We start from the raw sequence: 101060 nt of genomic DNA, 5'->3' as shown, positions 1-101060 counted from the left end.
TTTCCCTATCTGGGAGACTAAGGCCTTAACACTCCCTTCTCTAATGGCTTACAGAGCTGACATGCAATTAAATAATGCACGTGCACTTAGTACACAGTAAGCACTCCATAAATGGTTGCTTTTCTTTTGTAATTCATAACTAGTGGGGCTACATTTTTGAGATCCAGTTGATCCTAATTGTTGTTTCCTAGGACAATTCTGAATCTGTTTCTCAGGAGTTTTCTCTCCGCTGCTTCCCCTGCCCTCCTACCGTTGGTCTTCATCAACAACATTATCATCAGACAAGTCAACAAAACCTACATTGGGTGGTAAATTGCTGATAAAATTCCCTTTTTCATCTGCAAATGTTGGGTTCTTGACCCTGATCCAGAACAACTGTGAGAAATCTTGTGCACTATGACAAAGATAGTCCATAGTGCCCTGGGCCCATTTGAGTCATGATCAAGAAAATGGGTTCTGGATTCATGTTCTCTTGCTTCTGTGTAGATGTGTAAACTTGCACATATTACTTAACCTTTCTAACCAGTTTCCATTTTCTTATCTGAAAACTGCAAGTGAATAGTCCCACATATAAATGAAGCCCCTACATCTTGCCAGCATGCTGGTCGTCTCTTGCAGTTCTCAAAACTGTGGGCAGAATGAGCCTCTTAAAATTAAAATCTGATCACATAACTGCCCTTATTAAGCTCCAGGATCTTCCCAAGGATCTTAGGGTAATAAAACCAAGGCCCTTCTATCTTGCATCACTTTGGCCAAAGTGGAACATGTCCTGTTCTCTCCCACATCAGGGCCCTTACTCTGCAGTTTCCTCTCCCTTCTTTTCTACTCATCCTTCAGATCTCAGTCATACCTCCCCTGAACAAGCCAGGTCCCCCTAATGTATGCTGTCCTAGTTTTCAACACCTACAAATATGGCCATGGTATGTACTGATAATTAAATATTTGTATGATTAGTTGACTTATGTCTGAAACAAAGGAAAGATCTATTTTATTCACAGCATATATATTACACATGTGTGGTGTCAATAAATGATCTTAAACAAATGTGGGTTTGAGGAGTCATCCATCTTTTACAGATGGGAAATCAAAGGCTTACACAGGTGAAGTGAGTTGCCAAAGGGTACACAGTCAGGATCCATATCCTTCCTTCGTGTGTATAACAGTGTGCATAACAACTATTGCATGTTGCTTAGCAATTGTTGGGCTTGATTGAAAGCAGCTTGATCTGTTACAGGCACCAGGCCTTGGTGACGTGCATAAGAAGTAGAAGATTTGAAATCAGAATTAAGAATCATTTCCCAAAGTACAGCACCTTTCTTTGAAAAAGTACAAACACTTTACAGGTAATGTCTGCCAAATACAGCACGTTAAAATTCCCTCAAAGGCAAGTTGATGTCAAGTTATAGAAAATCTTAGAAAAAGTTATTTTAGAAGAGCGGGGAGATGGAGACAGGTGGAGGGCTAGAAATGTCTTTGGAGTTGAATCAATCACTCTAAGGTGATGGAGTCAATGACAAGAGGTAGGGGAGACTGGGGAATTGGAGGCCCCAGATTAAGAAGGTACATGGGGCTGTGAGAGAGGGCAGGATGTACCTCCTCTGGGGGCACAAGGGGAGGACACATGACAGAGTCACTGGGACATTTGATCATGGACTTTTCAGAAACAGAAGATGAGTATTTGAATAAGCTGAATCCAAATGGATGGTGGCAGAGGAGGGATGAAGGACACTCAGGCAGCGGCCTGGTGACAGGACCAGATGATAGGATCACCAGGCACACCTTGGTTTGCGGTAGATACCATCAGCCCAACACTCAGTGGATTTAAAAGCAGAGCACAAGTGTTCCTGGGTCCTGGCAGAGGATCCCATCATCAGGGGTTAGCAAGGCAGGGAGGACAAGAGGTTCAGGGAGACATGCGCAGACAAAGGTAGAAGGTGAAACTTGTAGGTTAGAAACAGGGGTGGAAGTACCAAGGAAAGTTGAGTTTCTGGAGGACTGGGGAGGCAGAATCTAGGCGTTTCCAGTAGAGCATATCTTCTTGTAGAGTCTAGCCCATCTGGATGTTCTCACCAAGAGAATTGGTTATGAGAATGAGATAAGGATCCCAAGGATAAGGATCCCAATGACTTCCCAAGGCTGTGCAATATTGTCAGTCTCACAGTGTAACTGGCCAAATCCACAGACCTCAGCTCACTGAGTCACAATTGTGGTTGTGGGACTGAGGGGTGCACCCCTGTGGACAGGAACAGATGGTTGCCAGGGAAGCTCGGGAGCAACCTTGGAGCAAATGTACTAGCCCCTAGATATAATCGGTCAAGGGGTAGGGTGAGGGGAAGATTTCAGAGTGTCTGTGACTGTCACAGTATTCCATGATTGCTTAAAAGGACCTCAGGGAGAACCAGGTTATAGGGGAGGAATGTGCTGTTTTTCAGGGAAGATGAACCAGCCGTGCAACTCGTTGGAGCTGAGAGTGATGGACGAGGACATGCTCAAGCAGGCGGTGGTGGAGCAGGGCCCACAGGAAGAGGCCGGGCAGCTGGCCAAGCAGGAGGGCATCCTCTTCAAGGACGTCCTGTCCCTGCGGCTGGACTTCCAGAGTGTGTATCCTGGGGTGGGTCAAGGCAGCCTCATGAAGCCCATGGATCTGCCCATAGTCTGGCCTCTACAGGAGCTCACTGGCCACCCAGAACAACAAGGGTCATGAGACTCAGTCCCTCGGTAGCAAAAAGGTTAAAGTCATTGCAGAATGATGGGGGGGAAAGGGAGATGGGTTTGACATTGACTGCTTTCCCTTTACTTCCCCACCCCCATCTAAGATCAGTACTTCATTCATTCAATATCAAGTGCCTATTATATGTCAGGTGCTGTCATAGGCATTAGGGATTCAACTGTGAGCAAAAATGGCAAAAATCCCTGTCTTCATGGACATTCAAGCGAGGGAGACAAATAAAATGAAAAGGGGAAACAGAGTATATACTACAGGTAATATGTGCTATGGAAAAAATAAAGCAAGGAGAGGCGCAAAGGAGAGCTGAGGTCTGAATCTTATCAGGTGTCAGAGGCTTCATAACAAGTAGGTGAAAACTGAGCAAAGACTAAAGGAGGTAAGAGTGAGCCAAGTACAGATCTGGAGAAAGTGGTAGAGGCAGAGGGAACAGCCAGTGCAAGGCCCTGAGGCAGGGAGCTGTGTGGAGACAGGTCACAGAGCTCTTGGAGTTCAGCTGGCATCAGTGTGGGGGTCAAGCGAAAGTGTTTGACTTTTATAGTGAATGAGGTGGGAGCCCTGGGAGAGTCCAGAGCAGGGGAAGGGCAGGATGGGACTTACATTTCCATAGGATGCTACTGGCTATAGAAGAGGACACTGGGGACCAGTGGCTATCGCAGTGAGATGGCTGCTGCTGTGGTCCAGGGAGCAATGATGATGGTGGTGGCAGTAGCAGCAGATTCTGTGTCTGTATTAAAGGACTAAGTTGGCTTTGGGGACAGTCCTGTCTCACTAGTAACTCATTTAGCACAACAAATGCATCCTGCTTTTATTGTGTTGGAGTGGTTTTTCCACATAAACTGCTGATGCCGAGGAAAGCAGCACACAGGTGTGCAGTGAGTGCTCCCAGGAGGAGTGCTGGGCATTGCCCTCCCCACCTCAGGGAGACTCAGATATCAGTGCTCAGCCCACAGTCCCAGGGCACCCACACACTCCAGGGCAAGACAGCAAACTGTGGGCCTTTTGTGGGATTAGCCTTAGTCATCTGGATGTCCCTTGCACAAGTATTAAACTCTAACCCTACCCTAATGCAGGAACAAGCCAGAGCAACTTATTTGATCATTTCAGACATCCTCCATATAGACAACCTCTGGCAGTTTGAGAACTTGAGGAAGCTGCAGCTGGACAATAACTTCATTGAGAGGATAGAGGGCCTGGAGAAACTCACACAGCTGGTCTGGCTAGGTAAGTCTCCTTCCTGGGGCTGTTCACCCTCATGAGAGGGAGAGTCCTGCTATGGTTATTGCTTCCCGCAGGCAATATTCAGCTGCCAGCATGGTCCTGTACAGCAGACTCTCCTTAACAAATGATGCTGGGAAAAAATGTAAAAGAATGAAGTTGGATCACTCTCTAACTTCATGCACAAAAAGAAATTCAAAATGGATTAAAAACTTAGACATAAGACTTGCAATGGAGGCTTGACTCCCGCGTCAAGAGAAAAGCAAAAACAAACAATTGGGATCGCCTCAAATTAAAAGCTTTTTTCATAGCAAAAGAAAATGAAGTCAATTAAAAAGACATGCTACTAAATAAGAAAAATATTCACATATTATGTAACTGGTAAGGGGTTAATTTCCAAAATATACTAAAAATATGTTCCATTTAACAAGAACAAGAAAACAACCTAATTAACAAATGGGCAGCAGATCTGAACAAATAATTCTCCAAAGAGGATACCCAGAAGGCCAATAGATGTATGGGAAAATGCTCATCATCATTTTAAATAAGGGAGATGCAGGTTCAAGCCATGACAAGCTATCATCTCACACCCATGAGAATGGCACATATTAAAAAGACTGCCAACTACAATTGCTGGGGAGGATGCAGAGAAACAGGAACCCTATTATCCTGTTGGTGGAAATGTACCTGGAGCAGCCATGTTAGAAAGCGATCTGGATTTACCTTAAAACACTGAAAATGGAAATACCATATGACCCAGCAGTGCTACTCTTGGGCATCTATCTGAAGAACATGAAACCATCAACTCAAAAAATGATATGATATGCTCCGCAATGTTTATTACAGCATTATTTCTAATAGGTAGGGCATGGAAACAACCTCAGTGCCTACTGATAGAGGATTGGATCAAGCAGATGTGCTATAGCACAATGGAATATTATTCAGCCATAAGGAAAGAGGAAATGTTGCCATTTACAGCAAAATGGAGGGAGTTCAAAGGAATTATGTGAAATAATACAAGTCAGAAGACAAATATCGATTTTCATAGCAGACAGCAAAGGAAAATACTTATAAAAACTAGCAACCACTGATAAATGAAGCGATGCTTCTGAGTTAAGGATGGGGGAGAGAAAAAGAGTCAAAAGGATTTCAGAGGTGGTGGAGGGGGAAGAAAATGAAAAGAAAAAGAAGATAAAAGAAAATGCTCTTAAAACTCTTAAAATTTATAAAATAAGTTTCATGGATAGGAATGGGGCAGAGAAGTGTGGCAGGCAGGGGGAGCAGCATGTGTAAAGTTTAGGAACCTGAGCGATGACAGCCTTGACTGGGCTGTTCTACCCAAGAAAAAGTACTAAAGGCAGTGCCAAGGGCTTGTGAGCTTTCAAAGGCAGTCAAAAAGAAGGTCAGAGAGACAGAAGTCAGCCTTTATCCAGCCACCACACTAGTCACCCAGGCACCCAACCATTGCTGTACCCACCTCAGAGATACTCAGATCCTCAGTGCTCAGCCTACAGTTCCAGGGTACCCACACACTTCAGGGCAAGACAGCAAATTGTGGGCCCAGCCCAGGAGGGGCTGGGTCCTTGGGATGCAGGAGGTGGGGGTGGAGAGGAAAGGCTCTCAGATGGTTCAGCCCCCCCACCAGCATGCCAGGCCCTGTTGGTAGCCCACCAGTCAGCTACCCCAGGGCTGAGGGCATGCTGGAGCTGGCCAATACTGGTCATGCTCACTCCAGATCTGATTGTGCACATCTCCTCCCAGCTTTGCAGTCATGATGTCATGTTGATAGCTTGTAATGGGCTGCTGGAAGCCTTTACACCACAGAAATCAGCAAAGACTACTAATCTGGGCTTCCCATCTCCCATCCCATTGTTAAACGTTCATGGGCACATTGCTAGTTCTAGTGGAATAGGGCTGGGCCTTCAAAGAACAGACGCTGGTGGCATGGTGGGGAAGGAAGTAGGCAGTCTTGGCATTTGACAAACCCCACTTAAATCCCAGCTCTGCCAATGTGCCAAGCAGTTTTGCACAAGTTATTTCAGCCCTTCTAAAGGCAATTTCTTATTTGTTGTGTGGGCATACAACCACCACCTTTGGATGGTGGTCTCCTTTTCCATAAAATGTCGGAGATAATACCTGTGCAGTCAGCATTAAATAAGGTAATGCACTTAAAGAGCCAACATAGAGAAAGGGACAATAAATTATCATTTGTCCCAATTGTCAAAGGTGAGTATCCCCTGATACACCAAGGAGCCTAAATTAAGATGTTGATAAACTCACTTCCCAAGTCACCTTTTACATGTGATCACTTGTGGTGATTATGATCATATTAACAGGCTCATGAATATTTCCCAGGTTAGGCCCTCGTTGTTACAGGACAGATTTGCAGTCCCAACCCCAGTCAACCCCCAAAAGTACTTTTATTCTCAAAGATATGACTATGGACCAGAGAGGATCCTGACATCCCTGTTGTGGCTGGAGGAAGCCTGGGTCAGCAGTAACATAGCTGGAAGAATCCAACCTGTTCCTAAGCCAAGAAAGTAGTCCCCAGTAAACTCTGGCGCCACTGTGGCCAGCTGTGTGGCTATGAGGAAATCACTGAGCTTTTCTGAACTTCAACTTGATAAGCTGGTAGATACTAAGCTGAAGGGAGGTATTATAACTAAGACACCTATCGATGTGAGGGAAGGGGACACTCTACAATCATGTCTCCACCCCAAGATGCGCTGCTAGTAAGCGTTTCCACCCCAGAACAATGACACAACATGGACTTGAATTTCACCCGTGTGTCTCCAGTCTGGAAGATGAGTGACAGAACTGGAGAGTGTGGGGAAAGTTTGAGGCCATAAGAAACCCACACCAGGTTCTAGATGACCTTAAGCTGTCAGAGAGTCAGTGCCCACTGGCCCAACAACTTGGTGCTGGCTCACAGAACACTAAGTTACCCTGAAGGATTCTTTTCAAGATGGTTACCCTCCTCCCTTGTCACCAGACTTTCACAGCCCTCTTGCCTTCCAGACCTGTCCTTCAACAACATAGAGGTCATTGAGGGATTGGACACATTGGTCAACTTGGAGGACTTGAGTTTGTTCAACAACCGGATCTCCAAGATCGACTCTCTAGATGCCCTTGTCAAGCTGCAGATGCTGTCCCTGGGCAACAATGACATCGGAAACATGATGAACGTGAGGGCTGGTGTGGTGGGGTGGGGCAGGCAGGTTGCACTTCTAGATCATCCCCTTTTCCCTGAAAAGTCAGAAATCCAGATAGTCCCCAAGAGATCTGAAAATGTTTAAACACCATTCTTAACCCATCAAAAGCCCATCTGTGGGTGCCAAATTGCACCTCTGCCTTGGTAGGATCTCTTTCCTTCGCTGAGCCCCACACTCATGTAACATTTGCTGAGTCAAGGTCCTATTGGATATGGGACATTTATCCTGTGCTCAGTGGGCACAGAGACCCACAAGTAAGGTCCATTTGGGGGCCTTACACAGTCACACACCTACATAGTCACAGCTCAAGGTGATGAGAAGCCAGTATCCAGTACCTGCCATGGGGTGCCAGGGGTAGGTACCTATGGTTACTGGTCATTTAGGGAAAGGCAGGCTGCTCCCTGCATACCCCACAATGGTTTGCAGCAGCAAGCTAGGGCTGTGACCCCAGTAGCTAGGGATGTGGTAACATCCATAAGGTCCTGTGTCAAAGATGACATTACCAAACAGCCTGTGGCAGGATCATGGCTTTGACTTGTTTTTCCAGCCTGCTTGCCTGTCCCAGAAGTTCCCTTTCAAAATTTCTTTTCTGTTTAGGTCAGTCAGATAACCTGGATCCAATTCCTAGCTGCACACCCTGAGGCTTGAACTTTCTCTGCCTCAGTTTCCTTACCTGTAATATGGAGATAATTGCTCTACTACCTACCAGCAATCCTAAGAGGTAATGAGTGTAAGGTACCGTGTTCCATGTAGGGCTGCAGTACATTCTTAACAAAGGGAGGCACTGTCACATCTGAGATCCTTCCTCAGTGGGGAGAGGTGACTTTTGATTCAGACTCATTAAAGGATTATTAGAGTTTTGCCATCCATTTCCCAGGAGGCAGGAATTAAGTGAGCAAAAGCTTCAGGTGTGCTTGGGATGCTGCCTGGGGATGCATAGCACCGTGAAGGAGCCAAGGGCACTGGAAGAGGTCGGTGTGGTGCAGGGCAGCACCCAGTGTGGCTGGCCAAAGCAGAGAGGGGAGCTGTGAAGGCTGTTATGCTGTAGTGTGTCCAGGCCAGGTCTGCAGTTTGGAAGGAAACTGAGGGTGGTTGTGGGGATGGGTTAAGTGATCAGAAAGGGCTTTGCCTAAAGAACAGAGAAACTTATTCCAGGGGTGCTGAAAGCAGAGATAAGAACTTGGGTGGTGTGGTGGGGAAAGGACCTCAGTGTGGAAGCTGAAAAAACTGACATGTCAGTATGTCACTGGAATGGTTGCTGTGTGTGATGTGAATTTTGATCCCCAGGACCCTTGGAATGTCCAGAATGCCTCTAAGAAGTGAACACCTGAATGTCTGAAGCCTGAGCATTTATGCCCCAGTTCTGTCTCTCCACAGATAAGGGACACTCCAGGGAAATTAACTCCCTTCCACCTTGCTCCTGGGCTGAAGGGTGGGGAGCTTAGAGAGCCACGTTAGAGAATAGGGACACTCAGAGTCCATCTCACTGAGAGTCCATCGCAGTGGGCTGAGGCCAGAGGTAAGCTGAGCCCCTCTATGAACAATGAGGACATTTAGTGGCACGATTATTAGTGCTGCAAGGATATACAGGCTATTCAGGGCTTCAGGGACACAGGTCAGTTCTGCCTCATGGCTCTGCCATCCTCAGCATCTCCCTGGGCTGATGCTCCTCATGGCTGGAGTCAAGCAGTCAGGTCACAGGCTTCCTTGTCTACATGTAGTAGGACAGAGAGCTTGAGCGATCTCTCCCCCACAGTGAACCTCTAGTTTGATCAAGAGCTGCACCCCACTTTACGTCATTCTCAGAGCTTAGTGGATGGCCAGACTGACTTGTTTCATTGGCCTGGAGTGGGTCAAGCACTCAATCCTTAGTTGTTTTTAAAACTGTCCACCAGGGTCAGGTGAGACCCCAGGGGCTGTGTAATCTCCAAGATTGCCTTCCACACCAGACAGGACAGGAGACTCTAAACCCTACCAGTGCTTTACAGAGTTGAAGTCCCAATTGCTCAATAAACCTGACCTTTGTGGAGGTAGCACCAACAAATGCTGGCTAGAAGGTCTGCATGGAGGACCAAAGGTAAACTGAGTCAAGATCTGAGCTTTAGCCAGCTACAAATGGTCTGATGTTGGGGCAGTGACTTAGCATTCTGGGCCCATTTGCCCATCTGTAAAATGAGAATAACAATAGTTATGATGAGGGTTGAATCCATTAGAAGTTGGTGGCTAATTCAGGACCTGGCACATAGTAGGTACATGGAAAGTGATGGTTATTTAGGAACTTTCAGATTAAGAATAAAACCTTAACAGCTCCAAATCTTGCTGTTTGAAACATTTCTGAGCATTTAGAACTGTCCCTGCCTACGTAAATCCAATCTTTCTGGCCTACATGTGAAATAGCTCTCTTCTGACTTGATATCCCTTGGACATTTGGAGACTTTAATGAACCTGAGGCCCTGTCCCTACAAAAGTCCAAACTAGGTGTAGAGGTGGACACTGACTCAGTTCATGCCGCAGCCCTGCTGAAGATCCCTACACCCCCTACCCTGGCCTTGGGCATTCTCCCATCCCATCCCTTTGCACACTGGGCGTAAATTCACGTTATTCCCCTTTCCCACTGGGGAGCTGGGTGCCAGATGGCTCCTTGTACATAGGAGAAGCATGCAAAGCTGTCCCCAGAGGGAACTCAGAAGATGGCACATGGAGAGAAGCTGCCAGGGAGTGCTGAGGTATCGGAATCCAGATTGTATTATTCTCAGGCCTGGTTGCATCCCAGAGGCCCTGGGGTCCCTGGATCCTCTTTTCCTAATCAGATGTCAGTCCTCTCAATGACTTGACCCAGAAAACCCTGGCTCAATAACCAGCAAAGCCTGAGCATCTTTGATTTTAGCCCTTAACTCCACCATGAATCTGACATCTAATTATATTCTTTCCTGTTATTTATTTACTAGGTTTATTTTAGTATCTGTTTATCCCATTAAAAGCAAACAGATGTTTCAGCAGAAGAGCTGCTCTCACTCCTATCCTCAGTTCCCGCTTCCCCTCCTAGAGACCACAGCTACTTCTAAGTGACATATGTGTTTTTCCAGATCTCTTTTGAAATGTTTCAAGTGGTTGTCATGTCTGTCCAGCTACCCTCCAAGCACCTGCCTTCAATCGACCCTTCTCCTCCAGAGTCATCGGCTCCTCCTCTGCTGGACCGTGCCATCGCTTAGATGTGGCATGATCAATTTCTCCGGTGCCCCATGTGAAGGCTGAGGTTTTTTCCAACTTCAAGCCATTGCACATAGGCTGTAACGAATGTCCTTGAACAGGGTTTGCTTTGTCCCTGGATAAGCGCATCTGTAAGATAAATTCCTAAAGGTGGAACTGCTGGATCTGAGGGCATGAGCATTTTTTATTCTGATGGATCTTGCCAAATTGCCATCTGTAGGAGAGGAGCTATTTACAAACCCAGCAGCGATTTTGAAAAGGCCTGGTTCCTCTCACCTTCCAGAACACATGGCATGGTCAAACCTTTCTCTCATTAACAATCTAAAAGATCAGAAATGGAATCTTGTTACAAGAGCTCTTAAAAATTAAATCAGATCCTGTCTTCCTGCCCTACATACATTTAAAACTCCAGTGGCTTCCTTTGTCCTTAGAACAAATTCTTGACCAAAACTAGAAGGTCTTACATGAGTCAGCTGCTGATCTTGTCTCTAACTTACCAACCATGTCCTCCCCTCAGCCTCCTCTCTGACCATCCATAGTGACGTTGGCCTTGCTTAGTTCCCATCTTGCTTCTGGGCTGAAGGGTGGGGAGCTTAGAGAGCCATGTTAGAGAATAGGGACAGGACAGTCACTTCACTGAAGAGTCCAGCACAGTGGGCTGAGGCCAGAGGTAAGCTGAGCCCCTCTATGAACAATGAGGACGTTTAGTGGCGTGATTACTAGTGCTGTGAGGAGATATGGGCTATTCAGGGCTTCAGGGACACAGGTCAGTTCTGCCTCATGGCTCTGCCATCCTCAGCATCTCCCTGGGCTGATGCTCCTCGTGGCTGGAGGCAAGCAGTCAGGTCACAGGCTTCCTTGTCTGCATGTAGACACCATTTTCTTTCCTGTCCCAGGCCTTTGCTTGTGCCATATCTGTTTCTGGGATTGTGCTCTCCTTGCTCTTCCATGGCTTCTGAACCCCCTAAGAAGACTTCCCTATTATTTTCATTCATGACCCATCTTTATGTTCTTATAGCTATTACTCCAAATGGTAATGATTTTATTTACTTTTAAAAAACGTTCTTATCTGCAGCCCTGAGAATGTATCCTCTTCCTATGAGGGCAGGAGCCATGTAGACTTGGTTCCCACTGTATTCCCAGGCCTAGTGTGTGCCTGAGGCCTGGCTGACACTTAATGTTTGTTGAAAAAATAAACAAATAACTGAAAGAAAATTCCTTCAGAAAAGCTTTCTAGGTTTCTTTTGTCTCTTTTGCATAGTATAGGATTTAGGTATTCAGAAGATACTATCAGATGAAATATTAGCTCTCCAGTTCACTTGTTCCACATTTTACTAAAAAAATAGAATATAGGAAGAATAAATAGTGGTTAGAATGTTTCACTAGCTGTCACCCAGCTAATCCAAGGTTAACTACAAATTAGGTTCCATTTAATGTAAGAGATTTAGGGGCTTCTCTGGTGGCCTAGGGGTTAAGTCTCAGCGTTACCACCAAAATGGCCCCACTGCAATGGCCTGAGTTCTATCCTGGGCCAGGGAGCTAACTCACTTGGCGTAACAGACCTCTCCTGTCTCGCCCGCTGCTCCCTCAGCAGTCTATTTCAGTCAATCTGCCTGTTTTATTTCCCACTCTGTCTGTGGTGAATCCTCTCACCCCCACCCCCCACCCCTCTGGCCTACACCCTCGTTCTTCTACACAAAATAAATAAAATCTTTTTAAAAATCTTAAGAAAAATAAAAAAAATAATAATAAGTTAAGAGATTTAGACTTTTCACAGAACTTGACAATCGAAGAAGGCGTGCCTATCCTCAACCACCAATAATAATGACTAGCACCATTTACTGACTAGAGAGAGGCGCTATACTAAATACTTTTCATGACTCAATTCACTTGTTTTTTATAACACCTAATGACACCCATAACATCCTTGTACCTTGTTACAAATACGGAGATGGCGGCCCATAGATATCAGGTCACTTACCCAAGGCCCCACAGCTAGCATTTGAACTCAGGTCTACTCTGGTTCCTTGGAAAGTTTGTGACTGAATGAAGGAAGGCCTCAGTGCAGCTGTGAATCTGGCATCTCCCAGCCCTTCCTCATCTGCGGCTCCACCCAGTGCTGAGGGCACTAAGGCCAGACTGCAAGCTCCAGCAGAGTGCCAAGGAAGGAGGCTACCAGGGTTGTTTTCAGCTCTAGGCAACCAAGAAAACAGGTCTCTCTCCCCAGATCATCTACCTGAGGCGGTTCAAGAACCTGCGGACACTCAGACTCTCTGGGAACCCCATTGCTAACGAGGAGGAGTACAAGTTGTTCATCTGTGCCTACCTGCCTGACCTTGTCTACCTGGACTTCCAGCGCATCGATGAGCACACGGCAAGTGTCTCCCTCTGGTTTTCCAGCTATGTGAGACAGTCAGCAGGCCCCAGGTGTTGTGGGAAGTGGCACTGAGGTGTAGCTCTCTGTCCACCTGAGGAGGAGAGAAAGCACGACTCTCTCTCCACATTCCTGGTCACTGCCTCTCAGAACCGTTCCAGCAGAACCCTCAAGGTAAGTGTTCAGTGCTCCTTTCTTTGTAGGCACCTTTCACATGTTGCCTTCTGGTCACCTGCACTGTCTGGATTTCCAGATGGAGAAGTTGAGGAACACAGATGAGGATGGCGGACAGATAACCAGGGGCTCAGGACAAAGCCAGAATCCCTCCACTCTCTGACCCTGGCAGTGATAGTAACAGTTAACTGTAGCTGTGATATCTCCGTACCCATCACACACATGGCATCAGGTCACACTGTTTTCACCACAATCTGTGAGGCAAACCCTTCTCTCGTCCCCAGCTTGCAGCCACAATGAGATGTCCCTCCCAGGGTCTCACAGCCGGGGTGGGCGAGCTAGGAGTTGGCCCCTGGCAGTCCCTCAGCAGAGCCAGTGCTTTCAGCCTCTGTGCAGTGTTCACACTGATGAGAAGGCCCTTCCCTGACCTCTGGCTGGTCTGTCCTCTGCCACCTCTGTCCACTGGCTGGTCTGTCCACCACCTACCTCTGTCCACTACCCCTGCGATGAGTTGTTCCCCTTTCACTCTTTGTAGTTCTATCAGTTTATGGGTACTTTTCCCACTGGAAAAAAAAAGAACCCAACCCGGACCAATTTGTGGGACCTTTGGTGGCAGGACGGGGAAGCCGGTCCTCCCTTCAGTGCAAACCTGGGGGTCAGAAGGCAGTCACAGTAAATCACACAAAGTTAAGGGGCTATGTGTGGGGAGGGGTGAGACAGATAGGAGGGGCAAGGCAAGCAACAGGGTCCTACTGGGATGTGGGATTTGTCCTGTTGAAGATGGAGGCCTCTGGAGAATTCTGAGCAATTTTTGGCAAAACTCACGATGTGATCAGTCATTTAGGGATGTAGAAGAAAAGATAAAGGGCAGAGAAGGGAGGGGCCATGGTCCTGGTGGCAGGAGGAAGAGTTGGCCTGACTGAGGGTAGGGCTATGGGGATGGGGCGGCAAGGAGAAGCAGGATATGAGAGATTTTTACATTTTTAAATATATTTATTGAACTATAAATATGTAAGGAAGCAGAATAAAAGCATACACTTCAGTGAATAACAAGAGATCTTTAAAAGATTTCAACTCTGTGCAATATAAACTGTTTGTAGCCAATGCCCAAGATAAGGCATAAAACATGTATGACATCACATTCATGAGTGAAGCTGGGCTCGGCCTTAAGCAGCCCAAGACACTGGAAGGGAAGCCAAGGATCTGGAATTGTACAGACCCCAGAGGAGCCCCTGTCTTCCTTTCTGGAGCCACCGGAGGGCTGGAGCTTAGTTAGAGATGGAGAAAGAGGAGACCGACAGGGCTGTACTGGCCATGCAGGAACTTGTCATTATCCTACGCCCAAGAGGAAGCCATAAAGTTTGCTTTTAACAATGATTGCTCTGGTCACTTTCTGGGGAGGGGTGGACAGAATAGAGACCAGTTGAGGCAGGGGTCCTGAAGGGGAGATGGTGTGACAGATCACAAAGGTGTAAGGAGGCAGCTTGGATCTGAGTGAGGGGAGGGTCCAGGGTGCCTCCTGGGGCATTGGCTTGGGTGCTGGCTAGCTGGGGTTGGTGGGGCACTCACCTAGGCAGGACTTTGGGAGGACAGAGGTCTGTCTTGGACCTGGTGAACTAGAAGTGCTTTTGAGGTATGGGAGTAAGGCTGTTAGATGATCAGGTCTGGCACTCAGAGGTGGGGCTGGGCTGGAGGTAGAGACCAAGTGTTGTCTGAGGATGGAGGGGAATCAGTGGTGCTTGTACTTGCAGTCTTAGCACAGGTGAGATTGCTTTGGTGGGTCGAGGGAACTGACCTAGGGGCTCTGCATTCCCTGGTGGGGTGAGGGAGCTGAGCAGAGCAGTGGAGGGGAGCAAGAAGGTGGCAGGGCATAGGGCCAAGGGCAGAGACTTGTGAACAGGACTGTTGCCACCTCTCTCCCATTGGGCATCCCTAAAAGAGGGTCAGACACCTGCCATGCAGCTGTGAGGAGTGAGTGAGTCTGGATGTGCCCCCACCCATAGTGCTGCCCCACAGATCCTCAGCCCTGATGCCTTCTGCTATCCACTTGGTATGCCCTTTGCCCCAATCACCCCCCACCCCCAAGGTTTTCCTGAATACTTGAAAAGGGCCATGAGGAAATAAGCCATTCTCACACATACAGCCTTCATAAGGGACCCATTCAACAACCTCACCCACACTTGACTGGGAGACAGAGGCCAGTGTGACTGGGAGGGACCCCCTGGTGACTGTGCCACTTCCTGTTCTTCCATTAGAAAGAGCTGGCAGAGACCAAGTACCAGTACAGCATTGATGAGCTGAAGCACCGGGAGGACATGATACAGACCCGGCAGGAGGAAGAGCAGGCCCTGCAGGATTTGCTGGCTGAACACAAGGTAGCAGCCAGGGGGAAACTCTGCTCTCCACCTCTCCCTACCCCAGCTCTAGGACTGCTCACAGGACATCAGTCCAATTCAATGAAAGTCAGCAGGACCCAGGCCCCCAACTTGTCTTTTGATTGAAAACCAATGCTGTGCAGCCACTTCTGGCTCTGATGAAGGATGTAAATCATCTGCAGGGCCTGTCCCCTTGCTCTGCCACCATCTGCCCCCAAAACCAGTGGGTACCCACCTTGTCTCATCATATACACCTCCCACCCCCAGTCCATGGGGTTGGGGAGGTTGTGCTGAAGTAATCAGAACCTGTCCCTTTATTAAAACCCTAGGTTTTCCCCATGGCAGCCTGGAAGGTTCAAGTCCCTTACTCAGTATAGCCCTGGATTCAAGATGGGGCCCCTGTTGTCCTTCTTCCCACAATTCTCACCTGCCTCCAGCATGACTGAGACATATATAACTTTCAGTTTTGTGCCTCTGGACCTCCACATGTGCCATTGCCTAGCATATCCTTGCCTGGCATACACTGGCCCTGACTTCCTCAGAGGACTGAAACTCAAGTCCCCTCCTCCAGAAAGTCTCCCCACACTCCTGTGCTAGCCCTGGCCCGCTACCGTGAACAAATCAGAGCTCCCCTAGCCTGGCTGTTTGATTGCAGGCCGCATTCGTGGAACACATGAACGGCTCCTTCCTGTTTGACAGCATGTACACAGAAGACGTGGAGGGCAGCAAGCTGGCCTACCTGCCCGGCGTCAGTGATCTCCTGGAGACATATCCTTCCACTTTCATAGCTGCCTTCTCTGGCAGAGCCTGGGCCTGGGGCAAGTCTCCTTCTGCTCTGGGCCTCGGTTTTCCCATCTCTCTTGTGAGGCCTACAAGGTAAAACCCCCATTTCAGAGCAATGGACCAGAAAAGGCAGCACAGAGCCAGGTTGACTGCGGCTGCTTGGGGAAATGCTGTCAAGACCTCAGAGGACACAGCGAGTGTCAATCCTCTTTAGCAATATTTCCTTGTTCCCACTGTGCACTCTTTGTACAGTATTGGTAATTTTCTCAACCACACCAATAGATGGGTGCTATTGTTAATCCCATTTTGTATTTGGGGAAGTTAAAATTAGAGAGGTTGACTTGTCCAAGGTCACAGTTAAAAACTGTAGGGCTAAGAGCCAGCATCCTTTCCCCTAGCCAGTCAGAGCCCAGAGGATGTGATCAGCATTTGTCATCATGGCCGTGCTGTGTGGACCTGTAAGTGTGCTAAAACTGTCAGTGGAGGGGCTCAGGATACACTGAGAGAGCTGAGATGAGGCAGCAAGTCAGAGGGGGTCCATGGAGCTGGGTAGAAAGAAACTCACTTGTAAACACCCAACCTTCTGAAAAAATTGGGGAGGGACTAGATGTTGTGGGCTAGAGGCGGTACAGAGGTGAAAAACACGGGTCAGAGAGATGAGGCTTCCAGCCTGGCCCTGCCACCCACCAACTAGTTTTCAGGATTTGAATCTTGGCTTGTTTGCATCCTGCCTGACCTCAAGGACCCGTCCCACGGGCTCCATGGGGCAGGATCTGTCATGCCCTCAGGCTGCAGAGGAGGAAACGGAGGCCCAGAAAGATGACGTGGCTTGCAAGGAACAGCAGCAGCAGAGCCAGGGCTGGAACTTGATCTCTTTGCTTCAGGCCTGTGAATCCCCTTTTCTGCAGGCTGTCAACATCCTGTGGCAGCTGAGCGCAAAAGTAGGCCCCCTATAAAGGTGCCTTCTAGATAACGTACCAAAGGCAAAAACAAACATGGTTAGCCAGGACTGACTTCTCTTGGGTTCCCAGCCCCTTCCTGGCCCTTTCACTACCCCCAAAAATCACTTCTAGGACCCTTTCTTAGCATGATCCTCCTCCAGAGTCTCTTCCTGTGGCCCCTGTCTCCTCCCCCACGCAGGGCCTATTTCTGAATTCCTCTGGTGGAGTTACCCCAACCACCACATTATTCTCCAAATCTCAACCTCTAGCTCTGCGTGGGTTACCACCAACCTTGTCCAGCAGCCTGCCCTCGAGACAGCCATAACCTTCCTTAACTGCCACTCACCTTCAAGGACAAATTCGTCATCATCTGCATAGACATTTTTGAATATGGACTGAGCCAGCAGGAGAAGAGGAAACTGGAGCTTGAAACCTTCAATGAGGGTATCTATGAGGCCATCCAGGAAAACCAGGAGCAAGGCAAACAAATGATTGCCAAGTTTGAGGAGAAGCACTTGCTGGTAGGCCCTGCCACTCCCTGCCTCCTGCTCCAGATCCCCACCTTCTCTCCCCTCCATGGCCCTGGCCCCACCAGAGGGAAGGGATTGCATCCCCTCTACCTCTATGACCCCTGAGGCTCATGGTCATTGCCCCTTTGCCGGAGATCGCACAGCTAGGTGACAGAGCTGAGGTTCAGCCTTCAACTGGCAGCACCAACCACAGCTCCTCCATCATACCATGGCTGAGCTGAGCCTGTGCATAGTGCCTCTGAGTCTCCTTTACCTAAAATGTCCCTGCACTTCAAGGCTGCATCATCATTATGGTTAATGATGGTGTTACCATTACAACTACTATTAAAGTGAAGACTACAACTCCTTTCTTTTGCTTATTTGTTAATCTAGCAGACTTTCTGAGCCTCCACTCTGTGTCTGCCCTGGGAAACCAGAACCACACTGGACATGGTTCCTGCCCTTAAGGAGTCCCATCCGGTAAAGGACATAGACTCAGACCTTTCCCACAGGAGTCATCGTCCTATACTGGAAGGAAGTCCAGGAAGCTTGGGGGTAGCCAGGGGCACCTTAACTCAGCCTGAGGCCTAATTAACGGGCGTGATCCCAGGGAGGTGGAAGAAGGGCATTCCACCTGAGAGCAACAAAGGCCCTGTGTGTTGGGGGACCTGGCCTACCTTAGCCAGGCTCCTCGGTCCAGCCCAAGCAGGGACCACGTGTACTTGGTGGGAGTTGCCTCTTTGAGTTAGCATTATTTTTTTTTTTTAATTTGAGTTAGCATTACTTTTAAAGAATATATTCTAAGTCACAAATTATTGTGAGACTCTAAAGAAAGCTAAGGACCTTCTTTCTCCTCAAAAAACCGTTCACACAAACCAAGTACAGATACACTTGACTGCAGCTTCCGGGGTTTCAGGGAGCTCGTACAGTCACTCCAGGATAAGGACTCTTAGTCTAAAGTGAAGCAAACATAAGGTAAAGTAAAGTAAACGGAAGGTCAGCTATAATGGGGTTGAAGATGGGCTTTCCTGCTCCTCATCCCCAACAGACCTCACATTCTGTGTAACAACCCTGGAGACCCTCCTCACTAGGTTAGAGGAGGGGCGTTACCATGTTCAACGGAAGTTCAAACCTGTCAGCAGAGGAATGCATTTGGCTCACAGATGTGTTTTGTTAGGCCCATAGAGGATTTGAAATGTTTTAAACATCCGTTGACATTAAAAATGGAAAGATCTCACAGACAGATTGTGGTTGCCAGCTTCTCTGGAGGCAGTTGTCATCAGGGCCTGAGTAGCACTTGTCCCCTCTAAACAGGCCACATCTCTAGTCCTCCAGTTCCTGTCTGGTGTGCCCCTCACTGACATTTCTTATCTGGTCCCTGTTGCCACTGGATTTGGGACACCAGCTGGCTCCTCCTGAAGCTGGGCCAGGGCCACTCCCCTCAGCAACGAGTTCCCCTGGAGAAACAGGACATGGGCAGTCAGCATTGCACTCCTGCTGGCTCCAAGTCTGACTCCAGGCCTGACTCCTTAACTTGCTATTCCTCAGGCTTGGGGTATAAGTCTCAGAGTAGGCTGGCTTCTCCTGCTTCTGAGACACTGGTCTGCATGGCTGCTGTAACGGCGATGCCCTCAAAGGTCACCACAGATGAACTGACTGACCTGTGTACTGCTTGTCCGGAGCCTAGAACAGTGTTGCTCATTCAGCCCACACACAGAACTTGGCGGCACTCGACAGTTTGGGGTGTGCCTGGCCCTGGGATTTTCCAGAACTCCCCAGGGACCCTGATGCTCAGGGAGCTCTCTTTCTTGGGAGTTCACAGACTGCACAGGCCTGAGGCTCCCAGTTCCTACTCACAGGATTATTTCCTGTCCTGTAACTGCAATCATGTCACCGAGCTCCATTAGACCAGGGCTCACACAGCGACCCCTCCTGGTTCCCAGGGGCACAGCCTGAGGTCCATGGATTGGCAGAATGCTCACACTAACCACCCCCTGGCGACCCTCTCCTGGCCTGCATGTCCTCATTATGAAATGGAGAGAACCACTTTGCAGAACTGTAGTGGGGACCAGTGAGATTGAGTTGTCAGGGCAAAATACATGAAGGGCAGTGTGTGTAGTCGCAGTCACTCGTGGCTAGGTAACGCAAGTAGAAGCACAGACTCAGGATGAAAAATGTCTGCAGGCAGTACAGTCAGTTGGCCTCCATCTTGTGTACATGCATGTGTGTGTGTGTTTGTGTACATGATGAAAATATAGCCTGCACTGTTCTGCACTTTGCTATTTTGTCTACGCAGCTTGGAGTGCCTTCCAAAACTTGAATTGCTTCATTGATTTCTTAGCTGTAAATTGTCTCATTGCATGAATGAGCCATAATTTATTAAACCAATCCCTATTGGTGAACTATTAGGTTTTTCCAATTCTTTGCTCTTTCAAGTAGTGTTGCAATGAATAACCTGGTGCAAGATTGATCTGTAAGGTGAAGTCCTACAAGTGGAACTGTGTGTCACTACTTTAAGTCATTGTCCAGCTGCAATTTGCCACGGACACTGTATCTCCTGCAGGCCTGCATTCTCTCTTGTCAGGCCACCATTATCCAGCATTCTCTGCTTTGCCAACTGGTACACCTGGTTCAGTGTTTATTTTCTTATAAGTGGTGGTAAGCATCACACATTTTATAAACAATTGTATTTCTTATTCTGGGAACTATTTTTTCTTATAATTTGCCCTTACCCATTTTTCTGGGTTTTTTGTTTTTTTGGTTTTTTTTTGTCTCTTGTTCTCTCTCTTTCTTTAAAAAAAAAAAATCATCAGGGAGCTCTCTTTCTTGGGAGTTCACAGACTGCACAGGCCTGAGGCTCCCAGTTCCTACTCACAGGATTATTTCCTGTCCTGTAACTGCACTGTCCGGAGCCTAGAACAGTGTTGCTCATTCAGCCCTATAGATTGAGAAATTAGATTGAGATATTAGATTGAGAAATTAGTCCTGTGTCAGTGAAATGAGCTGCAAATATTTTTCCCAGTTTGTTGCTTATCTTGTCATTTTGTCTATGGTGCTCTGGGCATTGGGAATTAATTTTTTTATGTATTGATAGTAGAATTTATCAGTCTTTCCTTCTGTTTATACTTAAAAAGGATTTCTCCTCTCTGAGCTTGTGTATTTAAAATCCCCCATTTGTCCTTCTAGTATTTTTATGGCCTATATTTTCACATTTAAATCTTTGCTCCATTGGGAATTTGTTTTTATATAGGGCTTGACAAGGCAGAGATCAAGCCTGATTTTTCTCTGAATGGAATATCCAAGATTCTATGTATCATTCATCCCACTGAATCGTACCATTATTCTGTCCTTCATAACTAATACCAAATATTAACAGAAACAAATTGACATCACATCTGTTGGCGACTGAATCCTCAGGCCCTTTTGTTTAAGTGAATGACTGGTAATCAGTGCCAAACTTGGACCCCAAGGTACTCCCCAGGCTTCCCCGTCCACTAGGGCTAGCATCTGTTTACCACTGGCTCCCACTGAACCATAGAGTTTTGTGTGGGTTCAACTAGTTTCCCCAAAGATTGGAACTGTCTTCTATCTTAGTGTCTCTCCCTGTCTATGCCTGCTATAGGCCTTTTATGGGTGCCTTTTTAGTTGAGCCCCCACAGTAAGCCAAGCACCTCATATACACTGTTTAATCCCCAGACTTTGTGAAGCATAGATTCTGTCCTCCTTACAGTGAGGAAACTAAAACATAAAGAATGAAAGTGGTGCACTCGAGATCATACTACGGGTAAGTGACCCAGACAGTATTCAAATTCAGGTTCACCTGACTCTGCTGTTATTGCTCCTTCCACCTGTCCTGGCACACCTCTAATAAAAACCTGCACTGATGTATATTGAGCACTTGGTAGTGCTCTACCTGCTGTAAGAGCCTAGAGGCATGGAGAGGGCAAGTAGTTCATTAAGCTCACAGAGCTGGCAAGTGGTGGAGCTGACACCTGAACTTGGGCAGGTCCACCCGAGAATGCAAGCTCTTACCCACAAACCCAAATTGCCACCTGTCACTAACTAATCACACATAGCTGTGGATTTCTAAGTCACAGGCTTTTGTTTCCAGAGTTTAAATGCCATTCGCCATGAGTCTGATCTGACCAGCATTGAGACAAAGATCACAGAATCCTCTGAGGCCATCAACGAATTGTTCGACACGCTCATGACACTGGAGATGCAGTTGGTAGAACAGCTGGAGGTGAGGCCGGGTCCCTGGGCACAGACGTGATGCAACTGTGCCCAGTCAGACTCATTTGCAAGAACCTGGTGATGCAGCTGCAAAACCACATGTGAGCAGGTGTCTTTTCTTCTAGAAATGTCCAGTGCAACTCAGAGTGTCAAACTAACGCTGTCTTTCTCATCAGTTCTATGTTTGCTTTTAATTCATTTTGATCATTTCAGTTGCAAGTAATTCTATGCAAAATGAGGTGAGCTCATTCTTCTAGAATGTTCTCTCCCCCTACCTCTCCTCCAAGATCCCAGAGACACTTTAGGGAGGTTTTTTATTAGACCCAAGGAGCTGTCTGGGTGCTGGCAAAACAAAATAGACCCCCAGTCAGGGACAAAACAAAGGCTCCTCCACACAGCTCTGCATGCTCAGCAATGCAGCCTGTGGTTGCAGCATCAGGGGCATGCAGGAGCCTGCAATTCACCGCTAAGTAGTGGACGTGAAGAGCTCTGCTATCTAAAATCCCTTAGCAGCCAGAATGACTTGTGTGTTCACGAGGCAGCCAAGGCCAGGAGTCTGAAGTGCTGTGATGAATTGAACCTCATTGGATGCTGCTGTGGCTGGGCCAAGAGATAGCGCCTAATCAATTCCGCACATGTCAAGTGACACCTCAGACATGGAATAGATTTCCCCATCACATCACATAGCAGCTGCTTGCTCCCCGCTGGGGAATACTCAAGCACTGCAAAAGCAGCCCACGGAGCACCAGGGGAGGTTAGGCAGTGGCTCCTAACCTTTTCGAGCAGGGAGATCCCCTTTCCAAGATCCAAAAACTCTCCAAGATCCAAAAACGAACCCATGCAGGGTCATATTTGTATTACCAATAGCCAGAAAGCTGTAAATGCAGTTGTGCTTTTCAGTGACCCTGTTTTTATTCATGACAAGTGTTTACACACTTCTGAAAAATGTATAATTAGCTTAGCCCATCAACAGTTCTCAGGCTTATGTAAGTTCCCCCATCAGCTCAGCCTTCCCTGTGGGCTATGTAGGTCTACAGTAGATCTGGTGCTGACAGACCCTGGGGGCTCTCAGAGTAGTGGCCCATGCCACTGCATCTTCAGTTGTTCCCTCAGTCACATGAAGTCCCCTGGGTGCCTTGCTAAGCTTGGGACTCAGCAATGCAGGAGTGCCCTCAGGGAGGAGGTGGAGGCTGTGCAGACAGCCTTGCTGATGGTGACAGGTCTGAGGCAACAGCCAGCATTACTGAGGGCTCCCTCTCTGCCAGGCACCTTGCAAAGAATTCATGTGAAGTAACTCATTTAAGCTTCAGTGCAACTCCATGAGACAGGTATTGCACCGGAAACCCAATTCATAGATGAGGAAGTGGAGGCCCAGAGAGGTTCAATGACATTCACAGAGCTCCATACAGTGGTGGAGCTGCCACACTGACCGAGGAGTCTGGCTTTTAGTGACTACCTGCGCTGTCTCTCTGGAGGTGATGGACAGATGTCCCTGAGAAGCCCAAATGAAGGGGGTTAGTTCTGTGGGTATATGGAGACCAGGACAGCATTCTTGGCAGAGGGACAAGCACATGCAAAGGCCTGAAGAAAGCACTGCTTTAAGCATTCAGGAGGTGGTGAGTGACTTGAAATATCTGGAGAGTAACAGAGCTGTGAGAAAGAGGAGGAGGAGGGAAGCAGATCCCAAACATCCTCCCGGGGAGAGTGTTGTGGTTGGTTTCACCCAGAAGATCTGTGACAAGAGGAAGCACCAGGTGAGTGCTAAGGAGTGCCTCCTGCTCTGACACTAGGCTAGTCGGCTTCCTATCTAAATATATGTGTTAACTGTGGTTTTTTTTTTTTATCATTTATAGGAAACGATAAACATGTTTGAAAGGAATATCATTGACTTAATGGGAACCTTCATCGAAAATGTTCAAAGCCTATATCCTTTCCTTGATGACCCTCCATGGGAACGGGCTCCTGAGCCTTGGGTTTATTCTGGTCTAGACCAGCGCTCTGCCTGCCTCCAGGAGAGCTACATGGAGGAGCCGCCATCTTTAAAATGGCAGGTAAAACTTCACAAACAGCAGGATGCAAATAAGTGGGGCTTCCAGGTGACGGCCTCCCACTGCCACTAGCAGCCTAAACATGTCGGCAGAGACAGTAAAAAGTCAGCACTTTATAATCCTACTTTGCTTTCTACCAGAAGTACCTACACCCCATTTGATTTACAAAAAGGTCTGTACCTCCACCAAGATGATATTAAATTTATTAGAGGATTCTGCTTAGTGGGACTCTCTACCTTTGAAATTGGAGGAATATAAAACTGCCAGTTTTTCACCAAGGAAAAAGCTCCATCAAAGGACTGAGTCTTGGCAACCACTTGGAATGTTTGAAAAATGTTCCCTGGGGTCTGAGGGAGTTTCCCGACCTCAGAACAATGGCAGCCTTGTTAGAGTAAAGGTTTGGCTGTTCACTGGGGTCGCTGTGTAGGTCCCATTATTTGCAGAAGTCCCTCCTTGTTCTTGAATGTGTGGTACTCAGGGAACTACCACACCCCAGAGTCCCTGCCTGTCCCCCTGTGTTGCATATCCACACACCTGGGGTGGGGGGAAATCTTCATGTTGAAGACACTGACATATTATTTTTAATGGGCTTGTCAGGTTAAATGTCAGGGTTGGGAGCTGACATTTGGGCATGACTAATGCTTCTGCCGACTGAATTCATGTGGGGGGCAAACTATTGCACTGCACCCCAGAAGCAACCTCCTGGTCCTGCCCTTTTGGGCCCATAGTCCCACAGAGATACAGAATTATGGAGACAGTGAGTGGCCAAAAGTACAGGGTGCTTGCTGGTGGGCCTCAGAAAGCTTCCTGAGGGAGGGCCCACTAAATGAGGACCTGAGGGTGGGCCAGAGAGGCAGGTGGAAAGGTAGGAAAGACATTCCAGGCAAGGAGACAACTGAGGGTGGGCCAAAGAGGTCTGGTTCCAAGAGGAAGCCTCTGGATCACATTAGGGAGTGGGAAGCTCCCAGAGAGTTATAAGCCCAGGCAGGAGGAGGTCCCTTTATTTGAAGCTTTAAGAGTTTATTCTGGCAGCTGTTGGGAGACAGGGCTAGACGGCGGGGGGGGGGGGGGGGGACCAGATTGTAGTTTCCTGCCCAATCAGAAGGTGGTGGCATGCAGAGAAGTGGATTATGGAGGTCCACTGAGGGAGGAACATGATGGAGGAACACTGAGGGAGCCCAGCACCAAGCGTCAGTGATGACCAACTGTGAAGGTGGGGGCTGCAGTCAGGACAGCCCTGGGGTTTGGTGTGTGTGGGCAGATGGTCACGTGGTGGTGATGCACCAGCACCTCACAGTTTGCCCTGCTCCCCTAAAAGTCTGCTAGTGTCTGGTGGGGAGTGTCCAGGACCTCTGAGTGCTTGCACAGGCCCCAGGCATGGGTCATGGTGTGGGGGCCCTGCTCTGCCCTTTTGCTTAACTCGTGGCTGCACAATGGCTCAGTGCCGGGACCTGGAGAACCACCATCACGAGAGGCTCCTGGAGATCTCCATCAACACCCTCGAGAAGATACTCAAGGGCGACCTTGACCAGGACCTGCCAGACGACTTGCGAGCAGTGAGTGTGATGGGCAGGGCAGTGAGAGGAGCTGGGGCATCACAAGCAAGCATTGTGTGTGGGGTGGACACCAGAGCCAGCCCAGCGCTGAGACTCCAATAGCCTGAAAACCTCTTGGTGCCTCAGTTTACTCATCTTCGAAAGGGAATAATAGCCGTCTTGGCAGAGTGGTTGACAGATGAACTATGCTGAAATAAAGCATCAGTGGGGCACTCAGTAGGATCCAAGAGGATTTCATGATAATTATGTGGTTTCCACTTATCCACAGGTTGATTTCCAAAAGCTCGTTTCTGTGGGCTCTGGCGCTTTCTAAGAGAGGCAGTTATAAGTAGAAGTCAAGGTCGGAGACCTCCCTGAAGGTCTTCTTCACCCTTAATGCAGCACCTTCCACCAGTGATGAATCCTTATGGGTCAGCAGAGGTGGTCCAGGCTCTGTACACTGGGTCTGCACACTGAGAGGCTCTCCAGGGTTGCCTTGGGGTGGCAGTGTGTTATGTCTCAGGAAAGGGGTACGGGGGACAATGGAAGGGCCCAGCCCCAGGTACTCTCTGGTCAGGAGCCTGTTTTCATTCCTTCCTCATTCATTCTACTCCCGATTTCTCAGCTTCGTGCCATCTGCAGGTCACCACTAAATCAAGCCACTGTGTCCTCTGCTGGACAACTGGTCTCTTTCTGGCTCTCCTATACTTGGTTCTCCATGCAGCACCAGAGATGCCTTTGAAAACCCAAACCACAGCACTTTGAGCTCTTGCACAACAACCTCTAATGGCTTCCCATGACTCAGCATGAGCTCTTCTCGTCCTCCCCACCTGCCAACCTCAGCAGCCTCCTGTGGCCCTAGCCTCTGGGGACTCCCCAATCTCGCAGGCTTGCTCCTTTCTGTTGATGTTCTGCCTGGCAGACACCCTCCTCCCTCAGATCTCGTGTGTCTGGCTTGTCCTTATCATTTAGGTCTCAGCTCAAATGTCAGCTCCTTGGAGAGGCCTTCCCTCATCACCTTCCTGAAAAACCATTGTCTCTCTATCACACACCCCATTTCTCATTGTCAGAGCCCTATCACAATTTCAAACTCTCCTGTTTATGCTGATTTGCTTATGTGACTATTCACAGTCCACATAGGCTCATGGGGAAGGCAGAGATGGCCTTGTCACCACCTCACACCTCCCCCGCCAATGACGCACAGCACAGCTGAGGTGCCAGGAGTCATTCGCCAAGCCCCGCTCTGCCAATTGCTGCCTAAGTACTGCAGACACGGAGACAGGCTGTCCCTGACGGCCACAGCTGCTGTCCAGACACCAAGCCCAGCTGTGTGGTAGCAGGGCCACGGCGTCACCAGCCTTCCCTCCCAAAACTCTTACCAAATGCTAATGTTGACCAGGCATAGGGAGGTGCCTTGAGCCCTGAACTAAGGCTGCCACCAAGGGCCTACTTTGGAACCCTCCAGACAGGCCATGGAGTGGTGGGTAGAGTTTCCTCAGCACAACTCCCAGGTCTGTGACACCCAGTCTGCACATGACTGACACATGCTCCTTCCCTAATGCCTGGAACACACAGAAAGAGAGGGGCCCCAAAGGTCAATGGCAGACAAGCAGGTTAGGTGGGTCCTCTCTCTTGCAAGGATGCCAGGCACCATGACTCTTATTCCAGTGGTGCTGGGAACCCTGAGCACTGCTGCTTGGGGGCACAGTGGGTGCTGACCAGTGGCCTGGCCTCTTAGAGTGCCACCCACAGAAGGCTCCCCACTATCCAGGCGTTGACACCTGATGTTCTCACGTGATCTCGCTGACCTCACAGAGAATCCTACAGGCAATATTGTCATCATCTTCAGTTTACAGATGGGAAAACTGGGTAAGAGAGTTTTAGAGAAGTTTGGTAAAATGCCCAAGATGACCTGGCTTATGAGGACCTGAGTCTGGAGTTGAACTCTAGTCCCGAGACCCAGAACCAGGACCATTACCCAGAGTGGGCGCTGCGTCCCCCATTGTGCACGACAAGTTGGTGTTCTAGGTTTGCCCATGGCTCCAGGAGTGAGGGGAGTGGGGCTCTGTCTCAGAGCTCTGGTGGGGGCAGCCTGCAGAGTCTCCTGGAGAGCTTTCTTCTGCGGACCAGTGTGTCTGGGTCCTTTGGGGAATGTCTGCAGTCGCAGCAGGGAATGCCAGGACTGGACAGTGCTGCAGCTGGTTTATGTCTCTTCACTTTAAAAGTGGCATGTCAGGCCTCCCTGGTGGCGCAGGGGTTAAGACGCAACCTATGAAGCTATCCAGCCACTGCAGCACAAGTTCGATCCCTGGCCAGGGAGATACCCACATGGCGCAGCAGACCTCTCCTGACTCGCCTGCTGCTCCCTTCAGCAGTGTATTTCGGTCAGTCTGCCTGTTCTGTTCCCCACTCTGTTCTGGTGAATCCTCTCACCCCCACACCTCTGGCCCGCACCCCAGTTCTTGTATGCATAAATAAAAATAAACCTTTAAAAAAAAAAGTGGCATGTGAGGGGTGGGGATGGGGAGTGGATTGCAGAGAAGCCATGCTCTGTAAAAAGTAATAATAACAACAAATAATGGATGCTTACTGAGGACCTCCTGAGGCCAACTGTATGAGTAGGTACCACTATGGCTCCCCTTTACAAATGAGGAAACTGAGGCACAGAGATTAAAGTAAACTGAGCAAAGATAGAGAGCATATGAACAATTGAGTCGCGATTTCAACCCAGGTTGCTTGACTCAAAGCCGAACATGTCTACTCAGCCTGTTGCAAGCCAGGGGAGTTCAGATGGGGGAATAGGTCCCTTGATGTAAAAAATTTGATTTCTGTTATCTGATAATGAGCATATCATGATAAAAAGGCACGTTGAGTTTCTCTATTTCTTTTTTTTTAAGATTTATTTATTTATGCATACAAGAACTGGAGTACAGGCAAGAGGTGTGGAAGGGTGAGAGGACTCTCCAGAGACAGACTGGGGAACAGAACAGGCAGATTGACTGAAATACACTGCTGAGGGGGGCAGTGGGTGAGTCAGGAGAGGTCTGCTGTGCCATGTGTGTTGCTCCCTGGCTGGGGATAGAACTTGTGCTGCAGTGGCTGCAGAGAAGCTTTGTAGGTTGCATCTTAACCCCTTGCAACCCCTTGCAATACAGAGGCCCTCTGTATTTCTTTAAAGCTCCTTTTGTTCTCTATTTCTTTAAAGAGTGATTGTAGTCAGCCCATGCCAGTCTTAGAACCAAACTCATGTTTTAAAGTCTTCACAGCTTTGAAAGGAAAAACAGAATGTACGTGCTCAAGGAGGGACCCTGGAGCCTGCAGGGAGGGGGCCTGTGAGTGGCATTGGCAGCCAAAACTGCCCACGGTGAAGCCGGGCTACTGCTTCCCTCCACCAGGTCAAGGGCACAAAGCCAGCCCCATGTTCCACATGTAGGTGGTAGTGGGTCAGACATGCTCCCTGGGTGCTCTGAACACCCAGGCGAGCACCCAGCTGCAAGGGCAGGGTCTGTGCTCTGGCCCAGGCCATTGAGAAGACCGGTAAGTCCCCCGATGGTCTGGCAGAGTGACGGGGGTAGGATTCCCCACCATAATCACTGGTGGCATGGATGAGAGCCCAACTAGGATCTCTGCCCGATCAGCTGAGCAGGGACTGGGCTCTCTGTTGTTGTCTCTGGGGTGGAGGGAGCCACAGTGTCAGTTGTGCCTGGGCAAGTGTTTGACAGAATGATCTGATCCCACGCAGACATGAGGCAGCAAATCCTCAAGCCACCAGCATTGCGGTTGTCTTGGGTCCTTCTCAATAGTCCTTTCCCCTCCTCCCCCTAAAAAAAAAAATCACTTTGAAATAAATGTATCTTTCCGGTTGCAAGAGCCCCCTGGGTGAAGTTCGGTAAGCCCGCAGGACAGGGTGGTACAGCTCAGGCAGCCAGGACCAGTCCCCGGATTCTGCATATCCCTGGACGCTGCATGGCTCCTGCCTCAGTGCTTTTGATCTGCAGAAACGAGAAGGGAATATGGAATGTTTTACCCACAAGAGCTGTTGAGAGGACAAACTGACGTAACCACCACTCTAGGCCATCTGAAGTCCAGAAACAACTCGTAACTGGCATTTTAAAATAATTTCTTTAAGCCAGATTCCTTTCATTTGTATTTTACAAATGTCACGCAGATTTTCATGACCAATTCTAGCCTCATCTGGTTCTAAGAACACTTCACTCCCCACAGCTTCTGAAGCTGATTTCTACATATTCAAACTGGGGGGATGTTTTCTCTGCCTGGCTTAGGAGACTGTAATCCACTATTTAAAAATTGGGTTATTTTTTGTAGAGGTGACAATACTGTATATGATTTAGGGGTATAGGTTCACCCCTCTTCAAATGTGTATTACCATACCACACCCACCACCAAAGCACCCCTCCCCCAATTGCTCCCCATCCTCCCCCCTCTAGTAGCCTCAATTCTGCAGTCAGATTTCTAGGTCTTCTTCCTTTGTGACCCACTTTTTTAAATGAAAGAGGACCCTTTAGTAATGGGGTGATGTTATCAATGTAACTATTTATTTCTTAAATAACTAGGATGACCATTTCAGGGCATGCCGCTCGCGAACCCTTTCAGAGCCTGACCCAGGACCTTCTATGCAGGGGAAGTGCTTAATAATTTCTTGTCATTTCTCCTGGGCAGATGCTCCTACCTCCACATCAGCTAGCCTGGCTTTTCCATATGTGATTCTGTGACAAGCCAGCACCCCCCGACGTACTGACAGCCATTACTCTGAAAAGAAGTTATGTCCAAATAAGTTGGAAAACAGAGACAAAGTTAAAGATTTATTTATTTATGCATACAAGAGCTGGGGTACAGGCCAGAGATGCGGGAGGGTGAGAGGATTCACCAGAGACAGAGTGGGAAGCACAACAGGCAGACTGACTGAAATACACTGCTGAGGGGAGCAGCAGGTGAGTTAGGAGAGGTCTGCTGTCATGTGGGTAACTCCTTGGCCGGGGATCGAACTCGAGCTGCAGAGGCTGTGGATTGCTTCATAGTGCGGTGCTTAACCCCTTGCTGCACCAGGGAGGCCCAAGACAAAGTTAAGACTTTATTTTCCACAGGACTTACCAGAGCCTTCTCTGGAAACGTGCCTTATACTTGGTGCATCAAGAAAGGCCTGGGGTGTGCAGGCTCTCCCAAATGTATTTCACCAAAAAATACTTTTTTTTTTTTTTTTTGCAGAAATTTTAACATCTTAAGATTCCACATCACATATTTTGGAGACTGTTAAAGACTACTGTAGGAAAGAAAATAGGACACATCCACTCCTGGCCCTCTCTATAATAGAGAACATTTGGGTCCTTGGCATGACAGAAAGCGCCTTCCTTCCAAGAGGAAGCAACCACTTGCTAAGTGCTCCAGTAGCTGTCCTCACTCTGGGAAATGATTCCACTCAGTTTTCATCTGTGCTAGGCCCACAGTCTCAGCACAAACCCTTAGAACTGCCCATTTTCGACATTTTTCATGGCAGAAAACAATCAAGAACAGAGAAAGCAGGAGACCCCAAAATAATCTAAGGTTCAATTTGGTTAATGCGAGGGACAGTGGAGAAACAGCACAGGGTGAACACCATTGGTTTGCGGGTTCTCAGAACCACTGAGACAGGCCTCACGCTTCCTGGATGGCAGCTTTCAGGTCACTCAGTCTCAAGGGTACCCGAGAGAGAAATGTCACAAGAGCAGATGTCCTGCTTGAGGTGCCCTCTGGGGCCGCAATCTACCTTCTTCCTAGAGAGAATGTGGTCTCAACCAGGTCTGCAAAGGCAGCACCCAGGCTGGTCCTTTCCTGGGAGGTACGGTCACTGGGAGAGGAGCGCTAAGGAGAATGGGCTGACACAGCTAATGGAAAGGTGGGATCTTCACAGGGCTCTGGGCAGCGGGCCTGCTCGGCATGGCTCCTAACAGCCAGGGGGCTCGGGGGGTCCTTTTCTCACCAGCACTTTGGCTTTGTGCTCAGGGTGTGATGACACACAAGCTCATTTGGTCTTTCTCATGCATCAGCTTTTTGTCGACAAAGACACGATTGTGAATGCTGTGGGGGCCTCCCATGACATCCACCTCCTGAAGATCGACAATCGAGAAGACGAGTTGGTGACCAGGGTCAACTCTTGGTGCTCACAGTTAGTGGACAAGGTGAGTAAATGCCACGCGGCCTAGCAGGCTGCATCAGCTTCTCCAGCTACCAGCCAGAGAAAGTGGAAATCTTCCCTAGGAACCATGTACTATATGCATGAGAAATGATGAAAGAAGTAAAATTAAGGATTGTAGAATTCCATGCTGAAGATTGAGTCTTGTCCAGTCACTTTAAAACCCACTTTTAAAAATGGGCCTCCCTGGTGGTGCAAGGGGTTAATTACAGCACTGTGAAGCTATCCGCAGCCTCTGCAGCGAGTGCGAACCCTAGCCAGGGAGGTGACCCCACGTCTTCCCCACTGCTCCCCTCAGCAGTGGACTTCAGTCTATCTACCTGTTCTGTTCCCCACTCTGTCTCTGGTGAATCCTCTCACCCCCCACACCTCTGGCCTGTACCCCAGCTTTTGTAATCATAAATAAATCTTTAAAAATAAATAAATAAATAACAGTGCTTCATCTTTTTTCTAACCCCTACCTTAAGTGTGTGTAGAAGCGGAACACAGTGTAAATGAGGGACATGCCTATGCAGATTTCAAAGAATGATTGTCCTTTCCCTCAAACCAGACTCAGGAAAAGATATTAACCAATTATCTGATGTTCGACACTGGGCTTTGGTTTCACCCTCAGGTTCACAAGGATGAGATCATGAGGAACCGCAAGCGAGTGAAGGAGATCAATCAATACATCGACCATGCGCAGAATGAACTGGACAACCTGGAATGTGGCTATATTATTGATTAGGCTATTAGCTGGGGTTGCCTTGGAAAACACAGCACCTGTGTGCTTTGACCAGCAGAACACACATTTCACTGCCTCAGAAGAGAATTACTGGGAATTTCTCAACTCGTGAGTCCCTAATGCCATTCTTCCCCCACCTCCACCCTGGGAAAAAACCTCCAAATGTAAAGAAAAATAAAGGACTTATGTTAACATTTCTCCATTCTTTTTTTTAATAAAAGATTTATTTATACATATATGCAGGCCAGAGGTGCGGGGCTGAGAGGATTCACCAGAGACAGAGTGGGGAACAGAACAGGTGGATCTACTGAAATACACTGCAGAGGGGAGCAGCGGGCAAGGTCTGCTGCGTCATGTGGGTCAGCTCCCTGGCCAGGGATGGAACTCGTGCTGCAATGGCTGCGGATAGCTTCATAGTGCTGAGACCTAACCCCTTGCACCATTAGGGAGGCCCAATGTTTCTCCATTCTTTAAAAAAAAAAAGAAACAGAATTCATGTTCATGTACGAGGAGGAAAAGACCAAGACAGGCAGTTGACCATGCAGCTGTGAGCCTACTGACAGCAATTCCTTAGGGGCTGCCAGTGGGCACATTCAGCGTTGTGCTGACCCCGTTTCTTATGCTCTCAGGGCAGGCTGCTGGCTGTAAGTAGAGTAAACCATAATCTCCTCTCACCTCTCCTCCAGGTGCTGAGGAGTGATGCAGAAGAGGCCGCAGCTCCCAGCACAGAACCAGGGCCTTGGCGGAGCCCTCAGCCCAAGGCTGAGGCTGCTGCTCCCTGTGGCTCTGAGCTTGGCTGCAGGAAGCTGGACCCTCCAGAGGTTAAGACATAGGTTGGGCATCACACATCACCTCTGCAGCCTGAGCTGCAGCTCTGAAGTGGGAATGTGACAACACACCCTTTGAGCATGGTCGAGGGATTCAGGGAGAACACATGGAAAATATGGAAAAGCCCCCAGCAGGTGGCCAGTGCCCCACGTGAAGGAGATGGTGCCATTCATCACTCAGGTGGGCAAGGATAGGTGCTAGGAAAGCCTCTGCTGCCTGAGACTCTCAGACAACACCCACCTCTCTCTCACGGGGCCCTAGTGCTGGGAGATCAAGGCTGCCTCCTGCGGCCATGCAAGCAGCCAGCGGGAATACTCTTGGGACTCCCTGGGCTTTTAACCCAGAAACAATGCAGGTTTTCTAGTTGCAAAAGTAAATAATTCTTTCTAAAACAGTAGCAACACACAAACTACTGGTTTAAGCAAAAAGGACTCATTCTCAAAAGATCATTTAACTAAAAACCAGGAGTAAAAAAGCTTGTGTGTTGCTGACTGATTGTCCCCAGTGTGGGGTTCCTGGCCATGGGCAGCAGACAGTGCAGCATGCTGGGGGAGGTGAGCTGTCACCCAGACATTATAAGAAGAATGGAGAAAAAAGGAGGTACAAATGAAAATGGCTTGACACTATTTCCAGGTTGTGGAAATATTTAATATTTAATATTTAAATCAGGGCTGAGAAAGTCATGCAGACAACTTGCCCCCTCGCTCACTGTTGGCCAGGTGGGGTACCTGGGTTGGACTTGAGTTGATCTACAGACAGCTGTGCATTGTCTCAGGGCATCTAGGGTGCTGCTGAGTAGGCACCAAGTCAGGGAGCCCTGTGGGCCAGGGGAGCCTGTGGCTGTACAGTCAATGTCCTACTGGTTGGTTGTGCACCTCCTGGGCCTCACTCCTGCAGGAGCTTGTGCTTTACTGTGGTGCTCTCAGAGCAGAGGTGGATGAAGAGGGTGCCAGCAGCAGTCCGTGCCCGCAGCTCCTGCAGCTCATAGTCATGGGCCCACTCAATGTTGCCCCACTTTTGGATCTAAGGGGAAGACAAGACATGCCATTGAGTGAGTGACTAGTGCTCAACTCCCTGCTCACCAGGGTCACATCCTATTCCTGTAGCTGGCTGAGGGCAGCAGGCTGAGTGCTACACAGGTGGCAGAGCTAGCACCCGTACTCCGAAGGGCACAGATGGTCTGGGAGTGTCTCCCAAGCACCCACCCAGTGTGCTGTCCTCCTACAAGAGTGCCAGCCTGAGATAGTCTATATAATGTCCTTGTCTAGGAGCTGCCTCACCACGTGGGCTGCAAGTGCCCCCCATGTTGGTGGGATAAATGATCACCAAGGCTGTAGGGTGGCTTCACTTCTGACTCCTGAGGTGCAGAGGCCTCTCGGCTCTGCACACGGGGCAAAGGTCATAGAATCTTCCTCTAGGGTTAACAAGAGAGGGTCCAAACACAGTGTGGCTGTCCAGATGTCAGTGTGACTCCAACCCAACACTGCCAACTCCTAGCCTGCTGCCCCAGCCCATCCAGGAACTCAATCTGCCACACCACACAAGCTACCTGTTTCTGGGTGGTCTGGTCTCAACCCCCATGTGACATGTCATGGGAAGAGCACTGCAGACTTTCCGAGAACTCACATACATAGTCCAGGTCACTCCCTTTTTATGGAGCATCAATCCTGAAGTTCAGAGAATGATGGCCTGGCTCTGGGCCCACTGTCAAAAGCTACAACCAGACCAGAAACCAGGCTTCATGGCTCCCATCCTCCCACAACCCTGAAGCCCCCATGGGTCACCCCCTTCCCATTTAATTGTTTCTAACATCCAGAGAATATCCAGTCTCTTTGGTAATACAGAAACAGTTTTCCCCCCTGGCATTTCCCCAAGCAACTAAATGGACTTGGGAAATACTGACATTACAAAAGGGTTTTCATCATACTAGAAACCAATTTGTAATAGCAATTAACCTTCTGAGGTTGGAGAAAAAACAACAAAAAGACTGCAAAGACCACCATAATTTTCAGTTTAAAAATGCGAAGGATGGTACAGCAAAACCTCATTAGTTTTGAGTCCACTAAATCAAACCTTGTGTATAAACAGCAGCTCCCTGTGCACGCTCTGCCAGCCAGATGAACCGCTATGTGAATGTCAGGGTGTAAAGGCTTAGCCTTCTAAAGGATACCGCAGCTGCCAGTCACTTGAACAGGCCCATTCTGCATATGTCAGCCCAAAAGATCCTGATCGAACCAAAACTCTGCTCCTGCAGCAGGGGGTGAAGGCCTTAGTCCAGCGTTACCTGGATTTGGCTTGATACCTGGACTTCAGCATTTCCCAACAATGTGGCCCGTGCCACGAGAAGAGGAGGTGGGGCGATGAGGGGAGAGTAGAGCCAGTGCTGGGACACATAGTGGACTTTTTTATTACGATTACTTGGCAATACTTTCACTGGCCCTTAGTTTTTGTTTCTGTATGTATACAAAAATAATAAAGGCCAAGTTTGCATAAAACCATTTCAGATGGGTTAAAACCATTTCCTCCCCTCTGGCTGCATAGTACCTGGTACTCCTCCTCCAGGCGTGACAGCAGGACGGCCTGCTCCACTGTCAGGTGCAGGTCAATCAGGCCCAATGTCAGCACCATGGACTTGAGCTGGGCCACGACAAATTCAATCCCTGCAGAGACATAAGCCAAGTCAGGCCCCAGCATGCCTCACTGTGAAACAGGGCAGTGCCTAGCCCCCCTGCCTTCGAGTCCATTGAGTCCTAGAAGAGGAGCAACACGAAGGCACCAGGAGATGGGAAACGGCCGCAGGGACCTCTTACCTTTTGGCCTATTCTCTCCCTATATTCCCTATTCTTCTCAGAGATCATTCTGGCATTCCTTGGGGGTGATCCTTCCTCTGCCCTTACCAGGAGTGCACATATAACCTAAATCAGGCCAATCGACACATGCCATCCTTGGTCCAAGAGAATGACTGGTCCATGCATGGCTGGGCATGTGATCACAGCCAGGCCAATGAGATTTGATCTGAAGACTCCAGAAGAGAAAACCAACTTTCTACTGGAAGGGTGTAAGCCTGTTGTCCTTTCAGAGCAAAAGGGTGAGCATCAAAATCACCACCTAGAGTGCTCCTCTGTTTCTCTGGATTTTGGACATCCATGCCTGACACTCACCCTCCCAGCCTGCAGGAAGTGCCATGCATACCTTGTAGGGCCCATGTGTTGTAAGACGCCAGGTGGCTGATGAGCACCTCTCGAGTCCTGGCTGGGATGCTGGGCCCCATTATGCTGGTGGAGGAGCCTATCTCCACACCATATCTGAAAGGAAAATGCTTTGGTGTATTCCTGTCATGCTGTGTAGCCCAGGAAGCAAAGCTCCAAACTGCTGAGCATGTGTGTGCCCTGTCAGGGAATGTGGCCAAGGGGCCAGTCTTGGGATTCTGAAGCAATTGCCACTGTAATCAGTGGCCTCCTGACCTAGTAATTTTCTGTCACCCAACAGCAAAGTCAGAGGACCAAGAAACTGCCCTAAATGAAGGCATGGGTGTCAAATCACACACACCTGGGGCTCTCTGGCAGCCCCCACTGTCAGGGCTGTCTGAAATTCTAATTCATTTGCCTGGAATCTCCATCAAAATCTGCTTTTCAAATCTTTTGTAGGAAATATGTTCACATTTGAAGTCATGAAAGATTTCTTTTAGGGGCCTCCCCTGGTGGTGCAGGCGGTTCAGCGCCATGCTGTGAAGCTGTCCGCAGCCTCTGCAGTGCTGGTTTGATCCTGGCTGGCTGGCTAGGGTCCCACGTAGCGCAGCAGACCTCTCCTATCTCGCCCGCTGCTCCCCTCAGCAGTGTATTTCAGTCAGTCTGCCTGTTCTGTTCCCTGCTCTGTCTCTGGTGAATCCTCTCAACCTCCCACACATCTGGCCTGTACCCCAGTTCTTGTATAAATAAATAAATAAATCTTAAAAAAAATTTCTTTTAAAACTGTTTTCCTTACAATATTTTCCTATGTCCTGTATCATTCAATCATATAAAAATACACTTATCTCACCTTCACTATATACAGGCATTGTTTTTGCCCTGGAACATGAATTGGCTTCAAGAATGATACATTTTCAAGAACAATGTTAACTATGTAAAAACATAATAGCAATTTTTGTTTGTTTTTCCATGTATCTTTGCTCTTTCCCATTGGTTTAGAAATAATCTTGCTGAAATTTCTAAGTTCAAATGGAACAGAGGAAACCGCTAAGTTTTTCTGTAAACTATTAAAGATAAGAAATCTCAACTGCCACAAAAAGCTAACAATTTTGTTCCTAGCAAAGACCTCCAGGCACCTAAATTATTGTTACATTTCAATTAGACTCCAAAATGACATTGTATCTCTATAGTGCTCACATAGTATTACAGTTACATTTGATCTGTTAGCACACTGGTTATGCCTTTTACTTTAAAACCCAAGGATGCCTGGCACACTCTGTGCACAGATGAGACAGATTGACATACACGACTTTTGTGAAAAATGCTACACCAAAACTACTCCATATGAGGTGATAATACTGCAGTCAGGGTAACACTATGAAAGGCAATCCTTCCAAACTCTTCTTATAATGAAATATAATTGAATTTATTTTTGCATATCAATAGTCTGTTCACTTTTGCACAAGAATCTCCCTGCTAAGGAAAAGTATTAGGCATCATCAATTCCTAGAAATTGTACATCCATAGGATGAATATTACCTGTAATTTTAGAGGAAGCTGTCCAGACCTTTCTCCATGCATGTACATATACACATTGTTTTGTGATTTAATTAAATAATGTAGCAACTGTGACAATGATAAAGAAGGTAACTGCCAAAATGTAAGCATTTACTGTGCACAGGCAGGATGCTAAGCACCACTTCATAACCTGCTATGTAGGGGTTATGAGCCCCACTCACAGACGAGGATGCTGAAGCTCAGAGAGGTGGAGTCACTAGCCCAAGGTCACATACAGCCAATCGTGGCAGAAATAGGGCTTTGTGCCTACTCTCAACACCATGTGTACTGACAGCAGGTACTCAGTGCATGGTCCTGAAATGCCACTGAGGGGCACTTTTTCCAAGGTGGCCCTATCCCTCAACACCTGGGAGAGACTGAATCCCAAGGGGACTCTGAACTCAGGAAGCTCACTAGCAAGCTAGGGCTCTGGTTGTCCAATATGGCCCCCTTATCCCAAGAGCCTCCCCAACAGACTGTGCACCTTACCTTTTCTCAGCCCATTCTATGACTGGATCCCACTCGTTCTTTTGAAGTTCCACTAATGTCTCTGGCTCTTCCACCCTGTAGCTAATTCATTGCAAAAATCACCTTCATTAATAAAAAAGTACAATTCCTTCATTCAGTGACAGACAATGGAAAAACACAAAAAGCAACAGCAAAAAAATCCTCCTCCCCAACCCAGCCCCACAAGTCTTTCCCTAAAGTAGTGGTTCTCAAACTGTGGCCTTGGGGCCACCCAAGAACACTGCGTGGGAACTTGTTAAAAATACAAATTCCCACCCCTAGCTATGAAAATCAGAATCTCTGGGGTTGGGAGCAGCAATTTGTTAAGTCCCACGGGATTCTAATGGAGGCTTGAATTTGAGAATCATTATACTAAAAGTCCCCAATTATTTGACAGGTCAAGGCTTGCAGCACTATATAAGTGCCATTCTAAACAATACTATACCCAAGGATCCCCGCCCACCTGACCCCAGATGCTGAACAAAGAGGCATGCTGTGTCAGAAGCTCAGCCACTGCATCCCTACCTCTCCTCACTCCTAAGACACCATGTCCCTGCCACAGACCATGCTACCTGATAGAACCTCATGCATGGATGCCCGATGCCATGTGACGACAGGCTACACCATTTGTTTTGACCAAAAGACACAAAGATGGAGTCAGCTGAGGGAACCCGGGGGGCACTTAGAAAGCCACATTCTGGTATGAAGAGAGGTCATGAGTTACACACTCAGCAGCAGAGGAAGTCAGCTCCTGAATATCAATATCTGACTACCTCATTGTCCAAGCTGACAAATAATGACAGGGATGCCTACATGAGACTGTGGTGGTGAGCAGAGGCCCATTAGGGGCTGGCAATGACCCTCTTGGTCCCGGAGCCTACAAGGGCTGCACACACCACCATTCCACCCCAGACCAAGGGATAGCTACTGGACTGCAATGATGCAGCCTGGGAGTCCTCCCTTCTGGAGATCTCAGAGCAGCTAAATGCTGATGTCAAGTAGACTGCCTTTCCTGCCCTTCAAGATAAAGGAAAGGGTCTGCCTGATAACTGTCTGGACAAATGAGGCAAAAGAGCCCAAGGGACTTGCTCAGCCCAAGGGGAATGACCATCTAAATGTCAATTACCAGATGGTGTCAGTGTCCAGAAACTTCACAGCCGCCCGGATCAGCTGGTCCTTGTTTCGCTGGGTTGGGTTGTCTAGAGATGTGTTACACAATGTGGTCTGAATCAAAAAACAGAACCCCGTCACCACCTGCTGGACTCAGGCAAAAGCACTGATTTCCTGAGAACACTGCAGCAAAGCCACAGCTTTAGGAAGAAGCAGACAGTACCACCCAGGACTGGCAATTCCACCTCAGCAGCAGCACATCTACTGAGCGTTTACTACAGTCAGGTTTTGTGCCAGACACTGTAAGAGTGCTGGGGATCTAAGGGTAACCCTAGGATTAATGCAGTTCCCCAAGGTCTCATGTTCTTCACTACCTGCTTCTGCTGTATTTACCCTTTGAGTAGGTACTATTATTATACCCATTTCGGAGATGTGGAAACTGAGACCCAGAGAGGTCAAATTCAGGAATTAAGAACATAAGCATTATTGGAAAGCAGATATTACTGAAGATTACAAGCTGGCTCCCACGACACCTTAGAAGGCAGGGGAACAAATCAGCCAAAGCAAGAGAGGGATTATTTTTCCAGATTTGCCTTATCAATAGCAGGTTGGTTAGGTGACTCATCTGTAGCCCTGATCACCCTCATCAGAGTCAAAGGAGCAGACTGGTACTGCAGCAGGAGTTGAGGAAGTGTGCCTGGGTCTGTATATCAAGGCTGAGAACAGTGGTGGCCAGCATGACAGCACTAACTACAATATAGATAGTGTTGCTCTGTGCCAACGACCATACCAAGGACTTTCTATGCATCATCATATCCCATGTTGACCACTACTCCATGAGGTGGTTGTTGTTATTATGCATCTCTCACAGTTGGGGAATATGGGGCTGGGAAGGGTAGTAATTTGCCCAAGGTTAACTTTTAGAAGCTGGATTCAAAGAGTGTAGCTAACCCCTTTTGCAGACTATAGTTCCTCAGTGAGTGTGGCTGGGGGGCTGGCTTCACAGCCAGTCATCCTCACCCCAACTACCTGCCCCTATGGGTCCTTGCACTCAATCAGCTAAACCTCTGTGCTGATGAGCGAGACAGACATGGCCCTGTCCTTCTGCATTTACAAGGTAGTGAAGGAGAGAGAGACAATAAGTGTACGATAGTAAAACCATTACAATCTATATAAATGCTGAGACAAAAGGCAGCTGCCTGATAGAAAATAAGAGAGCTAAGCCATCAGGGAAGGTGACAACTGTCCTGAGGCCAGAGGACAAACCAGCCATCAGCAAGGTGTTCTCAGCAGGGCAACTAAGGGAGGCCAGGCAATGAGGGGGAACACTGGCCACATTCATTCAAGGAGACGGAAACCCACCCCTGAGGACCCTTCTGGAATTTGGAAGGGAGTCTCTGTTTTTGACAGGTGTTCTAGGAAGTCAGTGGCGGGCATTAGGATGTAGGCATGTGAACTTGTTACCAGATGCATGGTGTAGAACTTGATCGTGTCCTGCTGGGAGTCCCATTCAGTGGCCACTGCGATGGCCAGGGCCTCGCTGGGGACGGTAAAGAGCTTGGCTTGGGGAGTTTTCAGCTTCCTGTGGTCCAGGTTTATCTCAAAGCCACCTTGAAAGATCAAATGAAAACCTCTCAGGGATTGTTAAGTGGAATCGAGTGACCATTCCTATATTTAGCTACCTGAATGGGTACAAAGACAACTCTGAGTCCCTTCACGGAGGGATTTCAGAAACATATCCAACAAAAGCGCAAAGGGTTACCTCACCACTGAACTGGCTGGAAATGAAAAATGTTTCTACCCATTCAGAGAAAAAAAAAAGAAAAAGTAAAAGAGGGAGTCAAAATTTCAGACACTCACCTTCACCTTGTGTGATGCTGACATTCTGATAAAACCTCTTCCTTTCTGTGAGAAAGATTTTTCAAAAAGGCAGTTTAAAATAATGTCAAGACAGCTCAGGAAAAGACAAGACCAGCTTGTATCATTACTGCTAACGCTGATTGATTGGCTTGATTTTCATATCACCATTCAAGGTCTGCCCTAATCTACACAGCATAATCAGCGGCTTCTGATTAAAGCTGGGGGGAGGAGGCCACTCACTCTCCAAGGACAACGAAGGAACAGGACATGCTGGTCATGCCCCCACCAGCCTCAAGCCCAGGGGTAGTCTAATGCAACGTCAAAAAAGCTGCAGATTGTCTGAGCCAGCACCTTCCGCTGTAACTTCTGCACACCCTCCCCGAGTGATGCCCCACCATCACACTGCCACACGCCAGCACAATGCGTGCAAATCTAGAGACATCTGAATGTGCTAAAGCCAGAGATCCACTTGGGCCAGCCTCTGACTCCTCTAAGAAGGCATGAGTGGAAAGCCAGTGTGAGCATGCACGTGTGTGGTGCACAGGCAGTAAGTAGAGATCCCAGGAGCATTTCCCATCCCCTCTATCCAATTAATTAGCCTAATTAACTAGCTTGCTTGTGCATTCAACAGGAACTCCAAACATTTCCTTTAAGAAGGAGGAAAATCTGTGTCCTATGTTTTCTTTTGAAAATAACTTGAATAAAATCTTAAATGAAAATGTAGACATAGTCTCTCTTACTTTTTTTCTCTGAAGGGATTTAAAACCAAGGGAGCCCCATAAGGGATTATGAAAATTCCTTCAACTAATAAAAAACAAATAGGTCAGATTTTGGAAGCTATAAACCATAACCCAGTCTGCATCATCTATGATAAACACAGAACCTTCATTCATTCACTCATCCTTTCATAGATCATTAGGTACTAAAAGTCTTCAGCATCCCTGACTGAAGTTACTCAATGAATGATGCAGCATGTAGATGAACAGGAAATTCATTAGCTTTTAGTGCTTTTAAAACTCTTTTAATACTAAAAAAAACAAGTTTAAGTTAAAGTTTTACTAATTCAGACTGAAAATTAAGAGAACTTGGTATGTGTACACTGGGGTAGGAGGGGATGGAGAGAAGGTATTAGGCCAAACATTCTATCTTTTTTTTTTTTCCCCAAAGATTTATTTATTTATTTATTCAAGCACTGGGCACAGTCAGAAGTGCGGGAGGGTGAGAGAAATCACCAGAGCCAGAGTGGGGAGCAGAGCAGGCAGACTGACAAAGAGGAGCAGCGGGCGGCAGGAGAGGTCTGCGCGCCTTGTGCGCCCATGTGGGACCCTTACCCGGTGGCAGGGGATCGAACCGGCGCTGCAGAGGCTGCGGGCAGCTTCGCCATCCAGCGCTCAACCGCTGCGCCACCGGGGAGGCCCCAAACATTCTATCTTAATGTCTCCCACATGATGTTTGTTCCACAAATCTCACTTGCTATCATTAATGCACACGAGATCCCCAAACTGCACTTCTACAGCTGCACTTAATTAAGATCCAAACTTTTTTCCCACAAAAAAATATTTGTGGGTCTACTCTGTGCCAGGTACTATTCTATGTACTTGGTATAAAACAATGAATAAAACAGACAAAAATCCCTGTCTTCACAGAGTTCAATTTTTTTTAAAGTGACCAACTGTGGCCACCATGATGTTATTATATAATGGCACAATTTACCACCCATCTGAAGTCATAGTATTGGTTCTTTCACACATTTGACACCAAAACAAGAGGTTCATATCATCCTTGGACTTCTAAATATTCCTATTCCACATGTCGTCCCAATCATTTATTTGCTGTGAGACAGGTTTAGAAGCCTCAGACACCATCCAGCATGTTCTCTAATGCTGTGATTGTGCAGCATGTGTAATATCAGGTCAGGCAGGAAGTGGGAAGAACTCTAAAGCTCTGACTCACCACCATGGAAGGTTCTGACCCAGCAGCAGTAAGTGCCAGCAGAGAACATCCTAGCATGCTTCCACACACAGCCTCAGGAAAATGTACCCAAGAATCCTGGAGGAATGGACTTGGGGAAGAAACTGACAGCAGAGGACTGGACCTTCCAGAGGTGGTAGAATTGTGGGACTTCCCACAAAGGGGGTTTTTCCTCCCTCCGCTTTGCTGATCAGGTCTTGACTCCTCTGTTCAGTCAGGCCTACTTTTGTATCTGATTAAGAAGAAAAAACTGGAAGAGAGTGGGATGGATGGAGAGGCAACGAAATGACAACCAAAAATCTCTCACAACAGGACAGAACCTGCAGATAAAGAGTTGACAGCCAGCAAAAGGAGCAGAAAAGCAGGGTCAAGCACGGGCAGTATAGATCCTCTCCTGAAAGGGGTAGATGTGTGGAGATGCAAACTTCAGTCTGGGAAGTTTTGGGACAAACTTTGGTGAGTACAGATCCCATTTCAGGAGTGGTAGCTGGGACACAAAACTCACTCCCGCTGTTAAGGCACTTAGTGTTCCCTGTGGAAGACAGACACTAAACCAGTCAAATAATAAAGAGAATGTGATGGTCAAGTACAAGAAACACTGGAAACACATGCCAGGGAAGCCCAGTCTCATCATGAGCTAAAGGAACAACTTCAAGCAGTTTGTTTCCACCTGAGACTTCAAGAGACAGGAGTTAGTTCACCTGTATTGGGGGATTCATTTTTGGAAAGTATGTAGCAGTTTCCAGCAGAAGAACTTGCTTACAAAAAGCTCATGGGCCTTAAGAAACTAGAGTTTTGGAAAAACAGAAAGATAGCCAGAAGAACAAGACCACAGGCATGTAGCAGAGAATGGCCAGAGATATCCAGAGACATCTGTGGAGGCCAGATGAGGTGAAGGGGGTCAAGTAGGTCACCAAGAAAGGGGTTCACATAGGCAAACAAGAACAGGATCTGGAGGTTTATTTGGTGGGATCCATGTTTCTCAACAATGTCAAAAGGTGAAGATTCTTTACCTGGGTCAAATTACAAGACCACTGAGAGTCCATGGAAGTCCCCATGTTCTTAGTGAATATAGGGTTAGCTGACAGCAAAAAAACACCACCTTTAAAGACAAAAGACACAGTCTAGCCTTGCAGGATAGGGGTCTATTTTGACTATGAGTCACTTCCTTTACAGAACATATTTCCGTGGCAAAAACATACTCAGTGCCTTTTAAGGGACAATTTTGTGGACTATGTAGATACAGAAATGAGTATGTGAGAGCTTGCTTTGACAGCATATATACTAAAATCAGAAGGATACAGATGAAATTAGCATGGCTCCTGTGCAAGGATGGTATACTAATTTGTGAAGCATTCTGTTAAAAAAGAAAGAAAGAAATGCCCAGGTTAAAAAAAAAAAAAAAGTGTTGAATTTTAAAAGCCAGTCATAAGAAAACAGGCTATCTAAGCAAAGAAGAACTTAAAAAAACCTGCACATGTGAAGAGTGCTGAATTGGAAATTAATGTCCATTGGGTCTCTTTTCCCTGAGATGGTGCTTCAATCCATATAAAGAAACCAGCTGTTTTCTGTATTATTTCCCCCTACACTACTGCTTCTGTTCCAGATGTAAAGAATCCTGCATGTTCTTTCTACCAGTTTCAATTTCCGGGCTGGTCGCAGCTTTGAAAGACTCAAAGCCTCTGAACTACAATTCCCACAGTGCATTAAACAGAGGAAGCAGCTTCTCAGAGTAGTCCCAGCACCTTTATCTTTTTAAACAGTGCCATCTGGTGGACCTTAAACCTTAAAGCCGAAATTCTAGCCGAGGGCATTCCTCCTATTCCTATGGCAACTCAGACCAACAGTTTTCAGGTACCCAAGTTCTTCGGGTCACGTATATAAAGAACTCTTATAACAATAATAAAAAGATGAATAACCAAATTTAAAAAAGGTCAAATGTCTATTAGACATTTCTCCAAAGAAAATGGACAAATCCCCAATAAGCACACCAAAAAGCCTCGACCTCACTCATCATCAGGGAAATGCAAATCAAAACCAGGAGACAATACTTCTTACCCATTTAGGAGGCATTACTCAAAAAGACAATAGTAACAAGTGCTAGTAAGAATATAGAGGAATTGGAACCTTCACACACTGCTAGTGGAAAAGTAAAACTGCAGCCACCTTGGAAAGCAATTTGGCAGTGTTTCAAAAAGTTAAAAAGTTACCATTTGACCCATTAATCCTACCCTTAGATATATGAAAAATGAAAGCATAGGCCCACATAAAAATTAGTACACAAATGTTTATAGCAGCATTATTCAGAATACCCAAAAGATGCCAATAACCCAAATAGTCATCAATGGATGGATAAATAGGATGTGGTATATCTATACAACAGAATATTATTCAGCAATAAAAAAATGAAGTACTGACATATACTGCAACATGGATAAACTTTGGAAACATGCCAAGTAAAGAAAGTCAGTAAAAAAAAAAATTACATTCTATTTATATGAAAGGTCCAAACAGGAAAATCTACAGAGAAAGTAAAGCAGTGGTTGTAGAAGGCTAGAGGGTCAAGGGTAAGGAAGGGAGTATGACAGCTAAAGGTTACCAGGTTTCTTTTTGGGGTAATAAACATGTTCTATAATTGATTTTGGTGATGGTACACAATGTTGAATATAATAAAAACCACTGAATTGTACATGTTAAATAGTGAGTTGTAAGTGAATTTTATCTCAGTAAAAAAATCCTTCAGGCTAAAATTTTCTGCTATAGCAACTAAAGTAAATGGGCTAAATGACTACACTGTTTCCCAGGTTTGTCCAGCAGTGAGCAGGGACTAGCAAATGTTTTTCTGTAGTGAGACAGTAAATTATTTCAGGTCATATAACCTCTGTTACAACTAGGTAATTCTATCACTATAATAACAGCAGCCCTAGACAATATGTAAATGAGTGTGGCTGAGTGCCAATTAAAATTTATTTACTAAAACAGGTCACAGGATAAATGCCTTATCTATAGAATCTCCCTCAATCCAGCACAATCACTCAATGAGGGAGATAGAGCAGATGTGGCAGACTCTTGAGAGGCAAAATGACTTATCCAGTCGACAATTTGCAAACAAGAGACAAGACCTGCAGCCTGGACTTCACAAGGCATTTGCAGACATTCTGTACACTTCCTCTCCAAGCAGGTGAGAAGTGGACCACAGGTCTCCTTGTTGTGGTATCTCCAACCCCAGATTACTCCTTCCTGACCTCTTCTCCTTCTGGTAACCTTCAATGGCCGACTATTCCTAAAGATCCAAGTTCAATCAGCCTGCCAATCAAAGTCTTCACTGTAAGACTTCAGTCTTTTAGCATTTAGGGTTTAGTCTTTCAGCATTCCAAAGACTCAACAGAATCACACAGCCAGCAGTCATAAAGTGGGTTCATGTGCCTCCCTCCCACTGCACCTCATTCCTTCATTCATTATTTTTTTTTTATATTTGACTTCTATCATGTGCCAGATACTTCCAAGAGACTCTATTCCTATTCATCTATCAAGACTCAGTTTAAATATCCTTTCATCAAGATCCTTCTAGACCCCAAACACCCCCAAGATGGAAGTTAATGTTTGTGTTTTCAGTTTTTTTGTACTTCTTTTATCACTCTTACCACAGGATAGTATAAACAACCATTTATAGGATTTTATAACCTTGTGCACTTGACAGTGAACATCAGCCAGGTGAAGACCATGTGTGTGTCATAAAGACAACGGAGCCCCCTGCCCTTAGCACAGAAAAGTTAAATGAGTGGAATGAGAGTGTTATAGTTCTTTACTCATTTAAGTGAGCGACTCCCATTTTAACCCGAAAACCTCTCCCAGAAGCCATTTGGCTTCATCTTCTAGGCTCCATCAGAGTCGGTTGTGGAGGAAGGAGACAGAGGGTGTCAACTTCTTACCAGAGATGACAGGGGTTACGGTAAGGCAGTAGGAGGCTGAGTCAGGAAATCTGGGGGTGAAGCGGTCAGGATGGAAAACACAAAACCCAGGTTTTAGGCCCCTTCTATGTCTGGTTCTGGGAACACCGAAAGCAGTCGAACAGACGGATCTTTGCCCTCCACAAACTTCTCACAGAGTCTGCTCTGTGACCTTGACGTAGTCCTGACCCAGAACCCGACATTCCTTATCCGAAAATAAGCATGACATCTGCTTTCCTTCTTAAAGGGATGAAAGCCTACAAAGTTTGAGAAAAGCCACACGTGTCAAATGTCAACTACTATCTCGCGCAGTGCCCTCGGGTGGTCCCTAATTTGTCTGGGTTTCTTACCGGGTCTGCAACTGACCTGACTGACGTGCATAACTTCGGAAGCCTGAGTCTTGCCTCGGCTATAGCGCGCTGCATGACTGAATCCCTCAGCCCACCTTAGCCCGGCTCGGTCCCTAGTCGAAAGGTAACATGCCTGGCCTCCCTCACCTGTCGGGGGAGCGTAGGCCCGGGTCGGGGGTTGGGGGTTTGGCCCCAGCCCCACCGAGGCGGTGGGGCCACCCGGGGGCCGGTTCAGGAGGCGGCGCCCCCGGTCCCGCAGCCGGAGACAGTTTCTCCACATAGTAGCCGATGGCTTAGGAGGACGAGCGGCTTCAAATCTAACAGGAAAACACACAGCGAAGGGATCACCAAGCCGCACGGTCGGGCTGTACGGAACCCTCTCACCGCCTCCCCGGGGCCCTCAGCCTCCCCTGAGCGCCGCCATCTTCCACATGACACCAACGGCGCGCCGTCGCTCCCGCGCACCTCCGGCGCACACCCCCCGTCAATCAGCATCACAAACGCACCTCGCCCCGCCCACTCAACGGCGCGCCTCAGGAAGACTACAAATCCCAGAAGGCTCCTCGCGCACCCCGCCACGTGTTTTCTCTGCCCGCCAATGGGTGGAAGCGCCGCGTGAGCCTGCTCCCACCCCGCCCGCACTCCCGGGCCAATCGGAAGGGGTGGTGTGTGTGCGAGGGCAAGTGGGGAGGGGGACTCAGCTCAAGACGGGGAGGCCCTGCTCTCAGGTCCCCGGGTCCCGGTGGCGGCCCGAGCGCTAGGTCCGCAAGCAGCGGGCGGGTGGTCCCCCCTCCCGCCCCCCACCTCGCGCGTGCGCGCCACGGCCCCTCCCTCCCTGCCACCCTCCTCGGCTCCCGCGCGGCGGCGGCGGTTCCTCTCCCCCTCCCCCCAGCCCTGGCTCCGGGGGACCCCGCGATGCCGGTACGCACCGAGTGTCCCCTTCCGGCCGGTGCCTCGGCGGCCTCGGCGGCCTCGCTTATCCCGCCGCCGCCCATCAACACCCAGCAGCCCGGCGTGGCCACCAGCCTGCTCTACAGCGGCTCCAAGTTCCGCGGCCACCAGAAGAGCAAGGGGAACTCGTACGACGTAGAGGTGGTGCTGCAGGTGAGCGCCGGCCGGGTCGGGCCGGGGCCCGAGGGCCTCCTCGCGGCGCTCACGGGCCGTGCCCGGCCCCGGCTCCTCGAGCCCGCAGCCGCGGACCAGGCCCTCGCCGCCGGGCCTCCTGCTCCCGGCGCTTCACCCCCGGGACCTCCCCAGCTGGTGTCTCACACTCTCCGAACCCCAATCCTGACCTGCCCCTTCACACCTGGAGCTTGTCGTGAGCAGCTCCTGGTAGATCCTGAACACTCTCCTCGACTTGAAGCCCGGGACCGGAACCCCCCTTGACTGGCCCCTCTCAGACCCGGGTCCCTCCTCCCCATGAACTGTCACCCCTAGATCAGTCTTCCCTCCAGTCCCTCGCAGGCCGTTTTGAACACTCCATTGATTTCGCCCGATTCTTCCCCGTGGCGGAGCCTATGTCAGATACTCCCAGACCTGAGCTATGTCTCCTCCCCACCTTTCCCAGGAACCTTAGGTCCTGGGGCCCTCCTCCTCCTAGGGTTTCCTCCTTGGAAGAACTTAATCATCGTCACAACTGGGAGCACCTTCTCTCCATCCTCCCCTGAGCCTGACAGCCCCCAGCCCATAACTGATTCCTGGCCCTGGCCTAGCCCCACCCCACACAAGGCACTCTCGCATCCCCTGCACTACTGGGTGGGGCTCCTCAGTCTGTTAGGATCTTGCCTCCAGGAAGCCCCCACTGCTCTGGTCTCTTCCTGACCCAAGCACCCAACTCCCACACCACCTGGCTTCCTGCCCCGACTTCATATACTCCCTCCCCCCTTCTCTGGCCATTTCTAGGCTGCTCCCAGTCTCCCTGGCCTCTTTACACAGACATCCCTACCCCACTTAATCTTCCTCCTTCCTGGCTCCAGGGGACACTCTTTACATTTTGCTAACTTTCACCTTACAGCCAGGGCTTCCTTCCAGTCTCCAATACCCATGTACTGAGAAATCTAATGCACGCAGTTTTATTTCTCACACTGGTATTTCCTCCCCATGGCCATCCACCCCCATTTGACCTGAATTTCAGAGTACCTGCTTGGCTTTGGAACTGCAGCTATAGCTTTGGAACCACATCTTTACCTGCCCTGGCCGTCTCCTTTACCTTAACCCTCTCATGCAAAGGGTTTTACACCTGACATTTTTCCTCCAGTCAAAGTACGCCAGCAGTGGTTAATACTCCTTTTATCTCCCTTCCTTATGAAATTGTTCCTCCTCTGTAGGGTACTTTTATCTGCCTCAGAACCCACTTTCCATCTCTTGTCCCTTTGTCCTTAGTCAGAGATCCCACTTCCTACGCTTTTCCCCAAAGCCCCTCCAAACATCTGTCCCCTCAAAAGATCTCGTAGAAGCTTTGAGGTCCTCGTGTACTCCTCCATGTGTGAGGTAGAATGTAGCCTGTCCCTTTTCCTTATGCTCGCCTGTTGGAAATTTTAAATGTTCTTGTGAACAAGGAGGTCTCCCAGCCAAAAGACAATGGAAGTACACTTTCTTTGCTACCTGCAGAGCATTCATCAACCTCCTTTTTTTTTTTTTTTTTTTTGGTGGGACCCTCACCGGTGGCTGGTGGCCGGGTATCTGGTGGCCAGGTATCGAGCCTCGCAACCCAGCGCTCAACTGCTGCGCCACCAGGGGAGGCCCTCATCAACCTCTTTTTTTTTCTTACTATTTTGTGGGAATAAGTTTTTCCTTTTTTGGGGGGGAAAACTATATCTTCATGTTAATTGTATCTTTAGTCTGTATACTTTTTTGTCATGAGTCATGATATTTATTGCAATTGTTCCTTTTGTTTTACTTTTTTCTTATTTTTTTTAGTTACTATAATGGAAAAACTATTGTGACTGAGGTATTTCAGTCTTGATAATTATATGCCTAATGTGGTGACCCACCCTTTTCTTTTACTTAAAATATGGGAATTTAATATCGAGGGTATAGGCTGTGAATGGGAGCAGCTAATCATAAAAATTTTGCATGTAAGATCCCTGGTATGGGTCATGATGTTGGATATGATCTTGAATTTATGCCCATTGTTTAATTTGATGGCTTCTGATATGGCAGGGAAGTTAAGTGCCTAAGAGAAGCCTGCTTTGATTACTGCAGCAAGTCCTCTCTTCTGCCATTAGTGTGTTGTTTCTGAATCCCTGTCAGGCACAGGCACTAGTTTCCTTGTGCACAGTGGAAGCAGTGACTGAATTGGTGTGTAATGACTAGGCCTTAGGACAGCCCAGAGCAGATACCTGGCTGATGACTGGGAGCCACTTGTGTAGAATGTCTGATGGTGTGGGGGCGGTGGTCATACCAAAGAATGCTGCTCTACATCTGGCCTGGTGAGTTGCTTGTCCAGCATTGAGACGAGTCATTGGCATGTGAATTGCCCCATCATCTGGTTTTTCAGCCAGGACTAGTTTCTGGGACTCAGCCTTCTTAGAATATTTTTGCCTCTTATAACTCAGTCTCTTTCTTCCTTGTTTTCTTTGTTTCTAGTAACTTTATTGCAATATAAGTCACATACCATACAATTGATCCACTTAAGGTATACAATTCAACCATTTTTAGTATATTCAGAATTGTATAGCCATCACTGCAGTCTAATTTTAGTACATTTTCATCACTCTGTAAAGAAGTCCTATATAGTCATCACCTCCTTCAAGTCTAGGCAACCCCTAATTTTTTCTAAAAGTTGCTTATTCTGGACATTTCACATAAATGGAATCATACAATATGTGACTTAGCTTCTTTCACTGAACATGTTTCCACGGTTCATCCATATTATAGCTTTTGTTGGTACTTTATTCCTTTTCATTGTTGTATAATAGTCCATGATGTGGCTAGACAACATTTTGATTATCTGTGGATGAATTGATGGATATTTAGGTCATTTCCACTTTTTGGCTATTGTGAATAATATTGCTATGAACATTCATGTACAAGTTTTTAGGTGGATATGTTTTCGTTTCTTTTGGGTAGTTCCTAGGAGTAGACTTGCTGGGTCACTCAATTCTGAGTTTAGTTTAACACTTGAGGAATAGCCAGACTGATTTCCAGAGTGGCTGCTGCACTACTTTCATTTCCACCACCAATGCATGGGGGGTCCACTTTCTCTACATCCTCATTAACACTTGCTATTATCTGTCTTTTGATTGTCCATTGATTGTCGCCATTCTAGTGGGTGTGATACAGTATCGCATTGTGGTTTTGACTTGAATTTTCCTGATGACTAATGATGCTGTACATCTCTCAATGTACTTTTTAGAGTACTTTAAAAAAAAAATTTAAAGATTTGTAGCTTCTTACTCTTTCTTGTTGTTACTGTGACTACTCTGTTTCTCCTCTGCCATCCAAGAAGCCAAAGTAAAACAAAGGCTGGGGTCACTGTGAAAGGGGTATTAAAAAGAGCAGCTGTTGGACACAGCTGTGCTGTGAGACCTTCATGCTAAACATTTGCCTTGTTATCTTTTTCATTGAGATGCTGTCCTGTCATTTGGTTTAAGTTCTCTGCATAGTAGTGTATTTGAGTTCACCAACCATCATCAAGATCAATTTGGGCAGAATGGAAGAAACACATGGTTGAATGGAGGCCAAACTGAAATTCTGATTCTTAAGCATGTGATAATCCATGCAAAATGTTAGCCAATTTGCAGTTCAATTTTTAATCTTATTAGCAAGTACCCTTGCCACCTGATCCCCTTTCTGGCAGCTATGAAATCCCAAACTGCATTGAATTCAGTGAGTAGTATATACATGAAATTTAAAGCCTCAGGTTAGAGGTATGTGCCCTTTAATAAAAGTTCTTTGCTGAACCATGTTAGTGTGGATCAGCTGTGTTAGATAACGTCCAATGCCAAGGTCAGCAGATGAGGATATTAAAAATGCTTTGGCAGTTTTCACATGGAATATCTTTGTCACTAGCACCGAACTGGGAGCAGTTTAGCTTCATTGAAGCCTGTTTGCTTCGGTGCTGACCTCATCTGGTCGACTAAATTCATTACAGTGTTTAAGGTTTGCCTTATAATGTGATTTATGGTGTAATTGGGAATAATTGAGTCCCCAAATATGATAACTTCCACAAAACATTTCTAGTTTCTTAAAATGAGACATCACTTAACATTAAAATCTCATGCTGTCATTCCACTGTACTTTGTTCTGCTTTGATTCCAGGGGTTCTACTTTGTATATGAATATAATTGTCATGAAATCTGGAAATTGGCCTATTCTGGATGAGTCTTTGTGGATTTGGGTGAAATATGCTTTCAGCTGCAAGTGACCATACATTTCAAAATAGCTTAAGGATGTGTGAATCTATCATCTCACACTACAAGAAGTTTGGGGAGGAGCTTGGTTCCACATTGGCTCTTTCAGGGATTCATTTCCCCCATCTTTTAGTGCTTTCCTCCTTGGCATTTCCCAACCTATCTCTCCTCGTGGTCTCTAGATGGCAGCCACAGGACTGGCTGTCACCACTAGAGGAAGAAAAAGAACCTCTTCAAAAGCTAGACTCCCAGAAGCACCTAGGAGACTTATACACCCATCTAAATGGCCAGAACTCATTTACTCTCCCCTAAACCAATGACTGGCAAACAGATGGGGCACATGTTTGCCTTAGAATCTTCGGGTTAACCTGGTATTGCTAGCAGCGTAGGGATAAGAATAAGAGCTAGACCCTGACAGCATGGAAAAGTAGGCAGTTGGTTGTTGGTTAGGCATCTGGCAATATCTCAGTAGCCAGTAATTGGTGGCTGCTAAACCTCAATATGTACCCCTATTTATTTTAGACCTGTAACTCTTTTCACCAAGAAATACAGGCATCCATATATGAAATGGGCAGTGCAGGTACTCAGAAAGTATAGTCTAATTTGGGGGAAGTATTTGGGTTCACACTGAAGTTTATACCATATAAGTCTTCATAAGGTGCCTTTCCTGAGTATTCTGGTTCTTTCTTTCTTTCTTTCTTTCTTTCTTTCTTTCTTTCTTTCTTTCTTTCTTTCTTTCTTTCTTTCTTTCTTTCTTTCTTTCTTTCTTTCTTTCTTTCTTTCTTTCTTTCTTTCTTTCTTTCTTTCTTTCTTTCTTTCTTTCTTTCTTTCTTTCTTTCTTTCTTTCTTTCTTTCTTTCTTTCTTTCTTTCTTTCTTTCTTTCTTTCTTTCTTTCTTTCTTTCTTTCCTTCTTTCCTTCTTTCCTTCTTTCCTTCTTTCCTTCTTTCCTTCTTTCCTTCTTTCCTTCTTTCCTTCTTTCCTTCTTTCCTTCTTTCCTTCTTTCCTTCTTTCCTTCTTTCTTTCTTTCTTTCTTTCTCTCTTTCTTTCTCTCTTTCTTTCTCTCTTTCTCTCTCTCTCTCTTTCTCTCTCTCTCTCTCTCTCTCTCTCTCTCTCTCTCTCTCTCTCTTTCTTTTCTTTCTTTCTTTCTTTCTTCATACAAGAGCTGGGGTGTAGGCCAGAGGTGTGGAGGAGGGGGTGAGAGGATTCACCAGAGACAGAGTGGGGAGTTGAACAGGCGCCTTGACTGAGATACACTGCTGAGGGGAGCAGCAGGTGAGACAGGAGAGGTCTGCTACGCCATGTGGGTCAGCTCTGTGGCCGGGGATCGAACTTGTGCTGAGGTGGCTGCAGATAGCTTCATAGTGCTGAGACTTAACCCCTTGTGCCACTAGGGAGGCCCTGTGCTGGTTATTTCATAAGGAAATAGTATGGAATCGTGCTTAGTATAAATATGAGAGGAGTAGACTTGTTAGACCAGAGATTAAGCAGCATGGACAGCATGGACCTAGAATAAGTCAGAAAGACAGTGGAGAACAAATGAAGTCCAGGCTAGGGATAAGTCTGTGTTTACAGGTAGAAATAGAGGCCCAGTACCCAACACAAAGAGACAGTCCGTAGACCCATGGGAAACTTGTGATGAGGGCAAAAATGAATGAAAGAAGGCTTGAGTGGGCTCTGTTCTGTAAAATTTCTTTAGCCTCGAGATACTTAACTGAAGAAAGTTGAAAGGGTCCTAGGATCTGTTTGTTTCATCAAATAGACATTCAGGTGTGGGGAGGTCTCATGAGGTCTCAAAAGGCCAGTGAGCCCTGGAGATGCAAGGACCTCCAGCCTTCCCTGCTTCTCATCACTGGCCTTGTAGTCACCTCTGCTAGGCGCATGGTGACTAAGCACCCCCAGCTTGTTCCCTAGTGGTTCTTCCATTTGTAATCAGGCTATGTGTGTCCTTTCTTTCTAGCATGTGGACACGGGGAACTCTTACCTTTGTGGGTACCTGAAGATTAAAGGCCTTACTGAGGTAAGCACTCATTCAAATGAACTAGAACGTGAAAGTGGGTGGTGTGTTCAGCAGTCTCAGATTGTTAAAAGCAGGCAATTTCAACACTTTGAGTCTTAATTAAAGTGTCCTATTTTGAAGTAATGTTATATATTGTTGTATACTTCAACATACAATTTTGAAGTATTCTATGGTGAACATAGAACATGCAGTTTTGATAGATGACGCTGGAAAATGTAGAGATTCACAAATGTTTATAAATAATATTAACATTGTGACCAACTATTGATTTTCTCTTTAATTCTTTTTGAGAAAAAAATGTGGTAAGAATACAGCTACCATCGTCATTTTAAGTTTAACCATTTCTAAGATAAGCATCAGTTGTTGGAGAGCTGATGTCTTTGAAGGTCTTTAAGCCCCTAGGGTCATTGGAATAATGAAAACTTATCATCCAGTTTTTAACAGAAGTAGCTGCTTTGTTAGTGTGTTTTCCTTTGTTTAAACCCACTTTATAGACCTCAGAGCTCTCTGGAATTTAGAAAGCAAGAAAGAGCATCCTTTTCCCACTCATGAGTAAACAGGAAGAGGAAAAGGAGGTGACAGGACTGGCTGCCTAACCCTGCAGTGAGGGCCCAGACTTGACCTGGCTGTGGTGTCCTATTGGCCTTATCATTTCTCACTGTCTTTTGGCCTGGCAGTGTTCAGAAATACTGCTAAAGCGATAGAAAGGGGTTGGGGTTGCCTCGATCTGCCCCTTCCTGGTCCGTGACCTTTAATTTCACTTCATTTCAGTTTTCTCTTCTGTAAAATTGGAATTAGAAAGACCTGCTGTCTCTCTCAGGGGACATGCTCTACGAGGAAATAATGCAGAGTCAGTGTAGCTATGATGTGACACACATAGGGAACACTAACTTCAAGACTGTCCTCAGACTTGAACAATATTTCAGTCTCCTGCATTCAGCTGGTTATCCTCTTTCCCTATGAGAAGTTTGATTGAGAATTTCTTGTGAGGTCATCTCTGGGAACTTACCAATCAAGAAGGGGTAGAAAATGATTGCAAAATTAAGAGTTTAACCTTTGAATTTGTGGTAGTAGAAAACAAACCTATAGTAAATAGAATATGCTCAATTCTTAGGTAGCCAAACGTATTTGTTAATTGATTGCAGAACATAAACATTTAACTTCATAAAGAAACCAGCAAACTTTGTAATGTGAGTGCAAATAATGGGTCCAAAACCAGTCATTCTGGTCATAGGAAGCCACGTGGAAATGGTAAGTAGCATTAAAAATCCTGGAAGAGTATAGAAATGCTGACGGCTGTAAACTTCCCATCAGGAGCAAGTAAGCCTCACCAAGGGGAGCACTTCTGGGTCCTGAACAACAGCTAGGCTCCCTTGTGGAGGGGCTGCTGGCACAACCTTCAACTGAGGCCAGTCCAGGGGAGCCTTAGAACTCAAACACCGCACCCCACCCCTATCAGTCTTTCCCACCTGCATGTGGAGTGGCCTTATGTACACACAGCCCTCTCCTACCCTAGAGGGGGCTACTCCTTGGTGAACGGTGGACTTGTTTGTGGCACCGAAATGGCATTTAGTTAGAAAAAGGCTGATGTGTTTCCTAACATTCCCAAGTCTTGCTCAAGCCACAGGATTCTTTTTAAGTTCCCCTTTTTTTCCTGTTAGCTTAGGAAGATATACAATTCACCCATGTAATGTGTACAATTCATTGACTTTAGTATAACCACAGCATGGTACAATTAATGAACAATTTTAAATCTAATGCACAGTCACTGTAGCAAATTAGTAAAATAGAGAAAAGGGTGACAATTCCTTGAATGACTTTATACCTGTTATAAAATACAGTTGTCTGTTTTTGTCTGCTTTTCCATTTGTGGTTGGTAAAATGCCAACTATATAATTTATTTTAATAAAACCATTTCAATGGTTTGAGTTTTAATATTAATCTCTCTATGTTTAATATGGAAAATTATTAACTGTTGGAGATAATTTGCCTCATAGATGCCACACATTTACAAGCAAGCACAGCTTTAAAGTTTGTGTACTTTCTGGAAATGAAATCCAAGATTTGTGAAGACTGGGTGTCAAATAACATTGTCTTTTCAATTCTGAACCAGTCACAGTAGGAAGAAGGACATCAATAGGAAGTGTGGAAGCTCCTACTGTGTTTGTGCTAGACTTGCTTGGAACCAGGAAGACAGGTGATATTAACCAAATTCACAAGAGACTGATGTGTAACCAAGAGTGCTAGTTTATTCATTTACAAAATGAGGTGTATGGGTTTCAGAAGTTCTCATTAGCTTACTGACCAATTGAAAGTTAATCCCCTAGGAGGCAGGTCTACATGGAAAGGCATATCCATCACCAGCAGTTTTTGGTGAGCCAGGAATCAGTGAGGGGAGTAGATTGGACAATGTAAAAACCCAGAGATAGCCAGACCCACGGAAGGCCATGCCCCATGCCCGTTTGGGGGTGGTGCTGACTTTACCTCTCCCTGACAGACTTGTTTTCTGTTGTCCATCCTCGTGCTGACAGACATTTTTTTGTGACTCTGATTTACTTCGAGTTTGGCTCTAGTTGACTGCTTGAATTTTTTGTCTTATCAGAGATTTTGTCTTTTTGGTGACTTCCCTGTAGTCACCCTGATAAATTGCCTAAAACATTTTTAGAGGCAAGTCAACATAGAATCATTCATTAAAAAAACAAGTGATTGGGCCTTCCTGGTGTCGCAAGCGGTTAAGCACCACACTATGAAGCAATCCGCAGCCTCTGTAGCACGAGTTTGATTTCCCCGGCCCGCCAGGGAGCAACCCACATGGCGAAGCAGACCTCTCCTGTCTCGCCCGCTGCTCCCCTCAGCAGTGTATTTCGGTTAGTCTGCCTGTTCTGTTCCCTGCTCTGTCTCTGGTGAATCCTCTCACCCCCACACCTCTGGCCTGTACCCCGGCTCTTATATGCATAAATAAATAAATCTAAAAAAAACCAAAAAACAAGTGTTTTAAGAGATGAGTGTTTTTTGTGTTGTAATAGGATCACTTTATCACTTGTTTATCTTTCGTGGAAGTTTTGAAAAAATATTAAGGTTCAAAACTGGGAAAATCAATATAAATAATTTTTAATTTAAAATCTCAGGTCTGGTGTTAATTTACACAGAATTTTTTTTCTTTAGTCCTCCCTAAAATAGAATAGTATAATGTGCTTTACTCCTTAAAAACTGGGTTCCCATTTTGGAAATTTTCTCCCTTTTACTTTTTCATTCTGTGTCTGAGGAGCCCAGCAACAGTGTTGGGACAAGGTTATCATGAATTGGTGGTGGGCTACATTTGTAATATTTCAAAGCTCACTTTTAAGAGAACAGAATGCCCTAGCATTAGGCCATAAAGCAGGCCTGAATAGTCACTACAGTGCTCTTTCTTGGGAGTTGCTGAGCTGGTGTAACAGCATCTCTAGAAAGTCCCATGCTACACAACAGGCCAGGTTGGGTGAAGTGGCAGAGTCATCAGAGTGGTTAGTTGTGTGATGATTTCATGAAAGTATTGATTTGGTTCTTCTTTGTAAAAGATTAAAACTCCTGTTCAATCTTGTTTTGATACTTGGGTTTTTACCATAGGAGTATCCAACCCTTACGACATTCTTTGAGGGAGAAATAATCAGCAAAAAACACCCTTTCTTAACTCGAAAGTGGGATGCGGATGAAGATGTTGATCGGAAACACTGGGTGAGTACATCTTTGATCTCTGGGTCACCAGGGACCACTGAATAACTAAGGAACTTAATTTGTAGGACGTTATCCCTATCCTCCTGTGCTTTCTACCTTTGTCCATCGCCATACTTGGGAGATGCAGTCCTGGATACCTACCCCACTTTTTGGCTTTTCTGTATGGGCAAAACCACAGGGTTTCTTCTCATCCAATCTAATAACACAGGGGTTAAGTACCATCAGGGCTCGCCACTAAAAAATCCAGTCTCCACTTCACCCAGCCCCTTAGCTGTCAAGTGGGGAGCATGCGGATATTTCATAATAACTTAGAGATATTGGACCTCGCTGGTGCCACTGGGGTTAAAGTCTCAGAGCTATCAAGCTGTCACCAGCCACTGTGGCATGAGTTTGATCCCCGGCCAGGGAGCTAATGCACATGGCGCAGTAGACAGGAGCACTCTCCTGTCTCACCCGCTGCTCCCGTCAGCAGTGTATTTCAGTAGATCTGCATGTTATGCTCCCCACTCTGTCTCTGGTGAATCCTCTCACCCTCTGGCCTGTACCCCAGTTCTTGTATGCATAAATAAATAAAAATAAATCCTTTTTTTAAAAAAAGACAACTTAGAGTTATTGTCCTCCAGTCTTTTCTGTGGTTGTCGCACAAGTCTTAGGTCTTCAAAGATTTACTTTTCAGTCCATCATAGTGTTGCCTTTGGGTATAGTTGATCATGGTCATGATGAATTTTTAATACTGAGGAAGTTCAGTGTGTTCCCCCTTTCTACCAACCAGAAATGATTGTGTTGTTAATGAAGATTCTAGAATTCCTTATTCTTCCCACTGCCACTCAGATCTGGTTGTTTAAGCTCTCTCCTGATTCTAGCACAGCAATCTGTGAGCGAAATCATATTAAGATCTTTGAGTTAATTTTACTGTAGATTAACTGCTTATTAATGTTTCTGACTTGCTCTAGGAAACTAAGACCATCTATTAAATACTGAATTTCAATTTCAATTTTTTTTAAAGATTTATTTATTTATTTATTTAAATTTTATTTATTTATACACGCATTGGGTACAGTCAGAAGCGCGGGAGGGTGAGAGAATTCACCAGAGCCAGAGCGGGGAGCAGAGCAGGCAGAAGGACCGAAGTACACTGCTGAGGGGAGCAGTGGGCGGCAGGAGAGGTCTGCGCGCCATGCGGGACCCTCCTCCGGTGGCTGGGGAGCAGCCGGGGATCGAACTGGAGCTGCAGAGGCTGCGGGCAGCTTCGCAACCCAGCGCTCAACCGCTGCGCCACCAGGGGAGGCCCTCAATTTAAATTTAAACGAGCTTTTACAAACATTTTTTTGTCAGCTACATGTTTTGACTGATATAGCAAATACACACTAAAACTTCTTTTGTGTCTGTATATGAGAGACTGAACAAGATCCAAGTTTCCAAAAGGTTGGGGAGCCCAGTTGTGTATGTTGGTGCTGAAAGAAGCAGAGTTGGAGGGCTCCGTGCCACCTGGTCCCACCATGCCCAATGCCAGCCCTTCCTGAGTGACTCATTACCTCATGAGATGACTCTTATCCACTCCTGGATAGTCCCATTGAGAAAGTTCTTCCTCCTACTCAACTTTGTTTCACATTTCAAATTTATCCTGCAAAAAGCAAGGTCTTTGAGGCCCAGTGAAAACTCCATTTTAGGCTAGGTTAACTATAAATTAAATATCTAGAAAGCGACTCTTAATTTTCTCACAACTTCCATAGGAGAATATCTGGTATGCTAGCCTTTGCTGGACTGGAGTGAAATATTTTGAGTGACAGAGGGGCTGAAAAGGCCCCCCCTTGGTGCTGGCATGCGAGGTGTGGTGGTACAAGGCAGTGTCTCCTTATCCTGCAGTTCAAGCTTCCTCTGCAGCTCTCAGCATCTCCCAAAGCTTCCCATGTCAGGATCCCAGAAATACATGTGGGACTCTTGGAGCTCTTTCTTGCACCTCCATTTATGGTGCTTTACAATGTTTAATAAGCTTCACCTGTAATATCATTCTTCCATTGTAAACTAGAACCAGAGACATTGTATTTTACCTGTACATTTCCCTGAGGGATATTTAAAGTTGCTATTGTGGGGTACTACAAAGTCATAATTCCCAGATCTTAACTTAGAATAAAAAATCTGTGTGACAAATGATGACTTAATATCTCCTTCTTAAATTTTTATGTTGGGTAATTTCTTATGAAATTAATACACAATTATTTAAAAATATTTAAAAAACACAAAAAAGCAAAAGGGGAAAAATCTTAATGAGAACACCTCAAGCTGACATAGGTGATAATTTTTTCTTGAATCTGCATCTACTTGGGATGTATTTGCTTTGCTGCCTGTTTTTTTGTTTTTTGTTTTTTTTTTTTTAAGTAGTGTTAAAACCTATGTCTACGCTCTTTTAGCTTGACTCTCCATTACCCATTCCAGTTTCTAGCTGGCCCCAAACCACTATATTGCATCAGGAACACCCCTCCACACACACCCCATAGCCTTACAAACTGTTTCTAAGTTGTTCTGCGTGCATCTTTTTCTTTTTCATTACTTATAGAGATCTAATCATTGTTGGCTTTGTCTATTTGTGGTAAGGTTCTGAAAAAAGGCTCCTGGAATTGTATCCATTGCCATCCTGTAGCCTTTTCCTCAGGCCGAGTTAACTAGGCAGGCGTGGCCCCTTGGTACCTGGCTGGAGTCCAGGTATCTGCCCAGAGTCCAATCTGAGTTCACAAGGCTTGACCCAAGGCTCCCTTTCCAATACTCAGCCTTCACTGCTCTGGGTCAGCGCTGCACCTGCTAGCTGCCATGCCTTTGGAAAGGCATTGGACCTGGGCACGGAGGGTGTTTCTGACACCTGCCTCTCTGTTGATCACCTCTCATATTCTATTTTTTGCTTTCAGGGCAAGTTTCTGGCTTTTTATCAGTATGCAAAATCATTTAATTCAGATGACTTTGATTATGAGGAACTGAAGAATGGGGATTATGTCTTCATGAGGTGGAAGGTAAGGTCATCCCCCAGCCAGTCTTCAAAGCGTGCCAGTCCCTGTAGTGCCTCCACACCCCTCTGCTCCCCATGCCCAGTGCTTACTACAGTCCTTCTTCCTGGCAGGTCTTTACATACTCATAAATGTAGGCATAGCTCCACTGGTTAACTGCCAAGTCCCAGATGCTTTCTTTTTGGTTAAGCTGTTTAGTGGTTAGCAGATGAATTTGTTCCTGGTGTGGTCACCCTAGACACTGTTATTTATGTCTTTTCCTTTTGCTTTCTCCCATCCAAGAATCCTGTTGGCCCTCCAGGTTAAATCATTCTAAACATTCTGTGGACCCAGGAGAAAGCCAAAATCGATGACCCACTCCCTGTACTCAGCCACAGACTGAAATGCCTGTGATTCTCCCCTCTCTTTCCCCAAATGTCTTTACCCTGGGCTCAGGGCAGTCTCAGCTCCTCTGGTTCCCTCCAGCTCAGGAAATGAGGGACCAGGAATGGAATTTGGGTTTTCCAGCCCTCAGAGAACTTAATCTGGCGGACTCAATGGACTGGCTTTTGGCTGAGAAATCATCCGTGCTCCCTCTTTAACAGCATGTTATTTACTATGGTACAGCCATGAGCCAGCAGACTCATAAAGCGAGTATGTTAAATTACTTGTGAAAACACAACACCTCCAACATAGTCCCTCATCCATAGGAAGAAGTTGTTTTATCTTGAACTCTTGTCAGCTTTCCTACAGACAAATCATTTAGAATATTCATGCCCAATCTTTATATACCACCAGATTTTGAGAGGTGGGGGACACTTTCACTAGACAGTTGCCAGGTATAGAGCATGAGCCCTATCCTCACGAGTTTGCCATCTAGTAGGAAATAAGCCAATTAAATAGACTCCCTTGCTATATCATGTGTCAGTAGTTCATTTTTATTGCTGAATAATTTTCCATTGTAGGAATATATACCATATTTTTTTTATCTGTTCATCAGTTGGTGGGTACTTGGGTAGTTTCCACCTTTTCCTATTGTGAAAAATACTGCTACAAATGTGAATGTTCTGAGAGGGAGTGTCTTGTGAGATTCTAATTTTAAAATTAATTTTTAAAACTACAATCTCAAAAGTTGAGAAAAGGTAAGGAGCTCATCTTAGAATCAAAAAAGCAATAGCATTGTTTTGCCCTCAAAGAATTTCTCAGGATGACTCACCTGTGGACCTTTAGTGGACCTCATGAGGCCTCTAACCTCATTTCTCCAAGAAAGCAGGAACTGGGATGCAGCCTTTCATCTCTGCTCTAGAAGAGAAAACAAAAATGTCTTTCTCATAAGGTGCCTGATCAAGACCTATATACCATTCTGATCACTGTTAAAGAGATGTAGAGATGTTTGAGGGGATATCACAGGGGCTACTGATGATTGGTCTGCCCTCAGAATGATCCACAGACCAACAGAAGTGATCCGCCCTTCTGGAGGTGATCAGGATCCTAGTGAAAGTCCTTGGGGTGGAGCAGAAACTCTCTCCTGGGCTCTGAAAGGTAAGGCAGGCAGGCAGGTAGGTAGGTAGGTAGGTAGGTAGGTATTAATTTGAAATGCTTGGACCACAATCATACCTCCTCTTAGTTGCTGGCTCTGTTGAGCTCAAGACAGTTTGCCACATTAGTACGCACACTACTCAAGGGGCACATGAATGTTAGTCACAGTTGAGGCTGAACCACAAGATTGCCATCATCCTGGTAGTCATGGCTAGACCATGTGGTAGTCCAACCCTAGGGACACCTGAAGGAAACCCCAGAGGTGGCTGAAGTCTGCCCTCTGTTGCTGACCCTTTCCATCTATGCGCAGGAGCAGTTCCTGGTCCCAGACCACACGATCAAAGACATCAGCGGTGCTTCCTTTGCCGGGTTCTACTACATCTGCTTCCAGAAGTCGGCAGCCTCCATAGAGGGCTACTATTACCATAGGAGTTCAGAATGGTAAGGAACCCATAGCCCTCTGTAGGGGCCAGCTGCCACAGCTCTCTTGTTGCTCACCAAATCCACAAGAAAGTCTCTCTGCCTATCTCTGCATAGATTTCATGCTTTATGTGGTTGCTAAGGGACTCTTTCAATCATTTCACTTGCTTATAATAGGCATCCATCCCTATCCACAGAGCAAACAAGATGAAAATGAAGTGTCAGATAAAGAATTCATTGCTAAATGCTCTCAAGCAGTACTGTATTTTCTCAATCTTGCCGGTTTTGTATTATTCCTCTCAAATTTAATTGGCAACGAAAATATAAGATCCAGCTGTTGATAGTGTGAATTTTGCTGTCTGTAGCCTTTTAATGTGTGGTCTGTTCCTTAGATGCTGGTCCTACAAGCATCAAACTAATGACCTAGGGGCTCTGGGGAAGGGACAGCCCTGCCCTATGTTTCACCCGAAGGAAAGGACTGCAAGCCACCTAAGTGCTCGCTCTTGTCCCTTCTGCCTCCGTGCTGCTTTTAAAAATATCTTAAGATTCCAGAAGATCAAACCATATTATAAAATCCCCGATTCCCTCTCTGAACATAGAAACACTTATTTCAGATCTTTCACTTCGTGACCTGTGAGCAACTCGTATTCCTGGTGCAGCAGCAGCAAATGATCTCTGTGAATGTATGTCCTAGTGCTTCGTGAAGCCTTAACTCTGAGCGCCCCAGGCTTTAGGATTTTCAGTCATCTTTCTGTTTTCAAGTGGTTTTAGAAACTTTTCATATCAGTCTTTAGATAACAGCTTTAAATGACATCTACCATACAATGAACTCATTTAAAGTATACAAGCCACTGATCTTTTTTTTTAAGAACCGGCGTACAGGCTAGATGTGCAGGAGGGTGAGAAGATTCACCAGAGACAGAGAGGGGAACAGAACAGGCAGACTGACTGAAGTACACTGCTGAGGGGAGCGGCGGGCAAGACAGGAGAGGTCCACCACGCCATGTGGGTATCTCCCTGGCCGGCCGGGAATCGAACCAGTGCTGCAGAGGCTGCAGACAGCTTCACAGTGCTGCGCTCAACCGCCTGCACCTCCAGGGAGGCCTACAAGTCACTGATCTTTAGTATAACGCAGAGTTGTGCAGCCATTACCATGAGCAATTTTAGCACATTTTCCCCACCACAGGAAAAAGCCCATACCCCTCACACCCAGCTCACCTTCCCCTCCCAGCCTAGGCAACCACTGATGTACATTTGCTCTGTGTAGAGTTGCCTATTCTGGATATTTTATGCAAATGGAATCATACACTGTGCAGCCTTTGTGCCTGCTTCTTTCATTTAACATAGCACTTTGAAGGTTCAGCCATGTAGCAAGTGTCAACACTTTTTTTCGAATAATTTTCCATTGTAAGAATACGTACCACATTTTACATATTTATTCATCAGGTGATGGACACTTAGGTTGTTTCCACCTTTTTTGCTACTGTGAATTATACTGCTGTGAACTTGAGTGTACAAGTATCTGGTTGAGTTCCTGTTTCCTATCCCTTTGGGCATACACCTAGGAGTGGTGTTGCTGGGTTATATGGTAATTCTGTATTTAATTTTTTTATTTTTATTTATTTTAAAGATTATTTATTTATGCATACAAGAGCTGGGATAGAGGCCAGAGGTGTTGGGGGTGAAAGGATTCACCAGAGACAGATTGGGGAACAGAACAGGCAGATTGACCAAAGTACACTGCTGAGGGGAACAGTGGGCGAGTCAGGAGCAGTCTGCTGTGCCATGTGGGTTGCTCCCTTGCTGGCCCAGGGATCAAACTCATGCTGCACAGGCTGCGGAAGCTTCATAGGTTGCGTCTTAACCCCTTGCGCCACCAGGGAAGCCCTGTATTTAACTTTTAGAGGAATCAGCAAACTCTTTGCCACGGCTGCCTTGCCATTTTCCATATCCCACCAGTGATGCATGAGGGTTCCAATTTCTATAGTTTCTCCACATGCTCCCCAACATTTGTTTTTTTGCCATTGCACTTATATATGCCTTAGTGGGTAGGAAGTGGTATCTTGTGGTTTTGATTTGCATCTTCTGGTGGCTAGTGCATGATCCATAAACTGCTTTTTCCTGCGTTCTTCCTCAGCGTGCTCTTCCTTACTGCTATATGAAATAAGGGGAGAGCTAGCACCTGACCCATCAATTCTGAATGTCCTTGTGGGTTATCCGACCCTGAATATGCATTGTCCTGGGCTCTCTATTCCTCATATGTTTGACTCCTAACACCTACCACCTGGGGGAAAACAAGTACCTCAGAGTTCTCAGTGTTCTCAAAGTCTGATAAACATATCTCAGAAAGCAAGAAAGTGAAGATGAGTGGCAAAATAAGGTTTAGAGTTAGCTGTGAAGTTCTCTTTTCCATGTTCTCTTTGGATTCTGTGAAAATTAGGATATGCTGGTGTTAAAGTTCTAAGGCTGTTACATCCTGACGTTACAGAAGTTGCTGAGATGCTGGAGGTCAGAGCAGGCAGAGCTAGAATGCGGGGAGGAGGATGGGCATGGAGGTCAGGCTTTTGGTCAGCATCTTCTCCTAGAATTTACTTAGGCACTCGCTTTATAAGACATAGTGCTTCATAATTAGAGCAGACGGCCTACAAACAGCTCATTTTAAGCATAGTTTGGGAGGATTAACTAAAGACATGAAAATAAAACCAAACTAGATTTGTCTGACGGTGCCTGAGATGAATTGGCATTCCGGTCCAAGTGTGGGCCTTGTTGGGTGCTCTGGTTGTAGGGCAGTTTTTTCTAACCTCCTTCTTTCCAGTTTCAGGATGCTTAGATGACTGCCTCCCATTTCTATCTTTTCCCCCATTATAGGTATCAGTCTCTCAATCTAACTCATGTTCCTGAACACAGTGCACCCATCTATGAGTTCCGGTGACAACGGTTCAGAAGAGCAACCAAATAAAACTGAACTTGGCAAAAAAGAACTTTGCCAAGAAAATTGTGTACCTGCCAGAACCAGGAGAACATGTGTTCCTGTTTCTTCACGTGCAGACTCGCATCAGAAAGCATGAATGTTAACCCACAGAATCCAAGGAGCATGGCCGACCAGCAGGGCAGGTGGAGGGAGTGGTGTCATTCTTCCTCCCTCTCTGGCAGTTTGGTCTTAATCTGTTTTTAAACTACCTTAAATGCACTTTTCCTTCCTGCACAGCTAACTTCTGTATCACTGAAATACCCATTCCTTCCTCTATCCCCACCTCCAGCCTAGGAGAAGGTTAGACGCTCCCCTCCCCCATCACCCTCAGCCTTGGTGCTCAGTGGTCCCCACCCAGGTCCTCGATTTCCTCCCCACCCTCCACCCCAGTTGCTTAGTCTGGTAGCTCAAGAGAAGGCAGAGGCCCAGCACACGCGTGCTCCCCAGAGCTCTGTGCGGGGAGTTGGCGAACTACAGCAGCATTCGCCAACGAAATGTGAGGCAGAGGCTGATTGCTTAACGGGGTCAGCTGGCACTGCCCAGCCCTGTGACGTTAACGCCAAGCTAGTCAGTGGCTGCCAGGTTCCCTGGGCCTGCCATTGGGGATCACTAAATTTAAGGCTTCCAGATCCCTGGCAGGAACAGATTCCAATCCTGCTTACTCAGCACGTTTGCTCCAAACTTTTGAACTTGAGGGCAATACTAAACTTAAAAAAAAAAGAGTTTTTTTATTACAAAATTATTTTTATGGTCCCTTTAACAAGGACCCTATGGCAAATGCACAATTATTCAGAATTACATTTTATCGTTTTCACATTGAAAACAGCAAATGTTGACTTAGTAATTTTTATACCTATATCTATATGTAAATGTATATTTAATCAACCAGCAGTTTGAAACGAGTCATCTGGTACAAAGGTTTTACAGCATTGCATAAATTATAGTGCTAAACAGGAGAACTGTTTCTGGAGCCAGTTTAGCATTTGTACCTCCTCCTTTTGCTACTCAAAACAGCAGTGCTTCGAGGCCACCTTCTCCGTCAGGCAGAAGGGGCCCTCATTCTAATATGGTGACTCTGATACAGGGGATGGGGGAGAGGCGGGAACATGAACACGCTCAAATAACTCGAGGCTCACGTGCCAAAGTGTGTGTGTGTGGTTTTTTGTTTTGTTCTGTTGTTAAATGTTTTTAAAAGCTTAGTAGGTTGGCACCAATTGTAGCCCACAGACAGGGGCAGGGCTTTGGGGGAGATTGGCATTTTCTGGTGGTTTACAAGACTTACTCCCAATACAAGGGGGAAAGCTTTAAAAACAAGATAGCATTATGACCCACAGGAGCAAAACAAACTGAAAGTTGCATATCCATGGGCGGTATAAGAAAACAAAGCCTTTGGTCTAGATGCACAGTGGGAAGGTTTTTTATTCTGAAAAAGTGACTTTCCTTTTAATGACATATGTACTGTATGTTACTGAGATTGAATGTTAGGGGAAGCCTTAAAAGGAGAAGTATTTGGGAAAGTAGTCAGTGGCACTTGGGACATCCAGGATATGTAGTCCTAAGCTTTGCACAGAGGTTGACCAACCCTTTCAGAAAGACCAGGGCCCTGGAACCAGAAAAAGTTGCCCCAGTGACTTAAGTGGAAGTGATTCACGTCCATTCTCAGAGATGAGTCAGAGTCTTTTCTAGATTTTACAGCTCAAAAAGGCAACAGAAAGGTTGGCTCTGGTCAAACCCAGCTGATTACGTACCGAAGAGGTGATGCTCTCTGTGGCTTCACTTACGTCAGAACAGGAGACTATGGAACTGTGTTGCTTGATGCAGCATGCGCTCAGCTCAGTTCTTTTGTGGCATGCTCATGAGGTCTGCATTTGGCAAGCTCCTGAAGGATACAGGCCCCACTCAATACTGAGGGCTAAGGTCACCCTCTGGAGATTGTGGGGCCTCTGTATAGCCCTATGGGTTGAGTTATGAACCTATGGGTTCACAGGAAAAGATATTTGCAGACATTGCTGGTATTCATCTAGCCAGGCGGGCCAGGCTCTTGTAGGGTTCCTTTCTTTTTTAGCGAGGTAACAAAGTGCACAGTTTTATTGGGGAAAATGAAGTGACAACTTTACTAGATCTTTTGGACACTTCTGTGATGAAGTATTGTTCACATAAAAATCTGCCCATTGAGGATAGGGAAGGGATTATTTTCCACCTCCTCTTAGCAACTCCCAGGCAATCAACATCAACTCCTTTTCTTTCAGTTCCCAAAGGAACTCGAAGGATCATCTCCATCTGAAGTTATTCTTTCCTGAACCTTCTCAGTGGTTTACATACCTCTGGTACTATGTGCAATATTTTTGGTTGACGCTTGTGTTCATCATTAAGAATTTAGTGCAGATTGCAGATCTTCTACAGTCTTCCTCCACCCCAAACAAACCTGCTGTGGGGTGGGATCCTAGGGATTTGGCTGTTAATACTCCACTGCTCAGAAAGCTTCCATTCTGTGGTCCCGACCTCATCTCTCTTCTGTGCTGGAGTTATCCCATCCCACCCACCCAACCTCTCAAACTACAGCGTTTCAGCTGCAGTCCAAAAGTAACTAAGCAATGCCTGATATTAAGTAGGACGTCAATCTACGTGCTGGTTCTGTTGGTAATGTTGAAATAGCAAACTCCAGGGGAGCAAAGGGGCTTTTCAATGTCTTTTGCTTTCAGAAACAGGGAATTTATATTCTCTCTAAGGCCTTGAATTGATTTTTTTTCCTCATAAATAGTCTGATAAGCTAATTTTTAAAAAGAAATGCCATTAAGTATGTTACATTGTGGTTTAAAAATTACTAACAAGTTTTGGGAAAAAATAATATTTGATTTTGAATCTTACATGTTTTTAAAAATTAGATTTGAATGGGCACGAAGTATGAATATTTTGTTTCTTTAGGGAGGACATGTGGAAGGGTTTGAGGGTTTGGGATGGGAAAAGTATTTTGCAGAGCTATCAATGTCCAAATAATTTTTAAAAAATAATAAAGGTATTTAAGCAGTGAGTTTGTCTTATTTTTAAATCGTAATTGTTCCATTGGAAGAAAGCAGCCAGCCATCTCAGGCCCTGTGGTTGTGGAGGGCCACCTGAGACCCCTGGACTGTGAATGGACAGAGGCTAACTTGGAGAACTAATGCAGAACTGTCCCTTTTCATTCTCTTCTCATTCCAGATGTTGTCAGTCAATACTTCTGTTTGAGCTCCTTTTTTGTAAATTTCTGCTTTCAGAAATGTGAAAGCATTTTTTTTTTTTTTGCACATGTGCAGGATTTGGATTTTTTATTTAACACTGAAAATATGCAAATGAAGCTATTCACTGTCTGCTTGGCAGTCTGATGCTGCTGGCATGGGTGGTATGAATGGGACAGATTTCGTGCTACCTTCACCTCCTGACCTGGTCCTTGGAAGACATGCCTGAGTCCCAAAGCACCTCAGCTCCTGAACGGCATGCACCAGCAATGTCTTGAAGCCAGGTGTTGTTGGCATTCTGCCCTTGATCTGTCTGGACCCTGTGGCCGAGGCCTTCACCCAGCCCATTATGCTTGATTTTGATTTTGACAGACCACTCTTGGCTGTCTTGTTACAGTGTTAGGTTTCAGGCACTACCTGCCTATGTAGTGCCAAGGACACAGCTGGAAACACGAATTTTTGAGGAAATGAATGTTTATATTGTTGAAAAGATTTAAATTTTAAGGAAGTTGAATGCGAAGGGAATTTACATTAATATCAAGGCAAAGTTTCCCTATGTAAGTATCATCTGATGTCATTTTAAAAGAATTATAAACTTTTCTCCTGAAATGGGGTATCAAGAAAGGAATGGACCATTCACAGTGCTGGCCTCCTGTGGACTAACATCATTTCTTGGTGGTTTTGTAGTGTGGAAAAAGCCTGCAAACACCTAGCTCTCCTGATCTACTTCAGTCTTAGTTTTCACTCCGGGGCTTCAGCTAAACTCTGAGCCCAAGCTCCTTCACCTGGAAAGTGAGGAGAACAAGTTCTACCTGGGTCAAAGACTTGCTGAGAACTGAATAAGGTGCTCCTGAAAGCACTTTGTAAACTGTTAAAAAAAAATACACATGTACAGTGTTGTTTAATAATGCTACAAAATGCTGAAGCTTGCGAAGGGCAATGTGCCATTCTAGGTATTGGGAGTAAGGCAGAAATAAGCTGTTCTCCCTGCCTTCATGGAACTAAGTATCTGGAATAGAATAGATGTTGGCATTTTTCTGATCCCCACAAGTAATAAGCCCTCTTTCACATCTCAATTCATAGATCCTCAATTTTTTACTTTTTAAGCCATTCATAGGAACAGTAGAAAATGTGTAGGTTGTGTTAAGTGTAAAAACAACTGCAAGGCAGGACACAGGAAATTATCAACGCTATCTCCTTGATGGGGACTGTACCCAGGAGAGTAGCATTAAAATTGCTCAGTAATGAAACAGGCAGCTGGCTTTGACATAGAAAAAAGTGTCTGGAAATTGGATTGCAATGGAGCAGCTTTTCCCTCCAGATTTTTTTCCAAAGCATCTAAAGACTGAAACTACCCATTTGTACTTAGCAAGAAAAACACATCTTTTCATTTGTAGAGAAGCATAGACTGCAATTCATCTGTTTTGCCATTATTTCCTTCTGATTTTCCAGCTCGCCTCATCACTCAATGCCTTAGTCATCCTGCCTGTCCTTAAATGTTCAAGGGTTCCCCCCCCCTCCACACTGTCTCTAACCAGCCCCCACATGGAGTGATGATTCTCAAACCTGGGATTTATTTAAATCCTATGTCCAGCCACATTGGACGGGTCAGTTCTTGTATAACCTCCTGATTACCTTTTTCGGAGGTGATTCTCTGCAAGGGAAGTTTGAGTGAGGAAGGCTTTTCATGCATCTGATGTTGGTTCTCTGGGTATGGTCCCCACCAGATGGAGGCAATGCAGGTTTCCAATAGTGTGACATCAGAATAGCAAATGCCAGCCTGGTATTCTTGGCTGCTGTGCAGATGGAGCCAGTGAAAATTTCACCCCATCTAGAACTCCATATCCTTGGAAGATAGTTTGAAAAAAGCAAAAACTGTCAGTGCTCATGTTTGTCAGGGTTTTCGTTCATTCAACAAATACTTATGACCACTTACCATGTGCTAACCACTGTTACATGTGCTTGGGATGCACTCATGCATAACAGAAGTTTCCAAGAATGGCTTGTATTTTTGCTGGGGAGATACCTAATAATACATAACAATTCATATAATGTTAGCTGTTATGTTAAGTGAAAAACAGTACAAGAAAAAACAGACCATGGGGGTTAGTGGTAACTTACTGGGCCAGGGTATTGGATGCAATTGTTAAAAAGATGGTTAGGCTGGGCTTCATTAAACGGAGACCTGGAGGGGAAGGAGAAAGTGAGCCAAGCAGATATGTAGGGACACGCATTCCAGCAAAAGGAACAGCCATTGCAGAGGTCCTAAGGGATGGTCCATTGTGCTAGAGGAGCAAGAAGGTGTTCCAGAAGTTGAGGGCAGCGGTGACAACAGAGGGGAAGGGTATAGGAGAGTCAAGTCCTGTGGGATCTCATTGGTCAATGTGACAAAGACTTTGGCTTTTAGTCAGAGATGAGTCATTGGAGGATGTGAGCAGAGGAAGGACATGATCCGATTTAGGCTTTAAAGGATCTTGCTTGGTGGTGAGTAGACTGTAAAGGGGCAAACTGCCAGCAGGGAGACCAGTAAGGAGGCTGCAGCAAAACCTTGGATAAGGCAATGGTGGCCACAGCAGAGAACTGAAGTGCACATCTGCATAGGTTTTGAAGGCAAATCCAAAAGGATTTGCTGATAGACTGGATAGAACTTGTCCCAGAAAGCAATCCACAGTGATTCCAAGGTCTCTGGACTTGGCAATTAGGAAGATGGAGTGGCCATTGTGTTAAGGTTATTGTCTCATTTGTTGCTTATGAGATTTTAATTTATGGAAATGGTGAGTGATGACTTGGAGAGGCCAATGCCATTGAAATATTTTTATTGGTTATATTTCCTAAGCAGAGGGGCCATGCCATGCCACCCAGAGCCATTTGGGGAACACCAGGTTTTGACCAGGAGATGGAGTGAGGGGAAGGGAGACCCGAGTTTTTATTGGGGTTTCCAAGGGAAAGGCAAGGTATGGCATGGCACGCAGACTAGGACTGACTAGTTTGAATAATTCTGGTAGGCCCTGAGACATAAGGGCCTTGCCTGGTACTTAGCTCTGGGTTGTTTAGGACGGGGGGATACTTACTTGGCATGTGAAAATTTGAGGAGGAGGTAACTGGAAGTGTGGGCTCCCAATTGGTTGTTTGCTTTTGAAAGTCATGGGGTGGGCGGCAGGCATGGGGGGAGCCGTTTGCACTCTGAGAACTGCCTGGCCCTGGGAGGAGCAACATTTCTGTAATCAGCAAGCCTGCCAGAGCCAAGACATCAGGAATACAGAGCATGGAAGCTAATATTATGTATCAGTTTTGTCTCATTTTTTAATTTTTTTAAAGATTTATTTATGCATACAAGAACTGGGGTACAGGCCAGAGGTGTGGGGGGTGAGAGGATTCACCAGGGAGAGTGAGGAACAGAATAGGCAGATTGACTAAAATACACTGCTAAGGAAAGTAGCAGGTGAGTTAGGAGAGGTCTGCTGTGCCATGTGGGTAGCTCCCTGTCCGGGGATGGAACTCATGCTGCAGTGGCTGGGGTATATCTCATTTTTCAAAAAAAAGATATAGTTAATACAGCCAGCCACATGCTGAATGATGCATAATGGACATACCCACAGTCTTCTTTAAGAAAGCACAGACAGTTATGTACACCAGCTGCTGGAGAGATACATCCTGAACTTTCAGTGGCTTGACCTAATGGAAATTCATTACTCATTCACATCTGTTTCAGTTGACACAAGTGGTGGTGGGGGGCACAGACTGAATCAGAGGTTGTGCCATCTCTAACCCTGCCTCTGCCATCTCCCTGGACAGTGGAGGATCAAGTGGTGCAGGATTCTGCAGGCCAGGTCTGAAAGGGTGACATTGCTTCTGCTCATTCACATGGCCAATTGCAAGAGGGAGATGTGGCCTACCTGGGTACCTAAAAAGACAGGTGAATAGATTTGGTGAACAACAGATTCATCTAGAGAGCTGTGGGATCCAAACAGTTCTAAGGGGAAGCGCAGCAGTTCAGCTTTGGTCATGTTGAGTCTGAGAGAAATACATGTTAGACTTCTAAGTGGTGATGGATATATGAATCTGAAATTCAGGAAAGGCTAGAGGGAATCTTTAAAACCAAGAGACAGGATGAAATTACCAAAGGGGTGAGAGTCCCTCCAACATAAAGTTTCATGGACAAGAGGAAGAATCAGCAATGGAGACAGAAGGAAGAGTCAGGTTGGAGATGAGCCAGCAAGCTGGTATCCTAGAAACCACATGGCAGCGGTGGCCTTCAGGAGAAGGAGGGACCAACTGTGCTGATGGTGCTGAGGGTTGATCATGGGATACAGTTATGTGAAGGTCATTTCTGACCTTTACAGGAGCAACTTTCACGGGCACATTATGATTAGAGAGGGTTTGGGAGAGAAGGGAACTGAAGTAGTTTATCCACTCGTGACATCTTGCAGAGTTGTTTGCTAAATAAGGAAAGCAAATAAATAGGAATTAGCTGGGAAGAAAGTGAGAAAGTGGTCAAGAAGAATGTTTGGGGGCTTTTTTGGCAAATTATTTTGTACCACTATATGAAATGAGAGAAAAAATATCATAATATGAAATTTACCACTTTAACCATTTTTTAAGTGGACAACTTTGTGGCATTAAGTATGTTCATATTGTTGTACTATCATCACCGCCATCCAATTCCAGAACTTTTTCATAATCCCAAATAGAAATTCTATACTCATTAAATAATTCTTCCTCCTAGCCCCTGGGAACATCTATTTTCTGTGTCTATGAATTTGATGACTCTAAGTAACCCATATAAGTGGAATCACATAGTATTTGTCCTTTTCTGACTGGTTTATTTAACATACATCAGTATCCTTCCTTTTTAAGACTGAATAGAATTCCATCGAATGTATATACCTCATTTTGCTTATATATTCATCTGTTGGTGGACACTTATGTTGCTTCCACCTTTTGCCACTAGGAATGATGCTGCTATGAACATGGGTGTGCAGATATCTCTTTACTATCCTCTTCTTAATTCTTTTCAATACATACCCCAGAAATGGAATTCCTGGTTCATATAGTTCTATTTCTGAGGAACCTCCATATTGTTTTCCTCTTCAGCTATGCCATTTTATATTACCACCAGCAAAGGATTTCAGTTTCTCCACATCCTAGTCAGTAATTGTTTTTTTGCTAAGTTTTTATGTTTTGTAAATAGCCATCCTAAGGGGTATGAAGTGGTAGCTCATAATGGTTTTGATTTGCGTTTCCCTAATGACTGGTAATACAGATTATCTTTTCATGTCCATTTGCGTATCTTTGGAGGAATGTATATTGAAGTCCTTTGCCTATTTTTAAATTGGATTGTTTTGTTGCTGGCTTGTAGGATTTCTTTACATAATTTGGATATTAACCCCTTACTAGATCTATGATTTGCAAATATGTTCTCCTATTTTCACTCTGTGGATAATATCGTTTAATGTACAAATCAAACGTTTTTACAGTTCCAATATCAGCTTCTCCAGAAATTTACAATCTACTTCAAAGACTTTTTAGGTGGCATAAACAAACAAGATTCATAGTTGGCTTTCCAAATTTGGGTTTGAAGGACCCAGATCTTCCATGCAGAAAAAGCTATTACCTAGAGAAAGCTTGTTGTACAGGTTATCTCCCTTGACCTGTAAAGTGAGCTTGATACCCATATATTACATGCGAAGAAACAGGCTCACAGGGATTATGACTGAAGTAGGTGCAACAGCAGAGATGCCAGGACTCTTGGAAGGTGAGTCATTTTCCAGGATGCTTCCATTTCTCCAGATGTAAACTGGAAGTGAACACACCTCCCTGATCACGAGTGTGATGGAAAATGAAGCTCAGGGAGCCATGGCCCATTAAGTTTGGAGGCAAAGTGTTAGAGACCTACTCCTGGGCCAGGGCACTTACTAGATTTCACATTTGTAAGTGCCTACCTAGTTCTCAAAGGCCTTCCATATCTTCTTTAAATCTCAATGAAACATTATATGTAGACATTCCTATTCACCGTCTATCACATTTTCTGGGTGTCACTGGACTGGAATTAAAACCCTGCTTTGAAAACTCAGCCTTGACATTGAAGAGCTTGAGCCAACAGGCTACACACTTAACATGATTTATAACCTTGATTTAGAAAATGTGGATGAGTATGTGGTTGGGACTTGTAAAATCCCCTTCCTATCCTGAACTTGGTGCATAATAGGCATTCATGCGGGTGAATCTGAGGAGGGATGTGAAGCCACAAAGGAGAAAGGACTTACAATGATCTGACATTCAAGGAGATCTTATGAGCAAGCAAGCTATGTGTAGGGTACTCTATACATCTATTATTTTGATAGCAACAATGTCTTCCTAATTTTTGAACATAGAAACCATCTCAGAGAGGCTAAGAAATTTAATCAAAATCCCAGAGTTATGAATCTCAGATTTGAACACTGATAGTAGCATTTCCAAATGCCTACCACCAACTTTTTAATTAAAAACACAGAAATTTTGAAAGACTTACTCAATACATACTCATCTACCCTTCCCCCAGGTTCAACAACTGTTAATATATTGAAACATTTACTTTAGCAAGCTTTCTCTATATACTTACATATTTTGAACTACTTGAAAATAAGATACAAACAAGTAAAAAAGATACATTGTGACCTTTCACCCCATTATGGGGGTGTGTCCCCTCACCCTCCCAAATTCATATGTTGAAGTCCTACCCCCCCACGCCCCACAGTGTGCTGATGATATTTGAAGACAGGTCTTTACAAGGTGATTAGGGCCAGATGAGGTCATAAGGTAGAGTCCTCATGAAGAAATACTGTCCTGATAAGGAGAGACACCAAGAGCTACCCCCCCCACACACACCAAAGAAGGCCAAGTAAGGAAGCAGTAAGAAGGTCATGTGCAAGCCAGCAAGCCATCTCTCTCCTGAATCCAACCATACTGTCACCCTAATCTTTGTTTTCAGCCTTTAGAATTGTGAGAAACTTGAATTCTGTTATTTGAATCACTCACTGTATGGCAACCTGAGTGGACAAAGAAAACCCCTAAACATCACATTGTGCATCTACTAAGAATAAAGACATTTTCCTACATAATCACATCCAGGAAAATTAGTAGTAACTCCATAATATATCCCAATGAAAACCAATTTTCCCCCAGTTGTTCTAAAAATGTATTTTTATGGCTACTTTTAAAATCTTCAGCCAGAATCCAGGCAATGTATACACGTTATATTTAACGTCTTTTAATCTGGAACAGTCCCCCCTGCTTTGCACTCCATCTCCACTCCTACCATTGACAATTCTGAAGATCCTAGACCACTTGCCTTGTAAATAATGTATCACTTCTAGATTGTCTGATATTTCCTCGTGTGTAAACTCATAATAATACTATTTTTGGCAAGAATTCCACATAGGAGATGCTGTGTACTTTATACTGCATCATATCAAGATGCAAAGGATGGCAGGTAATAAGGCTAAATGGGAACATTTGGTTAATGTGGCAGTGAGGACCCGCTGTTAACTTCTACACAAAATAAGGGCCGCCAATTTTCCAACTCAGCGTCTTTCCTTTAGAGCAGCAAAGTCAGTTGCATTCGGGAACTGCCGTTCAGGGTTTATCTCCCAAAATTCCCTTTCTGCCTCCCATGCGCAGCTCCTGCCCGCCTCAGCCCGGGTAAGATATAGCCCCGCCCTCCCCTGCCTAGCCCCGCCCCACCCTGCCTAGCCCCGCCCCGCCCCATCCTAAGGGCAGCCCCCAACCCATCGGACCCAGTGGGCGGAACCAATAGTGTCAGGCACTCTGCTCCACGTCGCCCGCCCGGACTCTGAATCCCGGAACTCCGGGCGCACGAGGACGCTGTTCTCCGTGGGCTTCCGGGCGCGCGGTGTTCTGTCGCCGGCGCTGCCAGGCCGGAATTCCCGGTGCCACCGCTGCCTCTGTCGGTGCGCCCAGCTCAGCCGCCGCCATGGGGATCCTGGAGAAGATCTCCGAGATCGAAAAGGAGATCGCTCGGACGCAGAAGAACAAGGGTGAGGGCCGACCCGGCAGGGCCTTCCCTTCTGCCCGCCTCAGTTTTCCTGTCTGTTAAATGGGGGTACAACTCCCCTGGGTACAGCCAGCTCCCAGGCGGTGGAGAAGTACCGGGTTGCCCAGCGCGTCTGAGGCCGGGCGGGGCAGGATGCGGGTCCCACGCCCGGGACTGACCGCAAGCGACCCTTGAGAGATTTGATCAGTGCCAAACTAGTTGACCCAGTAGAGAAATGCCAGTCCACAGTAAATATCTAATACAGAGACAGGGTCAGAATTTGAATTCTGATGTCCTGATGGCCCGGCCTGGGAATTTAGTGCACTGGTCCCTTTTGTGCTGGGAAGTTGGGAGGAGACCTTCACAGGTACAGCTCACCTAGCAGCCTGGAGCCCCAAGGTGGAATGGAGACAATCAAGACTTGGGTCTAGTGAACCTGGGTTTGAGCCCTGGCTCCTCCACTTAACTACAGGAAACCTTGGAAAGGCTCTTTGAACTTCAGTGCCCTCATCTGATCTGTCTTAGCTCACAACAAAGCTAAACTAGATAGCATTTGCAAAGCAGTAGGCACAAGATGAGTCTAGTACTTAAAGTAAACCCGGCAAAGTAGATAGCGTCTAATGAAGCAACAAATCTGGCCTTAAGATTGTAAGGGCTGGAGTTGCACAAAGAGAGTGAGGAGAGAATGGTGACACCCAAGAAGGCTTCTGGGAGGAGGTGGGACTTGCTGAGGCAAAGGCATGGGAGTTGATGTGAGCATGGTGTGTTTGTGGGGCAGTCAGGAAAACAATCCAGATCAGGTGGGTCAGGAATAACAAAACGTTTGGTTGGCCAGTGTGTGTAAGGCCCACCACCTGGCCAGTTTTGCTGTGGGACTGCAGGAACAGAAAGCAAGGAATGGTAGGTGGCTGATCTCAGTGCCTTGCTTCCATTTAATTCTGAGGGCTAAGGAGTTAGGGACTTCTATCATTCATTCAATCTTTAAACATTTTCTGAGCCCTTTCTGTATGTTAGGCATTGTGGTTAAAGCCAGTGAACACAGCAGGCACATTCCTGCCCTCATGGGGCTGACCTTCCAGTGGACAATCTGTAAACAAGCAACCAAATAAACAAGATCATTTCAGTCAGTGATAAATGCTATGAAGACAAACCAGGGTGATATAGCAGAGGTCAGGTGTGGGACATGAGCCTCTAAAGAGGAGTGATCAGAGAATACCATCGGGGGGGGGGGGCATTCGAACTGATAGTGGTATGAGAAAGAAGCAGCCACACAGATCTGGAGGAAGACTGTTCCTGGCAGAGAGGGCAGCTAGTGGAAAGGCCCTGAGGTAGAAATGAACTTGGTATGTTCAAAGACCAAAAGGTCTGTGGCTAGAGTGCAGTGATGGGAAAGTAAAGGGCCAATCATGTAGCCTTGTGGGTCAGGGGAAGGAGCCTGAGTTGTTTTCTTAGGACAATAGGTGTTAAGCAGGGAAGCAACACAGTCTGATTTCTGTTTTAAAAGTTCTCTCTGGCTGCCCTGTGTGTTATCATTACAGGCTTAAGGAAAATAGCAAGGTAGTTCAGGGAGACTAGAGATGCTGCCGCTTTGGAAGAGGTAGAGGAGAAGGATATAAAGATGATTAAGACCTTGTCCTTCCCTTCAGAGATACGCAGAATCTTGAGTTGAAATGACAAACATGTGGACCTGATTGTTGCTTAACTCACTCTTGACCATTTCTCACTGCCATCAATTCATTTATTTACTTACTAAAACATTTCCAGAGCACATACCCTGTGCTGGAAGCTGGGACGACAATGACAGTCCCAGTTATAGCACTCTTCAGGTGAGGGAAGTAAAGAAACACGATAACTTCAAATATTTATAAGTGATGAAAACAATAAACAGGATCATCAGACAGAAAGGGTTGGGGGTTAATGTAGAGAGTAATACTGACTTAGTTATTGGGTGCCTACTATTTGCTAGTTATTGTTCTTAACATACTTTCTTTAATCCTTACAGAAATCCAGTGATGTAGTTAGTACTGTTAACATTCTTACTTCCCAGGCACAGGAAATTAAGTGACTTTTCCATAGTAAATTGGCCAGTAATAGCAGGGTAGAATTCCAACATAGGCTCTTACCACTGCATGACACTGCACTCCAAGGCCAAGCAGGAGAGGCCTCTTTGAAGAGGTAGCATTTGAGCTGACCCTTGAATGTTGAAAAGATGCCAGCCCTGAGAAGATAAGGTTGAAATGGAGGGTACGTCAAGTGCAAAGGCCCTGGGGCAGAAATAAGGTCAGTGTGTTCTGAAGAAACAAACTTTGGCTGGAGTGGAACTAGAGAAGTAGCCAGGGATCAGGTCACCTAGAACTCTGGTTCTCAATCTTGACAGAGCCTGCTTTTATAGTGGAAGATGTTGTAACAACCCCCTTATGGTCCTTAGATGCAATTCCCCATCAATAACAACTTTCTTACACACAATTTGAAAAAAGATTAATTTCATGCCCTAATGGTAATATAAAGACAGAGAAGAAGGAAAGTATAATGAAAGTAGTGTTTATTTCAGTATGTAAGTATTGGGGCACAACCGAGATAAAATAAAGTGACAATGAAGAAGTTTGATGCTTGCACCCCCTGGTAGATCACTGGGGACATGATTTAGATCAGTGTGAGAGTGTTGTGTCGGTGACTCAGCCATTTCACAGTTGGTAGCCTGGGGTCCTAAGATGGTGAGCAGCAATAGGTAATGTTGCAAAGAAAACATGACAGTCTTCCCTTAACACACACAGTAGTTGCCTTCCTGGAAATTTCAGCATTTTGTTAACACCATACACACAAAAAAACCACTCTGTTTATGTGTGAAATGGGATCTAGGCTCAAGTGACCCTAACTCAGATTTTCCCTCTGTGGATATCTTTGGAATATGAGAAAAGTCAGTGATGCATAAGACAATTGACTGTGCTGGACTGACTCGTGTCTTGTAGGGTAACTGGCTTCCCTCGTACCTGCCCTATAAATGCCATTGAGACTTCACCTTTGGAGTAATAACAGAAAACATTCCCCAGAATATCTAGAATGTTCCCCCAGGGAGTGGTGCTGCCCCCATTGGGAACCACTGACCTAGGGTTTTAGATCTCAATAAGGAGATTTACTTTCATCCTAAATAAAGAAGCCAAGGGGACATTTTTTTTTTAAAGATTTATTTATTTATACAAGCACTGGGTACAGTCAGAAGTGCGGGAGGGTGAGAGAATTCACCAGAGCCAGAGCGGGGAGCAGAGCAGGCAGAAGGACCGAAGTACACTGCTGAGGGGAGCAGCGGGCCGCAGGAGAGGTCTGCGCGCCATGTGGGACCCTCCTCTGGTGGCCAGGGAGCAGTCTGGGATCGAACCGGCGCTACAGAGGCTGTGGGCAGCTTCGCAACCCAGCGCTCAACCGCTGCGCCACCAGGGAGGGCCCAATGGGACATTTTAAGCAGAAGGGTAGGTTTTTCTTTCCTGATCTTGGCAATATCTGCTGTCCAGTTCTGATATTCCTGACCAACACTTGCTTGTGTGGGGGACCCCTTCTGAACCAAGAGGCTTGGATACCCCAGGCACTTACCTTCCATCTTGCTTTATGTCCTTTAGCCACTGAGTATCACCTGGGCCTGCTGAAAGCAAAACTGGCCAAGTATAGGGCTCAGCTCCTGGAACCGTCTAAATCAGCCTCATCCAAAGGAGAAGGCTTCGATGTCATGAAGTCAGGCGATGCTCGTGTGGCACTGATTGGATTTCCCTCTGTGGGTAAGGTCAGTGACAGTGTGGGCCTTGGGGAGAAAGGCAGGTCATCTTCTTTCAAACATGACTGTTTTCGCCTCCTCTCACTGTCTTCTAGATTAGCTCCAGGATCAAAAAATCCCCCCTAGGAATCTGGTACAGTCCTTTTATCCTAACCTGGAGAACTTTTCTTTCTTTCTTTCTAGCAGCAGTAACTTCATTTGTTTCTAACTTTTCTGGTGCACCAACTTTCTACCAAGTGCTGGAGATAGGCAGGGAATGAGACAGTTCTGGTCCTGTCCACATAGACCTCCCATTCTCCAGGAGACAGTAAGCAAACAGAGTAAGAGATCAAGTGGTGAGGACAGCTCTGGAGGGGGTGCTGGAAGGGCCAAGCGCCTACCAACACATGTTATTAGGTCCAGGAAGGAAGGTCTTGTGGTGAGCAGAAGTCCGAAGGAAGTTCAGAAGCTTGGCAAGCCCTGGAGAGAGACCATTTTACGCAGAGGAATCTGAGTACCAAGACCGGTAGGCGGGAGTTCACTTGGCCTGTTCAAGGGAGCTAGGATGGCTAAGTCTGCAGGAGCAGCAGGATGAATAATAGGAAACAAATTAGAGATTGGGTGACCATCTAAGCCACTCTGTGACTTTGACTTTCAGTAAAGTGTGCAGTGGTGTCCACTGCAATTTTCTACATGGTTTCTTCTGTAAGCTCCAAAGATTAGTATAAAATACATATTACGGGATTTTGAGCCAAAAAGGAAATTTTTTTTTTTAAGATTTATTTTGTTTATTTATATATCAACTGGGGTACATGCCATATTTGCAGGAGGGTGAGAGGTTTCACCAGAGACAGAGCAGGGAACAGAACTGGCAGACTGACCAAAATACACTGCTGAGGGGAGCAGCGGGCGAGACAGGAGAGGTCTGCCGCGCCATGTGGGTAACTCTCTGGCTGGCCAGGATTGAACCCACACCGCAGAACCTGTGGACAACCTCACAGCGCTGCGCTCAACCGCCTGCGCCACCAGGGAGGCCCCCAAAAGGGAATTTAATCTGAAATTTTGGAATAGTCTTGGACTTACAAAAAAAATTGCAAAGATAATACAGAATATTCCTGATATCCCATACCAGTTTCCCCTATTATTAACATCTTAGACTATTGGAGTATACTTGTCACAACTAATGAATCAATATCGATCTGTTGTTATTAACTAAAGTTAACACTTTATTCAGATTTCCTTTGTTTTTCTTTAATATCTTTAATATCCTTTTTCTGTACCAGTTGTCATGTCTCCTTACACTCCTCTAGACTATGACTGTTTCTTAGACTTGCTTTGAATTAATGATTTTGAGGGTTTTGACAAGTCCTAGTCAGGTGTTTTGGAAAAAGCCCCTCAGTTGGCCGTTATATGGTATTTTTCTCATTTTAGACTGGAGTCGTGGGTTTTGGGAGAAGACCACAGAGATGAAGTGCCATTTTTATCACATATCAAGGGAGTATACTATCAACATGATTTACCACTGTGGATGTTGACCTTGATCACCTGGCTGAGGGAGTTTGTCAGTTTCTCCACTGCAAACTTTCCAATTTCCTCCCCATTCACACTGTCCCCTTGGGAAGGAAATTACTATGTACAGCCCACAAATAAACAATGGGGTTAGTACCAGCTCCTACAGTGGGGAATATCTCTACAGATTATTTAGCGTTCTTCTGCACAGATTTGTCTCTTCCCTGTCCCATTTATTTTATTTAATTGTGTATTTATAGTATAGCAACTTATGGGAATTTATTTTATACTTTAGGTTATAGGCTGTGTTATTTTGTTGCTGAAATTATTCTAGCTTTTATGCTGCTTCATTTGGTTTCTTTGACATACTCTGTCTTGGTTTTTTAACACTTACTTTCTGATACTGCGAGATGCTTCAGGCCCATCTCATACATTCCCTTCCCTAGTGATAGAATCAGCCAATTCTCTGACGAGTCCTAATTCCTTTTGTTGAATAATGGTAGCATTTAGAAACCAGGTGGGTACTGACTTTATGAGAGAATCACTCTGACTGTGGTGCAGATGATAGGCTGGGACAGGACAGGGTAAAAGCAGGGAGGCCAGTGAAGAAGTTGCTCAGATGTAGGCCAAGTGAGCAACAACCAGGTGGCCTGGATTGGGGGCTGGTGGAGCAGCTTTTAAATCAATTCAGCTAAAAAGTGTTTTGAGCCCAGTATGTAGGCCACGCACAGGGAACGTTAATAACAGCTGCCACTTCTTGAGTGCTGGCTGCAGGCTGGGGAGTTTACCCTGTGTTTTGTTTTTCCTGCCACCTGTGTAATGGGTATGTGTCATTACATGGGGGTGGTGAAGGTGGAAATTGAGCTCCTCTTTGACTCTCCCCTGTCTCCACACACATATAATGAAAATTAGACACCAGCGTTTGTCACTGAAGTTTTCACTTCACTGACACCAGTCATGTTCATACACTACAGTTCCCTCATCTCTTAACAGCTGCCTAAAACCCTGTGCTGTAGTCCAGTCGTCATCAGTAGTCTGTTCCATCCCTCCCGTACCAATGGATTACTAGGTTGTCCAGGCTTTGAGTGTGAATGTCCTTGTGCTAGATGTTTGTGCAGTAGAGCAGGTATTTCTGGAGGAAATATCCCTCAATGTGGGTTTGGTGGCTCAAGGATTTGTAGTTTTAAAAATGGCCCCAGCCCTGCCAATTACCCTCCACAGAAGGGCTAGTTGACTCCACCTGGGGACAGTTAGGAGCATTTCCCAGCATCTGCTCATGCCCCCCTACACGTGATGCTGTGTCAGGGCAAGGCTGTATGCTGGGGGCAGGCGCAGATTGGAGGAAGACTGCATTCTGCTTCACAGTCTACAGGATTCCTTCCTGGGATATGTACGTGCTTCTTAATCTTCAGGAACACTCTTAGGCCCCATCCAATTTTATGGTCGGTACCCAGCTGCATGCATGTTCTCCTTGTCTTCCATTGATGTGGGTTCAGGACGTACAATGTCATCCAAGCCACAGCCCCATTCCCACAGTGAACTGTGGCATAAGTGTGCACATCCAGGTCCTTCCAGCTCACGCTCCTTTCTTCACAGCATCTTTTTCCCCCCTCCTGACTCTGTCTTGGACTGGAAGGTTGCCATTCCATTGCACATCTTGCTGCTCTCTGGCTACATAGCACCATGGAGTACTGTGGGGCTATCACTGCTTAAAGTTCTCTGCGACTCGGGAGGATCTGTGGGGTCTTGTGAAACTAGGGAAGGGCCCTGATTTACCTGGGGAACCACATAGAACCTGTGCTTGTACCCACCTGATATGGCCTTGAGGCTTCTGAGGAACCTAGGGGACCTCTAGTGCCTGATCCTCCAGGATGGGACCAGAGGTGGCTTTTCTAGCTATTGGTCCCTTCACGTCCACCCAAGATGAGAATAAGAGGGTGTCTTCTTGCTGCCTGCAGCCATGGGGATTCTCTGAGTAGATTGGGATAAGATTCCTCACTGCAGTGACCTCCTTTTTCTCCTAGTCCACCTTCTTGAGTCTAATGACCTCCACAGCCAGTGAAGCGGCATCCTATGAATTCACCACCCTGACATGTATCCCTGGAGTCATTGAGGTAAGTTGGGTTCATAGCATCCCAGAAAGGGAATGGGTGTGTGCTTGTGTTGGTGATTGTGTGTCACGTGTGCGTGTCCCTGCAAAAGGGACGTATACTGGGCTTCTTTGCCGTCAAGCCCTGGCATATCTGGGGATGTTGGCTTCTGGGGCTCCCGAGAACCTGGGGTCCTGGGATCATGGCTGATTCCCATGGTTCTTCTGGTATCCTCTGTGCTCCATTCCCTCGCACCACTCAGCTCCAGTCACTCCTGGCTGGTGGCAGGATGCTCTAAAGTTTTGGGGTATTGGGTAGCCAGAGTTCTGTGACCTTGGGTCTCCCACAGTGAATCAGTTGACTTTTGAAAGCTGTTGCTATTAGCAGTGTGCTTTGTAGGTTCGTAAAAACTCAACAACCACTCCTGCTGTGGCTTCTCAGTGGACAGTGAGAGATAAGACTCAGACTTGGCCCTGGAGACTAATCCCTGGGTTTCCCACAGCTCCTGAGCCACAGGCCACTATAGGTGTCCTGGGTCCAGGCGAGCCCTTCCTCACCCATTCTCACCTTATTTTCTTTTCTTTGGCATCCCAGTACAAAGGAGCCAACATTCAGCTCCTGGACCTTCCTGGAATCATTGAAGGTGCAGCACAAGGTAAGAGAGGGGAGTGAGTAGGTAGGAGACAGGGTAGAGCTTGGCACCCAGCCTGCCCTCTCCCCCAGCAGATGTGGGAAGTGCTGGTGGATTAGACTCACTGTTGAAATTGGGTGTGACTAGTGAGGGTTGACAGGCGAGAGGTATACTCAACCCTTTGCACTGCTCAGTGTACTATATCTGAGGGCTTCTGGCCTCATAGAGTCCTTGGAATTCCCAATTGAAAACCAGGGAAACTGAGGCAGTGAAATGACTTGCCCAAGGTCACGCAACCACCAGACAAGTTTGAATGCCCACTTTGGTTCCAGGTATCTGCTGCACTGCTGGACAGGTCCCCAGTGAGGAGTGGATGCTTGTTAGTTGGCTAGTGTGGACCATGATCCTAGTCCTGGAGCCCTATCCTTGGTTGTTTTGGCTTTTTGTGGTAGGAACCTACCCTTGGCTTCTGGTGGCAGGTCACTACTGCAGCCGTTGATGATTGTCCAGTTCTTGCTCAGTGTCAGGCTCTGTGTTGACCCCATTATCTTGCATAATCCTCAGATAGCCCAGCAACTTAGGGACTATCATCATTTCCTTTTCATAACCCAGAGGAAACTTGGGGACAGAAAGGTAAAGGGTTTGCCCTAAATGACTATTCAGCTGTTAAGTGGCAGAGTTGGGGTTGGAGCTGGCCTCTCTTGACTCAACAGCCCAACCTGGCCTCCTCCCTAGGCGGGCCAGTTGCCACTTCTCCTCTGTACCTCCCATACCCCACCACCCTCACCTTTACCTCAGGGTAAAGTCTTGCCCACTTGAATTAGGGCAGCATATAGTGGTGGAGGATGGTTAAAGTCCCCGAGGAATGTTGTCCCAGCTAGCATGTCAGGGCCTGGAGGTAGTCCCGCCACTGTGGGGGAAGTCAAAGGCAGTCAAGAGACACAGTCCAAGGCAGCTGGCCATAGAAATCACCTGGTCTCACCCCTCATTCCCTGAAGAGGAGGGTGGGTCATAGTTGAAACCCATACCCCCTGGATTCTGGTACTGCACTCCCAGCCCCCCAGCTCCTGTATGACTGGCACACAGTGCTTGACTCCTCTGGTCATCTGATAATAACGGGGTTTGGCCTTTATGTGGCAGTCCTAAAGTGCCTACCCCTGTGTGGTCCTATCGCAGCCCTGGGTAGATCGGTCCTATCACCCCACACACAGACAAATTCAAATCCTGGCACTGTACTGCTTTGTGATCTTGGGGCAAGTAATTGAGAACCTGTGAGCCAGGCTTCAGTTATCTGTGAAATGAGCGTGGTGACATTCATGGCACAGGGAGGGTAGTTTTCAAGAGTAAGGAAATGTCATGCAGCACTCAACAGGCCCTGTGCACAGTAGGGGCAAGGGAAGGACCTTGTTCCTCCTGAGGTTGTGCTGTCAGGTCTTTTCAAAGAGTCTCTACGAGTAAAAGAACACATGGATTTAGGGAAAATGCCAAGGAAATCACAGCCCTGGGGAACAGCATGTGGCAGAGACCATGGTGGGTTTGTGAAGGACAGGAGTCTGGGTCCCAAGGACTGGGGGTAGGTCACACGTGTCCTACCTATTCACAGTATAACTTCATCCCTTCCACCTCTCCAGGGAAAGGCCGTGGCCGGCAGGTGATCGCTGTGGCTCGCACGGCTGACGTTGTCATCATGATGCTGGATGCCACCAAGGGAGAGGTGCAGAGGTCTGCAGGGTGGGGCAGAGGGCAGAGGACTGAGTTATTTGGGAAGGCATCCGAGTGTGGCACTGGAACACTGGCTCCATCTCTTGTGTCCCTGAGCTCATGATGGGCAGTCCAAGGGGTGCTTGGCCTTATCATGTGTCGGGGTAAGCGGCAGCACCGTACACAGGCTAAACCCAACACGACCACCCTGGAACCAACACTTCTTGAGGCTTGTGTCCAACTCAAAGCCATCTTGTGGTGAGGGGCCTTGGTCTCATGGACTGGTATAGCCCATGCAAGGAGCCCCCGGCAGCATAAGTTGGCTGGGGTCATCTGACCCTGGCTCCCACTTACACTCAGTCACTGTCCAGAACCTGCCTTGATCCCATCCCCCTGCAGCTGCGACCTGCCATCAGGCCTGCCTCTGCACACACCTGGTCAGTCACCCCTGACTAGGCAGAGGGTTCAAAGGTGTTTCCTCTGCAGTTTTGGGTTGCTGGGGGCAAGTAGAGGGGGACATTGGTCCTGGGTGGGCAGGTGCTTCCTGTGTAACATGGCACTGGACACCCATGAAGGCTTGTGGGGTTCTGCCAGGTCTCTGCTGGAGAAGGAGCTAGAGTCGGTGGGCATCCGCCTCAACAAGCACAAGCCCAACATCTACTTCAAGGTGAGGCCCCTCGAGTGCGGGCTGCCCTGCAGGTGGAGGGGGGCTATTGCAGTTGCTCCTTCAATAGTTTTCCCTCTCTCAACTCTAGCCCAAGAAAGGCGGTGGCATCTCCTTTAACTCCACAGTCACGCTGACCCAGTGCTCAGAAAAGCTGGTACAGCTAATCCTGCATGAATACAGTATCCTTCCCAAAAGAGGGGTGCTTCCCAAAAGAGGAGTGCCCACAGTGCCCAGGGTGCGAGTGGGGAGGCTGCCTGAGACAGGAGGCCCTGGGGCCCAGGTGACAACAGACCACTCAAGCCTCTGGACCCACCTGAGCACCTCTAGGAAAGCTGCATCCAGTTAACATGAGGTATTTCCTGTCTCCTTGGCCTCTGTGCTCACTGAGCTTCAGGCTGGCCGGGTACAGCCATGCCCTCAACAGTGACTTCCTGGCTCTTGGGTGCTGTGGCAGCCCGCCAGATGAGGTGGAAGGAAGGAAAGAAGATTGATGATGGTGAGAGAAACAATCCCTGGGGACCAGAGATTTTTGGCATGGGGAAGCCTTGGCTTACGCACACCACTAGGTATTGCCAGGGGGCTGGGGCTTCTCCAGGCCCTGAAACACCAGACAGCGCCCCAGAGGCAGAGTCGAGTTAACAAAGGGAGACTCCTGATGGGACTGTTACCACTGCAGGTGTGTGAGTGGAGGTAAATGCTCCCACAGGAGCCGTCTGCGTGGGGAGAAGTTGGGTTGGATAGTGCTTTCAAACAGCACTCCTGGCAATGAAACCTGGGGTGCTTTGGGGATTTGGGGGATTTCCTTGCCTAAACGAAAATTTTAACTGTTGATTGAAACTTTTGTATTTTGTGGTTTCTTTGGGGTGGGGGGTGGGGTGGCTGAAAGCACTCCCTGAACTTTAAAATCTGCTCAGACCACACAAGCAGCTATCCTCCCACGTCCCTTTCAGCCAGCACATTTCAGGCCCTCCTCTTTTGGGGGACAAGGGGCTTCTGTCACACAGGTTGCCCTTAATCTGAGTCCCTCAGAAATCTTCAACGCAGAAGTGCTTTTCCGAGAAGACTGCTCCCCAGATGAGTTCATTGATGTGATCGTAGGCAACCGAGTGTACATGCCCTGCTTGTATGTAAGTGGCACCAGCCCCCGGTTGCTCCTATGTGGGAGCCCTCATCCCAGGCTGATTGAAGGGAGGCAGGCTTCTGAGAGGAATGGAAAGAGCCTGGAACTATCTCTAACCTACCCTTCTCTGCCTCCCAGTCACTGCTTAAGTCTTCCAGACATGTCTAGTTTGACATTGGGGCTCTAGCCCAGCCCTTACTTCGGGGGATGCCAGCAATCCAGTCCCCTTTGGCCTTTCTCTGTACTTGAGGCATTGCCAGAGGAGGACTCTTAGCACTCACCCCTCAGCCACAGCAGACAGAGGGAGGAGCCGTGGGCAGGGCCATGGCTTTTGGTGGGGCCTCTTCCTGCACTGCTTAGTTCCTTTCCATGCCTCATAACCACCTCCACCTTTTCAACCCCAGGTTTATAACAAAATCGACCAGATCTCGATGGAAGAAGTGGACCGCCTGGCCCGGAAACCAAACAGTGTGGTCATCAGGTGAGGCTCCTGGCATCTTGCTGCCCTGGTGTCCTTTCTCTGTAAGCCCATCAGTCAAAGCCTCCTTGGCACAGCCCGGGGCAGAGGAGACCCTCCTGATAGTTTCTGGTGACCTTTGCCCAGTCCCACCCTGAATCAACTTGGGCAGGGTGGGTAATGTTGGATGAGCTGTGGTTAAGAGAACAGAGATTCATTCCCCTGGGGAAATGGTTAAGAATATTAGGAGGATTCCTAGCTTAGTTAACCGCAGTTCCCCAGAAGGCCTTGGGGTATGAACCATTGACCTGTGTGGCTTCTCTCACCACAGTTGAGGGAAAACAGAACTGAAGTCCTTAGCAAGCGGGGCATCCTTAGCCACTGGCTCCTGCCCCTTCCCTGCAGAATGTTCTGGGGGTTCCACCTGTGCTTTGATTGATGGCTGTTTTTTCACTCCCCACCAGCCCACGGGGTTGCACTTTGGGGACAGATCCTTTGCTGTTGTCTCAGCTCAAACTAGACAATATAACTTCACTGTGGGGCTTGGCTTATGGGAGCAAGATGCTGAGGGGCCAAGTGGGGTTGACTGGTACAAATGTTGGGTGAGGATGCTGAACCCAAGTGTGAGGACTGTTGCCTGGGCATTGCTAGCTGCTACAAAATCAGCAGAGTGGCCTCTCCCTCAAGGATTGCTACAGCTCCTCCTGCTACTGCACCCAGGTTTCCTTAAGGAGCTGTCTGAGGACATGCCTGCCCTCAGGGCTTCAGAGCACCTCTGCCTGCCCAAGTCACAGCAGCTCTGTGGAAGTCAGGATACCTGCCCAGGCTCCTGCTGCTGCAGATGATTAGTCCTGGGTCCACCCCATGGCTAAAACGCCAGCTGGGTTGCCCTGGGCCCCTGGCAGCCCTCCTGCCTTGTATGGATGGCAAACTTCGAATTGGCAGCCTCTGCTCAGACTCCCACCCCAGCCCTGCCAGTCTCCTCACAGTAAAGCCATGAGGCAAGCCTGACCTTCAGGCTCCCGCATCAATTACAGATGCCATGTGCCCTCCGCAGATCACAACCGTGGCCTCAGGAGAGGCTGAGTTCTGTTGGACGTGACTGTGATGGGTGACTAGAGGCTCGGGCAGCTGAAGTGTCAAGCCAGCATCAGAAATGCAGGCTTCATTTCCCCAGGCCCCAGTTGAGCCACACTGGTCTTGATGACTGTGCCCAGCCAGATGGAAATTGTCTACACAATAGTGAGAAAGCAGGCACTATCAGCCTCTGAGCCCACGGAGCTCCACTGATTGACTGCCTTCCTCCTTCACAGCTGCGGCATGAAGCTGAACCTGGACTACTTGCTTGAAATGCTCTGGGAGTACTTGGCCCTCACCTGCATCTATACCAAAAAGAGAGGACGTGAGTCGGGTAGCCTGAGACCTGTTAAATGGGCTGAGCCTCACCCTCCTAAGAGGTCTGCCAGGCTTTGCATGTGGTGCCCAGAGGGCCCAGTGCCCACCTAGCCCCTGCCCCTGGTCCAACTTGTCTTTATGTGCCCCAGCCTTTCCCCCATCTCAGAGCCTGCACTGTCCTCTACTCCAGGCTGATAAACCTGCCTGACCCCTTATGGCAGAGAATGCTGAGTTTTGGGGCTACTGGTCTTGAGGCTACCCTGAGAAGTTGGAGAACTGGGGGTGGGGGCCAGAGAGATAGAGGCTGTCCTAGAGTTGCCCAGATGCTATAGCAGTAACCCACCTGTTGACCTCTCCCACCACTGACAGCCCCATGTCAGAACTTTAGGTGACTGCACAGCAGACATCCCTCATGTCCCCATACCTCACACCCACTGACCAAGTTCTAGTGATTTAACTTGGTCAAAAGTTGACCTTGACAGTAGGATGTGCCACCCCTGACTTAATAAAAGCAGCTGTCACATCTTGGCCAGTTCTGCTCAGATGCTCCCCATTCCTCATCTCAGTTCAGGCTCTCATGACTAAGAGGCAGTTTGATTCTGGACTTGGATTTACCTTGATTTTCTGCATTAAGGTCAAGGTCAGAAGATAGCACCAGATCTATGGCACGGGTATGCCGAATAGGGGAGAAAGAGTAGATGAAGTCTCAGGGCTAGAGGGCTTCTGTTTCCTTATATAAAGGAACCATAGAGCAGCATGTGGGCCGTGACTATGGTTGACCTACCCTTCCCCTACTCACCCCTCCCCCACCCCACCCTTTCCCCACCCAACCTTAACCTGTGCAGAGAGGCCAGACTTCACCGACGCCATCATCCTCCGGAAAGGAGCCTCTGTAGAGCATGTGGTGAGTTGATGAGACCTGCCTTGACGGGGGGTCAGGAATCTCTGTCCCCTCTCAGCTTCTACCTGGGGTTCTCCAGCCCTTGGCTACATACACTGCAATGGAGAATGGCTGAAGGCCACCTCGAACGACAGCTGGGGTTGTATCCCTTCCATACCACATGCTGAAACTCCATCCCTTTCCTGTAAGATAGGGGTGCTACTGCCCATCCCATTGGTATTTAGGGGGTGGTTGATTGAGGTCAAGCATGGGAATCTGTCGGCATGTTGTCTGGTACTGGGTAGGTGTCCAGCAAATAGTGGTCATCACTGTCCTGCCATATCCCAGAGCTGCAGACTCCTTGGGTATTCCATCAGGTATCTGCTGCCGGAGACACTTATGTATTGTTTCCAAATCCGTTTCCCCAGTGCTGGCCTGGACTTTTGAGTTGTGGCCTCCCATGTCGCTTAATGTCTGCTGGCTTCCTGCCCCCAGTCAGCCCTCAGTGGTCCCATATCCCGCTCTCCACCTAGGGATGGTTTTGAATGTTTCCTGAAGCTAGCACAAACTGCCCTAGCTCATAACAAAAGCAGAAGCTAGCAGCAGGGGAAAGTGGTCTATACACTGGGAATAATAGGTACAAAGCCCCATAGTTGGGCGCCAATATGAGGAATGCTAATTCCTAGCCATCAGCTGGCACAGAAGGTAAAAAACAGCAGATGCCAGACCCAGGGGTAAGGAAAGGCCTGCAGGTAGACACAGGAGCCAGGCAGTCCCATTGTAGCTCGCCCGTACTGCCATTGTCCTTTGTGTCGTAGGGGTCACTGACCCTCAGGACCTATGTATTGCACCTAGCCCAGACCTAAAAAGATAGTTTTCCATTCTCCCCTGTTGCTGGTGACACAAGTGCCGAGAGAAGAACCAGAGCTAGAGGATGAATGGATCCTACTTATAATGCTTGACCGTAGTGTCAGGGCATGATATGGGGCCTATAGCAAACTAGGGAGCACACACCCCATCTGCCTCAAAGGCCTGAGCACCAGCCCAGAACTCCCAAATCCCTCAGGGTCTCAGGAGAATCCCTGCAGCTATGATCCTGTTTTGTAAATTGGCCAGGAAGTTTGTTGTTGTTGGGCAAACTGAATAAAGCACAAAATCCATATGCAGACCATAGCTAAAATCTGGACATCAGAAAGTAGTGATTGTTGGAAGCGATTGTGTGATTATCTGCGCTTGTCACTTAGCAGACATTACAACCTCACTCACCTGGAGACTGGGTCAGGCTAGTATCCCATATACACTCAGGAAATGTTCTTACAGGCCTGATATCTGCCCTTCTCACAGAAGCTGGGCCATAGCATTTGGTTTCTGACTAGGGCCTGTAAGGTTTGTGGGCACACAGTACATACGTCTTCAGCCCACCTCCACCACACCCACCCAGCACCGTACAACCAAGGGTCCATATTCTCAGGGAGAACTCACCACCCCTCCCAGTTTTCCTTCTGGCCTCCTCAGTGTACTGTGATTCCTGTGACCTTTGGCCCTACCTGGGCATTCCAGCGCATGAGAACTGGCCTGGGGGTGGGATGAATGAAGCTGTGTGTGACCAGGAGGTCTGATGGACAGTGGCCAGACACAGTAACTCTAGGCTAAGGTGGGTGTTGCCCACCTAAAGGGTATCTGTCAGGTCTGATATTTGGGCAAGGTGGGTAGAGGGCGCGGACAGCCTGGTCCTGGACTTTGCTCTAGAACTAGGTCCCATAGCCCTTAGACAGACCTGGAAGTGGAGCATCAGAGTAACCTGTGATTTTGAGGCTGCATGTGGATTGACCACTTGTCCTTCCTTGACACAAGGCCAGTGCTATTTGAGTACCATCCTTGGGAATCGCTACTGTTTAGCATATGCCCAAAGCTTGGTAGTGTGACCAAGCTTGGGGTGGGGTTGGAGGAGCCTTATCTTGTCTGACTCTCTCCATTCACCAGTGCCACCGCATCCACCGGTCACTCGCCAGCCAGTTCAAGTATGCATTGGTGTGGGTAAGTGTCTGGATGAGAGGCAGGCTTGGGGTCAGCCCGACACAGTCATTGCGTTAGGAGGGAACCAGGCACTCACACTTCTCTGCGTGGTGTCCCTGTCCCGTGTGTGGGCCGGCATGTCTGAGTGTCTGTCCCAATCCATGGGGTGTGCATGCTGACTCGGTCCTTTCCACCTATGGGATCCAGGGATGGTCAGACGCCTGAAGAGTCCTGCTATATGAGGCCTGTGGGTTTTGCCAGTGCGGGGACCTCTCCTTCCGAGTCTGGCATTAATACATACCTTCCCCTACTGGTAGCCCCATCAGCTTTGGCCTTGGTCAGTATGGAAGCTTATATGGTCCTTCTATCATCCCCTTCTCCCTGGCCAGGGCACCAGCACCAAGTATAGCCCACAGCGAGTAGGCCTGACCCACACCATGGAGCACGAGGATGTCATCCAGATCGTCAAGAAGTAGTGACTCCTGCTGATACCCACCCACCCACTCTTTCTCTCTGGAGAGTTGGACTTCTTGGGATACACCAAAGCCCAAAAAGGAAAAATACAAATACACATACCCCAGGAAGGGGTACCTCAAGTCTCTGCTGTTTCCAGAAGTTTCTTCAGTAGGCAGATGATAAAGAATATGTTGGGGCAGAGGGATGAGGTTGGGGGACTTGGGCTGGGCTGGGGGTATTTCCTATAAGACTGTCCCCTCAGATGGGGCTTGAGTTTGGAGCTCTGGGCCTGTGCCCTACTCCAGCCTCCTTGGGACACTCAAGGTAGCAAATTGCCCACCTACCACCCAGGCACGTCTTCGTGCAGATAACTTGCTTGGTGCTGGGGTGGGAAAGCCAGGCTGCCTGGAGGCAGTAATTATTGCGAGGGCACCTCGGCCCTTTAGATCCTGCCAGCTTCTCTGGCACTTGGGGAGGAGACCTCCCAGGATGAATATCCACAAACACACCCACATACACACAGGGTTCCCCTGTGGCGAAACAGGGGAACAGGCTTTAAAGGCCCAGCTCACCCCCCTCCCCAAAGCCTGGGATGAGCCCTGAAATACCACCCCTCCAGGGCAATCCCTGCTCAGCCCCAGGACCCAGATCCTGTACAAACATTGAGGGTGGGGCCTTTGGAGTTTGGGGTCTATATATTTTCTCTCTAAACTTCCTGATCTCTGGCTCTTTCTGAAATAAAAGGTAAAATCAATCTGTTCAGACTGAGGACTATTTTGTAAATTTGATGAACTTGGTTATCCGGTTCGGTGGGGGAGGAAACTATAAGCCTATTGATCAGAGAGTGGGTAGATGCAAGCCAGGGCAGGGTCTACCTGAGAGAGTTTACCAGGGACTGTAAGCCCCAGATATGGCACCTCCTGAGGCTGCTGGGCACTGTTCCAGGAGGGGTAGCGAGCTCCCCTGGGGTCTTCCTCCTAGCTAGGGTGGAGCAGGCCTATTGCCCAGCTCTCCAGGCTGTTCCCAGCTCCTCTGTCACCTGCTCAGGCTCCTTTCCAGAGACAAAACAGGAATAATAGACATAATTAAATATACATGGAGCCCCAGGCGGTTGGCGTGGTGGGCTGGGCCTCCCTTTTCTATAACATTAAGCTGCTCGGCTGGGCTGGCTGGGCCGGCTGTGCTCCTGCAGCCAGCTACAGGACCCCCATTTGACGGCATGCAGCCAGAGAACAGGCTACGGGACGCAGGTAAGGAAATCCTGGCCTTGGGGTCTGCCACTAGCCCCCCGAAATGAAGGGAAAAGAGGGAAGGGGATGGCTGGGCCCTTGCTCATAACTCACCGTGAAGTCCTTTGAGCCTCATTTTCTTCACCTATAAAATGGACATGATGATGCCCAGGCAATTCCCCTCTTCGCAACTGTGGGTAAGTGCTTAGCAGCTTTCCTCAGCCCTCCCAAATACCATGAGGCTGGCCATGGGGTCCTAAGTGATAGTTTCTGCCTGGTGATGGTCACCGCCACTTCCTGCCTTACAGGTAGGAAAGGGCCCTGGGTTCACAGGCATTGGACCCAGGCCTGTTCTTTGGTCCAAGCTGGAAAAGGTGGAAGATGAGCCAAATGTGCTCAGGCAGTGTGGGCTCGGGGGCGGCACTGACAGCTCCAGCCACCATGGCCACACCATGGATGGGCTGGTTACCAGGGCTGGGTCTGTGTGTCCATGGATCAGGCAGTCTGTTGAGTCCTTGGCCTTCTAGGTCTGTGGGCGGTGGTTATATTGCCTAAACCTATGGGGGAGCCTGAAGAGCCACATGCTATGCACACTCAGGTTGGTGTGAACTGGCAGGGGGAGGTGTCCTTAGGGCTGGAGAAAACCCCCTAAGAACCCCCAAGCAGCCACAGGTAGCTACCCTGTTCTCATCACTTACACCCCTACCCCCGCCCCAGCATTCTGTAGAGCAGGCTGACAAGGGCGACCCATAATCCCTTTGTGCTCAAACAACTGATGGTCTTTGTGAAGGTCAGCAATGCCCACACCCTTATGCAGGCCTGTCCCCAGGCTGGGGTGGCCTGGCCTGCAGCCTTTAGAAGAGTTGGGTACCAAGAAACCCAGGGCTTGCAAATTCACCTGTGTCCATGTGTTTATCTCCACACCCCTTCTGCTCCTTTGGCAAGGAATCTAAGCTCTCCTGTGCTCAAGATCGCACTTGGCACAGCCCTAGGAGTGCTGTCGCAGGACTTGTACCACCCATGGCTAGGCGTCTCCCAGCAGCACCACTCCCTGCCACCGCCAGCAGCTCTTTTAAAATCTCTCTGCTCCCCAGGAACCCCAGCTAGAAGATTCCTCATCTTAAATGCCCCACGCTCATCTAGACACCCCTTCTCCCTCTATGATGGAAGATGCCATGGCCAGGCAGCCCCCAGGCCTCATACTGCATGCATGATTCCTCCTCCCTTCTGTCCTCCCCACCTCTCTGCCCCATTGATTTTCCAACTAATCTTTATTACTTTGGACAGTTAGAAAAAAGTACCACAAACTGGTGCCCTGAAACAATAGACACTTCCTCACAGTTCTGGAAGCTGAAAATTCAAGATCAAAGTATTAGCAGTGTTGATTTCCTCTGAGGCTGCTCTCCTTGGCTTACAAATGGCAGATGGCTACATTCTCATTGTGTCTTCACATGGCCTTTCCTCTGCATGCCCCAACCATTGAAAATTATGAGCCCCTTGAGTGTACCTCCTTTTCATGGCTTAACTTGCACAGGTCCACATCCCTCATGTCAACTACTTCACCATCCTCACCCATCAGCCGTCTCCAACATGCCACTTAGAACAGCCCCTGCCAAGGCCTGAGGCCACATGTTGGTAAACAGTCATCATTTCTAACCACACTTACTTGGGCAAGCTCTGCACAGCTAGAGCCCCCTCCTCTGGCAGCTTCTTGTATCCTCACACATCATTGAGAAGCCAGAGTTGGAGCCCCCTTCTCACTCTGTCTCTCTCCTAGACTCATCCCCACTCCTAGCACCCCCCACTTCCATCTCACCTGGCCATTGGGTCTAAACATTCTTCCTGATTGTTCACCTGGATGCCCCACAGTCACCCCAAATCTCTCAGGTCCCAGACCAACCCAGGCAGATTCCCATCCCATGCACCTCACCTCAGAGAATGATTCCCCTATTGATCCAGCTGTACCCAGCGAACCCCAGATCCCATGCAGCCCCTCATAAGAGCCCTGACTACTTGAATGTGCCACTGCACACAGTTGATCCAGACCAAGGCACTGTCCACTCTCTTCCTTCTCCCACTGTGCATCCCCTCCCCATCCTTCTCCACATGATGGCCCCAGAGCTCTCCAGACCCCTTTCCAAGAAGCAGCGTGAGGCAGTGGTTGAGAGCATGGACACTCGAACCAGACTGCCTGGGCTCGAACCCAGTTTCAAATTGTGTGGCCTCAGGCAACTTATGAGACCTCTCTGGGCCTGTTTTTCCATCTGTGAAGTAGGAAGAATAACCGTACCTACTTCCTGAGGTTGCAGTGAGGCTTGAGTAAGTCCTATGTGGCCTATTCTCAGCACAGTCCCCAGCACTTCCCTGCCGAGTGATCTGACCTAAGACCCAGTGCTTCATCTATGTGATGGGAATGGCCGTTCTCTTCTCACCTGAGAATCTAGTGAGAGTAGAGGAAGGCATTCAGCACCCACCTGGCATAGAGTAACACTTAGCGCTGTTGGTTATTTTTATTATTTTCAAAGTGCAAAACTGGTCACAGCACTCCTGACAGCCCTGCATGTCTCCTTACTACTTTAGGGGTGGAGACCAAAGCCCACGCCCAGCCCACATGACCTCATAGGATGACCTCATGACCTCATACCATGAGGGCTGGCCTGGGAGTGGGGTGAATGAAGCTATGTGTTACCAGGAGGTCCGATGGACAGTGGCCAGGCACGGTAACTGTAGGCTAAGGCGGGTGTTGCCCACCTAAAGGGCCATCTGTCAGGTCTGTTATTTGGGCAAAGTGGGTATCTCCCTCTCATCCTTCACACTTCTTGACTAACTCAGGAGAACCTTCCTGGCTGTGCCATGTGGGTCAGCTTGGCTAAGTCCCTGCTTCCACCCAGTGTCCAAAGCTGGTCCCCTCCCATATGATAGCCTAAGTACCCAGGAGCCCAGCAGGCAGGAAGACCTAGCGAAGAAGGTGACTCTCAGCCATCCAGGCCCAGTTCTGCCCTCCTAAGCTAGGTGAACTTCAACAGGTCTCTTCAGGTCTGAGAATCTGTTTTTTTTTTTTTTTAGAGACTGTTCTATTTTTTTCTTTTAGTTTTTTTAATTTATTTTTTTAATATTTTATTTTATATAATTCTTACATCATTTTTTCATTTTTGCACAATGTATGCATTTTCATTTTGTTTATATTCCCCATACAATTGCCCCCCCCTTATTTTGACCATAATCCTTCCTCTCCCCGCCACCCCCCACCCCGAAGTGTCTTTGGTTTATAGCTGGTTGTTGATTTTGATTTTTACTTTGTATTAATTTTTTTTCTTGGTCCCTTATTTAGGTTTTCTAAATTCCTGCTATTCCTGCTGTCCAGTATTTTCCTTTTTCTTTCTGACTTATTTCGCTGAGCATGATCCCTTCTAGCTCCATCCATGTTGCTGCAAACTGTATGTTGTTTATCTTTTTGATGGCTGAGGAATATGCCATTGTGTATATGTACCACAGCTTCTTGATCCAGTCATCTATTTTTGGGCATTTAGGTTGTTTCCATAGCTTAGCTATTGTAAATAGTGCTGCTATAAACATAGGGGTGCAGGTGCCCTTTGGAATTAATGTTTCTGTGTCATTTGGGTAAATACCTAGGAGTGGAATTGCTGGATCATATGGAAGTTCTATCTTTAGTAGGTCCAGAAATCTCCACAACAGCTCTCCATAGTGGTTGGACCAGTTTGCACTCCCACCAGCTGTGCAGGAAAGTTCCTTTTTCTCTACAACCTTGCCAACATTTGTTGTTGCTAGTTTTTTTTTAATATGTGCCATTCTCACTGGTGTAAGATGGTATCTCATTGTAGTTTTGATTTGCATTTCCCTGATTACAAGTGTGAATCTGTTTCTTCACCCAGAGAATGGAGATGATAGTTCTTACCCCAAGACCTGTTGTGAGGATCCCATGAGATAAGAGATGCTGAGGCCTTAAATTGGAAACCAACTCCCAGAAAGGTGGGGTAGCTATCAGCATTTCAGGGCCCAGAAAGAATGCTACCCTTTGTTTTCCCTCAAGCAGCCACAGCCCAGAAAGAAAGGGGAGAGTGAGCAGCATGGAAGGGAGGGGTGGGGAGATTGATGCCCCCTCAAAACTCTGCTGGAGACCATTCCTCCTTGCCTACCTCCCTTGCCCCAGGAAGCTTGCCTGATTGCTCAGGTGTCCACTGAGTGCCCATCAAGCCTCCTGGGGGTCACCCACAGCAGTACCTAGCATAACTGCCCCTGAATTGCTGAGCACCAGACTGATTCTTGATGAATCTTGGAAGAGGAAGAACAGAGACAAGAGGAAGAAAATGGAGGCAGAGAAAGAGAGGAGAGGAGAGACGGACCCTGCTTGCATATTCACCCTCAGCTCTTTGCTACCTGTGTGGGAATGGTCCTTCCATGTCCCCATTTCATAGCTAGCAAGCTGAGGCTCTGAAGCCACCCGAGGGCATGTCGTCAGCAAGCGACAGATCAGAGCCAGAAACTCTCTGCTGAGGAGTCGCCTGTGCAAAACCTTAAATTACCAAAGAATTTACTGCACGACCTAAAGATTAGACAAAAGTTCAGTGAGTAGAGAGCCTGACATTACTTAGAGTCTGTTTCATCCTGGGCTTCCTAGCTAGGTCATCCTGGGCTCTTGTATGTCCTGATTCTTGATCCTTGGACAGAAAGGAAGAGAAAGAGTAGGAGGGGGAAAAGGGAGAGGAGGAATAGCTTTGAGGTCTTGAGTCCCAGAGATGCTAGCCCTGAGTTCTCCCTGTCCCCTTCACCTAACTGGGCACAGTCCTTTTAGTGCACGGTCTCAAAAGTTGTTCGGACTGGTTGCTGACCAGGCAGTGGGCACATGACCTTGGGTCAAGTGTCCACTCTAGTGTGATCAGCTGTACCCAGAGGGGGCAGGGGCCACACAGCCTCCACCTTCTCATCTAGGATAGAAACTGGGAGAAGAGGCTAGAGTCTGGCAGGGACCTAAAGTACATGGCACACATCAGGCACTTATGCTACTTAGCATCTCCATCAGCTCTTGCTTCTTCCTTGTGAAAGTGACAAGGCATGGCTTATTACCCATCCTACAGATGAGGAAACAGACCCATAAAGGGCAAGAACTTTCCTGAGTCCACACAGCCGGTCAGTAGCAAGACTGGCTATCAGAGCCAAGCCTGACACCCTCTTCATCTGTTTCTGCTACTCTGATCCCCTGCATGGGGTCTCACAAGGCCTACTGGAGTTCCACTAGACACATCCACATTGCCCTGCCTTCTGAACCAGCAGCCTAGTTCTCCCCAATGCATTCATTATTCACAGTCCAGAGAGCTGGTCTGCTCCTGTTAC

General features: G+C 47.1%; 4 protein-coding genes across 5 annotated transcripts; 3 read left to right on the top strand and 1 right to left on the bottom strand.

Annotated features, from left to right (window-relative positions):
- Window positions 1–2437: 2437 nt before the first annotated feature.
- Window positions 2438–32254, top strand: DRC3 (dynein regulatory complex subunit 3; the record flags this gene model as incomplete). Its single annotated transcript, XM_084237221.1, has 12 exons — window positions 2438–2597; window positions 3833–3949; window positions 6962–7128; window positions 12593–12739; window positions 15169–15288; window positions 15944–16063; window positions 17366–17533; window positions 21633–21764; window positions 23608–23678; window positions 25235–25358; window positions 31382–31513; window positions 32141–32254. 12 exons carry the CDS (start codon window positions 2438–2440, stop codon window positions 32252–32254), a joined length of 1572 nt encoding a protein of 523 aa, XP_084093347.1.
- Window positions 32255–33964: 1710 nt separating this feature from the next.
- On the bottom strand, window positions 33965–47852 carry ATPAF2 (ATP synthase mitochondrial F1 complex assembly factor 2; the record flags this gene model as incomplete). 2 transcript variants are annotated; one of them, XM_084236170.1, is made up of 8 exons in its annotated part: window positions 33965–34102; window positions 35624–35739; window positions 36272–36384; window positions 38314–38394; window positions 39458–39555; window positions 40906–41051; window positions 41302–41346; window positions 47720–47852. In XM_084236170.1, the coding sequence occupies 8 exons, from the start codon at window positions 47850–47852 to the stop codon at window positions 33965–33967; spliced, it is 870 nt and encodes a 289-aa protein (XP_084092296.1). The 2 variants fall into 2 exon arrangements, with proteins under 2 accessions (XP_084092296.1, XP_084092297.1); XM_084236171.1 differs by lacking the exons at window positions 40906–41051; window positions 47720–47852 and having other exon boundaries at window positions 41302–41325.
- Window positions 47853–48487: 635 nt separating this feature from the next.
- GID4 (GID complex subunit 4 homolog) lies at window positions 48488–66526 on the top strand (the record flags this gene model as incomplete). The annotated part of the gene is made up of 6 exons (XM_084236172.1): window positions 48488–48676; window positions 54884–54943; window positions 58550–58657; window positions 61561–61662; window positions 63485–63615; window positions 66463–66526. 6 exons carry the CDS (start codon window positions 48488–48490, stop codon window positions 66524–66526), a joined length of 654 nt encoding a protein of 217 aa, XP_084092298.1.
- An 11226-nt stretch (window positions 66527–77752) lies between these two features.
- Window positions 77753–94499, top strand: DRG2 (developmentally regulated GTP binding protein 2; the record flags this gene model as incomplete). The annotated part of the gene is made up of 13 exons (XM_084236169.1): window positions 77753–77816; window positions 81427–81587; window positions 85091–85180; window positions 85751–85811; window positions 87419–87509; window positions 88083–88155; window positions 88244–88334; window positions 89185–89282; window positions 89680–89756; window positions 91046–91134; window positions 91973–92031; window positions 93991–94044; window positions 94413–94499. 13 exons carry the CDS (start codon window positions 77753–77755, stop codon window positions 94497–94499), a joined length of 1095 nt encoding a protein of 364 aa, XP_084092295.1.
- Window positions 94500–101060: the final 6561 nt, after the last annotated feature.

Source organism: Talpa europaea (genome assembly GCF_964194135.1).
Source record: "Talpa europaea genome assembly, chromosome: 7".
NCBI classification, from domain to species: domain Eukaryota; kingdom Metazoa; phylum Chordata; class Mammalia; order Eulipotyphla; family Talpidae; genus Talpa; species Talpa europaea.
This window is presented reverse-complemented; position numbering and strand designations above follow the sequence as displayed.